General features: G+C 37.9%; 1 protein-coding gene across 1 annotated transcript; it reads right to left on the reverse strand.

Annotated features, from left to right (window-relative positions):
* Positions 1–34,496: 34,496 nt before the first annotated feature.
* On the reverse strand, positions 34,497–119,844 carry TTC29 (tetratricopeptide repeat domain 29). Its single transcript, XM_075709439.1, has 10 exons — positions 119,753–119,844; positions 115,869–115,952; positions 101,290–101,513; positions 89,701–89,886; positions 70,766–70,978; positions 64,573–64,658; positions 49,424–49,515; positions 39,949–40,072; positions 35,044–35,275; positions 34,497–34,507 (listed from the first exon to the last, which is right to left on the reverse strand). Exons 1-10 carry the CDS (start codon positions 119,842–119,844, stop codon positions 34,497–34,499), a joined length of 1,344 nt encoding a protein of 447 aa, XP_075565554.1.
* Between the last annotated feature and the right edge of the window lie 24,335 nt (positions 119,845–144,179).

The raw sequence follows: 144,179 nt of genomic DNA on the forward strand, positions 1-144,179 counted from the left end.
ATATTTACATTCACATTATTGTTTGTGATGGCAAAAAAACTTCACAATTAATAATTATATGAAAAGGCAAGTTTAGTATGAAATTGTTTTTCCTATTTTATAGGAAACACATATCAACAGAGAGCAATATATACAACTCAGTTCCCTGGGAGCTTTTAAGTAATGCTGTAACAAAACAGAGTATTTTATTATAACTTATTCTGAAGTTTAATTACACACACACAAAGGATTTACAAATAAATAAAGGCTACAGCTACTGCCATTTTAAAAGTAGTTTTAGTAGAGAAGCTTGAATTATGAAATGCAAGAGATTTATTTTGAAGAGTTCTGAATCTGTTTATGGACAGCTAAATTTATTAGGACAATGCTAATTAGTTATTTTGTATATAAGACGTTTGCTAAGGAAATATCTATTCACTGAAAGTAAGGGTAAACGAACAACTTTTGTTGTTGTGAGCTGCATCACTGCCAAATTAGTGGTTCAGGTCTGGACTGAATCCTGATTTTGTAAAACTTCACAAGTCTCTTAATTAACCAATGGGATGATTGGTACTAAATGGTTGTAATTTTAATGATCTGAACTGAATTATTCCATTAACGGCAACTGAAACCTTGTGATTCTAGTTGTCATGGTTTAGCCCCAGCCAGCAACTAAGCACCATGCAGCCGCTCGCTCACTCCCCCTACCCCGATGGGATGGGGGAGAGAATTGGAGGAGTAAGAGTGAGAAAAACTCCCGGGTTGAGATAAGAACAGTTTAATAATTGAAATAAAGTAAAATAGTAATGATAATAATAACAATATAATAATGATAATAAATAATAATAATAATATACAAAGCAAGTGATGCACCATGCAATTGCTTACCACCCGCCGACCAATACCCAGACAGTTCCCGAGCAGCGATCTCTGCTCCCTGGCCAACCCCCCCGCAGTTTCTATACTGAGCATGATGTCATATGGTATGGAATAGCCCTTTGGGCAGTTTGGATCAACTATTCTGGCTGTGCCCCCTCCCAGTTTCTTGTGCCCCTGGCAGAGCATGGGAAGCTGAAAAGTCCTTGACTGGCATAAGCAGTACTCAGCAACAACTAAAAACATCAGCGTGTTATCAACATTCTTCTCCTACTAAATCCAAACCACAGCACTATGCCTGCTACTAGGAAGAAAATTAACTCTATCCCAGCCGAAACCAGGACACTAGTGAAACATCTTTTGTACAGCTACATATGTTCTGTAAAATGTTAGGTCAAGGTTTCTATCTCACACTCAAGTCACCAAGGGAATTCAAAATCTTAAAACTATATTTGTATTCCATCTCTCCCCAACTATACTAAGATTACAGTTGAACCTCAGTTCTAAAGATGCTATATATATAAAAAAAAAGGGGGGAGGGGGGAACAGAAATGAAAAACACACTAACTAGATCCTCAATAGTCTTAAAACAGACCATAAAGAACTTTCTTGAATATAAGGGAGCTATGAAGGGGAATAATAAGCTACTCTCCCAAAACTGAATCGCTGAATCAGGCATCAAGGAGTGCCTGAGAATCTTGATTTTTCAGTTTTTCAGTTTACAAGCTTGAATCAATACCCTCTGAATGTTTAGGATCATAGTCCAACTGTAGCATTCACATAATATAATCTTGTTCATTGAAGTATTAAGTCCTACTTTAAAAGAAGTCCCTAATGCTTTATTTTTAGGGATTTTTCAAAACTTCAATACTTTTAGTTCCTGATGTAAACCTACCAATGAGCCAGTTCATAAAAAAAAGTCTATTCTTGTGTCAACATTATCCTTTAATTTAAAAGATCTTCTAACTTGGTGTTTATTTATCTATGTGTGTGTGCACTCAGCATGCTAACTGTGGTGGGATTTGGAACATGCACTAAGTATTTTATTGTATGCAGAGCTTACACCAGCAAGCTTAAAAGGATATCTGTCTGGATTTTTTTTTTTTTTAATATTGTATGATGATGCTACTTAACTAACTTGAAAGCAAAGTGGCCTTACATCTGCAGACAAGGCCTTAACACAAAAAGGTTATATAATATCAATCTAAGGTTACATTTTTACCTAAACACTTTTATGCATTGTTTTTTAAGTCTTGACTATGTAAAGAAAGTAAATAGAAAAACCAACCAGCTTAGGACACTGTAAAGTGAAAGATTAAGCTGTTGAAAAAAGGACATGATTTTTTCTCATTTTTTGTTCTTTGAATTTTTTTCAAACATTTAAACAAATTATGAATCTTAATTCAAGCATACATCATACACTTGTGCGAAAATGTAATTTGGCAAAAATGTAATACGCCAGCTTTAAAGATAACTTTGAAAAGCTCGCACAACATACCACAGAGCACACACCATATCTTCTGAAATTTTCAAGTTAGGAAGCCTAGAACCTTTGAGGATTCCTTTACAAACAGATCAACCCCGCCCCCCTGCCCCCTCCAAAAAAAGGAAAAAAAAAAAAAAAAAAGAGTAAAGGATCACAAATTTAATTTTTAATTTCTTTCAAATCCCTGACCCCCCCTTTTTGGGTGACCCAGCAAAACTCTTAGAAGATACAAATCTTACCTTCTTTAAGTGCTGATGCTTTCTATTGTTTCACTACATTTATGCATTCCAAATTCTTTCTCTCTCTCCCTTTCTCGTGAGTACCCAAAGACTTCTAGGATAGCGTCACTGAACTATTCGCTCCATTTGTTTCCCCAAAGAGGTTCAGATTTTTCCTCCATTGACTGATCAATAACTAACACAGTGGTATTCGCTTAAGTCTGCAGACAACGGAAAGCAATGTCCCTTGAGGAGTAAGCTGCTTCTTCCACTCCCAGTTTGATTAGGATGTTATCTCTAAATTCAAATAATGACACTTTGCTGTCAAGCCAAACTTCACCTCTGATTATTTAACCAGTGCTGTGAGAAAAGAGCCAGGAGTGAAGACTGAAGCCCCTGTGAGGAAAGAAATGCAGGGAAAAGATGGAAGAAAACCCTGAAGACAGCAAAAATGTGAAAAGGAAGAAAGAGTGGAAATGATCACGAACAACATAGCGATTTTTTTCATGTGACTAATGAATAAGACAATACACTGAAGAAACAGTAAGTCACTAAAAGTTTAGTTAGCACTGATTACTGTGGAAGCTTCCCCTGAACTTTTCAACATGCAAGAAGGAAGGTACAGATGTCTCTAACATATAGCTCTTAATTAAAAGCAGAATCAGGGCCTCTGTAGTCTGACACGCCTGTCAGAAATTCCCTTGGATAGCACAGGAAAACGTAGCTGCTTTGCAATCACTCTGTATTCTGCTCATTTGCCACTGACACAGAAACCTGCTCACTGTTACAACCCAAGAACATCAGCTGATGACACCATCACTGCACCTACAAATAGCTGATGACTACCCATTTTTAAACTGAACTCTAACATTAACTTTCACAATTGCCATGAGACAATTTTCTAAAATAGAAAAGCTGCAAGATTTCAGGTTATAGGCATAAAAATACAACTTAGTCCATTGCTTCATTTTATGAAGCCCGCACAAAGATAACAGCACAGATTTCAGGTACCACATCTCCACAGATTGCATTGTTTTCCTGTTTCTATTTGTGTCCTTACAATAAAATAGTGGGAGAAAGCATAACTGCATGCTGCTTCTACCCCCCCCCGCCCAACCCTCCCCCCCCCCCCCCAAAAAAAAAAAAAAAAAAGAGTTAAAAGAGAACTCAAGGAATAAAAGATAACAGCAGAAAGGCAAAATGTATTCTTGGGATGGTGGTCACTAAGGAAGGCCTCCAGCAGAGATCTACATCAGCATCTTTATTTTCTAGGTAAGAGTGAGAGGAACATTCCCAAATTGAAACACCATTGGAGGAGGATTAGAATAAACTGAGAAATGAATCGGGAGAGAAAGTGATATTTGCTCAAGAGGTTTAAAGGACACATACATAGGTATTGCTTACATCAGCCTCAATACCAGAACAATATGAAGTGCTAAACAAGACATTAATTAAAACCAAGAATGTTCCATGGGAAGAGAGACCGGTAAAAATCTGACTTACATACTAGGCAAATTAGCTACAACCCTAATAAAGGATATAATCATAGATAAGTAAATTAAAATGTTATAATGAGGAAAAGAAATCCAGATAGTCTTTGTAGAGATCTCATGAGTTTATTGGTCTTTTGAGGAATGCATGAGGATCTGGATGAATATTACCTGGTTGATTAGATTCTCAGAATGATTCAGATATGTTCTCTGGATTAATAACTAGTTAAAGGTAGGAAATAAATGTAAGAATAGATGGATGATTTTCACTATAAAGACAGAGTAGTAGTGAATTCAACAGGGATCTAAGTCAGAATTTGTACAGTTAAACATTAAGAAAAAAGGACACAAAAAGTTAGTGAACTACGAAGTGACAGAATCTACCGCTGATAAAAAATTACACAGGGTATTCAAAATCAGAACTTTAAAGAACTTCAAAAAGATTTTGTGACTGGGCAATAAAGCATCAGATAAAAGTCAGTGTCAATAAATACAAATTAATGCACATGTGGAAAACAGTCTTTTATGCAAGCTTCAGCTTGATGGAAAAATGACTGATGGTGGGATATAAAGAGATGTATGTATTTTCATGAACGCCATGAAGAAAAGGAGTGAGAAATGATAACTCAGTATTTCTCATGAAGGAAAAGTTGAGGGACAACAACTGAAACTGCAAAACAACGGACTAAGGACAGATTCAAGGAAGCTATTTTTTAGCTGTGAAATTCAATGAGGTGTCTTGGCTGCCAAAGTTTTGCAACAGTTAGAAAGACACTGGACAAGTTCATGGACAAGTACAGGAAAGCCTATTAAATACAGTGGGATTTACATTCAACGACTTCTTCAGAAAGTCTCTAACTTGCAGGCTGCTGAAGATGTGGATAGAATACCAGACAGCAGTATTGCTTCCAGATTTCCTATTATATTTTTTCCTAATCTATTAGCCACTGCTAGACAGATACCAGACTAGATAGACCTTTGATCTGGCTTACTACACTCATTTTTTTCAGTGTATCATGCTACTATTAGAAAAGCATGATCTCTAATTGTGGAGGTTGGAGAAGGGTTAATGTAAAAAACCTACATAGGAACTCTTCCAATGGTTCTCTGTATGAAATCAGACTTATCTTACCTCTGCTAAACACTATCCCAGAGTTTTCATCACTCTCAAAAATTTTGTATTTTTGGCCACTAAAACTCATTCTATTAAACTTGACATTTTCTGAGCATTAATGCCTATTTGGCATCCATTCAAAAGCTACTAACAAATGATGTACTGTGAATGCTGATCTTACCAATATATTGAATTACTATTTTTACTTGCAAAAATAACACTAATTCTACCTCTTGTGCTAACATAAAGGCATTCAGACTGTTTTTCTACAGTTTTTATCAACAATAGAGCATAACAGCATTGTCATAGAAAGACCGGACATTAAACTATTATCTCAACACTTTAACCAAGGGCTAGATCCCTTGCTCTATATACTGAAATTGGGAGCAGACTACTAGTTACTAAAAATCCCAACCCAAGCACTGATATTTAAAAACAGAAGCACCATTTCCTAGAGCAAGTGGAGTTTACAGGCTAGTCTTCAGCTTACAGATCATCTGCAGCAGCCCTGTGGGAGGACAGTTTTTATAAATAAAATATTTGTGAACAGCAGTAGTCACAGCATTATTACAAAGTCCAAAAAAAGATATCAAAGGGCACTGTTGCATGTGTTGAGCAACAAGTCTGCATTTTTTCTCCCTGAACAGTTATATACTTCTATACCATGCCTAGAAAAAAAGAATTTTTAAGGTAGTTTAAAATACAATGCAGGACACATTTTTTAAAAACTAGTGATGTTACTTTTGTGTATACATGGAATTAATTTTACCTACTGAATTAGTTGTGGTTGTTACCATTTTCATATATGATACATTCTGAAATCATTGCTTATGCCCTAACTCTCTTTTTTTTTTTTCAGTGGCAAGTGAAAGGCTAAGGCAAAGGTTGAGAAAACCTTTTAAAACCAAGGAAAAATTGTCCTAAAATTTGGCAAACTCCTGTGCTCTCCAGGCCTTCACACACATACACTGGCTCTTGCTCAGGCTCCCTGGCAGAGTGACCTAAAGCAATTGTGGCAGGACCATGGAGACTGGTGATGGGTAAAGAAGTCTGCAGGAAAATGAATAAATCTCTAGCCTGTATCATCTTTTAACAGAGTCTCTGTCAACAGCTGGAAAGTTGACAACATGCACCAATCTTCATGCTTTCAATTATTATATACCTATTGTCCTCTCCTGTGAGGGACTTTGATCCACTAAGGAAGCTTTGGTCTGTGAGGCCATGGGAAATAGTCCACGGAATAGTGTTTTTAACTGAAATGTTATGAAGACTTCGCAGTAGTTTGCAACACGTCTTGAGGCTCGACAACGCTGCACTGTTCAAATAACTCGGGAACCACCTTGACTCCCCATTTATGTGGGATAAGCCCGATTCCTAAGTGTTTATTGCAGAAGTGGGGAGGACTTAGGTAGGTACAGGCTTCATGTTTTCTTTTATAAGCAAAACGATAAGGACTTCAGGGTTTGGGTTATAATATGGCAATGAAAACCCCTTCTTCCTATGCTATTCTTTCTAGTATTGAACAGAACCAATTTATAGGAACTTGTGTTTGAATGGAAATGCTAAATAATTCTTGGATAAAATGTTTATAATAAATTTATCATTTATATTGAAAAAAAAAAGTGATAGACTAGAAACCTGCATAAACATATGAAAACAAGTTCATCAAAATACATCACCCAGCACGAAGTATATGCCAGCAATGAGTCTGCCAGACACAGAGGCAGTAATACAATGCGATATGCAATCTTAGTCCTTTGCAAACAGAGCATTACACTGAGTTGATTAATGTGAAAAGCATGGATGATCCAAGAGCACGCATTGGGATTAAATATTACTACCAGACCTGCACATCATTCAGTAAAACCTGACAGTATTTTTAATCCTTTAAAGTACTGTTACTGCATCACAGTCCAGACCTTCAGAGATGCTATCACTGGGACAAATACAAATATCTGTATTGATCTTGCTGTTTCCTCCCACACAATGTCATTAGCTTCAAAGACTGTAAAACGTAGTTGAGCCTCGATTTTGCATGACCACCAAGCATAAGTCTTATGGGCAGCAGTAATTTATGACAAAATTTTATGGCAATCTCTGGGATTTTTAGGGTAGCGCGCCATGCAAATAGAAATTATTGCAAGCTGATAGATTTGCATGCAGATTTGAGTCACATTTTTCAAAGAGTCTCTGGATCTCATGAAGTTATCGTACCAGTATTTAAAAAAAATTCTAATTTTCTTCTGCTGTACTAATGTAAAAGTGTTCAGTTATTGTCCACAACTGAGCATGACAGCATTGGTCACAGAAGATTGGACATTAATCTCTTAAAATGATGTAAATTTTATTTATTTATTTATAGGAAGTGCTTACCACAAGCTCACAAAAAAATATTGCCCCCTGTTTTTGTGATTAATGTTTATGCTGACAAGGCTATCCTTGTGGCTTCAATGGTGCATTTAGAAAACATGGTCACTGCTGTGTCCATCCTCTAGTAATCAAAATATCTTTAGAACAAACCTATTCAAGCAAGCTTCCAATGCAGATTTTGTTTCCTGCATATATTCCAGTGTTGAAATAGGAAATACGCAGAACATTCCTGGATTATATTATCTGAGCTGAGGGTCAAAGCCGCCTTGTATTCCTTTGGGTAGGATGTAGGAGTTGGAGAAGACTTGAGCTGAGCATCATCCCTAAACAGTTTGTTTTGTTTTGTTTTGTTTTGTTTTTTTTTGAACAGACTTGTGCCTGTTGTTTCCCTTTCACTTACTCTATCTTTGGTGTAGTATAGTATACATAATTTAAATAACCAGGGAATCTCTCTGGGCTCAAAACCACCTGCTGGCTTATATTAGCTAATTAATGGTGATTTATCCAAGTTACTAATTTGAGTGGAGCTGATTGCCTTTAGGAATTTTGAGAACGTTGTAAGAATTTTGATTATAATTATGCTTATTTGATGGGCAGTCTACTTAAAATACTTAAAAAAAAATTTGCCTGCCAGCTGATTTTTTTACTGTGCCAAATGAATGACTTTGTGTTGTTTTCTACTCTAGATCATATATTCAGGTAGTTTGTTTACTCTGTTACTCAATTTCATCTTTGTCTGGCTCCCTATCATTTTCTCTTTTATATTAGGGTTTATTTGCCTAGCTTTGAAACAATGACTGCTTGAAAAATAGTACTGATCTTGAACCTGCAGAGCTTAATCATTTTCACAAAAACTAATATAGCAGATTCATTTTAGCCAAACTTCTCTGTCATGCTGACCTGATTCCCAGGGCCTGAAAGTGTGAATTTAATGGTGGTACAATGTCTGAGGTAAGAATATAATAGAAACCTCTCAGCAGTATATCTATTGGATCAGTGTAATTTCTTTTTTCTCTACTGGTCTCAATGTCTCTTAAGGCAATCTAGTCTGCAGACAGCGAAGGAGGCTAGCCTTCTCTTTTACTGTGATCCCAGTGCTACTTATACTAAACAAAGAATCAACTCCCTAGACAAGGTATACAGTAGACATCTGTTAAACACATAATCCTAGAGGAAAATTTACTCTATTAAAAAAATTATTCTTTTGCTGTGAATCTAGGAGAATACTACTACGAGGTCTATCCTGAAGACTAGAAAATAAAGTTATTACAATTTGGCTGTATTACTATTGCTTTTTAACTTCAGGGGTGAGGAAGTTTTTCTCTTAATCATTTTCATGTACTAAAAATGAGAATTATATACTACATTCTCTACAAAGTAACAAGAACCTGGTGGTAGATATGTTGGCTTCCAGTACACATTTGTAGATGAAAACATAACAGAACTAAAATAATTCACCAAACTGAAGCGTTTCAAACATAACTCATGCATGAGAAATTCTACTCTTGCTGGATCTACCATCACGCAAATACTCATGTTGCGCAAATTCCTTCTACAGAAACCTGTATGATAAACTTAGGATATGACCCAGCATAAGTGTGCTCTCACAGATTCTTCTTTACACAAAGCTTTCTGAGAAAGCCTTGTCTACTACTGATGAGATGGGGGAAATTGTAGACAAGTTTCCTCAGTCTCAGTTAATTTTATATGAGAAAGTATATAAAAGCTGTAATTTGTAGAAAGTGTCTTTAAAACTGGAGTACTACATTTAGGCATTTAATGCCATATCTTTGACTGAAATCCAAGAAGTGCAAGATAAGAAAAAAATGGTCCTGGAATAATACTTTTGATCGGAATCAGAATCAACTGTACCTGAACCATTTTGCCAGATACTTTTCTAACACACTCTTTCAAAACCTCCAAAACCACACAGATTTCATTCTCTCCCTAGGCTTCTTATAAATAAAGTGTGTATTTCCATTGGGAGTTCTGGGTAATCAACATCTCAAACTGCTTTAAATATTTAGGTATGGTTTTCACTGCCTAATTATAAATAGCCAGTATTAAAAAGATCTGACCTTAGGTTTCGGTAAGCTCTTTTCTTGAATAATGAAAGATTAAGAGAAGAATTAATGAATAACTGTGCTTTTCTGTGATTATTTAAGAAACAAGAAAAAAACACATTGGAGAGGAAAAGTGAGTTTTCAATATTTACAAAGCAAATTGGTGGCAAAGAGGGAAATAAATTGCTGTCTCATACTTCACAACCCTCAGTGCCTTATCCTCTCCAGATATTACTCTCTATGTGCTTTTCTGAGAGTCTGAGTCCTTCCTGTGGTGTCAAATGTTGCTTAGTATGAAAATCAGACTTCATCATTTTTGTCTAAGTTAAACTGCTTTTTATTGTTAGGCTTTTCCTCTCTGAATAGTGTTCAATGAAGTAAAACAGAGAAATTCAGGGTAATTTTTTTCACTGTTCATTCATTAAAAATTATATTACTGTTAAGTAAAAAGAGAGACAAGGGACAGAGGTGTTACAGTTCACTTCTGCAGTTGAACTTGTTCAGCTACATCACAGTAAAAGCCACAGAGCTTTTGTTGTCTTCTACAGCAAAATAACTAAGGCTACTGTTAGTTTTTTCACTACAAAAAGCACACTGCTTTTGGCAGAGAAGACAAAGCCAACTCTCTCTCCAGTTTCTCTACAATCTTTGATCTCTTAATTCCCCTTTCTCCTTCCCCTTGATGTTCTGGTCTCTCTGATCTCTGTTCATCACTACCATATATGTCTGTATAATCTCCCACTTGTAATAACTTTAGGACAACCAGAACCTCATCCTTAATTTCTGGCAGACATGCGTTTCTTTGGAAATAAAAAGCTAGTCATTCTTGCTGTCTCATTTTAGACCAGTTCATCAATGACGTTCTGCAGGAGTTTTTGATTATGACTGCCCATTCAATGAGCAGGTCAGTGAATCATGCCTATGAACACCAGATTTACAAGATTTTACAATAATGAAAAATTTGTAAAAGAAAATACAAGGGACTCTTTGTCACCTCATGTCATATTTAAAGTATTGTCTGGTTTAGCTCACTCAATTGCTGGTTGTGAACATCTGAGTTTTGCTTAATATGTTGATAACATAATGCTCAGTTTTGATTTTTGAGTAACTTTTTGATGTGCTTACTTACTATGTTTCCAGTAAAAAAGCATAATCTTTCAGTAACTAATTGATGAAGAGCATAAGTAGCTAAACTTGAAAAGATGTGAGATATCAAGTGTTTGCCACCACCAAATCCTAAAGCAAGAAATGAAAGTACAAGTTATATACAATAGCCTCAAAACCTGCCACACTCCATATTCTGAAAAGCAATTTATTGCAATATATATGGCATTGTGATATCTAGAAAATGCATACTTATTGATCATCCCTATTATTTTTATCCTCCTCTCAATTCCTCCCCCACAAAAAAGAATATGCTGACTAACCAAATTAAGTATTATTTAGCTGAAGAACCACTGTTGAATGGAATGAAATGCTCTTCATATCTCTAACTGGTTGACAACTGGCAAAAACAAATAGAGCTCAAATTCAAAGCTCTGAGCAAAGGATGAGCCAAACTGTCCATCTGTAGAACGTATTTTATTTAGGCTCTATTCACATTTGAAACATCTAGGACTGTTTGGTATTTTGAACATGAGATATTGTTTGGAAATTAACCGTGCAGCTTTGGATTTATTAATCCTTATTTTTAAAAAGACTCTTGTGTGAAAATACACTTTAACTCATAGGTACTGTCTTGTGCAATGTACTTATTAAAAACAGCACGTCCCTGTAGCCCAGAGGGCTGACAGCTTCCTCCAAAGCTGTGCTGCTGCTCTAAGCTAACCTCCGGGGGCTGCTTGAGAGCGATGCAGCCTTCATCCCCTCCTACAGAGCCTGAACGTAGCATACCTACAACAGTCTCAACCTCGGCTATCCTGAGAAATGCTGTTCCTAAGGCGGCTACTGAACTTCAGTTCTGGTAGAGAGGCAGTTTGGCTGAGCAGAGAAGAAAAAAAAAGAAATCACCTATCATTTTCAAAAAATTTCAAACAATTTTATGAAAGAATAAGAGCACGGATTCAGTGCAACTGAGGGCTTTTTCTCCTCCTGCTCAGACACAGGTAACATTTGTTTCCATTATATCACTCATCCGTGACTTTTTATCTCACATGATGAAAATATAACAGAGAAATAAAACTGCCAAACTCTGAGTCTTATGACTGAGACAGGGAATGCTTGCAGACAGCACTGAAGAACAAAAAACCACTGAACAAATTCAGTTCAAAAAGACTGATCATATCCTGAGGTACAGCTAGGGCTTTTTTGTTGTTGTCTGTTAAAAGTGGCATAAAATCTTTAGAGATTTTTTTTCTCCAAAGATGATATTTCTCTAGTTTACTAGATACACTGTTTCACTTTGCATGAACACCCTCTTTGACATTAAGTTCAGCCTTCGGGCTAGCATCGCTTATCTCTGTTTCCAAAAATCCTCATATTTGATCATCACATTTATTAAGTCAGACTCTGAACCAACTTCCATCATTCTATAGTCCTTTTATCTTTCTTTTCTTCCTCCAAAATGTAAGCAATCAAATAGTTTAAACGCCTGTAGGACATTGGCAAAATTATAGATATGGCTTAACCATAAAGTATTGTACTCAATTAATTTTTTGAATAATTGTCTGAATTTCAAATCTATAAATATTTGTAATTTCTAGAGGCCAAAAGACATGGACAAATGCTCAAATATTTAATATTTTACAACATACACTCCCCCACCCCAATTTTCTATTTGCTTAGTTTACCTTCAAAAGCTTTAACTTCTTGGGTTATAGATCCCTTAATATTGAGTAGAGGGAGAAAACACTACAGACCCGATAGAATTTCTGTCAAACTCATCTTACTTGTTAGGTACCTATGCCTAAAGTTGAATTAACATGGAAACATTTTTAAATTGAAAAATAAATTTTAAGGAAAATCATACTATATCAGAAGGCTTGGCAGCAAGAGAATCAATCTTACGAGTGCACATAAACTGTTGAAAATATATCTCTTGGTTGATACCAGCCGGTGGAAACTAGCATTTCAGTTAGAGCATGTGGGCATCTTTGGATGCTAATTACCAGAGGTTCTAGGACTCAAAAATGCATATACAGAACATTTTACCTTGAATGAGCTTTAAAACAATAATTATACAGCGCATTATTTGGAAAACATATCAAGGCAAGATTAACTTGCCCTTGGAGAAGCAGGGAAGTTTCATAAAGTGAAGTAAGAACAAGAAAGTAGGAAATAACCTCCACCCCAAACTCTTACTTGTAAGCTACTCTTGATCCTAGCAGTACTACTTGTAAGCTGCTCTCAATGCCTTTTAAACAGGATCCGTGCACCAATCTCCAGAATGACTTGCACTGGAGCCCCTCCCTGACATATGTCCCAACTATACGGGGATGCCATATTCAGGTTTTCAGAAATAACTCCTACACAAGGGTTCAGTAGGAGCTCCAGTATTCCTCACAATACTAGGGCTGAGCGTAAAGGTGTCTTAGAAAGCATTCAGTAATTGCACCTCTTTCTTATATGGTGGAAGTTTTTCAGCATTTGCAGAAAAAAACCACGTTCACCAACGTATGCAGACATACATGCAAGTAACTATAGCTCCCATTTTGTTTATAATCAGACCATTCACGTGAAAAAACCCTGAGGAATATATTGAATTGCTGCTAGACACTCTAGCCTCGCACCCTTTCTAGCCAAACTTTCTGCCAACGTTAGCCCTTAGTTTCTATGCAGAAAGGATGCTGAAGGCACTGCGTGCTGCTGCTCCCTTAAGACAGGCTTGTCAGTTTTTGGGCATGCAGCCCAGGGAATAGCAAAGGGGGAGGTCACAAATTTAGAATACATATGTTCTCTTCACGTGAATATTTGCATTTGCAAATATCTGTACCTGAGGATAAAGCCTACAGAAAAGCAACAAGAAAATTGTACTGTGTAGTCAGCATCTTCATGAAAGTGCCATTAATAGCAGCTTAATAGGAGGTCATGTACATGGCTTAAGCCCCAAGAGATGATGCTCTGGAAGGAAACACTGAGACAAAAGCTGAAAATGCAAAAGATTGCATTTACTACTTGTAGTCCTGGCAGCCCAGAGCCTGATAATGGGAAGAGATGAAATGGTCCTGGGCTGGAAAGTGGACAAGGGACACATGGTAATTCCTGTTGACGCAGGATGAAAAGGCCAGTTTGTTATTCTAGCCAGAGAGAGGAGAAACAGGCAGCAGAAGGAGGGAAGAGTATAGACTGCAGCTGTGAACTTTGCCTCCCAAGCGGCAAAAGTGGATATAACTCTCAGTCTTCACAGCCTGCCCTCACATTAAACCTGAATATGAAGCCGATTCCAGGGTTTTCAACAATAGGCAAAACTGAATATTGTTGCCGTAAGCATCTATGTGATGACAAAATTAAATATTTTGGTGGCCTTGAAATGGTTTCTGAGCAGGAGGAGAGTGGGGCTAAGAAGAGAAGAAAGAACCGGAGAGCTTCCAGGGAGGAAAGGATGAGGGGATGAATTGGGGTAGGCGAGGAATATGTCTCTTACTATCCTTAAGTCAAGAAGAATTTTGGAAAGATATTTTCTAAAAAAAAATCAACATCTTAAAGCTGATTTCACAAATGAGCAAACTGAGGCACAAAGAAATGAAATTATTCACCTAACCTCCCTTAGCAGTTGAGTGTTTATTTTAAAATAAAATGCAAGTTTTTTTAATTCCCAGAAAATATTTTTTCTTTTTTCTCTCTGCTAGGCCACAAGATCCTGTCACTAGCATTTCACAGCCTTATCTCCAGAATTACAACATGTTGAGAATGCTGCTGTCTGTATTCTCTGACATGAATGAACAAATATACGTAAAAGTCACCCTCATCATAATTGCAACTCATAAACCATTGAAACACGTGGCTACAATGGACATCACACAGTCCGTTCCTCAAACTGTTACAAAGTTTTTCCCAGTGGCTAACCAGAAGCATCCTTCCAGTAATTGCATTTTTCTGGCCCACTACTTTTAGTTCAAACAAAGAGGAAAGATCATTATTTATTTTCTTCCCCCTTTTCAAATTCTACATATCTCAAATCTGCTATTGTGTCTTCCCTGGATCTCTTCTGTAGACACAGAAGCTCAAAACCTACCATTAAATGAATCTTTTCTTTTGGTCATGATTTTTAGCTCCTTTTCAATCTTTCTGAACTTTGTCTAGCTTGTCTGCATACTTCATAAAGAATGATATCCAGAACTGCTACAATACTTAGTTGAGACCTTATCAGCGTTGAGTAGAGCAGAAGGATTACTTCACGAGTCATCATTTTTTAATACCCTAGTAAGATGTTTGCAGTTTTTACAACAGCTTAACACTGTTGATTCAGGTTCAGCTTGTGATTTATTGCAAGTCTAGATTATTTTTTTTCCCTCTCTACAGAACTGGTACTGGCTCCCTTTTTGTAACTATCCACTTGATTATTCTTGATTATATATACTCACACATACACACACACACTAATGCTGAGAACATGACAACATGCGTTTCTCAATTTGTCAAGATCATTTTGAATTGTAATACCATGAACCAGAATGCTTATGTTCCTTCCCTAGTTTGTGTTATCTGCAAACGTAATAAGCATACTCGCTATTCCAGTCTCCAGGTAAGGAATGAAAATACAAGACAGCACAGACTCACATTCCTGTAGAAGCACAGGCTAAATAGCCTTCCATTTCTAACAACAGCCACTGATGGCTTTTAATAGTCAGGTTTTTTTATAATCATCATTCACCCACTTGATAGTAGGTTCATGTAGTCCATGCTTCCTTACTTGCTTGTAAGTGTTGCATATAATACTATGTCAAGAGCTTCAGACAGACTATATCATATATATTCTCCTTATTTTAATTTCTTTACCCAGAAATCCCATTGCCCCGTTAATTATTTTGGCTTGACACAATTAGTTTTGGCAAATCCATTTTGGCTGTCTCCCATTTCCTTGTTTTCTCCTAGGTATCTATTAAACATCTGATTGTATGTTCTGGTATTTTTCCAAGTCAGGGTCTTAAGTCGATCTATCTGAAATTCCTTGGCGGCTCCTCCTCTTTCCCTTTCTAAAAACAGGCATCAGGTTTGTCTTTTTCCACTACTCTGGAACCTGACTTGACCTCCATGAGTTTTCAAAAATGGCTAATGACCTCAAGATTGTTCCAGCCAGTTTTTTAGCTGTTGTAGGATGAAGTTTCTGAGGCCCATCTGATTTGAAGATCTAACTCCTCTAAGTACTCTCTAGCCTACTTTCTCCTGCTCTAGCCTTGGATCTTGCTTTTTTTGTGGCAGATATAAACTGTGTTTGCTACATGAGCAAACAGCTGACCTTTTCAGTGAAGATTAAAGGAAAAAAAGCATTAAAGCACGTTGGCCTCCCCTAGGTCATCTATTAAGAGTTCCTCCCCTCTGTTGTATAGCAGACTAATACTCCCCTGGAGCTTCCTCCGGCTAATAATGTACTAATAGTTTGTTATCCTTGATGTCCTTGCTAACTGTATCTCTACCACAGTTACTCTTACTTTATACTTTATCAGAACATGAATCTTTTCTCCTCTGCTACATGTTCTACTTTCTTCATCACACCTCATTCTGTGTGATTAAAAAAAATCAAACACTGGTATATTGGTACCTCAAATGAGTTGTTCTTTTTGTCTGCACCAACATATGTACTTCTGCCTGAAAAATGTCATGGTGTTACGAATTTTTCAGTATTAGCAGGAATAGAGGTGCTATATAAACAATGCTTTAACCATTTATTGATTGGTCCTTTAACAACATCTGACTGCTAAAATCTCAACTAGATGACTGGAAACTCATTGTTTTATTTAAACTCAATGTTGCACTGTCGCCGATATTGGAGACTTGAGTTTAGGGATAAAAATTGGTGCTGACAAACAAATTCACTGGAAAGAAAAAAATACTAAAATTAAACATATCTCAGCACTGGACTTTTGGTATGTTTCTCAGCACAGCTATTGGGAGGTAGGTATAACAGAAACAGTTGCCCCAGTGCCTGGCAACAGTGAGGGCACCATCTGGGTTCTGTGGTCTCAGAAAGTGCAAGGAGAAGGGGAGGGAAAACTCAGGAAGGGGAGTGAGAGGGAAATGTTATGAAAGGAGATGACTGCCATGGCAAGTGAGAATAAGAGGGAGGGAGAGGACAAATATTTTGCTACCTTCGGGGCCTGAAAGACCTCCTGGTATCTCTGTCCTTCAAATGTGAAATTTATTACTTAAATCCCAGAAATTATTTTTTTCATCTCCAAAATACATCTGAAAGAAAACAGTAAGAGGAATGAAGCAAAAATAAAAGCTTAGGCTTTTAAAGCTTGTTTAAATCTCTCAGTTGAACTATTTCTAGAATAAGGGTCCGCTCCTGACCCTTGTTGCAGTGAAACTATTCATATGGGCAAGGATTACTCACATGAGTAAGAATCACAAATGTGTTTCCTAACACACACATGCCAAAAAAAAATTGGATCCATTTTTTCTGCATGTTTCATGGATGCAATACGAAACAATGAAGAAAAAGCTTCAAAAGTGATCTTATTTCTATTTCTCTCAAGTTGGAAAAAAACTCAAATTAATAATTTGCAAACCAACAAGAATTCAACCTTGGAATGCCTCTGGTCATCAATTGTTGCAAGAAAGGAAAAACAAAATGCAAAAGAAAACTGAGGATTACATTTTAAAATCAAGAAAAGAACAGCTTCTATACAGAAGAAATGTTTGCTTTATACTCTGCACAGATGCTGTACAAGCAAAATTCTCAGTATATTAATATAAACTGTCTGAAAAAATTCGACCCGATTTCATAAGACCAGCAAAAACAAAACAAAGGGAAGCATGATGTTTATGGGCTTTTTCCTCTAGCACAACCATGCAAGCTGAGCTGTGAAACTGTGATGGAAATATTAGAGCTGTTGTGCCTGAAAAAACGCAGTGATCATTTCATTCTTCCTGTCTTTTAATGCTCCAGGGTTTTGGAGACGAATAGGAGCAATAAGTTCACTTTGCAGAATTAATGCTGTAATTCTTTATCATAAGAGCGGAGCATTACCTCAATCTGATTTTTCTACAAAATGGTTCAAAGTCTATTTTTAATGATGGCCCTAATTTGTTAACACCTTTTAAATTATTAATCCCCTTTATATTCAAGTAGTTATTGCATGTCATAACAATGTATCTATGCAGGGAAATTTAATAGTATTTTCTGCATGTCAAGAAAAGGCTTGTTCTGCAAAATGCTATTAAAACTGATAATGAGCTAAATATTTGCCATAGCAAACACTGAAATTACTATATCAATCAACTTTGGGTTCTCTTATTCAATAAACAAAATTTAACCTATTAACTTTGCCTAATTTTAGGCAGGAAAATGCTTGTTTTCAGGCATATCTTGCCCTTGACTTCATATCTTTATCATCTGATAACTACATTTTGCTGGCCAATTAAGCCATTGTTTTGAATCAGATGTAGTAATACAAGCCTTTTATTCTGTCTTGAATGCAACTGTATTACTAGATCCTGAATGCGATTTTCTCTCAGCAAATTTACACTACGTTTTAAAGCACACATATATCACAGAAAAATGATAAGCTATGTTCCTGAAGACACCTTTCACATTAAAGGGGAAAAAAAAAAAAAAAAAAAAGGATTTATGAGGAAGTCAAAGGGTAAAATAAAACCTTATATTGCAACTCTTAACTCTTCAGATTACAGTATCTCCACAGATTTGTCTACGTGGCAGGATGTTTGTGTTAATATTTTAAGAAAATAACTCCAAAAAAACCATAAGAACTGCACGCAAGCATCGCCGCTGACAGGCGCACGAAGGAAAGCATCCCCTTTCACGAGCGTCGAAAGCGTAAATCTGAATGCTGATTGAGCACCTAGCATCCGATTCAGTGGGGAAAAAGAGAAAAAAAAGAAAAGAAAAAAAAAAAAAACAAAAGAGGCAGGTTGCCCCTGTGAAGAGCTCCCGTAAGGTTTGCTGCCGAGGCCGGCAGCCTGGCCCCGGCTGTGCCTGCTGGCGGGCGCGGGCGCCGCTCGCGCCTCGGCCGCGCGCCCCCCCGCGCCTGCTCCCCCCGCGGCCCCGCCTGGGCCGGAGAGGGGCGGGGAGCGCCCCCTAGAGGCCGAGCGCAGCTCCCGCCGCCCCCGCCAGCCGCCCCCGGCCCCCGCCCCAGCCCTGCGTTTGGCCCTAGATCGCTTCCTGCACACCAAACGACCGCGGACGCGCATCAGAGGGGTGTTAAAAATACCGGTTCTGCGCTGGTGCCGGGATCTAAAATGCTAGCAAGGAGCGTTCTAGAATTCCATGATTCCATGACTCTTCTGCAAGCGCGTCCTGCGTAGCGTTGCTGTCCAGGGTAGTACGGGTGCGCAACCAAAACGAAGGGTGAGGTTTTCTCACCCCTGCCTGCCGTAAGGGCCACATCTTGCTCACGCTGGACTCCATCGTGGAGCTCGTGATAACTTCCAAGAAAAGCATCTCCTACACTTGTGTGCCGTAGGGGAAGCAAAGTGGAGTCAAAAGGCACGCTCCCGCTGTTTCAAGGAAGGGAGGCGTATACACAAATTCAGTGACCCGTGGTTCTTACACAAAAAACATTTTCTTAACATGAAATATTTCCAATGAAATGATGCAGAGCCACTCCTGAATGGAAATTAACTGTGCTGTAAGTGTCATTTTGGTAAGACAAGGCTACTTGTAAAGGCTAGTGCTCACGGACCTTATTCCTCAGCTTTACAATGAAAGTATTTCTTCTTTTCTCATATTTCACATGCTGCTATACCTCACTGCTGCTAAATAAAGCACCTGTGTGAAAGACTACCAATTTAATTTAATTAGGGGCAAGAACAGTATTAAGCTATTTTTTCTATATAAATTACTTGAAGAGTTGACCTAAAAGTACCAAAATTCCCCTCAGAACAATACTGTCGTGTGTTAAATCTCTTACACTCTGCTCTCCAAGACAGGACTCTGTTCATTAAGAAACGATTTTCTGTTAAAGATCTTATTTTTCATAATGATTAATAAAACCGGTGGTTTTCAAAAGGATACCACAGATTGGTCATAAATACATGTAATGTCTTAAACTGTTTTATAGTTTTCTCTGGTTATCAAGATAGAGCCAATTTTCAGGTACAAGTCGGCAATCATTCATGTGTAAAACTGCACTTGATGTAATCAAGGCTCAGTTTGTACCAGGAATTTGTGTGTAAAAACAGTTAAATGATAACAGCAATTATCTCCCCAGTGAGCATAATAAAGCCAGGAATTCTGAATTACCTTAAGGTTAAATTTAAGAGGATCTCAAATTTACAGAAAGATTGCTGTCGAAGGTTCAGAAACACTCTCAGTTTCCTTGTAGTGACATGCAATACATAAAAAATCACCATTAGCAGCTGCAGTTTCAGTTAAAACTGATTTAAAAACCACACTTTGTAGTTTCAAGTATTTCTGCTTACAATACCACTAATATGACAGGAAAACAAGGAAGAAGGACTGACTTTGCAACAGGGGAGTGTTGCTCACTTCTATCTCATACTGTGCCAATACAGAGAAGTATGCCATCGGAGGCACACCATGCAGAGACATGCACCATCAGCCAGCTAAACGCAACCCTTCGAGGCAGCTACTGAGACTGAGCCACTGTGGCACAACCTGAGATTGTTCTAAGGGCCGATTTTTTTAGGTGATTGTATTTGCTAATAATGACTTGTTAATCTTACTTTTAGCATATAAAAAGTTGGCTGAAATCTCAAACTAGAGAAATAAAATTGTATATGGCAAAGCAAACATGAAAGAACCTGTTGGGTCTCAGGTAGGCATGAAAAACAGGAATATTACCACATAGGCAATTGCCAAACTTTTTTTTTATATATATATATATAGTGCAGTCTGGAGGTACAGCCTGGAGAACTGCACCAAAATCAGCCAGCTGCACCAAAATCAGCCAACTTTGGAATAAGGAAAGAAATATGAAGAGTTAGGATTAATCCAAAAACCGAATTGAACTTATTGGGGGGTGGGGGAGAGAATGAATAATCCATTTTTTAATCAAAATTGTCATTTAAAATATTAAACAAGAAATAAAGTTTCAGCTAACTCTTGCAGCAACCAAACACATAGCAACCGCTAACACCTCAGAATCACAATTAAAACAACACTGATGGAAGGCAAGTTTTTTCATCCATTTCCAGGAAGCTGTAGAGCACAATCCTCCAGTCCTCTAAGTAATGATTACTTCAGAAGCTCTTAAGCCCTTGTTTTATCCATAGAGACTGAGATTCTCAGGCACATAGGAAACCTCAGTCTAGTCTAAATAAAATGCAACAGCCTCCTTAATATCGAGACCACAAAGTTCTGTGTACACAGAAATTACAAGGTCAGGAAAAAAACATTTTCCCCTGAACTAAATGTGACTGTTTATGTTGGTCATTAGCAGGTCCCACATATGCATCCTTAGAGACAAATACTTGAAAATGTTTACAGCTAGAGAGGCACTGAAGACTCAATGATTATGAGAACTTGAACACAAAGCTCAAGTTTATGGAAATCAATAACAGACAACATATCTCATTTTAAGTCTGACAATAGGCAATATTAATAGACAATTTTCTTCTTTCTTTCCATTAGGAACACTCCTCTCTCGAACACCCCCAAACAGAGTGGCATCTCACAATATAAAAAACAAACCAGTATGTGTCTCTGCAGTGCTTGGTGTACGTGTAAGTAGGGGAAAGAAACATCCTTTTTCTCCAGAGAATCTTGCTCCATCTATCAGTCTAGAGCATTCACAGTAGACTGAGATGACTGAAATTGGTAGAAGAAAATCAAACACACCTCTATTTCATGTGGAGTGAAAGAACATATGGGAGACCAACTTACTGCCTGGCCGTAACTGCTTCCACAGGACACTCTTTCTGTTCAACTATGATGAAGCCATTTTCCTCAAGCAGTGACTCCTTCAGCAGAATGCTTGCTGGATGCAATTTGAGTGGGTTTTATTGATCATTTTATCTATTTGAGGATTGATGCTTTTTGTACTCTCTTCCCTTAGTTATAACTTCTGCAGAAGACAAATATAGCCTCAGACTTTTTGTGATGAATAAGTCCTATGCAAACAATAGCCTTGCCAGCTTCTAACTTAGGTAGAAGCTTCTCTGTAGGAAGCTCTTGCTAAAGGAGGCAGCTATAGTTAAATCTTCAGATTGAAAGAGGAGTGACATTTAGAAAAGAATTTGACTTGAGAAGCTGGAGGTGGGGAACTATTGCAGATAAGACTATTAGAAGGGGCTCCAAGATCAGAAAAAAATGCCTTAATTAAGTTGCCAAGGGAGGAAAAGAAAGAATTGATGAAATGGGAGTAAAAGCATTTGATAAGGGCTCAAAAGATGAGCAATTTGGCTTGTAAATATTTTGATTTCTTTTTACAAAAAACTGGCAAAACAGATTTCAGTACAGCTTTATGAGAATCGAGAGTTGTGAAGGCACACAGCAGTACTGTAATTTTATTTATTTGAGGATATGGATTCAATTACTGAACTCTGAACCTGGAGAAAAATCAGAGTCTGGTTTTTGAAGTATCAAAACATACAGTTTAGAATGGATAAAGAGATTGTTCAGATCTCACATCTGGGTTTCTGGAAGAAACATCCTCAATCATAAATAAAGATCTAAAGATTTTCATTTGAGTTCAGTTGCATCTCTAGTAAGAGTTGAAGTATGAGTGGATTAACTCAATAGGATGAACTCAGAAATCTAGCTGCTTTCCTGCTTTAGAAACTTACATAAGGAGAAGAGTCCTGAATTATGTAAGAGACCTTGAATAACAAATCTTCCCAGCACTTAGACAGACCATTGAAGAATAAGCAGCAACCCTCCCCTCTGCATTGGCCTATTTCTTGCTGGTGAAGCCCTTGTTCTTCCTGCCCTTTTGGAGCGGATACCAATCTACTGTGCTCAGCTGAGTGATATGGACTAGTCCTGCTGGACAATATAACTGGAAAATAAATCAAAAGGAAACAGGATGCTTGCATCTTCTTTCTCTCTCCTTCTATCAGTCATGCTCATACAAAGGAATTACACTCTGTCACATTTAATTAATACTTAGACTAAGTAATCTTTATAAACATCCTTTTCAGAAATCACTATAACATTTTCTTCTAAACCCCAGCATGTGTCTGATAATTCCTTTCTCCAAGGTTACTGCAAAGATGGAAGGATGAATTTGAAGTCCTCATTGGATAGAATAGATACAGACTTTGAATTGCAGACAACTTTAGACATAAAGGAAAAGCTTTCTGTTTTTTTTTTTTTTCCTTTTCTTGCATCATTTTACCCTTTAGAACAGATTGTCCATGGATGCTGTGGAAGGTCCATTGACAGATATTTTTTAAGAACAGGCAAGACAAACTTCTCTTAGAAATGTCATAAATACAGTTGGCTCCTATGTTGGGGCTGGAGAAGATGACTTCCTCAAGTCCCTTCCATTACTATTTTTCTATGATCCTATGTTTATTGCCCTGGCTCATTAAATTCCACAGTTCTGGAAAAGACTAGAGATGATGCTGCCAAGGTGATTTGGGTATCTTCAAATTAACCCCACAGGCCTTGGCACTGAGAAACAGAAAGACTGCCAACTGCTTTTCATATTTTCCCTAGCCTGCCTCTGATCCTTCTACCTGGCATCTAGTCAAAGTAAGACTGAACTTGTACACCTCTGTGTTTAAATGAATCAAAGTCCCATAGTTTACAGAAACAAATGTTAGAACCACATTATTTTAAAAAGCAGATTGTACCTATGTGAAATCTGAATGTAGCTTTGATTGTCCTATCCACGTATCTCTCAGTAAATAAAACCTCTCTCCATGCCTTATCATATTCAACTCCTATATCCTAGGTACTTGCACCTTCACAAGTGGTGAAGATTCCAGCTTTCTCCATCAGAAGATGATTTTTTCCTCTTTACAGACTGTACTGAGGACAAATCTTTTTCTAAGATCCTCATTAACATGTGTCAAAAGAAACCCAGGGAGCATACACAAAGAGGGTAGCTGAAAGGTGCTTTACAATATCAGGAAACAAATGAATTGAGTGAAAATTAATGATAATTGTACTAATAAGCTTAAAATATTATAATACAACTGGAAAGAGGCAACAAAGTAGCAGTTTGTTGTTATTTGGCTTACCATTTCAAAAGATGCAAAACATGTGCTACTGTGTCAGCCTTATTGACTATACTCAGCTTTAACTGTTCTTACTCATATATAGACAAGCTGTTAAATGGTGAGACCCCCAAGTAGTAGGCTAAGCTATTGCACATACATAATGTCTAACTCAAGGCTCAGCTAGGCAAGTTAGCAGCACGTTATACAATTATGTACATAAGAAGTACTTTAGCAAACAGCATCTGAAGAAATGCCATACTGCAAATGCCACAATATTATTATGACAATGACTAGCACACGTGATGGTAGTCTTTTTCTGCAAATATCAGATGTCACAGCACACAATTTATCTGCATCGAAAAGACTGTTTCAAACTTGCACTGTAAGGAATCTAAGTTCCTGAATTGATACTCAATTCACTTTGGAATCAAAAGGGATGGAGAGATGTCATGTGTTGCTTTGGAACCTCTTTCTGGCACTTCCAAAAGACTTACACTGACGTCTTCTTCAGTCTGACCAAGGAGGGAGAGTAACAATGTCCTGCTGTTTTCATTCTGTGGTGAGGTGACAAAACTGGCATGAAGAAGGAATTATACTGCAGTCTGCACAGTATTACTCGATGCTGCAGATCGTGCATAGTATTACCAACTCCAGATGGCTCAGGGAACAAGGGATTTAATTTGAAAAAAAAAGTTGCAAGAATCTAAATGTAGAACTTAAATGTAAGATTCTAATGATCGAAACATAAGATCCTGAATCTGCTGCACAATGTACTATTGTGGACCAAACTATACATTTTTAAGGTAACCCCTAAAAATCATAGTAGGACTTAAAATGAAATAAAAGAATAATCTGAGCCTATAAAATTAAACAAAAAACCAAACCAAAACAAAAAAAGCAGCTGTACACACTTTTAAAAGGTTAGGGCTACCTTAAAACCTTACAGAAAACAGGGACAGAAAGCCTGTGAGATATATTGATACAGAGATGTATTGCTGCATGTACATAATGAGGTACATGTGTATATTCTGGAGAATAACCAAGGATCAGAGTTCAAAATGCCCCGGAAAATCTAAACGTCTGGGTGCAAAAGCCCTAGACTCTTACTCAAATGGGAAAAAATACTCTGAAAATAAACGCTTTTTGTCTCTTCAATCAAAGGTTAAAATGGATTCATTGCTGACTTCCTCCATTTGCCAATTGTTGACAGCTGTCAATATAGGGATTTGATTTCTTTATCCAAGCATCACAAACACTACCTCAGTATCTTCAGAGAAAGATCTTGACTGTGAGCTGCAGTTTCACTGCCCCAACTCAATTACTGCATTCTTGAACTACAATGTATTCATTTGTGGGCAGTGGGGCAGCCAGTGGGAGGGTATTGATTGGCGTATAATGTCATGTGTAGCAGCGAGAGTAAGATGAAAAGTGTTTTCTGCTTAATGGGTTGGTATTAAGTAGGTGGGAATGGCTTCTAATTAGCCAACAATTGCTGTGTTTCTCAGTTTCCCTCCTTTCCCTCCTCCTGTCGGTCACCAGCTGCCAATCTCTCTCTCTTTTTCCCTTTTTGTGTGGAGTTCATTGCTCACTGCAGTGAAAGCCTTTGTTTAAAAAAGAGGGCTCCCAGGGTCTCATCTGCCAGGGTACAGCTTGCTGCCTGCGATGAGTAGCAACTGTCAGTTTATTTTATCTCAACCTTTTCATCATTCTGCTGAAACTGGTCGAGTGAAACCACCTGAGAGACCTGAGGATTCAGTACCTACAAGTCATTAGCCAGGACTGCTCAGTCTCTCCCCACACAGCAAGTCAACTGAACACTGCTTAAAATATAGTCCACTTTAACCCCGTATTTTCCTATGGACATATAGAACTCTTTCTGCATCTTCTGGATTTTAGTTTCATGATCATTCCTTAAACATACTACAACTACAATTAGCGAGTGATATATTTTCCAATGCTTCTCAACACCAATGCTCAAGCAACTCTCTTCAGAAATACGAAATATAATACAGTAAAACCTATTTATTAGAATACCTTCAATCGGAATCTCCCTCTTATCTAGGTTACGTTCCCCAGCATGAATAGCATACCTAGCAATTCCCCCAATTATTTGAACCTCTACTTACCTAGTTATTGATAATGCATATCAGATAAAAGGGACACATTCTGCTCATAGTTACACTTGTGCAACCCCCCCCAATCAACAAGACTTTATGGGCATAACAAAAAGCAGTATTTGGTCGACAATTTTTAGCATATTTGCAACATTTTCCTCCCTTTGCCATACGGTTTCTCCCTCTGTATGTACGTATATATGCACATATACTCCACGTGCACATCCACCTTCCAAACAGCTAATATAATTGCAGTACAATCATTACAAACTTATCAAAGTATGTGAGAGAAAGAAATATTTTATTTTGAACTAAAATCTAATTACATTTATCTGAATCAAATTTCAAAGTCATTAGCCTGAACAATCTTTTTCTGGTAATCACAGCTAACTTGTTGCAGTCATTACTAACAGTTTTAATACAGCAACTGAAGTATTGCTTTCCCCTATGCAAACAGTGAGCCGTTTCAAGATACATAAAAGATGGCAAGAACAGAACCCCAGTTATTCTCCAATATACCAGTTGATTTCCTAATGCTTAAAATCGTCAATGTTTCATCCCAATTCTCTTCTTAATGCAGCATAAGTGTGCATACGTGGATGAATATCAACAAAATAAAATATGAATTACTCTAATATTATTCTCAAAACTGGGCTAAATGTACCAATGAGGATAAGCTCACTCTCGGGGAATTACACATCTCAAGATGCTGTTCAGCAGGTTCTGGAGAGGTTCTGAAGTCAAAGGACTGGGCCCCATACCACCCTGAAGTGACATTTTCCACCAGGAGAACAAAAGTGTAAGGTAAACAGAGGGCTGCAAGGGCTGTGCCCAGGATAAGAAGTCAATGGATAGCCCAGAACTACCAACACCATGCAGCATGCATCCCTCTCCCCTCCTGGTTCCTAACTATAGCATTCTGACTTTCCTTGGCACCAACTACTGGGGCATAATCTGGAGTTCCTATTCCTCAAATTCCTTGGGTGCACAACATGAGCTGAGCAAGACTACTATATGGCATACTCAGCCTCCATTTTTCCAGTTCAATTTTATATCAGCTATGAGTTGAATGTACAGTACTATTCACTTAGATGCCCAGTTGAGATGTGCAGACACAATTAGGCAGCTCAATGTCTATGTTCATGTGATCTGTAAATATCAGACAGTATGAAATAGACCTTCACAAAAAAGACACGGTTTGAATATCAGCTTTCACAGACATTATCATCAGCATATGAATGAGCATAAGGTTTAGATATGAGAGGTACTGGGCACTTGCAGTTCCCACTTCAAAAACTGCCACAGAAAATTAATTCCCCACAGGAGGTGACACCAGCTACATTGTGTTTGACTAACATTAAAAAATACGCCATAAGTTTTAGGAAAAGGAATTGTATTAAAACACTGTAGCAACCATGGAAAAAAAATGAAAACAACTTTGATTCAGAACAATTTCAAATTGGCCTCCCCTGATCAATTACTTTATCTGATACTTATTAGTGTCAGTATTGTAGGATAGTAGCTACATGTTCAAAATGATGTACTTGTATGACACACTATGGAAAATACTGTATAATTACTTGGCTCTGTGGCAAGACTTATATGAGCCTTAAATGGGAATATTCTGTATTACAGATAATATTGAATGCTTAACTGAGTGAGTAGAAACAAGTGGATGAGCCTGGGGGCATGGTCATCTACTTAAGCATGCATTTGGATCTTCAAGCTAATTAATCACCTAGTTGTATACTTAAACTTAGTCAATCCATTCACACAAGTGATTAAGATCTCTTTAAAGGCTATTTTGATACTTCACAATTTTCTATTAACCAACTTACCAAGATAACTCAATATGAAGTGTGATTCTTTCCAGTTTATTCTCTGATCACAACGTAATAAAAAACACAGAGCATGAAGAACAGTGCCAAAACGGTAAGTATGAAAAAACCAAAACACCACTCTTAACCACCTCCTATTGATTCTACTGCAAGCACAAAAGATATACCTAATAAGGTATAGATTGAGATGCTAGTTACTGGGTATAGAGGTAACTGACTTACGCTCCTTAAACATTGACTAGAAACATACATAATATTGGGGTTTGGAATGAAGGTGTGAGGCCAAAAAGGGAGAGAGAATAATTTGCAGTATAAAAGTGAAGAACCAGGAGAGAAAACAATAAAGAAGCAGGGCACTGAACAGACAGGAGAGGAGGAGGAGAAACAAAAAGAAAATAACTGTTTCAGAAACCATTCAAAAAAATCACAAAAAGTTCCTGATGATTACAGAAAAGAATAAAGAGAGGTGGATTTTTGGGTAAAAGAAATATGGCTTCTTAAATACATTAATTGTGGAACTATGACAGTTCATTTTTTTAAAAGAGATTGCCTCATTCTCAGTGTAAATCATTTAAATCTTGACTATCTTCAGACCACAGAATCTTAATAAAACCACCAATTTGTTACTTAAACATAGGAGGAACCTAAAAGGATATGTCTGGGCAGGGGAAGGCACCTCAGAAAAAAAAAACCCTCAAAGATGCAGAAAAGAAAGGAGGCTTGGGAGACCAAGGAGAAGGAAGGTGTTTGATACACTGACTGTGACTCCTGAGATGACCTAAGGGTTCCGTTACAGAAAATATGCACTGAATACAGTTTCTTTGTCTTGGCTTTGATTTTCTGTGTCCAAAGATCGTTGGGGAGCTTTTGGTAAGGAAGGGTTTGCGGCAGAGAACTGTTTTTATGTTGGCCTGAGGTCAATCTCTTTCAGTTGGCATGTTTTCAGCCAGCACCAATAAAAGGTTCTTTATGAAGTCTAAATGACAACAACCTTCTCAATATTAAAGAAAAACATAAAAGTCTGCTCTTTGGTTCTTTCTGAGGATCAATTTTCCCTTTTGAGAACAAGAGCTTAAAACCACCAGAGACATCTCTGCTCGTGTATGCAGCAAAGGAAAGGGGCCTATGATGGGCACATAGGGAGAAGCGCTAGGGCCACTTCAAAGTATGCCAACTGGTTATTCCTCCTTCGGCCCTGCAACTGTCAGGGGACTGCCAGAGCACAGCAGCTGCCAGCTGTTCTGCTTTATGACTCTTCTCTTTGTCAATGCATTTCTTATGCTCTGGACTGCAGACAAACCTAAAACTTCTAGGTGCCTCCAAATCAAGGATTTCTCCAGAACTGACCTAATGTGGTTGGGTAAGAGCTTCAATTTCTTTTGCACCATTCAAATGTCCTACAGAATCAGAGCAGGAGTGAGCTTCTGCCCTGAGAGTTTTCACTTTTTAAACTTGTAAGCAACTCCACTTTTGGTAGAAGTACTGATGGTGCAGTGTGCAAAGCTACACTAGTTCAGTGCATAAAGCTACATTAAAGGGTCTGACAATATACTCTAGTTTGAACACCACTTCCAACTTTTTTTTTTTTTCACAAGAACGAACAATTCACCTTATCTAGGGAACCATTTTCTGCTGGTCTAGAAAGCTTGTCTGAGAAAACACAGCTGGATGCCAACAGTGTTTAGCACAAGATGTGTCTAAAGCAAATGCACGGCAAGATTTAGATGTTTCCATAGAAAGTATCAGATGGCAGAAAAATCTAGATGAGATCCAAACTCTCCTCTGGTTAAGATGATTTTATATATAGCTGTAGATGACAAGAACACTCACAATCACATTAGACAGGATGGTAGTGAACTTTTTGAAGTTATAACACCACTTAGACACACAAGAACTGCCAACTCTTGGCAAAGACGATGAAGAAAATTCTAATACATTATTCCATGGTTAAACATTAAAATATTCTATGAACCCTCCTCTCAAAACTGGTACTGCCAATCCACTGACTTGGCCTAGATCTGATCCTGTCTAGCAATTCCCAATTATTTAAGGCACTATTTAAAAAGAAATGACAGGAAAAAAACCTGGATAGTGCATTTGTACAAAGCATAAGAACATTGAGTATCAGCACTCCCCTGTCATGTTTTTTGAGACAAAATTCAGCCATCAGCAGAAAACAGAACAAGCTACTGCACTCATGGCAAAACTTACATAGATGTTTAAACAATGTTCTCAGACTCTTCATTGATCATCTAGTGCATCTGGCCACTGATCACATGTGCCAAAAAACTTCCCCGTCACCCTCAGTTTTTCTCTTCACACTTGATTCTTTCTGTAGTCCAAGCACTAAGTGCTCTCACTTTCTAAAAACATCAGAGTATATCACTAAAGCAGACTTAATCAAATACTTAAAAACCAAAACCCAATTAATAATAAATAACATAAGGTATATGAACATAAGCTGATTTCCTGAAACACACCTGTTCCACATCATAAACATCTATATATAAGCATGTTGTTTTTCCAACATTTACTTAAGGTATTTTGCATTAATAGCAAAGGTACAGCACTACAAAAAATGACTGAGATTTTTTAAAATTAAAAGTGAGATTAGCTAAAATTCAGCAACTGATGAGTGCTAGGTGATGTGAACAAGAAGCAGCAGTACAAGTTTAGTTAGTTACAAAACCCACTAATATACCAGCAAGAAGAAACATGATAAAAGAAAATATTAAGACTGCATGCTAATTTCAGTCATCATACAAGCCTATATATTTGCCTTCTGTACATGCTAACTGCAGAATAGACCTTATTAAGTAATAAATGAGCCAGACAATATAACAGACACACAAACAGTGGCTTTGAAGGAGGGCATGCACTTGCACAATTCCAGTAGTCCCACATCAATATCATGATACACCAAAATCTATGACAGAGCTTTAAATACAAAATATGCAGTGAAACTGCTAACACAAGCCTCTGTCTTTCCACTGACATATAAAAATTATTTTATGGATGTATATCTGAGTAAGGTACAAAGACTTGCTATTTTTGTAGTTTTGATCAGTGCACCATATCTTTTCTTTCTCTTGAATGTTCTCAGATCAAAAAGTCTGCTACCACTGATGAACATTTACTGGGCAAATACTAAGTATAATTTATAATGCACATTCCTGATGAAGGTTGGTTTTGATTTGCTAAAGTACAGTCAAGCATTTTGGGTATGGTGCCATGGCATAACAGTTTTATTTAGCACACATTTGAGGTAACTAACATAATTTATTAATGGAGGAAAGACAAGATTTGTAATGTTAGAATTTTTCCTGGAATTAGTGTACTTCAGAAAGAAGAGACAGTAAAAAAGCAGTTTATCACATTATGAAGCAGACTGCTCTACTGTTGGACACTATTACCAAAATGGCCCATAAATTACACAGTTGTGGTAAGTTACAGTAGAGAAACGTTAACAGAATTTGTTTAGTGTAAACTTTGATCTCATATCTCACTTCCGACTTTATCATTCTTTAGGGATAATCCTTTTATTAATGAACGACAAAGTCACACACAAGCTCAATCTAAAATGCACCTGGTAAGATCTCTATTCTTCAACATATTAACAGTTTAGTGCTAGCCACATCTTTTACAGATAAATGACTACAAAACTTCTTAAAGAGCTTTTAAAATGTGAGTTGGTAGGATGACAATTTAACTTTTTACACAACAAAAAGGACACTTTCACATTATGGAATGTACCTTTCCATACATCTATGAGAGGGAGCTGGAGAAAGAATATTGAGGGACTACATATTTGGGAGTAAGAACAAAAGCTCATTGCATTGTAATTCCCAAGCTATAGTTTTAGCTGGTGCATGCATTTTAAATCACATTGAAGGCTGCTCAGGTGCGGGATGCTAGAAATAGTCCTGATCACGTTGAAGTTGGTGGTACAAGATAACTCCATTGATCATAATACCTCACAATTGATGATATGGGTAAGACAATCATTTGTGCTGCATTTGTAGCTATTACAAAAAAACCCAACAAAACAAAACCTACGGTAAAATGTGTGTGTTTTGCAAAGTTCTCCAAAGTCAAGAAATGTAAATCTAAATTGTGGTCAAAAGCACATAACATTTCTCAAGAAAACACCTGAAGACTTTTTAGTATGAGGAACATTTTAAGTCTACTCTTAAAAGTGTTTAGATGATTTCAAGCATCCAAGGTCTCTTGCTGAGGCACAGCCCTGCCAGATGCAATGACCTGAACTGAGAGTTGCCAGGCTCACAGAAAACACAATTCCTGGTCAGCATTTCATGTAATCAATATCCAAAATCTGATCCAAAATTTTCCTGCCTTCAGCACCTTTAATTATTCTTCTCCCTTGCAGAAGGCAGCAAGTCAGGAGATTATTTATTGAAAGACCTGTGAAATATTTTCTCATAGACAATGTTAGTCATGCTGTGGGTTCCTTTTTAGGCTTTAACATGGAGTCACAAGCCTTTTTGCCTGCTGATAATTTTTTTTTTATACGTTTGACTAAACATAAGAAGATCAATAAAAATGTATTTGTTCTTGCAGTGGCATCTCACAATGGCATAAATAACTCTTGTAAGTGAAGTCATGTGACTGAGTCAAATGCAGCAGATAGAAACACATATTCCTTTGCATTTATAAACACTGTTTTCTGACAATCCCATCCCTTTTGTCCATGACAACTTTGGTCAAAACATCCATTTTATTAATAAATGTGGAGGTAAATTGAGTAATTAATGGTTCTTCCTGCCTGCTTATTGAAATGATTGATTTAGAAAATAAGCCTTGGTTGAAAGACATAAGGTATATGGCAGTACTTGAATTTAAATGTCATTGTTCCTCCACTAGCCTAAGCATTTCTTTTGCCTAAGAATACAGAAACTGCTCTTATTTTTTTGTCACAGAAAAATTATTCAGTCAGAACAGTTAGAAATAAAAACTTATTACCTTCCTTCTTCCTTTCATTAAATTCCCCTATGGATTAAGAACTGCCATTGTATCTTGTCTTTAGCTGTTTTATCCTCAAAAAGACTGAGAAAAATCTAGCAGATTATCAATGTTGAGCTGTTTGAAAGAGCTAGAAATACTGTTCTATTATCACAGCAGGAATTTGCAAAGTGGTGAGTTCATCACAGGATGCACAGACATTCTCCTGGAAGGTAGGATAAAGGCTGTACCTGAAACTCAAAGCCAGTGAATCCTAATATTGAATTGGTGCCAGGTCATGTTTTGCCAGACAAAGATATTAAAAATGTAATGCCAGTACTAACGAGAGATTTGGCACACAAAACATGAGGAATGTTACAGATTGTGCTGACAGTGTGACACTATGTTTTCCTGGATGTAATCTGGGTATCATGAGAGTAAGCTTGGAGCACTAATGAGAAGAATGATATTGAACTGGAAGAGCTGCTAAATATGCAGTAGCCACAGGGTTCCTGGCGTTAACTGGAACTAAAATGAAAACTGTAATACTGAAAGTAACAGAGGGTAAACTAGGCAGAAATACAGAAGGAGAGAATCTCAGCAGGCAAAACTTGTTTCTGGTACCATGCTTGCCAGGACATAAAGGGCTTTTCTAATCATAGTCTTTTTATCACTGAAGTACTGTTAAAGAGGAGCATGAAGCTCGAGTTTAAAGGGACACATATTATTTCAGGGTATAAATGAGTTTTGCAACTGGCTGGAGGAAGCAATGTATAAAAGTTGAACAGGAAACCTCTTTAGGTTCAAGAAGTAAAATACATGTTGAACATACAAAGATCATCTTATCTCTGAGGCTCCTGGTTTTTTGCTATTGCTATTGTTGATTTTTGTTGGCCTCCTATTTACATCAGCTACAGCTAATGAGCCTCATATGAAATGCATATAAAATTGCTCGACATTGGATTCTTCTTTGACCATCTCTGTCGGAATTCTTGTCATCTGCACTACAGGTCTAGAAACTTACCATCTCTTGCAGGAGACATGCACCCAATTAACTCTGCCAGCCAACAAAATCTGTGAGTGTGCTGGATATTCCTTATTGAGGCAAAAATCATAAATATATATAGACATCGAAAAAGAAACGCATTATTGTCGAGAAAGAACTGCCCTGTTACCATCACTGGAACTCTAAACAGAGTGCTATCTAATTTGTTATCTCTTCAGCATGCTAATGAATGTCCTTGTTCCACAATTCTCAGTTGCTTCCAGTGTTTCCTCTGGTATCCTGGCTCCTGTTAATCTGCTAACATCTTCAATTACCAGGCTATTAACCACTTATTTTATATATAAAATTCACAATTGAAATTATACTTAATTGTTCCAATTCTATGAAAGGAAAAGATACACAAGAAAACAGCAGACAAGCAGTTCTTTGTCTTTGAGAGTATGGTAACAGAGGCAATTTGGACACAGTAACTCTGATATTATGACTTTGCCCCAGCTGTCATTTATTTCCACTATACTCCAGATTCACACTCTCCACAGGAATGCATAGAGGAAAGTTTTAACATGGAGCGGACTTACCCCTTTTCCTTCCCCAGTACAATACAGTTTAATGCTATCAATACTTGGAGAGAATGCCTAACTCAGTTTGTCTTGTATTGACATACAGTACAGGGGGAAAAAAAGTAAAGAAAATTTAACCCATGAAGAAGAAGGTCTACTCCACACAAAGTCCTCCTCTACTCTTTACCTGAAACACGGAAACACAGTGAAGAAATCATAGAGTGGCCTTTTTTTTTCTTCTCCTCCAATGTCAAGTATAAGGATGCCAAAAATAAACCAGCATGTTCTTCTGAATTCAGAACTATGTCCACCACATCAAGCAGAAATTACTTCTTACTTTTAGTAACACGGAACTGATTTTTGGATGCACTTGAAAAACTGACTGCAAATGAAGATTATTATTTTTTTTCTTTAAAGATTAAAATAATGATATTAGACTAAACTAATACATCACTGTTTGCCCGTAACTGTCGTGCTTTGGAAAACAGTACTGAAAAAAGTAAGTTACCATCCATAGCAACTACTACTATCTGTTTCTCCCTGCTATATTGTACTTAAACGTATTTAATTCAGCCTTTAAAATAGGCACACAAAGGAGTAAATCTAACCTCCATTCAGTACAAGGATTAAACCCAGGAAATAATTTAATAAAACTCTACAAGAAAAACGACTTAGCCGTTGAGGACAATACAGCACTAATGTGTTTCATAACCAATGTCTTACCAACTGTAAGAGGGTCAGTGCACATGTCACTTCTGTTCTCCTTCCATGCCAGCAGGTACTTGAGGCTGACGGGATCTTCTGCTTCTATATGGCTGTTAAATGCCACCATCAGTTTATGAGCCTTCGCAATACCACAGTAAGTCTTTGTTTCATCCACTAAGGGCAAATTATTTAAAGTTTTTGCAGCCTCAGAAGCCTGACTGAAATATTTAAGAGCTTCATTATAGTTCCCCTAGCAAAGAAGAGAAAAAAGAAAAGAATTGTAAAAACTACTTGTAGTCACCTTATTTTACCTTGACATTAGGGCCTGCTCCTCTGGCACCTCAGAGATGCTGCAGCTGAGAGGCCAGCACACAGAATGACTCATGGCGTGGTATTAAGCAGATCACTCTCCCTTGCTGTTTCCTAACCTCCAAAATCCAGATAATGCTGCTCATATCCTTCTCAGGAACTGAATTGTTTTTTGTTTGTCTGTGTAGTATTTTGAACTTACAGATCTAAGTATATAAATGCTAAGTATTAATACTGATTCCAGCCAAGCCTTTTAGAAATTATCGAGATTGTTTCATAAAGTTTAACATCTCTGTGGGAGGAAAGGTCCTAATTTACTATTGTGATACTAAATTTTAGAAAATAAATCTTAAAAATGGGAAAAAGAGGATAATGAAATGATGGACCTAAAGCACGGGAAAGAACAGAAATTAAAACCTACAGGTTTATGGGGGAAGAAAGGGTATACCAAAACCCAGGGATATTCCTAACCACAAAAAGAGAAACAGTAGGAGAAATATAAGCTAACTGTTGCTAAATAGAAAACCCAAATAATTTATCTCTTTATCCTGCAGAATACAGAAATCCAACATTCATGAATTCAGTAAAAAGGAGTATAAACTACAGCAGATAATACATTAAGAGGAATTAACAAAAGTATGACAAGAACTATTTTTTTATGTGAGAGATAGAAAGAAAACTCCTCAACTTCTTGACCAAAGAGGAATAAAGAGAAAACTAGGGAAAATCATGATAGGCTGAAGGGTACTGCTGAAAAGCTAAAATATTTCTCAGTATATTTCTTCATCTTTTGCATATTTCTTCTTTGCCATGAAGCTACTTTGAGTTACCATCAGAAATGGAGTCAAAAGAAGAGTTGCAAGAGCAAGCTTCTAATTTAAAAAGTAGCATACCACCAGACCTAAACAGAGCATAAATAAAAGATTTGAAAAATCTAAAGACAAAGAGATTGAATTGCTGGGAAATAAATAACATTTCTCTTTAAAACTAGGTGGTATAATCCAGGCTCGAAAGGTAGTACCATTTTGTGTTGGTATTATACGTGGCAGCATGCAATACCTTTATGCTCTAGTATCAGTACTGTCTAATGTTTAATTATTATAGAAAAATAATCAGATTACAATTTTGCCAAAATTGTTGAAAAAGGTAAAAAAGGAAGAGTTTTGCAAGGCTTTGAGGAATTCAAAGGGACCTAATAATACTACCTGAGTGGTTATGTGATAGCAAATGAATTTAACTTTTTAGAAAATGAGAAGTAATCCGTACTGCCTGAATTATTTGTAACTTTGAGTGGATCCTAATTAACTCAGGCTCAGGAAGGTGGCCTTGAAATAACATGGGCAGCTCTGCAGTGGCTTCTCCTAAATGCAAACCAGCTCTAATATCTAGTAAGGTCAAACAAAATATTAGGATGCATCAAGAATGCACTGGAGAAAGCTAGAGTAGATACAATCCATGTAAATAAAGAGCATATTAATGAAACTGGACAAAGTAATATGTCAAACAGCAAATATAAAACAGGAATAGACTGAAAATTGCTACCAACTACAATAGAAGAATAGGCATGAATTGAATATAACTGAAGAGCAAGAAATGTAAAAATAATTACAGATAGCTCTCCTCTGGATCGTTTATGGTGTCAATCTTGATCACAAGCCTACTAAGAAAAAAGTTGGAGTTCCTTGTGAAAAAAAAAAAATCAACAAACAAGACAAGGCAAAAAAAGTTCCTCCTGGGAGCAAGTCATTATGGAACTCTTCGTTCTTTACCTTACTCTGAAGGAATTAGTTCTGGCTGTTGTCAGAGCTAGACAAACTTCTTGTGGAAGTTTCTATATGTCTATCATTAACATTAATTATAGCCTGCCTGGTCCCTGGAAGATGCCTTCCATTACTCCCATTGGTGTGAAATTCTGCTGCCCTGGTGGCACAAACTTCCTGACTGAAAACATTTTCAGAGCTGTCTTATCCTTTCACTCTCAGCTTGATTTAGTAAGATTGAAATTCCTTCCTGCATAGAGTGTAGAAACCAGGAGGAGACACTCCAGTTGATACCTGTTGCACTTAATACCACTTTTTGGGATCAAAATTTGTATAACAGCTAAAATGTGCCTGTAATTAAAAAAGGAGAAGAGTAATAGAAATACAGGTAGTCTTTAGGCTTTGTTTAATATAGCAGGGGAGCAGAATTAGGCCTATTAGGACACAGCAATGAATAAAGAACAATAGGCAGTAGGATAACAGACAAAAAGCAGAAACTTCTACCTACCATACTCATGAGAACTATAATAGGTTTAGTGATGCAATTAGTGAGAGGAATGCAGCAAATCAGACTACGAAACTTGAGAAAAGTGAAGTGAGAAATGACAGAGTGAGCCATGCTAACTCCATCAGAGTTTGCATGTTAAGCAAGCAACCTGCTTAACAAACTGGGAGAAATTAGACCCAATATTTGCGCATAATACCAACCCAGACATTTTAGGAAACAAGAAACATACGGGTAAAACAATCATGACTAGAAAGCAGGAACTGAATGTACAGCATTAAAGAAAGACAGTGATGGTGATGGAATAGTGAGATGACATAACTGTAAAGATACAGCAACAGTGTGGACAGAGCAAAGTGAATTTGGTCCAAGTCACTTTGGGAAGAACAGTGAAAGTTATATCCCCGGTTTACTAAAGGTCCCCAAGGATAGATCTGGATATAAATAGAGATATCTTTAATTTGATGAGGAGGACAACACTACTGCAAATTGTATCACCAGGGGAAGTACTGAGTTGAATAAAAATACCCTAATAATGACTTGGAGAATACTGGCGATGACAGCTGACACCAAGCAGGCAGTGATCCAAGGGAGGAAATGTTAATTTAGACTCAGTTTTGGTAAACATTGCTGACCTTGCAGAAAAAATGGTATAGAAAATAGGTAATTGTAAAACTTCAAGAGATTTTTTTTTTTAATGTTTAAATTACATATTTTATGTAAGTTAATAAGATTAAGTCACTACATTTCTTCCCTTCTACACCACAACCCCAGTTCAAGGCAGCAAATTCTGAACTGAGAAAGAGAATTTAGAGAATAAACAAAAAGAGGTTAATTCTTAAAATATCAGTTCTCAATTGACTGTTAGCAATGGTGGCAGAAGCAGTGAAATATAGTAGTTAAACACAATTCGGTTAATTATTTTTCAAATTTGGAGTAGAATAATTAAGCACAGTGTCTCATCACCCTACTTTCTTCTAAGATTCATATCCATTTTAAAGTTACTTCAGCAAGTTCTCAAAGACTTTAAAACAGTTTTCAATGGGAAATTCAGCATTTGTGTTAAGAACATATGTAAACAGAAAGCTCTCAGGCTAATTTAGAGATTACAGAGTAAGAAATTTTTCTACTGCTTATGAAACAAAAACAGGCAAATAACTTTGGTAGAGGGAGGTCTCTGTAAGAGGAATCCAGAACAAAAAGAAGAAAAAGGCATTTGGGGGTAGTGTAAGTGAAAAGGGGCAAGTAGCCTATTTAATATATTTCACATAGAAAAGAAATTCGGACCACAAAAACAGTCAACAGAAGTTAGAAAGGGTGATTTTGAAAGGGTATTTCTATTTTTAGTTTGTTCATAATGAAAGTGTTTCCTAATTTCCACACTGCCCAGTCTGCAGAACGAATTATTTTTATTACTTACTGTATCTAAATAATTTCATGTAGCATTTCAGCTCTAAAATAGGTGTTAAAGGGCTCAACGCGAATCTTTCACTTCTGCAGTAATGTTTTTAACCCTTCTGATTTAAAAAACCAAGTGCTACTGCAGTGCAAGTCCTGCATCTCTAGATGAGGTGAGGGACAGAGTAAGCATGGAAACCGCTACCCAGACAGGCAGCCAACAACTGCTGCCGTTGCAGGGTCCACCCCAGAGGAACAACTCAGAGACTGGCACATGGGTATAGAAAGAAGCACTTCAAAAGACCTCAGAAACTATGATAAAGGGAGTTTCTTAATCACCCTTAGCTTAATATTGCCTGTGACTGCCTATCTATTGATTTAAACAGGCCAAATCAAAGCCATCAAGCTGGGTGGAGGCATATAGAAGAGAAAGCCCTTCCACCACCAACACAGACCTTTGCCAAACTATCTGCTGCTAGCACCCATTTCATAAATTTGCCTGAGAAAATGTAGAGAAGAAATCAAGCTAAGATTAAAAACTGCTTATTAGTATGCGATATAGTATACATTCATTTTTAAAAAGCACGGATTTCAACGTATAGTACAATAAAATTTCATTTGCTTTAACTGATGACTCTTTATGGGCATATGCGGCCCCAGCGGTGATTTGGATGCAGATTTTTCACAACACTGGAAGTCTGTCATGATCTGAATTTGGAGTTTTTATTCACCCATTCTAGAACAAAACTCTATGTGTTAAATATGGTGTGAAATTTTCACCTTTCCCAAAAAGGCACATTTTATTTAGTCACACAGTATCTTCTCCTTTAGCAACTTTTGTAAGATACAATACCTGGATCAAATCCTTCTGGGTCATCTTATATGCAAAACCAGATTTTTACCATGTATTAAACCCAATTGTTTGACATCATTACTACAACCAGTACTTACTCTTTCATTGTAAATATTCCCAAGTAATACACATGCATCCACCAGGCTTTGGCTTAGATGAGCATTCTCAGCAGCCTTCATAAACTCTCCCAGGCACTTAATAGTTTCATCCACTTTTCCCTGACTGAAGCAAAGGACAGGGACAGAATTAAATATTCACTCAGATGGCTTCTCCAAATGCTGAAGATCTATGCCCCTGTTCTGAAGTAACTTTACTTTGTGATGACCCATCCATGACTGGAGTTTATTTCCAAAACAGTTGTCTAGGCACTACCTGTGCTGAGACCAATGAGACTAGACCACACAGAACTTCTGAGGGCAGAACTGGATCCTTTGAGTGAAATAAACCAAAATTCTGCTTCAGAATATTGTGCCATATTTTAAGGCCAAGAATGAAAATGCAGATGATGATTTTACAGGGGTTTTGGAGTTTCCATTATTTCAATATTTTTTCTGCTGAGCAGCTGATAACATTTTCAATACGGTTGGACCTCACATCCTGATGAAACAGGGGAATGAGGTAAGAAGGCTAGTTTTTCAGCAAGACTTCTTGTGCTCCTGTCATTCAGAGATGCCATTTCTTGCTCTAGAACCCTGGCGGTGCGGCAGCAGCTCCATAATGGTGCTGCCTCTTAGTTCCGGGGACGATAGCCTTTCCCTGAGTGTAATGCTGCACTTTGTCTGGGTGGACCAAAGGTTGCTACAGTCACACAGGCAAACCTATAAGCTGTGGATTGCAGGTGTCACCCCCCAAATCCCAGTGAGATCAGAGCAACCTGAGGTCACAGCTGAACCTAAGTTGAAAATTGGTTAATGTACTTTGGCAATAACATTTGCAGATTTCCTTTTTTTTAATAAAGCCAGTCATATTAACAATATAAGATCTCTGCAGTATGATTACAAGATATAAGATAGACATCTGGGTTTGCTTGTGAGTGAGGCACTGTGCTCTTTTTCCCTTTAAGGCTGAAGTGTTACTGCAGCTGACCTCAATATTAGCCATGAACTTGAGTCACTAATGTAGGAGTGTAGCATGCTAAATGTCAAACCACCAAGCAAGACAGAAAATCCAGTCTTAATTAAGAAACTCACAGAAATAGAAGTTCCTGTAGGTGATAAAGAATTGTGATTTATTTTCTCACCATTTTCAAACACCTTCAAGTTATATTCCTGCAGCAAATGACTGACTGGGGTTTATTTACATTACAGTTTTTATTATAAACTGGTATTAGGGATATGTGCTTTCAAAATCTGGCAGAAGTCTGCAATTCCCTGTCTTATGATATCAGAGTAATTATAACAGGGTAGTGCCTGCCACGGAACAGGAAACACAGCAAAGCATGCCTTCATATTTACAATATTGCGGTGATTATCTGTATGTGACAGTGATGAGCTAGATTGCTACAAAAGGATGCTAAAACACTGAAAACTAACATGCTTAAAATGTTCAACTATATGCTACTGTAAAGCTTAGTTGTCAATAAGCAGAGCTGGATTAACTAAAGTTTCCTAATTTAAGTATTTTTATATCATGAGAATATTAAATATACTCTACTGTAAACATTTGCCACATGTCAAAAGGCTTCTAAATGAATTAGAAACAAAATTTTTTTAAACCTATTTTTTTCTCCTAAGAAGAGAAAATCAAATGTTTCCCCACAGAAATACAGCATATGATTTATATAAGTTAAAGGACAAGGTTAAAGTGTTAGACAAATATTAATTCCAGTTTTTCTAGTTTTCTATATGCAGTGCACAGGTGCAACTTGAAGAGCATATTATATGGTATAATCATTAAATCCATTCAACCAGACCTTTGAGAGTTAAAAACATATATTCTGAGGAAAAGGACTCCTCGGTCCAAGGAATTAGAATGAAACAGTGCAGAATATTTGTGTATCAAGGTGATTCCAGTTTCCAATTGGGAAAACAGGACTGTTAACACCCACATCCCCTGACAACTGTCCAATTATGTATATCACACTTGGCCTACTGTTTGCAGTAGAAGTAATCAATAAAGGATGTGGTTGAGTGAACATAGATTTTGGTTGAACCAATGCATGAAAACTTAATCATTTACTCAGAGTGGAGAAATCAAATAGAGCAGAGATGAAACAGCCACTAAGGGGTTTGTTGATTGTGCCACCAAGTTTGTGGGCTAGAGGCTGAAAGTAATAAAGCAAATGGAATCAGTGACAGGAGAAAATGTAAAAAGGTTTTCTTAATTTCATGAATTAATAGAAATGTTTTGATGTATTTTTGGCCATTTTTTATATTTCACATAAAAACCTATGCTCCACGTATAGAAAATATGAAAATTGCTAGGGCATATAACCTCTTTCAGGCAAACAGAAATCAATTTGATACATATCAGAAGGATATTTCTCACTGTTAGGCCTTCACTTATGCCAACAAGCAATTGGTTGGTACAGTTTAACAATTTTTCAAAGGAAGTACTTTTAAAAGCACTACAGCTTGAGATATTTAAAGTATGCTAGAAGGATCACTGAAACACTTTATCCTGTACAAGACCTGATAACATGATAAACAGGTCTTTCCTACTCAAAGGGCTAATATTTTACAGTTCCTTCAAAAATCTACATGTTATTTTATACAGCCATATACTTTCTATCTCCTTAGACATCACCTTCCTAAATGTATAAAATGTAATTTCCTAAAGATATAGTCATTCATGATCCCACAGAACAGTTATGATGACTTCAGCAGAAGAGATTACATATCTACAGCAACTCATTTTCCAGTTTCATGCTAAAATGCCCTATGAGATTTTTACCCCTATTAGACTTTTATGAAAATATGCACCTTTTATAGGATTGCTCATGTGATTGAATTGGATGTATAAATCATGTGTCCACAAGAAGTCATTACCATGGTGGACACTGGCAGAATAAGTCAAGAACATGATGCTATTATGTCAGATTTTTCCCTGGAAAATGACATGCCTAAATGCACATGATAGAGAATTTCAGTTTCCGTGGTCTGTGGAAACATCTGCAGCAAAGCTTTCACAAAAAATTCCAAAGCCATAGATAAGTTCTGAGTGATTTGGGAGGGCTCAGCCACTTTCTTCAACATATCACAAGGCAATCAGTGCAAATTCTCACAGACGTTATGCTTATAATGCATTATTTTAGGGAAACAGTAATCTTTTCTTTGAAAGACATTATCCATCAAATTTAAAATGATTTGCATAAGTCTAGCCTAGATCAGGTAAAAATACAAGTAAAGAAAAAATCATCAAGCTGAGTATGGAGATTCTGTCACGAACAATAATTATTCATGCATTTATCCAATATTTTCTGCACAAGCTTGCCAAAAATTTGCTTGTTTGCTATACATCAGACAAGTAAATATCCAAAAGTTTGGTGTGAGAGTAAACAGAAACTTACAATGTTTTTTTTAATGGCTCTCTTTACATTGGCTTTTCAACCCATTTTTCTATGCCCTTTCCTCCTCCAAGGAAGAGTCAGTAGAGCTGGACCAGCATGATTTTGTTCATGAAAAATTCTGTTACTGAATTTTGAAAAGTAGGTTTGTGTGAAATATCCATCATACTGGGTTACAGAAAGCGTTCTATTAGAGAGCATTACACAGCAAAAGGGAATTTATCTATAAGGACTGCTTAAGACAAAGACCACAGAATCACAGTATAGTTAAGGTTGGAAGGGATCTCTGGACATAATCTCCATCTGTCTTTCTCAGAGCAACTAAAGGAGGCCTGCGTCCAGTGAAGTTTTGAGTGACTTTTGAAGGATGGAGACTCCACAACCTGTTCCAACATTCAACATGACAGTAATGTTTTTCTTCTTCTTGTGTTTAAATGGAATCTCATGTATTTCAGTTTTGTGCCCATGGCCTCTTGTCCTGTCACTGAACACCACTGAGAAGAGCCTGGCTCCCTCTTTACTGCTGCCTAAGAGGTACTGATAAGATCCCCCCCAGTCTTCTCTTCTATGGTCTGAACAGTCCTAGCTCCCTCAGCCCCTCCTCCTAGGACAGATGCTCCCAGTCCCTTAGTCATCCTTGGCAGCCCTTCGCTGGACTCACTCCACTATGTCCCTCTCTCTCTTGCACTGGGGAGCCCAGAATGGCACACAGCACTCCTGGGGTGACCTCACCAGTGCTGAGTAGAGGCAAAGGATCACCTCCCTCGACCTGCTCGCAATGCTCCGCCTAATGCAGCCCAGGATCTTGTTGGTCTCCTTTGCCATGAGTGTGCATTGCTGTCTCACGGGCAACTTGTCCGCCAGGAAACCCAGGTCCTTCTTTGCCAAGCTCCTTTCCATCCAGTCAGCCTGCAGCCTGGGCTGGTGCCTGGGGTTATCCGTCTCCATGTGCAGGACTTTGCATTTCTGAAGTTTCCTGGATCCTCTCTCAAAAACAGAAGCGATGCCTGCAACCTTCCAGTCCTCAGGAACCTCCCCTAGCTGCTGCAATCTTTCAAAGATAATCAAAAGCAGCCTTGCTTTGGGCAGCTCCCTCAAGATCCATTTCAAATGTTGCTTATGCTATTTTCTCACGTAAGAGATACTTTATGGTCTACTCAGCTATTTTTGCTGCTTGTGCTATAGTAAAAGTAATCATGGAATTTATCCATTTCTACTTAAAACAATGAATAAATGGGTTTTATGGAATGGCATCTCCCCATCTGTGAGACCTCCTTACAAAATTGTCCCATGAAGACAATGGATGAAAACATCCCAAGTCTTTATGACCTTCAGTCATAGAGTTCAAGCATTCAAGAACATGTAAGGCCCACATAAACAGATTTATACATCTTACCTGAGACTTTTTTAAAGGTTTTGTAGCATAAATCCAGAACTGTGGTCCTTTGAATTTTTGGTCAACTGAATGTCAGAATTCAGTTCTGATTCAACTCTAGTTGTCATTACTGAAACTTGGTGGCACAAATCCCATGACTGGAGTGTGGCTATTGATGGCTACAGGCTCTTCAGAAGGGACAGGCGAGGAAGGAGGGGTGGAGGGCTTGCCCTTTACATCAAGAAATGGATAGAGTGTGAAAAGCTGTCTCTGAAGAATAGCCACGAGCAGGTTGAAAGCTTATGGGTAAGAATTAGAGACCGAGGCAACAAAGGGAACTCTGTGGCTGGTGTCTACTACAGGCAGCCCGATCAAGGGGAGCCTAGTGACGAAACCTTCTTCCTTCAGCTGCAGGAGGCATCACACTTGCAGGCTCTGGTCCTGCTGGGGGACTTCAACCACCCTGACATCTGCTGGAAAAGTAGCACAGTGAGCTGTAGGCAATCCAGGAGACTCCTGGAGTGCATTGAGGATAACTTCCTTAGCCGGGTAATAGATGGCCCTACCAGAGGAGATGTCATACTGGACCTGTTGGTCACCAACGCAAGTGAGCTAATCGGTGATGTCAAGATTAAAGGCAGCCTGGGCCGCAGTGATCATGCACTGGTGGAGTTTGCAGTCTTGAGGGATGTGGATCAGGTGAAGAGTAAATTCGGGACCCTGAATTTTAGGAAGGCAAACTTCCAGCTCGTCAAAGAGTCAGTCAATAGGACCCCCCGGGAAACTGCCCTCAGGGACAAGGGAGCAGAAGAGAGCTGGCAGATCTTTAAGGATGTTTTCCATATAGCGCAAGAGCTCTTGATCCCTGGGTGTAAGAAATCAGTAAAGGAAGGGAAGAGACCGACATGGCTGAGTTGGGATCTGCTGGTCAAACTAAAGGGCAAGAAGGAAGTGGAAGCAAGGACAGGTATCCTGGCAAGACTATAGGGACGCTGCTCAGTTGTGTAGGGATAGGGTCAGGAAGGCCAAGATGCAGCTGGAGCTGAACTTGGCAAGGGATACAAAGAATAATAAGGGCTTCTACAGGTATGTCAGCCAGAAAAGGAAAGTCAAAGAAAGTGTACCCGCCCAATGAACAAGACTGACAAATCGGTAACAATGGATGAGGAGAAGGCTGATGTACTCAACAATTTCTTTGCCTCAGTCTTCACTGGCAACCTCTCTTCCCATACCTCTCGAGTGGATGGACTGCAAGACAGGGAGTGGGGGAGCAAAGTCTCTCCCACTGTAAGAGAAGATCAGGTTTGTGACCACCTGAGGCCCCTGAACATATATAAGTCTATGGGACCTGACAAGATGCACCCCAGAGTCCTGAGGGAATTGGCTCATGTAGTTGCCAAGCCACTCTCCATGACTTTTGAAAAGTCATGGCAGTCAGGTGAAGTGCCAGGTGACTGGAGGAAGGGAAACATTGCAGCCATTTTTAAAAAGGGTAGAAAGGACGACTCTGGGAACTACCAACCTGTCAGCCTCACTTTTGTGCCTGGGAAGATAGTGACACAGATCCTCCTAGAAGCTATGCTAAGGCACATGGAGGACAGGGAGGTGATTTGAGACAGCAAGCATGGCTTCACCAAGGGCAAGTCCTGCCTGAAAAGCCTAGTGTCCTTCTATGATGGAGTGACTACACCAGTGGACAAGGGAAGAGCTACAGCTGTCACCTACCTGGACTTCTGTAAGGCCTTTGACACGGTCCCCCACAACATCCTTCTCTCTGAATGGGCGAGACATGGATTTGATGAGTGGACTGCTCAGTGGATGAGGTATTGGTTGGTTGGATGGTTGCATCCAGAGGGTAGTGGTCAATGGCTCAATGTCCAGATGGAGATTGGTGACAAGTGATGTCCCTCAGGGGTCCATATTGGGACCAGTACTGTTCAATATCTTCATCAATGAGACAGACAGCAGGATTGAGTGCACCCTCAGCAAGTTTGCAGATGACACCAAGCTGGGTGGTGTGGTTGACATGCCTGAGTGATGGGATGCCATCCAGAGGGACCTGGACAAGCTGGAGAAGTGGGCTCGTGAACCTTCTGAGGTTCAACAAGGCCAGGTGCAAAGTCCTGCACCTGGGTTGGGGTAAGCCCCAGTATCAATACAGGCTGGAGGATGAAGGGACTAAGAGCAGCGCTGCAGAGAAGGACTTTGGGGTACTCGTGGATGAAAAGCTGGACATGAGCTGGCAGTGTGTGCTCACAGCCCAGAAAGCCAACAATATCCTGGGCTGCATCAAAAGAAGCACGGCCAGCAGGTCAAGGGGGGTGATTCTGCCCCTCTACTCTGCTCTGGTGAGACCCCACCTGGCGTACTGCATCCAGCTCTGGAGTTCTCAGCACAGGAAAGACGTGGACCTGTTGGAGTGGGTCCAGAGGAGGGCCACAAAAATGATCAGAGGGATGGATGGAGCACCTCTCCTATGAAGAAAGGCTGAGAGAGTTGGGGTTGTTCGGCCTGGGGAAGAGAAGGCTGAAGGAGACCTTACTGCAGCCTTTCAATACTTAAAGGGGGCTTATAAAAAAGATGGGAACAAACTTTTTAGTAGGGCCTGTTGCAATAGGACAAGGGGTAATGGTTTTAAACTAAAAGAGGGTACATTTAGACTGGATATAAGGGAGAAATTTTCTATGATGAGAGTAGTGAAACACTGGAATAGGTTGCCCAGAAGAGGTGGTAGATGCCCCACCCCGGAAACATTCAAGGTCAGGTTGGACGGGCCTCTGAGCAATGTGGTCTAGTTGAAGATGTCCCTGCTCACTGCAGGGGCGTTGGACTAGATGACCTTTAAAGGTCCCTTCCAACACAAACGATTCTATGATTCTATGATTCTATGATTCATAGGTGCCCAGACTTTTCTACATAAAAGTTTCTCAAATGGCTGAAAGGTCCTGAGAATCATCATGATAATTTACAGGGCTGAGGAGTTTATGCCTATCACGTACCTAAAGCTCTTCAAAGCAGGCACATGTGTAAGTTGTTTAATTTGGTTAACGGTCTCAGGGCATAACTACCAGTTGGGTTTTATACAAAATACCACAGCTGCCATTTTCCAGAGGAAGGGTTTATGGTTGTGTCTTTACCTGTGCAACAGATCAGCAGTTAAATCCCTGATCCTAGACATAAGAGTGAGTTTCTTCTTCACTTGAATCAATCAAAACGTTCCTCTCCTAGGAGAATGCCTTAAATACTAAACTGGGGAGTCTTATTGCTAATTTCCCCTCTCATTTCTCCTTACCTACTGTTTTTCCTCTTTTTCAAATTGCAACAACCGGAAAGCAGTGAGACTGTCTATTCCCTGATAGCCAGAGAACACTCCCAGACAGTGTGGAGTACAGATTTGACACACAGGAAAATCACTAGCCACTCCTTCTTCAACTCTGCTTTTAAGAAAAGAATTTGCACTGCCATGGTCTTTCAGATGAAGGTTTTAGAACCCTGACTTCAGAAGGATCTCCAAATCTTTAACTTCAGAGTAAATAAGTGCATGTGCTGTCATTCCAGAATGCCTAAATTACAGAGAGAGGAAATTAACATACACGGTTTTCTAGGAAAAACCTCTTGGCTATCGTAGGCCACCCTCTACCCAGACTGCTGCTTTTTGTGAATGCAAGGATGAATACTACTGAGAGCTCAGACACCCTTACACTCATCGCAAAGTCACTCATTGTAACAGCTGGTGTCCCAGCAACTAAATCTTTCTCAGTTAGGCTTAAGACAGTTTTGAAAATGGGACCTGGTATTCTAAGTCTGTTCTGTGGCTTTTTGAACATCTCATCTCATGTGAATTACATATCAGAGAGCTGAAAAGAACTGTGGTTGTGGCTGGTCCCTATATGCTCTGAAAGGCCAAGAAGCAAGGCATCTAACTCAAATGGGAGAATTTGCTCTGCACAGTGAAATAAACCCGATGACAAGTCCTCCTCCATAAACAATTTGCCAAACTCTGTCATGCATGATATGCACTGAAGTCCCCAAATGTAGGATGAATCAAGGATAAGCTGCAACCTTCACTTTAATCTTTTCCTACTTCATATGATAATTACATCAGACTACTTTATGTCAAAATTATTTGTGTAAGAAGTTGAAGTAGTTTCAAACTAATTCACCTGGAAGAAGATTTTAATGCCAGATGCTGAAACAAAAACATTGAAGACAAGCATCTTATGTCCAACAAATTTATATATAGTTACACATGCACAAACCAGAAATGCCTCTACAGAAGAAATCAGTGCAATAAATGGAAGCTTACAGTTCAGAAAAGATTATGCTGAGACACCTACTGAAGCTTGCTACATTCTTCAAGTTTTTCTGTCTTTTTAACTTGGAAAATATGCCTGGATTTCTACTTTCCAGTAAGGTCCCTCCAACCTTGTTGAAAAAAAAATTAAAAAGCCTCCCAACTGTGGGGAAAAAAGGACATATTATAGTTTACAGGTAAAGAAAAGCTTGGATCATACACTTTGAAAAATGTGTACCAGTTTAAAATAACTTTCGATAGAAGGGTCACTTACTGCAAGAAGGGCACTGCTTAAAATTTAAGCAGTCAGTAATGGGAAGCGACAGACCTCTACCAATTTAAGTCTTTTACAGTTGAATGAATCTGCACTGACAGCCAGACAAGGATGTGCTAACCTACCTTACCAGGATCTTGGTGATAGCTGCATATGCTCTGCCTAGGCCAGCAGAATCACAAAGTGCTGTGAAGATTTTTACAGAGGTGTTCAAAATCTGTCAAACAGGAAAATAAAACCCAATAAATACAATGCTAAGAATTTCCATCTTTTTTTTTTTTTTCAGTCTCTATCTCCATATGAAACAGAAAATTAAAGTTTTCCCACCTGTACGTTTCTCCTTTAATTAGCTGTAATGGGACTGGGGTTTTGATCATTACTTATAGTTGTTTGAAACTACTCAATAATTCCAAATTAAAAAGATACAACTTGTATTTAAATCCTTGTATTTTGGCACTTGGTAAAACCCAAAGAGATATTACCTGCTTTGCATTATAAATTTCCTTATCCATAATTTAAAAGATTTTAAGAATTTTTATATGCTTTTATGAATTTCTGTTAATCAATACCTTAAGACAGTATCCTTTGCATTCATAGTGTGCGATACACTGATATACAACTTAATACTATTTTTCTTTTTTTAAACTGTCACTATGACAACTTTCCTTAGTACAACTCAGATGCTCAAAAAGCGAATAAATTACAGGTTATAAATTTAAACTATGTTGGTTTAAAATAGTGGAGACAATTTCGTTATTTTTATGACTAATTATTCACACACACAGACAACTTGTTAACATTCATTTGGAATGTACTGTATTATCACAACCCCTCCCATAACCGAAGGCTTACAGCTGCTGCATAAAAATGTATGATCTTAATTTAATTTAACACTGACATCACCTGTATTGCATAATCTCTCTTTTCATTGTTTTTTTTTTCCAATGGTGATGACGGGAGAGTGCATATAAAATTAAATCCTATTCTTTCCTCCCTCCTCTTTGTTGCTTGACCCAACCTATTACACACATGAGAAAACAGGAAATCTCCAAAGACTATCTATGGAAATCCTTTTTGCACATTTCCAAGAAAGGAGTGGTGAATGTCATTTACCAGCTCTGAAGGGGGATGGGAGATGCCCAGGGACATACGGCATGCCCCAAGATGCCTATTTATATTGAGGTAAAAGATAGGGCATTTGCTATTAAGACTGCATCCCCTGTCATCGGCAAAGTGCATGGTCCAAAGGAAGACAACTTGTGTGTGTTAATGCTGTGGATGTCACTATTTCTATCACTGTTTCCATTACACAGATTTCCTAATTCTTGAAGGAGTTTTACTACATGCAGGAGTATCCCTGGACAAGGCTCTTATTTTTTTAGTTATATAAGCTCTGTGTGCACAAAAAGTAGCACTTATTAGTGTGCATGGCACTATTTATTGTCCTTCGAACACATTTTTATCAGTTATGTTCTCATGTACATCAGCATTGCATCCGATACTTGAAGGTCATTGTCAATTGAGTTATCAATGCATAAGATATGATAAAAAGAGAGCGTAGGCACCTCAGTTAGGAACTTGTCACTTCAGTTCAGAACTCGCCCTAAACTGAATCCATACTCTAAGTTGTCAAGGTCTGCAGCACGTCCTTCTAATAATCCAGGCTGGTAACAGAAATCATAGAATCATGCCCACAAGTGTCCAAGAAACAGTTCTTGGGTTTGCATTTAGCTCAGAAGACCTACAACATTTGTTGTAATAATCATGCCCATATCAGAAAACCTGCCATAACAGTGTCAGAAGGTTTCCAAAATTTTATGTACTGGACTGAAAATCACTCCTACTTTAAACAGGCCTCTGCAATATTAAACTAGGACACAGGGCCTCTAGTGGTTATTATCTAGCACAGAAATGTTACTCAGGCACCTAATGCTTAGGCTGCTGTACTTTTTTTCTACCCGAGATATCACAAAGCCTAAAAAATACAGATAAAACCAAGGAAAAACCATAGCCAGAGTAGCTAAAGTAAAAAGTTGGTTCACTGCATCTCTGCAACAGCTGCGAGAAAGAAGTAAGTAAGTAAATAAATAAAGCCACTCATTCATATTGATGAAAAGTGCTCATTTTGGTCTCAGGTTACTAGTACTCTACATAAATCAGATGTTTCATTCTAAATAATGATGAAATAATGATAATTAAATCATCTACATCAAAGGGAGGAAATCTTGATAAATTACAACAGAAAATATATTCTTTATGTCCGTATTTCAGATAACTCCTCCAGCTTCAGATACTATGTAGGGACACAGAAAAGGACACATTCTTGATGGAAGGTGCTGTATAGTGCCCCTGTACGCTACAATTGCCCCGTATGCATCGGAGGAAGTGAAGAGGGGCCTCCTCACCTATGGTGCATGCCTTACCTTCAACATGCAGGACAGAAAAAGAAGAGGAGGTAGGGCAGGATAAAATGCTGGATTAACATGTAAGCATTACAGGATTTCACCCAAAGTCTCTTGCAATTAGGGCACACTTTCAATTTTCATTTAAAATGAAAGATTATAAAGCTTGCATGCTGGCAAACCAAGTGGAATTGACACAGTGATGTCTGCCAGGATCTGTAAGCAGCCTGAAAACAAGAAATGGACATGAAAACTTTCCTGTTTATTTTCATGGGATACAAACAACCAGTCCATCTAACTGGCTTCTTATGAATACCACGTAAGGGAAGACATACATGTGGCAAGACAGTATTGAATGTGCGTGGCTAGGCCAGCCACCTATTAGCTCTCTGACAAGTGGATAAATATTTGGAACACATATCATTTGGATCTAATGCAATTTATAGGCTCCCATGAAAGTTTTTCTACCTTCAGACAGAAGTATAGCCAGAAATGGGTCTTTTATATGTATTTTGGCCAATATGTGCAGAGGACAGTGACTTCCAAGGAAGAGGTGGAACACGTCAATAACTAATGCTGAAAACTCCTAAGCAAATGTGCTGTTTTGCTGCATTTGTAGTCTTAAAGAATACAGCTGTCATTACACAAACAAAAAGGATGGAAAAATTGTTTTAGGCAACAGAACGAAAGTCTTCTTATTAAGGTAACATGCTTCCGCTTCAGTATTCTACGGTAAATATTGTGCATTAAAATGTCATCTTGGTAACTTTCTTCATGTTAAGGAAATGTAAATAAAAATATATAACATCGTGGAAAGAGATATTGAACGGGACTACATAAGAATCTATACTGGTAATGTACATTAAAAAGAGTGGCTTTGGGTATTATATGACTGGCTGAATCTCCTTCTCAAAACTGAGACATAGTTTTCAGAGATTTAGAGTTACTGAAGGGGCAAAATGTCTTCTTTTTTTTTGTTTTTGTTTGTTTGTTTTTTTAATTTGCTATGTACAAAGAGTTCTGAGGAAGGAAGCTGTTGCAATAGATTTATCCTGATCATCCTAGGCCCAATATAAAATTTCTATACTGTTTCAAAGAGGGTTTGATACTACTAGTAACTAGTGGAAAAAGATCATTGTATATGCAGTTGAGCAGATTAGAATAATGTACCATTCTTTCTACTTCTAAAAAGAAAAGTGTAAGGTAAGTTTAACAAAATAAAAATTATAAAAACGGCACTGATTCTGGTCACGAATTAGTTTTGGCTCTATGTGACCCAGCACACTGACTGTCTCAAACTTCCTACTTCTGTGGGTCCACAGTGGAAATACTGGATAAAAAACAAATAAAATGAAAATCAAAGTCTAATACAGAAATGAACAGTGGGTTTCAATCACTTGTTCTCATTTGTGCAGAGTGTGGGAAGGGGGCAGGGTGAAGACTTCAACTTTGTCTTCCACATTACAGAGAACTGTCCCACATGCCATCCACTATTATGAGAGGAAAAAAGAAAAAAAAAAAGTAGTTTTTATGGCTCCAAAATAGAAATAAAAAAAATCCAGAAGCATTGTACAATTTCCCTTATTTTCTTGCTTAGCACTAAAAGCTGGATGCAGGTGCACCTGGAAGGAGGATAGCTACTGTGGGAGCATCTATTTACAAAATCAACTCTCTTCCTTGGCCTTTTTAAGTCTATTGAGGGTACAATTAGTTACAGTGTAAAAATAAAGTAACGAGCTCTGCTTCAATCCTCAAACTAGAGCCTATTTGTGGTATAGCTCTTGCACTAATTCTCTAAGTAGTGGTGAATTTCATGTTTACCTCATTTGCCAAGAAAAATATTACTCAGATCTCAGGCCCAGATTTCTTCTCAGTTATCTCAGCATCATGCCAGTGTGACCCTCCTGGGGTTATTCCACTAATACAAAACAGACACACCAGCTCCTCCCCCAAGACGCCCTCTCCCCAAATCCCACCCTTTATTTTTTATTTTTGTCACACTCGTACTTTTATATGTACATAAAAACAAACATGTACACACCTCATTGGCATACACTGAGGACTCAGACAAAAGGACATAGGCTATGCTAAACATTGATACATCTAGGGATAATGGACAAAAGAGTAAAAATCAAAGGTATAAATTTATGTTGAATAAAGAATGTCTATCCAACTCAACACAAGATTAATGCTACTACCACTATTTCATTATTTTGGTAAAATACATTACTCTGGCAAAAAACATGATAGGATAATATTGATTTATAATACTGCAACTTTAAAAAACACAAAAACGTAGTTCTGCTCTCAGCTTTGCACTTGATATTGTTGTCAAAGTTTATTGGAAATACATTTATTTTGATTTCTGAAAATCTAGCTGTGTTTAGCCATTTCACAGCTGGTGAGCAGTAAAGATGCTTCTGCCTCATTTACAGATCTTGAACATGAATCAGACAATCAACTGGAACATTAGTCAAAGAGATCACTAGCTAATGATTTCTGACAGGCACCGCAGTAACAGTCTAAGGCCCAGCCTGGCTAGCAGCATCTGACAATATTGTTCTGGAGTCAACAATAGATGTTGGTAGACAGACAATGCAATCGAGTGAGACTACTGGCTTCATACCACTTAGTACCTCTTAAATACTTTCAGAAAAAACACATAGCTCTGACAGTCACTAAATAACCACTTCCATACAGTCCAGTGAAAGTAAAAGACAATGGAACTGTATGCATAGGCATTTTGCAGTTCAGTGAACTCTTTCCCATAGCTCCCCAAGAAATGTGTATTTTAAAATGCCTGAAAAATGCAGTCTTTATCACCATAATTTGAGTGGTTACATGCCTGCAGCCATCCTGAGTAAGGTCAAAGAAGAGTTTCACAATACAAACTCAGATGTATTCTTATTTTGGCCAAAACACAGCATGAGAGAGGTTGGACAGCAATAAGAAAATTGTATTGTTCATGTAGTGTATTGATTACAATGAGCAGAGCTCATTGATCCCAGGAATATAATACACCAATATCAACTGAATGGCAGGCCACACCTTGTTCAATGCTAAATGTATTCAGGCATAGTGAGCATCTGAGGTAGAACTGGTACAGCATTCTGTCTGCATGCTCACAATTAAGGGATACTGAAACTGGGTGCCATGCTGAGGAAAGAGGGAGTAGTACCTGATTTGCCAGAACTGTTAGTTCTCCCTCTTTTCCCACAACTGAAATTCACCAACTCAAATTCTGTAAATGTGAATGCTAACTCCTTGCCCTTAGCTACATCCAATTACACTGGACTACACTCCTTTGATAAATAAACTGGAAAAAATTAAACCAGAAACATATAAGCTTCATCGCTGTTTCTACAGAGACAGAAGGAATTTGTCTGGAATTAGCCAATCTGGTCTGTTCCAGAACTGCTCTTCCAGGGACTTTAATATGGTTATTTGGATAATGCATAGCATAAGTGTGCATCTTGGAGCAAGGGAATCCGGGACAGGGGAATGGGGAGGGATGTAGAAGAAGCCACCCAGAAGTCTGGCCAAGTCAAACACCAAAGTGGAGCACGCTTGTTCAAGACCTTCCACAGGCTCTTGTTAGGACATGGCTATCACTGGGCTGTTGCTTGGATGACACTCTCCCTGAGGGGTAACTGCTCCATCCAGTCCACACTCTTCCCTCCCTTGTTATACTTGGCTATCAAGTGCAATGTTTACCTTGATGCTCTATAAACATGCATGGCAATCCATGCTTCAGGTTACTTGTGTCTGCATCTGTCTGAAGGATTAGAGAAGGGAAGACAAACACTTCACTCATTCCTTAACAGTCTATCAAGATAAGACCTAGGGGTTTTTTGCCTGTATCAAGTCTTACTTGTATGCTTTGCATAATATTCAGAGTATGTACATTTTGCTTTGATTCTGAATGGATGATATGTAAATACAAGTAACTAATTGAAAAAGCTCCTTTCCCCAGATACATTTCAAACTTCTGTTGGCTTCCATGCAGTCAGGAGTTCACCCTGTATGCTTCATTTTGCTGCACAGGAAACTTAAAGAGATGAAAAGTACAGATGACTGAATAAACATTAACTTCTGTTCCCATCCTTCTTATTTCTTCTGTATTAGCTTCTGTATTACTGCTCTTAATTCTGGCCTTCCGTGCCACTAACAATGATATTAATTCTGATTCTCTACACCTACAGCTTTGTGGGAATGCAGTCATCACTTTATTATTTACTATGCTTCATAAACGGTTTTATTAAAATAAATAATTTTTTTTTTTTTTAAAATCAGCCAGGTCCTTCAGAGCAGAAACCTGTGCAAATGTCAAACCCAGGTATTTTAGTTTTTTATTATTGTACAATTTGAAATTTTTACTGCAAGAGACATTACTCTAGTAAAGGTTGTTGCAATCTTTATTTAGTACGGGAATGTAATGTTTTCCAAACCAGCCATTGTTGACATATTTCTTCAAAATAAAGCATGGCTTAACAGTCTGGAGTGAAGAAGCTTCATCTGTTACCCTTTAACAGCAATATAAGAGGAAAAAACAGTTTACGTATCTTTTCCATCCTGACAGATGTGACAATAGCTGGAAACACTGTGCCTGCCAAGAGCTTTTATCAAGTATGTTATAACAACTAGTAATAAGTGTAAATAATAAATGGCTACGATCTTATGGGAAACGGTGGCAATACTAAACAATTTTTGGTGCTTGCTGATGGGAGTCTGCTTGTCTTGGAATTCCCTGGCTTCCCAGTAGAGTTTTGGCCTGACAATAAACAACAGTTTAATACTTTATCTAATCCCAGCCAGGAGGTAAGTTCAACAGCAAGCTTTTGCAGATGTTCACATCCAATAATCTATCCATAATTGATGAAACAGGGAGGTCAGATGTAATGGTTGCTACTATTCCAGCAACAAATAAATGGTTATTGACAAAACAAGGCAGTGTGGCGCTGAGTGCTGAGCAGTGACAAGCATGAAACAGTGCTGAGACAGAAGTAGTGATGTGAATACAGCCCTTCATCTTGAGAATTCCTCAATGTGATGTGTGGCACGAGGGCCACTCTGACACATAAGCAGATGGAGGTGACTTGTAAAGGAAAAATGAGATTCCGCAAGTACATAAAAGACAAAGGCAGAGGCGGAGAAAGAAACAAGGAGAAAGGGGTGGACAAGACTGGAAATTTGGGTAAGTGCAATAATGTGAATTGTTCAGAAATGTTTTTGTATAGCAGCACTGTTATCCAGATGTCTGGACTGCTTTTATCACACTGTTGTGTCTACATGAATGTACCTGGCTGTCAGATTGCTGTAGCCTCCTAAGACTTTAATATCATACTATATGCATGTGCATGCTTAAATGCCCATTACTTCTTAGACAAAGCACCTATAAATATTCTGCTTCATGCTTATTAATATCTTTAGTCCACTCATGAACAGATATTTTTAATCACACAAAGTTTTCCTAGCTAAAAGCAAACAAACCAACCCTTAAATTTGCATAACACAATGGAAAAAAATTGCAGGGATAAACTGGGAAGGTATAAAAAAAAAGTCAGTTAAACCCCATTATTTTTCTGCATACCCATATGGAAGTTAAAGAAAAGTTCTCATTCAGCTGTAAACCACATATTCTTTAAGTTTTAACCCATGTAAGAAATGCAGTAAAAGGATTAATAGACTGTTTTTATTGACTGAATAAAACTTGAGTCATTTACATGCAAATAGACACTTGAAATCTTTTGCATCCATTTCAGTGCTAAAAGATAGTATTTTTACAATGTTTACTGTGTAATATTCTAATATGAAAAACAGCAGAATGAAATGGTGGCCATTATTGCTATATGTAGTCATAAAAAGATTTCAAACAGAAATATTTTAAATATTAATATTACTAAAATCACTTAAAGCACCAAGGAATGCTAAATCAATTTATTTAGAAGTACAATTTATTTCACACTTTGCTACCAATTCTTTTGATCAGCTCTGAAATAATACATAAGCTGAAAGCAAAACAGCAAAACAAATTGCTTCTAGCAATGAAGCAGCAAGCTCTAGGTTTTATACTGGCACGCTTCAGTGTTTTAACTTCTCAGGTTATTTATCTATCAAAGGATAAATTTTAAATTCCTTAAGATCTGATGCCTGAATCAAGACCTCCTATTCTCTAATCTAGCCATTGATAGTTCTGATCAAGCAAAGCTGTTAAGCATCTGCTTACACCTGAGTACTAGTTGTCCCCTTGAAGTCAATGGGAGTAACTGAATTGAAATTTAAGCTCATATTTAATAAGTAAATTGCTGTAGCTTGAACTATACCAATTTGAGAAACCAATCTAATTTTAAAAGCCTTACTTTATAGAAAATATTTTAAAGCCTGTTCATTTGGACTAAACTATACAAAGGAAAACAAAACCTCCCAGATTATGAATATATTTGCATTTAAGTACTGAAATTCCTGAGTTTGTACAGTGTGGGTACAAATGTTTCATTTCTCAAAACACATAAAAAGTCTGACTTCCGTAAGTATATTATTTAATAAAATTAGAAAATTTCTTACACAGTTTTTCAGCCATTTGCTACAGCCCTGGGTATAATATGTGCAGTTTCACTAATGGTTGTACTACTGACAATTCTTAAGATCTCTCACTCTATTGTTTCTCAGATAATATAAGCTATGAACTAAGACATGCTGTAACTATCTCTTTCCCTCAATTATATACAGCATTTAGGTTCCAAGGTTTAGCACACCTAAGCTAGAAATCCAATATAGTCTAAAGTCCATAAAGTAAATAACCTCTATAACATAGAGTTGTACTGCTTTGTCTTTTTTGTTCCTAGCCTGTGGGAATGAAATGAGTGGAAACTTGTATATCAGCAGTTATTCTAAAAAAAAAAAAAAAAAAAAAAAAAAAAAAGAAAGTCTATTTTATTAGCTACTCTAAAAAGAAGTTTCAATACAGTAAGTAGAAAATGTCTGCCTAAATCACATCTTTCAACTGACAGAAGACAGTTATTAGAGTCTTAGAAACCTCAGTCAGGGCAAGTGGACTAATTGTAACCTTATATCCCATAAAACAGACACTGTAGAGCTGTGGTCACAATCTGGCTCCTATGTTGCCTGGGAAAGCATAAGGAAGAGCCATCTCCACGGGCCATAACTAGCAGAGAATACGCAGAGAATAGCAGAGATTGTTCCACCCCATCAGCTATATCAAAAAGGTAGGACCAGAGGGAAGGCTCCATGATTGCCAGCTGCTCTGCCCTCCACGTCTTGGTGAATAGATGCAAAGATATTTTTATTCCCTTGCAGAGTAGTTTAAGTAGTGTTTATGGCTTTGTCCCCAATGTTTCAACATATTAGAGCTAAGCAAACCTCCAGCAAGGGACAATTTGCTTCTTTTGAGTTCAAACAGAACAGCTAGCAACAATTTCATGGAAATGATTGAGTCATACAAAGAATTGTCTTGATCTTAGGATATCTATTGTTATTATTAATGCAGAACCATGTAAATATTCTTATTAATGTTGCACTGCAGCCCCCTCCAGTTCTTTTGCAAACTTATACAGAGAGTGCGTGTGTGTGTATAAGGTGATAATAAAACTGGTCATTTTGTAATAGATATCCAGAGTCAAAATCTTACAAAAAAATAGTTTGAAGTTTGGGAAAACACTTTTGATATGTTAAATGGCATGACTTCTAAACTCAGGATGTTTAATATATATATATTAAGTAAGGCTACATAAACCTTGTATATAAACCCAGCAACTCAACTTTCATACTGTTTGGGAATTGAAAACAACCATGCAAACAAAACAATGTCCTCCATGCATGGCCACCAAAATTGGGGTTTTAAACTTTTTGTCACCAACTGGTATTCAGATTCCTGAGAACACCAGTGGTCAGATAGTCCCAAAATTCTGAAAAGGTGCTATAGATTTATCTAATGGAACATGCAGTCAAATCTGCAGCTTATTGTAGTTGTCTTGCTCTTTTGGGATGTATGAATGATTAAATTTAAAATTATAATGGATGAGATGAAAGTCCACCTATTTATGGTGTTTTGGTAGCCAGTCTTATGGAACATGACACTCCTGAAGAGTAAGGTTGATATCAACAAGTTGCTAGTGCATTTATTTTCATTGTTGCCCTGGGAAAACATGGAAATCTGATAATCTGATTTGCTTGTCATCAAGTTAATAGATTTTTTACATATTTAATATTTTTTGTTTCTCGGCTCTATAATTTTTGTATAACTTGACTACTGTAATTCTGCAGAAGCACTGCATTTAAGAGTGTTTTCTTACAAAAGGTATTCTTGTGGTACCTTTATCTCGACAAAAATCCAGGGTACTGAGGGGAGTTATTCTGATGCCATTAACCAAACAAAAAGCAATTTGAAACACAGACTCAAAAGGAAAATTATACCATGTTCCAAGGCAACTGTGGTGGACACCATATTACCAAGGTGCAAATCTGTGTGATATACAGAAAAGTACTGAATGAAGATAGTGTCATTACATCTCAGGGCTACTCAGAACATTTTCCCTGTATTTTTTTCAGGTTTTCAAGAAACTGGCTAAGATAGGAAAATGATTACCTAAATTAAACCAGTAGAAGAAATCCTTCCTTCACTAAGAGACTGTTAACTTTCATATCCAAATAATTCTTTCACTTTAAGAATTAAGTGCTAAATTAACAACAAAAAATTAATTGAATGATTAGACATTCACCTCTTTCCTGAAGTTTTAGGTCTTCTTTAAGATACTCAACACAAACAATTTCTAATCTCTTAATTCCACCAGTATTTGAGTCAGTATATTTTGTCAGGGCAAAGTTCACTACCAGCACTAATTGTTCTCATATAATTTTGTTTGTACTATCTTCACCAATGCCTAGCAACAGTGGGACCTTTCAGAAACATGAAATTTAATCAGTTTCAGAATTGCCTCACTAATTCTAGACCTTCAAGAAGAAAATCTTTCTCTGTACATAATCCATTGTCAGTGTCAAGATCTGTCAGAAGTGCCTACCTTCAAAGGTGACTCAGAGTTTTACCTGGCTTTTTATTCCTCATATATGAAAAATACAAAATTTCTATATGAGTACTGTTTTAAGAACAATTTAAAATTGCTTCAATAAAAGTGAAGCCTCCAGGAATGATGAGAACTTTTCTTAAACTGGTATGCTAAAATGTTTTTTTCAAGCACATGATGCCATTTGCTGAGCTGAAAATGTTACACTTCATTACTAATGGCTAAATATCACTTACAGATGAATAAAGGACAATCTAGCTGATTTAAAAGAAGGAAATTTGAAATAATTTCCATTGAACAGTATCTTTTGATGTGTTTTGCCAGTCTCCATTTAAGTGTTTCTTTTTGTAGTAACAGTAATGAAAGCTTAAACCTAAACTCAGTGGTCTACCCAGACACCATTGATAGAAAAGTGTCTTGAAGTTCAGCCTTCTAGCAAAGTACTAGAATAGTGAGCAAATCTCAGAGGAATGATGCTCATTCTTCTCAACTACCTTTCAGAATGTTTGGGAGAAAAGAGGATAACATTCAGCCTACCTTTTGGAGCTCTTTTACTTGCTAAGGTCCTCCTTGATTCACCAAATTCTTACATACATATGGGTGTAATCTATATAATTAGATATAATAGATATAACTAGATAAAATACACCGTGCATACTAAGTTCAGAATATCTGCATCTTGGATACACCTATCTATATTCTCTCTAGCTACATGAGTTGACACAAAATTTTCAACAAAAAGTTGTTTTGACATAGACTTTTTCAGAAATTAACTTTACGGTCATAAATCACCTCTGCTTACTTTAATAGGGTCATTTTGAATATGAAGATGTCTTTGTAAGTTCATAAATTTTCTTGATAATTTTATGCCTGTGGCTTGTATATCGTAATTCTGACAATTCATGCACATAGCATTATGTCATAAATTACATTTATTTTGGCATGAGTCTCAGTACTCATGAACACTGCTTCTATTATTTACGTAAGTAACACGTCTGAAACACAGGATTCAATATCCAAAATAAAGGAACACTTAGAAAAAAAAAAATAATGCTCAGACAAGGGATGAGGACTGCAATTTTCCTGATGATTTGGGATGCAACTCTAATTGAAAGAGAAAAAACCCTTGATGGCCAACTCTTTGAAGCATTCTTGAAAGCCCAGTTTAAAAAATTCCCACATGAAGCATTAGATTACAATACCTTATGCAAGATTTCTAATGACACAGAAGTGTTTTACTTAATACTTAGCTTGTTATACAAGTCTGAAGAAAAACAAGTAAACAGTAACTTTTACTTTAAAATTAGCCGAGGTGGAGAACTCTCCCTGCCAAAATCTATAATGTTTAAGATAAAATCTATATAATGGGAACTATTAATACTTTGTGTTATATTCTGTGGAAAAGCCATTAGGCTTGATTATAAACCAGATGATATGAAAAATATTATGAACGTAGTGCACTGCTATTGAACATAATTTGTTCTCAGGCTTTTAAACTTGCACACACTTATGTTTTTACATCTGAGTAGGTCCACTGAAATAAATCATATATATCAAATAAAATTAAATCAATTTGTACAGATTATACACCAAATCAAATTATGTTAGATTATACACCAAGTGCCTAGCAAATAAAAAACCTTCTCCAACAAAACTAGCGCATTTGATACAAAGTGACTGCATATTTTTGATATAATAGGCTGCAGCTTAATCATTTCAACCTTTAATTACTGCATCAGATAATGAATATTTTGAACATATGCTTCTCCACTCTGCTAGAAGACATGAATGAAAGAGAAACAAGTTTATATGCATGCTACTGTGTGTGCATGTTGGGGGAGGGAGTAGCAGGCTGAACAGCAAAAGGAACCAAGTGGCAACAATTGGAGGAAATGGTATCTGTAACAGCTGCTCCTTTCAGATTCCCCTAGAAGGAGACTGCCTGAGGTGGACCACAGCACAAAAGGATAAAGAAGATGAAAACTGATGCAAAGCAGGAAAATAACTGCCGAGACCCCTGAGTCTACACCCGAATAGTCCCAAGCTGTGTGGCAAGACCTCTTTAGCATGCTACAGAAGCTGGTGATGAACTACATATTACCATGAGGCAAACTGGCTCCTAGCAGTATTGTCTGCGTGTTATGTGTAATGATAACCAGTAGTCCTCTGGGAACAGGATGCAATGATTTCATCTCCGTAAGCATCTGAGCTCCCCTTGGATACAGAGACCATTAAACTGAGAACAGAAGGGTAAATTTTAGGCAATGATTTCTAATTGGAGAGTGAAGACAACTTGTGCTCAACAGTACTGTCAACCACTGATATTTTACTGCTGTCTATATTGATCACTGTTAAGGACAAAAGGAACTAAAATTTTACTCCTTTTTCTTACTCTCCTAACACACACTATATTTTCTGAATGATAGTACTTCATAGTTTTCTTATGTAATATTATTGGAAATGCCATTATATTAGGAAATGCCTCTATGGTATAATATAATATTATATTATTTACACTGAAATGTATTTGTATTTTTATTACTGTTAAAATAACATTTTATACCCTTAACATAATGTATCATTTATGTTTTGTACTACAGAGACTTTCTTTCCCTTTTAACAAAAATACATTGTTTTCCTTACCTGTCAGGTGTTTTTATAAGACTAAAAACAACAGGCACAACCTATTATGTATATGATGTGAGAACAGGTTCCCACTTTCCAGCATTCAGTTGATTTATACAGAAGATAGGCCTATCAACATTGAAGAATTATGTATAAAGATGGTCAATAACTTTTGGAAAAATTGTATCACAAATCATTAAGAACATATAAGAGGATATTTCAAGACAGAAATCTAGAACCCCTCCTACACTGCAGAAGCCAAGCAAGCGATATTGAAACCCATGCTGTATTCACTCTGTGACTTCTATTGGTCTATTTCTGCAAAAAATAAAAACCCAAACCACCACAACAAATAACCAGAAAGAATGACCTCTATAAAACTTGTTCATTAATAAAATGCCGAGTCAGTGCAGTTAAAGGAACAAACAGAAAGAGAAATATCCAGCTGATTAATTGCAATAATCATGGACAAAATATTCAAATAAATTAATTTTCCACACAACATTTTTAAGAGGATCATGGAGGACTGTGACTTCTCTGATGGCTGGCACAAACAAATCAAGTTGATGCTTATCTTTCCTCTCACACTGACCTATGATGAACTAGAGGAACCCTTCTTCCAGAGTAGAATTCCATGTGTAGAATTCTCATAGTCTTAGAATTATTATGTATGGGAGGCTCAAAGGAAACATCAGAAGAGGAGCTTGAACTCAAGTTTCAACAGAAGGGATTGCATCAGCACTACAGCTTTTCATACTAAAAGCAATTCATATTTGTTCTAAATTCCTGATGTTCTGAAACACTCAACACGTGAATTGATGTATTTTTACTTGCTGCTCACAAATATGTTGTATCAAACTAGTTTGCAAAACTGGTGTTTTATACAAAAACCTAACTAAATAAAAACTGGTTTATATATGTATAAATACAGGAAAAGCAAAGCTAGTCACATATAACCTGAATTGTCAATTTATATTATTTCTACAGATCCAAGCATGGAAACCTTGACTCCATCAGTTCTGGAATTTATCAGAACCATAATTGCTTAAGCCACACGGATCCCTGTCTACAGAACTAGATACAGTTATAAAAGGTCCATAAGCCGAGTCTCTTCAAGTCTTTTCCACTCTCCAAAATGCCTAAGAAGATGACAAGGAGGCAGAGAAAGGCATTGGGAAAGCTAAAGCAACTTTAAAATAAACTTACTGATAATGCTGCCTGTTGTTCTCCAGCAAAATGATACGCTAAACTTAAGCAATACGCAGCTTCTCCTTCCATCTTCGTATCGCCTCCTAAAGAAAGGATTGAAGTTACAATTACCAGCATGATCTGAACAAAATTACGTTAGTACAGACAGTTCTTGCAGGTTAAACATACAGATGTTTAAATATACTGTAGTCTTCTCCTTACCCTTGCCATTTATTTCTTCCCAAAAATATATAGTGGTAATTAAAAATAGACGCTAGGGATTTAAACAAAGTTCAACAAAGTCAGAGAAAATATCCTCCAGTAAGTAATGCAGCATAATCAATTTAACACGCTGTAATGTTCTGTCATTAATTGTTTAATAATACTCACAGTGTCCTCACATTAGAAAATCATAGTAGCCTCTCTATACATTCATATATAAAATAAAAGTAGCTACAAATATATAATACACCCTAATATATAAACACAAAATATGTTGACCCATACACTTTGCTAATGTGAAACTTAGAGAAACACCAAGAGAGAACTATCAGTAGACCAGGTTCATATTTCTTATTTGTATGGCTCTTTTGCAAGCTACTGTAGGCTAGAATAACTTAAAAAAAGGGACAACTTATACTTGCAAGCAGTAGTCAGAAAATTCTGCACAGGCAGTTTTTAACTGAGGTGCATCACACTTTTCCATGCCAGGTTTTATTTCACTAATACTGATCTAACAAACCTTGCTTGCTGGTCATTTTATATTGCTCCCTGAATAGAGAAATCATTCATTCAATACTGAAATTTATATAAATTAATTATATAAATGCTTACTGGATCACACTATATTCAAAAATTTCCCTCCAGAACATGAGTATACATAAAAAAATTGTAGATGAAATTATATTAAAAATAGCCAAAAATCCAGTCTTTCTGTTGCTCAAAATCTATCTGCTCAAACACAATAAAGAGTAGAAAATCAACCTGAAGCATAACTGCATAGCAAGATATTTTGTAAAATGCATAAATAAATATAGTTGCAATGAAAAGGGAGATTATCTCCTTACAATTATCAGGCTAATAAATTCTTTATGTCCAAACACACAGAAGCCTACATCTAGTTCTGGAACTCTCTGAATGTTATAATTGCTGAGGCCATAGCAATGCTCTATCTATAGCACGTTATACGTTACATAAAATTATGAAAAGCCTGTAACTCAAAAACCTGAGTCTTTTCCAATATTCAATACCCCTTAAAAGGCTTAATGAGGCAAAGGATACAGCAATACAGTTTCACAGAGGAATAATAAGTGAAAAGTTGCTAGGGATATAAAAAACTTCCTTCCTCACTTAAGAACAGTCTGAGAGTCTGAAGTAGGTAATATTTAATCCTAATTCATAAAATACATAAACACAGATGATGGTCCAGAAGGACAGAATGGATATTACAGATGGCAGCCGGAGCCAGTATGGGTTTCACTAAATTGTTAAACACGGGCTTCATCGATAGAGGCTCTGATTCTGGAATGGGGACCGGAGAACTCATCTGAAAGGAACTTCTAAAGATTAAATTTAAAGAGAACAATGGCAAGTATACTGTGCATAGTGATATTTACTACCTGTCTCAGGAAGCTATGGAAAGTGATTGATTTGAAGTAAGGGCAACGGAACATCTGCCTGCTCAAAGTAAGTTTTGGAAAGGCATCAGATCCATTTTTACAAGCCCTTCATTCCCATCAATTTTCACTAGCAATAGGAAGACACTGATGAGAAACTTCATTAGCAGTTCTTCCAGTTACTACAGTAAATATTAGTAGCAGCAGTTTTACTGTAGCTGTGACTTAAGCATGTATTATAGACAACAGCTGCAGAAAAAGCTAAAAGCTAGTATTTGATCAACAGATGCAGCTGGAAAAGACGGAGAAGCTTTTGGGTAAACATGTCCTCCTCCAGCCGATTAATTGAATTCACATTCTCAGTATTTGGGTACATAATCCCAAAAGAAAAGATCTAAACAGGCTACTCACAAAACAGATCTAATAATGTAAATTGCAGATAAAACCAAAATAGGTTACTTAGTGGTTTAGTTAAAAGAAAAAAATAGCCAAATAGAATCATATACCTTCACAAATTAAACATTAGGAATGGAAAGAATTTAATTCTTGCCCCTTAAGTCTTGTTTGGTTTATTCCCCCTAAATTACCACATAAAAGCTTTCAGATTTCAAGTGGGGTTTTAAAATGTTATTCTTCATGAGATAAGGCAAGATAAGAAATTTTGGTTCTTTAGAGTTAATATAATTAAAGACAGTATAATAAAAAAACCTGAAATAGAAATCATTCACTGGCACTTTTAAAAATAATAAATGCCGAAGTTCACATGGGCTTAGATGCCTGGAAGCTTGTTCATTTTTTCCAAGAGTATCTTCTTGTCTAATAGAGATATTTCTTTTTAGGAACTTGCCTTGGCTTCATTGAATACATTTTACATTTTTCTATAGATTGCTGTGTTATACTATGTACCTGTATAGTCATATATTTATTTGTGGCAAAACTTATTTTAAAATTTGGAAAATAGTCTCAATTTTTTTGCCATTTTTGATAGTTTAATTCTATCTATCCCAACTACTACTCAAAGACTGGCTAACAGATTAATGTTGGGCATACATTATTAAATTTTAAAAAACTAATGTATCTGGTGATAAATGTTGAATTAATATTATATATTAAGTGTATGTGCAATTCATATGGAAAATATGCCCCTTAAGGAATAGGATGGAAGGCTCTTGAATTGCTGTGCATGGAAAAAGATGATTATTTGAGACCTTCCTTGTATCCTAATTCTGAGAAGCACTCCAATAATCATCTGGGATAATCATCTAGGAAAAGTAAGCCTATAGAAGTGGACGTTTAACAGCATCTTTTGAGAAACAAGCACTATTAAGATTTCTGAAAAATCTGGCAAATTATGTGTATTTCCATAAAGTCAACCTGTGAGAATTACCTTCTATTTTCTGTTCCCTCTCATGTGTAAGTAATGCTCCAGAGCATGGTACTTCTAGCTGATCAACATCTCACATTGTATATCACTTTCAAACACTATTCCCCCCAATTTAAATCTATCCACACATGGAAAAAGCTTCATACAGCCATTATCTAGAACAAGAAGGCAATATGGAATAGTCAGCATGGATTTATGACAGGGAAATCATGCTTCATCAACCTGATAGCCTTCTAGGTTATGATCACTGGCTTGGTAGAAAGGAAAGGAAAGCAGTGGTTGTTGCTTCTCTCAGTTTTAGCAAAGCTTCTGACACTGTCTCCCATAACATCTTCAATACACAAGCTGATAAAGTATGGCTTAGATAAACAGTGAGGTAGACTGAAAACTCACTGAGCTGCCAGCCTTCAAAGGACTGTAAGCAGCAGCACGAAGTCCAGTGGGAGGCCAGTCATTAGTAATGTGCTCAGGAATCAACACCGACACCAATACTGATTGATATCTTCATTAATGACCTGGATGGTGTGACCAAGCATATCCTCAGCATGTTTGAAGGCAATACAAAATTGAGGAGGAATTGTTGATCTACCAGGTAGGTGGTTGTGTTGCCATTCAGAAGGACCTCGGCAGGCTAGAGAAATGGGCTGATGGCAGTCTCAGGAAGTTCAGGAAAGGGAAATGCAAAGTCCTGCATGTGGGGACAGATAACCCCAGGCACCAGCCCAGGCTGCAGGCTGACTGGATGGAAAGGAGCTTGGCAAAGAAGGACCTGGGTTTCCTGGTGGACAAGTTGCCCATGAGACAGCAATGCACACTCATGGCAAAGGAGACCAACAAGATCCTGGGCTGCATTAGGCGGAGCATTGCGAGCAGGTCGAGGGAGGTGATCCTTTGCCTCTACTCAGCACTGGTGAGGTCACCCCAGGAGTGCTGTGTGCCATTCTGGGCTCCCCAGTGCAAGAGAGGCAAGTGCAGGTCAACCAGGGGATCAGGCCCAGCCAGCATGGGTTCATGAAAGGCAGGTCCTGCTTGACCAACCTGATCTCCTTTTATGACTTGGTGACCCACCTGGTAGATGATGGAAAGGCTGTGGATGTCATTTACCTGGACTTTAGCAAAGCTTTTGACACAGTCTCCCATAATATTCTCCTTGGGAAGCTGGCAGCTCATGGCTTGGACAGGCGTAGTAGTCGCTGGGTAAAAAACTGGTTGGGTGGCCGAGCCCAGAGAGTTGTGGTAAATGGAGTTAAGTCCAGTTGGCAGCCGGTCACGAGCGGTGTTCCCCAGGGCTCTGTTTTGGGGCCAGCCTTGTTTAATATCTTTATCGATGATCTGGATGAGGGGATTGAATGCACCCTCAGTAAGTTTGCAGATGACACCAAACTGGGCAGAAGTGTCAATCTGCTCGAGGGTAGGAAGGCCCTGCAGAGGGACCTGGACAGGCTGGATCGATGGGTCGAGACGAACTGTATGAGGTTTAACAAGGTCAAGTCCCAGGTCCTGCACTTGGGTCACAACAACCCCATGCAATGCTACAGGCTTGGGGAAGAGTGGCTGGAAAGCTGCCTGGCCAAAAAGGACCTGGGGGTGCTGGTTGACAGCTGGTTGAACATGAGCCAGCAGTGTGCCCAGGTGGCCAAGAAGGCCAACAGCATGCTGGCTTGTATCAGGAATAGTGTGGCCAACAGGAGCAGGGAGGTGATTGTCTCCCTGTACTCGGCGCTGGTGAGGCCGCACCTGGAATACTGTGTCCAGTTTTGGGCCCCTCTGTACAAGAAAGACATTGAGGTGCTGGAGCATGTCCAGAGAAGGGCAACAAAGCTGGTGAAGGGTCTGGAGCACAGGCCTTATGAGGAGCGGCTGAGGGAACTGGGGTTGTTTAGTCTGGAGAAGAGGAGGCTGAGGGGAGACCTTATTGCTCTCTACAACTACCTGAAAGGAGGTTGTAGTGAAGTGAGTGTTGGTCTCTTCTCCCATGCAGTTAGCGATATGATGAGAGGAAATGGGCTCAAACTGCACCAGGGGAGGTTTCAGTTGGATATTAGGAAAAATTTCTTCACAGAAAGGGTAGTCAAGCATTGGAACAGGCTGCCCAGAGAGGTGGTGGAGTCACCATCCCTGGAAGTGTTCAAAAAGCGGGTGGATGTGGCACTTCGGGACATGGTTTAGCCTAGTCCACCCTTGACTGGTTTAGTGTGGACTTGGTAGTGTAGGTTAATGGTTGGACTGGATGATCTTAAAGGTCTTTTCCAACCTAAACGATTCTATGATTCGATTCTATGATTTGATTCTATGAGAGAGAGGGACATAGTGGAGTGAGTCCAGCGAAGGGCTGCAAGGATGACTAAGGGACTGGGAGCATCTGTCCTAGGAGGAGGGGCTGAGGGAGCTAGGACTGTTCAGACCACAGAAGAGAAGGCTCAGGGTGTAGGGGAGTTCATCAATGTGTACAAATTTCTGATGGGAGGGTGTAAAGAAGAGGAAGCCAGGCTCTTCTCACTGGTGTTCAGTGATAGGACAAGAGGCAATAGGCACAAACTGAAATTACATCTGAACTCAAGAAAATACTTCTTTATTGTGAAGGGTGTTTGAATAGTGGAAAATGTTTTCCAGAATGGTTATGGGGTCTCCACCTGTGGAGATACTAAAAACTTGACTGGATGTAGTCCTGGGCAGCCTGCTCTAGCTGACTCTGATGATCTCCAGAAGTCTCTCTTCCTACCTCAGCTATGCTGTGATCAGCAATTTTTTACTTTAGGTTTCAACATATTTACGTGTATTAAGATATACAGAAGAAATCTTGTTTTCTTATGACACAGAACTGGTTTTTGCAAATAACTATGTAGAGTGAAAGGTAGTGATCCAACAGATAATATCACTCAAAAATTGCCAAATCAGCAGTAACTAGCCAATCAAAATCAGCATGCTGAGCTTCCATCAGTGACCTCACTTTCTGATTATGGGTTCACTGTTTATACTATTGTTCCCACATAGTTGGTTTTTTAGAGATAAAAGCTTTCAGGAATCTAAAAGATTCTTTGTCGTCAGCAAGAAGGCATTTCTGCTTTAGTGAGATCTGGAAGCGTAGGGATAGCATTTGTCTTTGAATTTCATAGGAAATAATCACCCAGTCAAACACTTGACCATTTCTTGGGAAAATCATGGCATGCACACCAAATAAGGGAATGTGAAAGTGTTATTTTCCACCTACCTTCTTTTGCCATTTTTAAAGCTTTTATTAGTGTTTTGATGGCCTGTTTGTATTCTTCATTTTCTAGCATTTTGTCTGCTAGTAATGTATAAATTCTCCAGAGCTGCTCACATGCCAGTGAATTGTAAGTATGGCCTGTCTCATCCTTCCATGTCGAACCCCCTGTTAACTGATAGAATGCTTCATAATGCTCAGCAGCTTTCATGACATGACCTGAAAAATGTAATTTGTAATTACAATCAGTGTAATCAAATTTTTAAAAAATTATTAGTCTATAATAATTTTCTCATTAGAAAGTAAGTTGCAGCCAATCATTTAACAGATTTTTCAAGAATCTTCAATGTATAACTTACAGATCACTCAAAAATACTGCCAAACCTCACAGTTACCAGTAATGCTGTAATTTAAACATATCACATTTTAAATTAGCTTTCCTTCATAGATTCACAGTGTCAGGGGTATGTGATCGCAAGGATGCGTAGTCAGAATTTTCTAGAAAATAAATCTATTATAGATTCATGAATATATCCTCTGTGGATCTTATATTTCAAACTCACATCTATGCATAAGTAATCACAAATCAAACTATTCCTCAAGTTTCTTTTTCCACAATGAAAACCTGTGCTGAAAGATTTGAAATGTGGAGAATAGAAGTATAAAAACGGGGGGGACGGGGCACAACTTTATTCAAATAAATTAATCAATGAAAAAAGAATTATTATGCAAAGTAATTTATTCAACAGTTATTACTAGGCCAACTGTGGTGAGTTTATGTAGTAAATTTACTGGAAGAGTATTAACCACTGATCGATTAATTATTGAGCCTGAAGTAATACACTTTAAGGTCTTCAAATGTAAGTTACTCAAACATCTTTAAGGCAAAAGAAAGTTGAAGATAAAGCTCAATTCATTTTAACATGCAAGTAGTTCTTCCCTCCCCTCTACCTTTAGCTAGATTTATCTCCACGTATACATGCAATCTGGAAGACTTCCATGCTTTCTGGACAACAGAAATTCAAAGCCCCTTGAAAGAAGAGAAAAGCTTTTCCTTTTACATAATGGGCACAGAAAAACTGCTGGGAAGCAGGTAAGATGAGACCATTTACACACACACACACAGAGAGCGCATTCTGGTCACAATACCTTGTTTTACAAAGACTGTTCTATAGCAGGGAGAACTGTGAATGTGACCCTTCCTTTGTAAATTTGTGCATGTAATGGAGGAAACTTGTCCCATAGATCATCAATATATCAATTTCTATTTCTATTAAAAGCTGAAACAATCCATAAACTAAGTTTGTTTAGATGTGTTTGCAGTTTACAGCTCTTCTGAAACATGATTTGTAAGGAACGATTACTGGTTTGCAGACTGTTTTTACAGTGCTGCATTCAAATTACAAAAAGAACCAGGAAGGAGAAAAAGTTGTTTCCCAGTTGTAGGAAAGGAAGGGAGAGAAGCTTGGAGAAGGACCTTCTTTAAGCATTCTGAGAGAAAACGAGGCTAGTTCCCCAGGCCTCCAGCCAACCTAGAGGCAGCAGAACAGCTATGACAGATTCCTCTTATTAACTTAATTTAGATTTGTCTTTTGCATATGTTACCCTTTTATAACCATGCTTTCAACTTTGCAATATAAAACATAACTCTTATCTTTATTAGAAATAAATTTATTTTCATATTAAAATTCTCTGATGATGAAAATGAGTTCAACTACAATTGACAAGCACAAGAAACTCTTCTTTCAAAGAAGCAACTAGTTAAATGAGTTTCACAGACAAATAATTTTAATGCTCTACAACCTACGATTCATGTAAGAGTCCCAGAGGACACAACAAAAAGTGCTGAAGAGTGAAGTGCCAGGCGAAAGGGGAGACAGCAGGCTTTATTCAGTTCCACTCTAGCTAGGGACAGGTATTGGAGACATGGCCCAAAACGTTGGAAAAAAATCTTATTGCCAGAGTAGCTATCAGATCCTGTAAATAGACAGGAAAAGATCCATACATTCTTTCCAAAATATCACATAATTGACATCGGACTGAACAAACAGAAACGCAAAGTGAAATTATCATGACCAGTGCAAGCTGTTTAAGGATTCACTGACAGTACATGTAACAGGAAATAGAGTTGTAGACTTGCTAAACCCAGATGAAAACTTTTGTCCATTCTAAAGTGGCTTCCAATTTGAGTTTGGGTTTCTGCCTATCCAGTCTACCTAACTTCTTAGGGCAAGTCCAACCCAGAAGTCAGCAGAATTTCCCTTACTCAAGTTGCTAAATGCAGATTTAAGATATTAATTGAAGAAGCTTGTGTTGGCTTTGTGACGAATGATGGAAAGTTGAGTTGAAATTTAATGTTAATAGCTAGATGTAGCATTTTATCCACTTAGATACTCAGAAGCACATACAGACTCCTCCTTGGAATTCTCCCCAAAGTTTATTAATCAACTAATTGTCCTTTTGAAAAGATATTGCCATACATTTAAGTGGTCTAGATTCACTACACGTGTAATGGATTCTGTAGAATAATGGAGTTTGATTCACGTGTAACCCAAAAACTTCTAGTAAGAATGGGAAGCAGCAAATAAATGAATAGTATCACCTGGATACCTATTTGAAGCTGCACCCAGTATTTGAGTTTCTCCTAAGACTCTGTAACACGATTTCTTAATGGGACACATCATTTAGGTAAATAATACGGGCAACCTTCAGAACTATTGTTTAGATTGTTAGAACTATCAGGTATGGTAATTTTTACCCATGCTTCCTCACTTGCCGTATCCCCTTGAGCAAGTTTCTGTCAGACTAGAAATTGAACTCATATATTCCATGTACCCCATAGTTCTTAAGAGTTGACCTAACCATAAGAGCTGTGACCTGACATCCTTTTTGCCAGATCACAGTGAAACCTCTTTAGAAACAATCCATTCACACCAAGCTTCAAAATACAAAAGCAATGTAATCTTTCTGGTAGTATTCAAATGGAACTAAATTACATTGGGCTTCACTGAACTACCAAGAAAGATTATGAAGTAAAAAGTAATACAATCTCCTCACAGAAATACCAAAAAGAAGATGCTGAGCAAAAAAACCATAAAATACCTGCTAGTTTCCTAAACGAGGAAGAGATGGAATTCCTGACCTGAAAGCCCTTACATGGCTGGAAATTTGCTTACTAAAGACTCTTTCAAGTAATACTAGCTATTTGGAGACCTCTCAAACTCATGCAAGGTAAAACAGGCTTTGGAATTCATTCCTCCATCAAAATAATCGGAAATCCCTTGTTCTCATTGGCAAATGACATATCAACCTATTTCTTTAATCCATAATGTTTATGTGAATCTCAAATGTTGTGGAAAAATAATGTTTTCAGGGGGGTGGCAAGTTTATTCACTGTCGTCAGTTGGTTCAGTTGGAATTTATCTGGCCAATGCATTCCAATTCTTAAACACTGAACTACTGCAACTGTTAGGCACAGACATAAGTAGATGCGGTCTGAAAATCTTGAAAAACGTTGAAGAAAGTAATAAGCCAATCACAGAACATTTCTGAGTGTAAGAGTATTTTTATCTCACCTGAGCAGTGACAAGGCAGAGTTTTAAATGACTTCTATTATCAACTGAAAGAAAAGAAGCAAAAAAACCAAGCAAAAAAAAGCAAAATGGGAGGAAAAACAATGAGTAGGAAAACAACATGGAATAATTTGTAGAAATGTATCTTTTATATCTCTAGGAATTCAAAGAGAAAATCCAGAAGGTGTTTCTAGGAAATCCATATTTGAAAAATCTATTTGCAAAATGTTACACAAAGCAGTATAGCTATTTTAAGATGGCAACATTAACAACAATTGCATATTTCTTTTTCCACTGCCATGCAGAAATTAGCTCAGTGTATACTAAATGGAGTTTGAGAATCTCTGATACCTCTTCCCTGTTTATAAACGGAATCAAAACCCAGAAACGTAACTCTGACAACATATATACCACCACTACTAAAATGTTATAGTTTAATGTAGCTCAGGGCATAACAAAAGAAACCCTATCAGCAATAGTTTAATCTTAAATATGGGAGGTAAACATCATCACAATATAATTTTGGGAGTAAAGAATCAGTTTTAAACAATTATATAAGACATTACTCTGCCACTAACAGTATCAAATTTTAGAAATTACTCTTATTTTCATAGCAACTACATATGTATGCACAAAGATTTGTGCTACAGTTTTCACTGAGTTGCTCAGAAGTCAAAAAAATAAATCTATTCATTCAAGCAAAAGAACTCAATGTAATTTTGTAAACACTGAAGAGAAACGTTTTTACATTATCTAAAACTTCCTTTATAATTCCCCTTCCTAAAACCCACTCCAAAAAGTATAAATTTGTTATATCAAAATAGATATCAAACCAAAAAGGGTATACATGGAGACTACTATTTTGCTTTTTTTTTTTTAAGTAGAAAGATTGACTAGATATTAACACAAATGGGTTTAAATGTGAAGCTGCCATAAAAGCAGGCACATAAATGTAATTCTCCCAGCCGCTATTTTGATGCACATTTTTGATTCCATGAATATTTTATGAAATGGCCCAAACTAAAGCCATATAACATTCCTGCATTACTGATGCTTGCGCCCGTAAGCTACAAACATTAGAGGCATGATTGAGTGCATTAAAATGAACTCATTCAGCAGTGCATTGATTACTTGAAGGAAAAAAAAAAAAAAAAAAAAGAAGTTACTCCCACTTAAGAAAACAGCACACAAATCTGAAGTTTTCAATACTGAAATTAAAGATAGCAAATTTGAATAATGTAGTATTTAATAAATAAAGGCAGTGCAAAAATATCTAGAATTCTCTATATACAGTCCTGACATTAATTAGGTGAGATGTTAATTAGGTCCACAGATTGCTTCCAGTAGTGTACAGGTAATTTAAAATGTCACAATCTGCAAAATGCAGTGACTGACCCGTTCCAGCTCCGTGCCTCAGCAATACTGAGGGCACCTAATGATTTCCTTTTCTATCACCTCGTATATTTACCAATGAAAATAATGCCACAGAAACAATTGCAGAAAAAAGCGACAGGTCTGTTAGGTACATTTCTTCAGCAGCACTAGTATAAGCAGAAAGCACATTTAATTCTAAATTGTAAACAGTTGTTGAGGACTTTAGAAAATATTCCACTTTAGCTTAAAACAACAACCTAAAGGAGCAATAAAGCTTTATGTATATTATAGTATATTTTAATCTAGAACTAGGACATCTTTTGTAATCAGTTATTTCACTGTACAACGTGGACATAAAATCTGCTTGAAGCAACAGTTAATGGTAGCAAAAAAAGAAAAATGTTATTACTATTTTAAAAGATATAGGCTTACATTTCAGTTTAACTGCTTGAACTACTTGTATGATTTTTAGTTTCCTATGTTCAATTACAATAATGATGGTAGCACTATTCATGCTGAAGTAGTTAAGAATCTGTAACAGTTTCCAATGTGAGCCAGTATCTACAGAAGTCGTTCTAAGTTTTTAACAGAGATGTGTTGGGAGGTGGAACAAAAAGCACACAAGAATCATAAAACAAGGCTCTCATTCACTAAATACCTGAACCACTCTGGACTCCTGAGGTAAAATGAATTGTACAGAAGTCACTGTGACTGATCTCAGATAAACGTGAATTTATGTACCATCTGCAAAAGCAAGACAAAAATTGTGGAAGAGATTTAAGATAAAATTTTGCAGTTCTATAACTCTACAAGATTCCTCTAAAACACAACCAATCATCAGACAACCGTCAAGGTGAGTATTTCTAAGATAAAGGATAAAAAGTTATTTTCATTTACTATACAGGAGCTGATAACATTTTTCAGAAAGATTCCACAGGGAGTTTTAGCAAAATGACATAGACAGTTCATAAGAATACGGTAATGAACACGCTGGCTCATCATGGGGTATTCCGACAACTTCTCCAATTTGACAATACACCAGTAGATCTCTCCCTAGAGCCTAAGCTGCTCAAGGTCAACTGAAAGCATGCCTGAGAAGTAGGCGGCTTGAGGACATAAAGGAAAAAGAAGGAGATAAAAGGAAAGTTGAGCATCACACAACCTGAGACACGGCATTGGTGGACTGAGACTGGCATGCAAAAAGATGTTATTTTATGTTCCCTTGCCTGGGTCAAGAACTGCTAGGCTAATCCTTGGTATTGCAGTTTAGAGAATGATATATTATTTCTGCTGACATTAGTTAAGCTGGTGTCTGTTGTCCAAAAAAACCCCCGTAACTATAGGAATCCAGTGAGCATTAGATCATATATAGTCTTGTCCTCTGAGGACCTAAATTACTTGCCTTAAAGCTCAAATACTCAAAATACACAAACCTAGAGGGCAGTGCATATTGTAGCACCCACAGTAGGACTGTTTGCAGTATATCGCATCATCAACACATTATGATATTAAAAATGCTCTAAAAAGATGTTGCTTAAAGGGTTCTTTAAAAGACACCTCACAAGCTAGGGATAATACTAGTTTCTCTGATTGCTTGCCTGTCTGCTCTCTAATCCCTTCCCCTGCTGCTGCCAACACTACTGAACTGCAAAGAAGGAAGGGTTTCCCACAGGCAACTGAAATGACAGCTGCTTTGGGGATAGTTTACTGTCGACCAGCAAGAGCAAAAAACTGTAATTAACGGAAGAGCACATTACCAGAAGAGGAACTGCTGTGAAAAATCTTCTTGTTCTTACAAGAAAGCATGAAGAGTAAGTACAGGAGAAACAGGCACTGTTGTAGGGGAGACTGGAACAAATATCCTCCTCTTGCCTTTTTTCCAGTTACTGCACCAGCCACTGTACCGTCCAAATTCTGGGTTAGCTCCAGGCCTTCTTAAGTTGCTTCTGGCTCTACAAGAAGTCTCTCAGATTTTATCTAAGAGACATACAGCTACTCTCTAGACCGACTGAAACTACTCAGAGTAACCCTACAAAGAAAATCTGGTGTCAATTACATGATTTCCCCCAAAACTATATGCGCACAGACCTCACATATACTCTACGCAGAGTAGTACAAAATATAACATATGGACATACATGAAAGACAATAATAAATCAAAGAGCGATTTCATATTAAGTGTAACCCTTAACTCTGAAACTTAGAAACACACCTGTAATTAATGACTTGCTATCTGAACTACATTATATCACCAATTTTCCCCTTTGCTTTAGGATTAACTGTGGAAAAAATGTTCATGTTTCAGGCGTTTTCACAGAAGTTTAGGTCTGGAGCCTAGAATCTCTGAAGGCTTTGCAACACTGTAATTGCACAAACTGGTTTAGCAGCATTTTGCCCACACACAAACTAGAATAAAAAGTGTACTCTTCCAAGATCAGTGTCCACCTTTGGGGAAAAAACCCTGACAATTAAACAGGTTCCATATGAAAATTCCACTAACTTGTCTGTCCTACAGTCATATTCAAATGAACCAACACAGAAAATTTTGGTTTACAACTAAAATTCCTTTATCTTCTTAGGTTAACATATTTTATGAAAGCACCATTTGTCAGATGTTGTCTTCTGATTTGTCTGATTATCTATAACAAGCACTTTTTGACATACGTCAATGTCAATGTAGAAGAGAGCATTGCAAACAATGTTATACACTAGCTGAAGGACAACACACCCATTTTAAAGAGAATGGAATTCTTGCTTCCTGATAACATTCAAATCATCTTCTTTCATTTTGTAAAGCATCAGTGCTTTCTATATGCAAAGGCTACCTAAGATGCAAAATGTAGTCAGGAAGCTCAGAATGTAAGGCTCCAGGCTCTGAATCAGAGCAGGCCCACACTCAGTGGGATGCTCACACATCAGGTTTCACAAATATTTCAGTGTTTATCGGCAGATATCCAAATGCAGAGAGAGGAGGGAGGTGAAAATGCAGTGATGAGTAGTGAAGAATGGCATGTGCTTTACAGTTCTGTTTTTCAGGGCTTGAGGGTTTTTTTAGTGCAATAGAACCAAATGAAAACAAGTTATATTACTATTTAATCTCAAACAGTAATATGATCTTTATCTTTTAAAGACAGAAAGTGACACTGAAGCAGACTAGTTTCACAAAATGACTTTTTCTGCTAACTCATGTCAAATACTTGCCTCAGTTTAAATAATTTTTTGTAGTGTTTACATTTTATTCAGATTCTACCCCATTCCCCCTACTTTTCACAGTTTCCAATAATAAATTTAATATCCGACACAACGCTCCAGCACTGGAGCTGTTCTGTTGTGCAGATAATCTGCTTCAGAAGGATGCTTTGAGTAGCAGGTTGGATTAATGACCTGCTGAAGTCCCTTCCAACTATGATCCTCTGAAAAGTAAGATATATTTTTATTAACAGCTTCATAATGTTTGTTTTACCCATGACTTCTAGAGATTATTGCTAATGGCTGAGGACATGCAACCCCATCAGCTCTCAGTTGCACTAAGAAGGCACCTCTGGAAACAGTACCTCCTTTATTAATTACTAAAAGGAAATACTGTCTCCAGGAAAGTTTATGATGACTACTGCTGGTTCAGCTGCAGTAGTCCAAGACCTTGCAAAGCTTTGAAGCAAAAAACTCTGTTAGTGAGCGGGCAGCTTTGAATGAAGCTTCATCTCAGTACTACTCATTAAGCAGTAAATAATTAAAATACCCTGGAAAAGACAGGTAAAATGCAAGCAGCAATGTCAGTAATAGACATGAAAGAGAAGAGAGGGAAAAAGAATTTAAAAAAGCAAAGAAATAATTCATTTGAAGTTTTAATAAAGTTTCATTTGCAGTCTTGTTTAAAGATATATCAGACTTTAGGGATGTAACCTAATTACATTTTTATTCTAAGTTCTATTCAAAGACCTTGGACTTTGAATCTTTAACACAGATCAAACATAGTGTAATTTACTCATGGCTATCAATACTTTAAAAAGATCTCTTCATTAAATGTCATAGTCTTATGAACATGCCCATAAAGCAAACAGAGCAATATTTGATACCAAAAAAATTAAGAAAGAATATGATTCTTACAGAAGTGTGTACATAAACAATTCACTTGAGTGCTACCCATTATATTCAAGTGCACATAAAATGTTTTTTCTAAAATATTTCTGATACGATATCTTTCATAGTTCAATGTAAACAGCAATACTTTTTCAGTAATTTTATGACATGTTTGAAAATGAACTTTATAATCACCAAATACCCAAGAACAGAAACTAATTTAAGATTTCTTTTTAAATATATGTCAAAAGTTTTAAGGAAAATGCAAATTACAAGGTTCAGAATTAGCACGATTGTACTGCTGTGAATATTTTGCAGAGCTTCTCATTACAGAGTAAGAATACAGACCTGTCCCCAGGTGTTATACCAGAACTGAAAGGTTCTCCATTTGAAGAATTAGGCTAGGAAAGTGGCAGTGACAGTGAAAGGATCAAGGAGGCTTTTGGCAAACTTGATTACTTTTTCCTAGTGTAAAGAATATTACTACTTCCCTGTGCTTCATACTAAACCTTGATTTAAATCAACTGAAGAAAAACCATGAGGAAAACTTCCATTTTTACAGTATTTATTTTCAGAAGTGAAAATACGAACCCTACAGAATTCTCCCTGAGTTCTCTTATTCAAAACATCTTCACTGCCTATGAACACCTTTTAAAAAATAAGTATAAAAATAATTATATGAAGAATATTTTTTATGAACTGAACAGGCCCTTTTTGCTTTCATGTTGCACATTCAGAAGCTTCTTTCAGGCTTTCTTAAATACTAATTTGAACTGAAAACGTACCTAATTTCTATAACATCAATTCAATATGGTACCTGCTAGTTCAATACCAGTAACAACCCTGTAATAATATGATGTCATTTATTGGGGAACTACATTCCGCACTTGCATGAGGATGAGCTCAATTATTTAATAAACCTTTAAAATCTGTCCTCCCCAAGAATCTATCTGGATTTATGACTGCTTCTGTCTGCCACTGACTGACAGAGAAAAGCATCGCATCTGAAGACTTTATGTCCTAGCAATTTGCTGCTTAAACTTTTAAAATTACGCTCTACAATCAAGTTTTCCCCAGCTAACTTATGTATTCAATTCTTAAGCAATCAGAGAAAAACTCAATATAACTGTTTTATGAAATAATGTAAGTGCAGAATAACAAAGAAGAGTTAGCTTCAGTTGATATGATAAAAAAATCAATGACTGGAAGTGTTTTAAATCGTCAAACTGGATATGCAGAATTCCATGTCTCATTAAGGAAAGGCTTCTTTCTGTCTCTAAAGTTCCCAGATGCGGAGACTCTTTTTTATGCAGAGACATATACTTAAAGACAAAATTTAGCAACAGGTATATGTAGCCAAAGATATAAGACTGACATGTGAGTAAGCTTTCAGGTCTGAACTACTCCTACACTCCTTTTTCTGAAAAAGTTGTTTGGAATAAATAATCACAGCTAGGAATAAATCTTAAAAATTAGCAATCTGGGATATGCAACCTAGGGCAAGGCAGGGATGTCATGATAAATCAATGATATTTGGTTACAACTAGATATGGTCTGTTATATAAAAGGAAAATTAAAAGAATCAAATGGAACACACTATGTGTTCTCTCCAAACAATTAACGGTACAAAAAGGCATTTTTAGGTTAGTCTCCAAAGGAAACAAGCCTATATGATCATCCTGTGCTCCAACTAGATTTGGAGTGAACTTCAACCAGATTTGGTAAGAAGTGGTAACAAGTCTGTAGGACAGTAGGTTCCCCCCACTTTTTAGAAAATTAGTAGCTTGAGGATAGACATTGATCCAAATTCCAAACAGACAGAAAGACGGGCAGAATGCTGTACGTATTCTAGAGGGCAGCACGCTGCTTGGCCAGCCAGCAACTACGCACTGGCCAGTCAGCAGCATATCCACATAGAGCTTTCAATTTGTCACAGCACACACTGAACCTTACCAAGTACAAGTGTTACAGAAGCATACAGGAAATGGTATTGTATAAACACAGAACAAAATGGTGGTTCCTGCCTCAAAGGATATACAGCCTCTACAACTCTAGAGTTGCAACTCTCCTTTAGACCACTTCCGTATTTTGACTAGCACTCAGGCTTCCTATGAAAAAAATTACATAGGCATCTATATCTTTAAATATCTTTTCTCTTTTCAGTCCACACTATGAAAAATCCTATTATAAAAATAAAGGAAATTATGAGGTTAATCTTTTATCAAAAATCACAAACTTATCTGGGTATCATTTTAAACCAAAAGAAGTTGCTTACAAAAAGAAATCTCTAACACAGTTACAAGAATAGATGAAACCAGAAAGGCCTTGAGTAGCTATTAGCTAGTAATTTGAGTTGCTTTCGTTCCTCAAGAGAGAAACAGGATCCATTTTAGGTTGATTTCTTCCAGTGTCTGACCTGTGCTTGTGAATACAACAATACGGAGACTTCTAGATACTGGCTATGCATCTTATGGTAGAAACATAACAACATTAAATAGGCAGGTCAGATAGTTCAAAAACAGCGATACTGTTATCAGTAACAGTTCTGCACTCCACAGGTAGTAAGGAAGAAATTTATCACTCTTCACAAATGTTGTCCCACTGGTTTGTTTTATTTACCAGCTGTTTCTAACTTTGCAATCAGATTGTAAAGCAGCACTTTTCACTTCTACAGCACAATGATGATTTGCTATTTAAGTGGGCTTGGCAGACTTGCAACACAGAAAACAATAAAAAGTTCTATTAATCTAAAAGGTGTATGTGGGCCATCCATCCCACAGGTGAATTTTATTCTGGCTACACCTAGGAATCTCCTAGCAAAAGACTACATGTTTATGTAATTAAAACAAAGTTGAAGAATGTGCACACACAAAAGCATAAGAAATTTCATAAACAATTTTAACTTATGCCTTTTTAAACCTTTTTAGTACTTCATTTTGCAATATTAACATTCTCTCTCTTTTTTTTTTTTTATCTGAATATAAATTACTTCTGCCTTAAGGCAAACCAGTTGGGGAAATTCTGCTTAAATGTGCATATTTCCTCTGCATAGATACTCATGAATGTATGCAGAGTTTCTCTCAATCATTTATACATTACAGTTTTTAATTGAAAAACACTTGCCATAAACAATTCAAAACACAAAATCAACAATTTCTTATCAATGGATTAAATAGGATCTGCTAAGAACAAGAAAATAAGCAGTTTAGACTTTTTATGTTCCAAAACAAAAAGATGATGTTATGAACCATCTTTAAGTTGTTGTTTACCAAATATATCTTGTAAGTAATACTTAAGGTTCAGAAGCTTGAATCAAATGCCCGTTAAACTCTATAGGAATCTTTCCACCAACTTCTACAATGCCTTGATTAAAAACTTTAATTTCAATGATAGGTATAATCCTACTCCTCGGTCTTAATCCAGATTGTCAAAATCTGTAAGAATGCTATGGAGTTTTTTTTCACAACAAATTAATTAAATTTATTTACAAGTCCCTTGTATTCAGCAGGCCTTTCAATCAGAAAAGTCTATATCAAATTCTAACATATGAAACAGACTGTATTTTATCCATGATTACAGATAGAACAATTATACCTTTCTCATAAATTAGGTCCAATTTATTAATATTTTTGGGGTGGGTGCAGAGGGATCAGAAGTGATCAACTCTGGCATAACATTGCTCTGACTGAAAGGCAACAGGAGCTTAACATTGCTTATAATCAAGGCAGAACTGGATTAAGACTGAACACTTAAAACCGCTCCATTAATCTGCAGAATATGGCAGATTTTTTGAAATGTCTAAGCTTATTTTAGAAAGGACTAAGGAGACCCTGATCAGGAAGTCTTTAAGACTTGCAATCTAAAAACCACACAAAGACAGACAAAATTGGGTTTGTGGATTAGCTGTATGTTATAGGAATCAGCACTGAGATGTCCAATATGGATATTTGCTTTGCATTCTGTCCCTTTCTCTTACTAGTTCTGCCTGCCTTCAGTCTTTCCGGTCAGTAAGCATTTCAGAAAAAGTATTACCTCCACTTTTGTTGATCCTTATGTGCTAGCAGAATATAAATCTGATGACTCATTTAAAGTCACCACTGCACTGAGATTAATGGCATAATTTTCACCCATCTCACAGATCTCATACCAGGGGATATGCAGTTTCTGGCACAGCACTGATTTACATTTGGAATTCGTTGTGAAAGTTTTATTCATTGGACTCTACTGTGATACTTATATGCTTTCTCAAAACTAGTTATTTAAATGTACCCAGAAATGTTTCCAAGCACTGCAACCAACACATATGGAAAGGTGCATCTATCCTCGTAAACTCTCCTATCCTTCAAAACAGTGCGGTTGCTTGCAAACTGCCTGTTAGGAAAAGTGCCTGCAACAATCCTAATTACCAAACTGTGCCCATGAATAACTGCAGGGCAGGGAAGTCCATGTGAGCACAAGCTAAAAACATGTGCAGGACTATTAACACCATTTTAGCACTAGCCTGTGCTCCAATGCTCATAGACATCCCCGTGCACTGCTTAAGTTACTCATACAGGAAAGCAACCGTGGCCTGTGGATATCTACCTTCACTGCTAACTTCTGAAAGGTAAGTGCTGAGATGCTGGCATCATTCGAAGGTAGGATAGATATTTGTAATAAGATTGTAGAGATGATGTTTTCTTTGCTTCCTCCAGAGTTCTCGATGTCTCTCTTCCCGCTCCACTGTCCCACACACAATGTACCATTAACCTATCTTTCTGTAAGGGTGTGCCTTATGGAAAGAGGAGTCATGCATCTGTATTAGAATACCACCATCAGATATGTCATTTAGACATCTTTAAGCTTCTCACACAAATGCAGAATTGCTTGACAGTAAGATTGAAATGTTGGTATCTGAAGTACTAGCTTTAAAGCACTGGCTATATTTGAATGTGTATGTACATATATATGCATATATATATGTCTGTATATATATATACACATGTACATACATACACATATATATACACACGTATTTATACAAACACCTGCATTAATTGCAATGGCCTTGATGGTTGCTTTTCAAAAAAGTACACTTTCATATATCTGTTTTTATTATTCTTTTGAATAATGTAGAAATATATCTAACTTTGTTATAACCTATTTGTAGCAAATAGGTCCTACATGTACAAATTCCGTGTTTCCTGTGGACTGCTTTTGTTACTAATATAAGTTACCTGAAACTTTGGGATGCATATATTTAAGGTCTACATCATTTCCATGCATGATAGATATTAACCATTTAATACAAACCAGAAAGCACTCAAATATTGTAAAGATGGGTGCTAGCAGTGTAAAAACCTATACAAACTAGGACTAGTCATTATGTTTATCAGTATGTTGACTGTGTTTCTTCTGCAAGATACAACAGTGTAAATCTGAAGTTCACAATTAACTTTAGGAGAATTTACACTAATAGAACTATCCCAGACTGTGATAATCTTCTTATTCTCTGATATGCAGAAAAATGCACACATTTATAATGACTGATATTATTCCTGTGCTTTGAATGTGTTTTTAGAAGTAAAAATATTTTTTAAAATTAATTTTTCTTAACTGAGATTCTGTCACAAAGCCTATGCTTACTTGGATAACAAGTAATGCTGGATTTAATGCGAGAAAAAATATTAAAATATGACATTGCTTTTTCAATGTGTATAAAGTGACAATGGCATGTTTAATAGCTATATGAGAAAATTACTAGTAACAGAACTAATAAAACAATTTATTATCACCCCCCTGAGGAAAGACAAACTATGGGGTGAGTACAGCTAGTTGAACAGGATCATAACCTGAACACTCCTACAATAAAAAATGAGCAGCATCATTTGGGTAATTTGTAAACAGAGACCTTATTTTACAGGCAGAGTTTTTTAAAGAAGTTGTTAAAATCTCATTCTGCAAAGAACTGTGACTAAAATCATGTTTGCTCCAAGCAGAATGTTCCATTTATGTCTGTGGCAGGCTACTCAATTATTATTGTTTTCTTTCCCTTATGTACTGACAGCCACTAATCACCTGCATCCAAATATCATGACTGAAGTCTACACTGCTGACACCTCAAATATTTAGCTTTGAAGATTAATGAACATCAGATTATATCCATCCTTTAGGACAGGGACCAGACTGAAAGTCAAAGAACTTTAAATTTGATTACACAAAAATTACCCAGCAGACTTATTGATTTGCTTCCAAGGCAAACAACAATCTTTACAAGTACACGTTTAACTTTATACTCCCAAGCAATCAGTCCTGAGCATACATAGACATCTTCCGCGCACAAGTAATAAAAAATACACTGTTGGGTGAGAGAACTGAAAAGAACTGGTAGAAGATACTTGCATCTAAGGGGATGCACACATGAATATCTGCAAGACTAACCTCTCATTTTTTTAAATTCTCCTATCTTCTTGGCTGCACTATTAATCAATGCAGTTAATATAGATATGATGATTTAAGCCAGATGAAAGTATCATGTAAATGTTAGGCATCCTTCACATACCTACACACATTCCTGTATTTATATAGGTACACATACATATTCCTATATGTATATATTAATTCACACATACACATCTACACATGTGTATCTATTCCTGTATATATGTATATATCCCCATAGGAAGTGGGCATCTGACTCATTCAGTTCACAAACAAATTAGATTACAGCATTATAAATAACTGAACAAAAAAAGACTTTAATTTACAAGCTGTATCTCTGTTCCAATATCAAAAATAGCATGTTTAGAACTTTACTTTAACACCATTAATACACATGCAATTTTACACAATGCCAACTCAATGTCTGCTCTTACACTTTTTCTGCAATCAGAACTTGTGATTTAATTTTTCACCTGCTGAAAATAAAAAAGTGCATGGAATACACCTGCTGTCTTTTTCTCAGTGGTCCCTCAAAGCAAATCCTATGCTTACTCTCTCAGCTTCTTCATTTTTTCACCTCTTTCTATGGAAATAAATTAAAATATTTGCAAGAGACAGACCCTGCAGATTCAGGGGCGCTTTACCCTGTGCAGTGAAAATGCACCTTGCTTCATCTCTCCTTACCAATGTTAATAAGCAGCCTCTCTTCTGGAAGTTTCTAATATTTTACAGCAGGAAAATGGCATTTCCCCTCCTCTGAACATCTCGAAGTGTATTTTATAACTTTACTTATGTGCTTTTGTAATGGGCTTAAAGATATTTAAGCATTCAACAACTTTTGCTTAACACATCATAAAAGTAGGAAATGTTAAATTTCTTTTAGGCAGTGGTTCGATAACAGTAGTTAGCGATGCTCAGTACGAGCCTTTGAAGCTACAAATAGATAGGGATGTTTGCTTTTACGCACCTTCCTAAAATCATCTCTTTTTTTAGCAACTGAAGGACCAAATGAAAAGGTTGCAAAAAATCCAGCAACTTCAATCATTTTATTCTACAGAGTATCAAGACAGATAACCTAATCAAGCATTTTTCCCTCAAAATGAAAATGACTTGGTTGTGACTGGCTGGGCTTTCAGCAAGTGCTATCTTATTTACTGGGAAACTGGATTTAGCTTAACTTCAATTCCTGGAACAATACTGGAATAAATAGTCAAACAGATTGTTCCCAAGCATTTAGAGAAAAAATAAAAATACTATAGCCAATGCCAATACATCAAGAGCAAATATTATCAAACCAATCTTCTATTTAAGTTAGTAAATTCTTTCTCACTGTCATATAACTTCCTTGTAAAGCATTAGGGAAGCATAGTTCACCTGCAGCTATTATCAGGTGAGTGCAAATTGGTTAGGAAATACTATATAGACATTGGTTATCAGGAGTTGACTGTCAGTATGGAAAAAGGTACTCAGTGAGATTCCACAGATGCCTGTCCTAGGTCCAGTTTACTACTTAGTTTTTCATTAAAGACCTCAATTACAGGATAGAAAAATGCTTTTTAAATGTTCAAATGATCCCAAACTAGGAAGAAGAGAAAGCATGTTGAAGGACAAATTCAGAATTGAAAACAATCTTGACAATGTGTAGAAACTGCCTACAAAGCACAGTGTACTTACTACTCAGTGCAAGAAGAAAACAACATATTGCATTTAGGCAGAACTAACTGGTGATCCCAGAACGGGGAACAGAATAGCTAGTTAACAGTTCTTCAGAAAAGAATGGAGAGGTTACTGAAGATCATGAACTGAATAAGAATATGCAATTTATGCTGTAACAAAAAATGTAGTAGTTATACCTGAAAACACAAATAAAAACACAACTTGTAAGAAAAGTAATCTTTCCATTTTATTGATTATTGGTATAAACTCAAACTTTAAAACTGAATCCAGCTCTAGGTGTTGCAGGCAAGAAAGATATGACAACAGTTCAGAGGAAAACAGTGTGAATGACCAGCAGTCTAGAAAATATGAAGAAATATTGAAAAGTTGTGATGTTTCAGCTTTAAAAGAACATGGGGAAAAACCAGGACAATAACCTTTCAACTGGAAAAAGAAAAAAAAAAAAAAAAAAAAGAAAAAGGCTGCAGGTTTTATGTCTTATGTCCAGGTTTTTGCTGGGAAATTAGGCCATCTTTCAAAGCCCACCCATTCTGTCAGACATATACTGGAATTACACTATTTCTACAAAATATTTCAGTTTCTGTGAAAAATCTTTTTTTTTCCCTCTAAGAAAAGCCATTCTATTTGATAAACCAGCCACAAGCTGAGCTCAAAGCTGGAATGGTTTCAACCCACAAAATCAAACTTAAAAACAAAACCGTAATGACTATACAAATCACATATATTTGAAGCAATGGTTAGGCATGCAGTACACTTAAGAATTAGAACTGGAAGGTTTTATTCAGTTACTTGAGGCTCACTCATTGCTTGCCTTCCCATAACATGAAAGGATTTTAGACAAACAAAGGAAAACACCTTTTTTATACCCAGCCTGCTATACACACACAAACCCCTCTGCCATGAAAGGTATTGTATGTTTTTAAATATAGAAACAAGGTTCATCTTGATATAAGAAAATAATATTTTTTACAGCAGAACAATCATTCACCGGAACAGCTTCCCTAGGGATGTGGTAGAGTCCCCATCGCTGGAGGTTTTCAAGATGTGATTGTACAGGGTGCTAAAACAGTCTCATCTAGGCTCCCTTTCCCATGAAAGGTTGCACCAGATGATCTTTTTGAGGTCCCTTCAAGCCTGGGCTGTTCTCTGATTCTAGTTACTTCTATTAATACCCTTTCTAATTTCAGAGACTGCCAGTTTGAGGATACAGGTGCATGAATGGAGAAATGGAACTTGTGGTATCAATCTGATGTGGCGGTCATGTTCAAACAAATGGTGTAATTTTCATTCAAGAGAATCAGAAGGCAGTTTTTGAAAAGAACACAAGAATATAGGCTGTTTTATCCAAGTGTAAATTGGAGGCATGATTAAACTGAATTATGTGTTCATACCTCTTTTAAATCAACCCAGTTTGTGTAACTACAGATGCCATCCTCCTCAAACACCTGTGGCCTGAGGCAGCATTACCAGTCTTTTGTCAAAAACAAGCAAAAGGAAATAAGGTCAAACCCAAAGAACCTTCGCACTAAACAAATGCTTCCTTTAAACTTGTGGTTTTTTTTTTTTTTATCTGACTGAGTGCTTTTGACTGTAGATAGAAAGTCAACAGAGGTAACAGGTCTGTGAATAATTATAGACTTCTTTGTCTTCCTATTTGCTGCTCCAAAAACCAAAAATTGCAAGTTTAAAAACTTCTTTTAAAGTATGGTTGCAAGTCAACTTTACATTGAAATACTGTGCCCTGTGAAGAAACACAAGTTGCCAAATATGACTGTTTCAGTGCTGATACAGTGTAGATTTATGATCTCAGTGACTTACCTTGTTCCTCATTGATGAGACCCATATTTGCATGTGCTTGTGCCTCTCTCTTCCCACCATCAATTTTTATTAGTTGAGCAGTGTTAAAGCATTTCTCATAAAAGTAATTACTTAACCATTTGTCCTCAGGGTCTTTGAAACAGTAGGCCAAGTTAAGCTGGTTATCGTACACCTCCTCGTAGTGCCCTTTAAAAACAAAAATTGCAATCAAAATATTAGATTATCATCAGCTTTCAGAAATCTCACATATTACAGCAATAACCACATAATGAAAATGAAGAGCTATTTCTATTTCCACCTCTGAAATACCACCAGGTTCTCCTACATGTCTACTCAAAGAAATATGATAAGGGGAAAATGATAACTTTACGAATTAGGCAGAATTGAAAACTTATTTTAGCAAAACCACAATAAATTGCTCTCATTTCTGTATGCAAAACCAAAATTCAGTTCAATGAAACATGAAAAACCTGGATAAGACATTGGCTAGTCAAAAGAGAGATGCTAGAGTGAGCAAAAAGAGCACACAGTCACTGCTGGAGAAGTGTTTGTCTGAGCCACTGAGACCTGAAAAGGCACCAAGAGCTTTCATAACAGGTCTGAGGTAACAATTGTGGTGACGGAGATGAAGAACCAAACAAAACACTCTGCAAACACAGTCCATTAATTCATACCATTTTAAATATGTTCAAAGTAAGACTAACAAGAAAGGCTTTGAGTTTTCATGTATATTCCCATTTTTAGCACCTCATCACTCATCGAAATTAAGGACAAATTGAAATTTTACACCTTGCCCTGAAAAAGACAGTTCACCAAGGTGTTGCTCTCAGAACAAATGTGGAAAGCAGGGGAGACTCAAAGTCAGAAATCTCCTTTGTGATCTGAAGAAAAACCCCACATTTAGTTCTCACTCTATCATCTCAGACAGCTAAATGAACACACACTATCCCTAAAACTTGTAAAAACACTGGAAGTTCCAAATCTAAGCAGCATTACTAAATTATTAACAAATATATTATTCACAATTTAAAATTACAGAATGAGAGCTTCTGTGGAATTAGAGATATTTCTCTCAGAAAAAGCACCTTTAAAAAAAATCCACAAAAAATCCTCTTTGGATTATTGCAAAACTGTATTAATTTGGAGTAGAGATCTAAAACTTACCTGACAACTCTTATCATACTGCTTCTTCCTATCCTAAGGGGGACTTGAAATATATATTCCCTATGTGATGCTGAAGAATCTATGAGATAATAAAGTACAGCATGAACCTGTATGTTTCACAGATAAATTTATCACTGGCTAAACTAAATGAATTTTCTTTCCAAACTCTGCTCATGTCAGATGTGAATGGGAATAATTAGCTAAAATTCCATGGCAGTTTTTGTTGGCTACTTACTGTGTTTGTGGCTGTTAAATGAACGGAATCCAAACAGCCAGTTCTTTAAAGAATTTTAATGTAGTTGGGTAAAGGAGGAGTTAAGAACCACAAATCTTGCAGCAGATAAGAGACTGTTTGGTTAAGCTAGATGTGTGAACAGAACTGTGTTGCTTTCAGGAGTTCTGCAATTTGTAAGCTTTGCTCAACAAAGAGAGAAAAGGGGGAAAAGAAAGAAAGAAACCCCTCTTACTCCTGGGTATGGAGCACCACGCAGAAATCAACTGGGGAAAAAAAAACTTGATTTCAATACAGGCAAGATCTCATTCAAAGTCCAGATCTTTCCTCAGTGTTTTAAAACTATGATACCATATCAAAACAGTTTGACCGAAAGATGCAGTTAAGTTATCTTCTTTTGTTATCTGCAGGAAGAATTGGGGAAAATCCAACTTTCAAAAAGTAATTTCTTGGCTGTAAATTCCCCCATCTATGTGAGTCACTTGCATTGTTTGGAACAAACAGCAGCAGTTACTCAAAAAAGTACTTTGAATGCATCACTAAACCACACAAGAGAGTGTTTCCTCAGCCTCATCTCTAGTACGTTCTGTCTCAAAATTAAAAATGACAAATTACATACGGTCTAATAGAAAGTAATCTAAATCTCTCATTCTGTCTGTTGTCTTGACTGAGTTCTTTGAATAACTTTATCAAGATGTTCTGAAGTCAGTGTGCTGCACAACACGGTAAGAACTTTATTCCATCTTCTGAAGGAATCCTGTTACCACCTAATCATGTCTGCAGTCTTCAAGATGTTTATCTAGTATTTGTTTCTCCTCCATTTTTATCTGTCTTGGCCATTTCGTAGAACATTGGCTGCATTTTCCCTGCTTAAAATTTTCTGAAATCAAGCTGAAATGTCTTTTCCCCATTCTTGAACACCCTCTGGTTTTGTCTTTTGATTCACAAATTCATTCCTCTTTAATGGTAAACAATACATTTTTGTTGCTTTTGCTTTTTTATTTATTATTTTGCTTTCCTATTTATTTTGTCAAGAGTTTTTCCTCCATGAAGTGGTACCTCATATTTCTACATTTTTAATAATTTCCATTAAAATATATAAAATTATATATTTATATATTTTTATACTAGGGACAGGCATGGGTTACCTAGGATCCCTTTACTCTCAATGAAGAAAAGCAGATACATCTTGGCTGTGGTTTATCTCATCCCAACTTAAACATCTATTGCAGCACAAGGGAGCACTTTTAAAGATTCTCTCAAAAGTAAAAGGCAGAGGTTCCCATGATAATTACAAGTACGTAAACAAATAACCACACAAACAGAGAAATACAAAACCTAATTATAACCACTAAAATAAAGGTAACAATACACATCATATATAGATTACAGCTAAGTGAAAATGAACTTAGAAGATACCAGAGGATACATACAAATGGTTACAATAACACAGTAAAGGGAAAGATAATTGGATTGTCATTGGGGTAGAACACTAGATACAGATTTGTTGCCTTTGAAATCTTTGCTACAAAGTATCAAGGCACTAATGTTACATAAAATTACGCAAATAACTTCAGGTAGTGCCCTACAAATCTCAAGAGATGGAACTGACCTGAGGCGGACTATTGCTACTGCCACAGCTTTGATTGAATGAACTTTAATGTGACCCTCTGATGACTAACCTGCCGGTGAATAACAATGAGAAGTGCACAAAGACAACCATTTCTCTGCAATTGTCTTGGACAGTGGCTGACCAGATATGCTGGTCATAAAATAAACCCCCAAAGACAGACTTTTAAAAGCCGTATTGTCCTTTGGATTCAATGTTTGATTTACAAATCAAGAAAAACATTGAGATTATCCTGACAGTGGTAAAGCTAGTATGTCAGACTTAGTAAAAGTGCACTTTTATCTCCCCAGGAGATGAAAAATATTAGAGTAGCTAAATAGTTTCTTTCATAAAATCTCCCAGTTGTTAAAGCTTTGACCTGTCTGATTCTGTATAGTAAGTTCTCCACTTACTAGTAATAGAGTAATAGAATACATGTAGACAAGTCATCTTTATGCATCTGTTGATACAAAAAAAATAACTATCAGCACCACTTAACAAGAGAAGGAATGACAGCACTGGAATTTGATACCAAATGAACAGAAAGAAAAGTTTGAGTCACACAAGCAATTGTAAAACGGTTCTTGCAAGACAGATTCCTGTTTTTAAATAAGAAACAATTAAGAAAGCACATAGATAAATGTTCAAAGGCTGATGTCATTAACATTTCAAAAATTACATTAATTCCATAAAACATTGGAAGCTAAATTCAGGTCTTCCAGAACATTTAAGTCACAGGATTGTGAGAATACCGTAAAGATGAACATCTACGCAAAGTGGCAGCTACACAGAACAAGCAGAACTTGATGGAGCAGATGGCAAGGCCTGTTAGTTCACAGTTTTGGACTTAACTGAAGATCCAAAGCAGGGCTAAGAACACATCTTAGGGGCAATTACCCAACAGAACATTTTTTCAATGCCAAATTACCAAATTAATGGTGGTAATATTTCACAAAAATTAAGCAGAAAACAAAGAGATAGTCATGCAGTATTGGTTTAATAATATTTTAATATTTTTATATTTTTGTCACAGAATATAAATTACAGAAAACAGACTTCTTTCATTTTGTTTGATCTGAACTTTTCCAAAGATTTTCTTTTCATTGTACTTTGCAATTCTAAACAACTTTGAAATTGGGTGTCTATGCACAAAAGGAAAATATCCCTATCAAACCTCACTGAGATCTTTTTGTTAAGCAGGGATTTAAAAAAAATCCCTTTGACTTGAGCTTAAACATTAAACCCCATATATTAAACACATATAGTATTTCCTGCCTTGCATCAGGATCTCTTCAGGTGCATCTCAACTGTCAAGGATCTCCCCTTGTTGTGCTCAAGCCATAGTCCCTGACTGGCCTGCTGAACGTTATCTTTGTTCCTGGGCTCTTCTCAGGAACTGTTCCCTTGGCAAGCAAAGGTGTGCATGGAACAGAGGATCATTCAAATCCATGGTCTGCTTGCTTGTTGTGTTCAGCCAGACAACTACTAAGTAGTGCAATGCACAGGGATAGTGAGGTGGAGTTCGAGTATGACAATCTCAACAGAGCTAAGATGAGAGAAAAGAAACATATAGAAGATCTGCAAGCCATACTAGTGCAATTTAAGTACAACTGCTGCCACATCTGTATGATCTCCTTCGTGACAGGATGTAGTGGAAGAAAGGAAAAGAAGTACAGAAATGGTCTTCAGAGAATAGATGAAAACAACATCATGAAGAGATCCTGGTTTGGTATTTACCTTGAAGGAGAAAAGAAAGAGGCTGTTGTTCTTGTTAATGGAAAAGAGAACTTCTCTTTTTTAAAATACAGGTATCAGAAAGAAATTTTTCAACATCCATTTATGGCTCAATATTTTCCACTCAAAAAACCACCAGTCAGTCATTTATTCCTGCCAGATGAAGGCCATATAGAAAGTTTTCAACAGCTGGTAACACTCATCTTCCAGTTCAGTTAGCTGTTTTTAGTGAGTATGACTTGATTATAACTGACCATTCACTCTTGAAGACATATAAAGGAATGGCCTAAGATCAATTAAGCCACTAAGAGTCATTTTTGATGTCAGAATGAGACACCATTAATACTGGAAGTTTCATTTTTCTTTTGCCAGAGAGATCAATACCAGTGACTTAGTAGCAAGACAGCTGATGCTGTTAAGAATTCACACACAGAAAGATCCAGGATGGCAGCTGCTGGGCCACAAAGAAGCATGAATAGTAATAGAATATGGTGCTGCAATCAGTTTATTTCCACCAGGATCCATACACGGCAAAGAATCAGTCCCATTTGCTTGCTCAGGCCAATCACGCCTCTACACCTAGAGGTAGAGGATCACCATTCCTTTTTCCAGAAAGTTTATCCATAAGCTGGACTTGCATACAAATGAAGAAAGGTTGCTGTGGGGTAGCATGCTGTCACCATCAAGTTTCAGGCAGAGCCTCTGTTTCCTAGATATCATGAGGCAGGGTGTACACAGAGCACACGCATCCCAACACTGCTAGGTATATAAGGGGAATATATTCAATGAAAGTACAATCTATACAAAGATGCTAAGGAAACGGTTAGGATATAGTTTTGCCAAGTAAGGATAAAGCTATCTAATGATAACGATAGAAGGCAATTAACTGGTAATCTGGGATGCTAAAGGAGGGCTCCAAGCCCTTGCAATGAAAATACACTACTGAAATTTTCTAAGAGATGCTGCTTCTGTTGAAGTCAATGGTAGTTCTACAATCGGCTATATTTTGAGAAGGCTTGGCTTCTTTCCTAGGCAGAATCACTTAATTTTTTGTAAGATAATTACAAAAATAATAAAATCCTCCATTGGTGTCTAGCAACTGCTGCATTTTTTCCTGTGATACAATATTAAATAGAGAAGGACAAACTTGATTAGGAAATAAAACAGTGTTCCTTTCCCCATCCCCCCAAACCCAAACAAAACTATGCCTCCTCTGAGCAAACATTAAAAGAGCTTTTGGTATGTTTATCCTTTTCTTTTTTAATGCATAACTGCTTTCCATTTTTTTTTTTTCCCCAAAATAGCGTGGGTAATATGGTTATTGCAATGTTTCTAGCCCAGCCTAAAGCATAAGTGTGAAATCTTACAGAAAAGCTTTCCAACTGTAAAATGCTAAACTCTGTTTTCAACCTTAAGTACCTCAGACAAAGAAAGATTTTCCAGTGCAAACACATCAAATACTCATGCTTTCTTCATATACTGTATGAAAAGTCATCTTTTACAACAACAAATAATGATAACTCATACTGTCAAAAGTTTTCTCTACACTGAGGTGAGGATAGAAGCCAAGTTAGCACTTCCTTCTAATTGTGCGTGTCTGATGTTCTCTAGAACAAGGGTCAGCAGCCTGTAGCGCACACACAGATTGAGCATTTAGCATACAGCATACCAGAAAGGTTGCATGGGGTCAGGGACCAGGAGCAGATGGAATCTCAGAAAAGCAACAGCTTCCAGGTCTTAACTCCTACTCTCCACCAGCTACCCCAATAATCAACTAATAAGCAGTGCCTTGCCCGTTTGAAGTCACATTCATACCCGAGTATAGGTTCCTTGCAATGGCTTTGGCACAGTGAACACAGTGATCTGCCACTATAGTGCTGACTGTTCAATACATGTTGCAGCCACTGAACTGTGGCATTTTCCCTGGTTTCGCTCCCCTGCTCTGGCAAAGTAGAGCCAATATCCAAGACACCTCTCCCTTTAATTCTTCTTGAGCTGTAACTTGCCTTGCATCCCTTTCAACTTGTACAATACAAGTAAACCAGCTCACTCTAGCAAGCACTGATCATATAAGCCCTTCAAGGGCTCTGCTAGTCCTAGGTAAGGATTCAGTTGGGGATCAAGCCTACATTTAACACGTAATTCAGATGTAAGCTGAAGAGCAACAATTTTCAAGCCCTTCTGAAATAATACTGGAACAGGTGACCTCAAATTTGACAAAAAACAGATTTGGCACACTATCCCTGAGAGGCTGGCCTCAGTCTAAAACACACAACTGATACTTTACAGTATAATCTGCATACTATCAATCATTCTTCTGGTAGGCTCAGTACTAACTAACTAACTAAAAACAGCTACACAATACTTTGATGAGATGATTCAAAGAAGTGGCTTAGCCTAATGAGCATACAGACCCAACAAGTAAATGGGCAATGCATTTTAAAACAATAAGACCGACTGTGGCGGCCAAGTAGTGATTTAAAGAATTGTGTTGGCTTTGGCTGGGATGGAGTTATTTTTCTTCATAGTAGCTAGTATGGGGCTATGTTTTGGATTTGTGCTGAAAACAGTGTTGATAACACAGGGACCTTTTAGTTACTGCTGAGCAGTGCCTATACAGAGTCAAGGCCTCTTCTGCTTCCCACCCCCCCCCCCGCCAGCGAGTAGGCTGGGGGTGCACAAGAAGCTGGGAGGGAACACAGCTGGGACAGCTGACCCCAACTAACCAAAGGGATATTCCATAACATATGATGTCATGCTCAGCATATAAAGCTGGGGGAAGAAGAAGGAAGGGTGGGGAGGGATGGTGTTTTGTCTTCCCAAGTAACCGTTACACATGATGGAGTCCTGCTTTCCTGGAAATGGCTGAACACCTGCCTGCCAATGGGAAGTAGCGAATGAATTCCTTGTTTTGCTTTGCTTGCATGCGCGGCTTTTGCTTTACCTATTAAACTGTCTTTATCTCAACCCACGAGTTCTCATATTTACTCTTCTGATTCTCTCCCCCATCCCACCAGGGGGGAGTGAGTGAGCAGCTGTGTGGTGCTTAGTTGCTGGCTGGGGTTAAGGCATGACATTCATATGGTAAACTCTGTGCAAATACCAGCTTAAAGGTTTTAATTTCACTTCTAGATATTTTTATCTGAGCAACAGCAACGTTACTGTTATCATGAACTGTTCTCCCAGGCAGACATTACACTGGGTGCTGTTCAAAAATTCCAAAATGTAAGTAAAAGGCTTCATAGTTGGATTTACTTTGTTCCTACTTTTTCCCCATGACTCACCCAAACAGAGAGATATAGAGTCAAATTTTGTCTGGGTCTTAGACAGATAATACAGAAAAAGAATTCTGCTCAGTTCTGTAGGGTATGGTCATCATTTGTTCACAGGGTGTCAGCAGCCAAAGGGTATTTAGTTAGCAACCCTCAACGTCAGACAAGGATGGACTGCAGCTTCAAACTCTCCCTCCTGCTAACTCACAGAACAGTACTGAGTAGGGGCTAGGGAGCTATGGCTCTTCAAAGGGAGAACAACAATAACCTGCCAGCACCGTATTATACCTTTCAAGGACAATTATTCCTTTAAGTGAAATTACTCTGAGCAGTACAGTCAGGCAGGCAAGCAGGCAATTGAGCAGGCATTCCATGGCCTCAAAATATAACTTTCTTTTTGAGAAAAACCCTGCGCCAAGTGGTTTCATACCTGTGCCAAGAAATAACTGCATATATCAAATGCTGAGCTATGCAGATATGTTGCTTTGGCATTTATCCTGCATTCTTCTGTAAAAAACCCTACAACTATACATATTTTAACAGCTAAACTATCTCTTTTTTTAAGCTACTGAGACCAGAACTAATAAAAAGAGAGGTTAGTCCATAATAATAAAAGAAGATCAAGGAATAATTAGAAAGAACTCAATTTTGAAGTCAGAAAAATTTACATTATTTGCATCAAAAAAAGACTAAATAGGAATGCAGTCAAGTATTGCCAATATTTCTGCCAGCATTTTTGGGATAATGCTGTACCTAGGGCAAAATAACTGTCAGCTGTTTTTCTGAGAAGCTGCAAGGATTAATGCTAGCTCTCTATTTTTAAATACTTGGGAGGTATTAAAATACAATGACAATGAGATTAAGTTAGACAGCAAAAAAGATACTTTCTTTGCACGCAGTATAATATTGGCAATAGCCAATTTAAAAAAAGATGACTCCTGTATGATTTGAAGTTCAATCAAAATGTTCCACTAAAAATAAAAACAGAGATAACATTCACTGGTGTATGTAAAGGTAAATGGTCTGTACAATGTAACGCTGGTAAAGAAAATGTCACTATTTTCAAACCCAGCAGTAAAGAAAATAATCACTCTTTGGTATCAGCATCCACATTGTGATGGATGGAGCTGATTCTGTTCAAGCAAAGAATTTAAGTCCAGCATTATAGCGTCCTACAACTACAAACTATCAAAAAAATGAAAATATTAACATATTCCACCAATAAATATGGAAAGCAAATGAATATCTAGCTTTCTCTGTGCACTATGGTAACAACCATAAAACTCCAAACTTAGGAGCAGCAGTTCTAAGTTATATTCACAATTAAGACAGCAACACTCTACGATACAAAAATATGAGGTGAGAAAAATCAAATAACAAATAAGAAAATTATTTGCTGGCATAGTAAGTGAAGTTTTGTTTTCCACTTACCACTTCAGGTTCAAAAACAATCCCTTCATGAAGTTTAAATTTGTCAGCAAACTTGCAAGTCATAAAGATATTCTTTTTCATAATTTATACCTGCTACCTCTTCTTCAACACAACTGTTAGCTCAGGACAGCATACCTGAGGCAGGCAAACCTTCAGCTAACCTAGTATTAGTGACATCAGCCACACTGTGAAACTCTCACAATCTGCAGGCCCAGATATTACTTTCAGCTTTTTAAGCTTGAACTGTGGTGGCTGAAGAGCAAATGCAGGTCAGCTGCTTTTGTGACTGCTACATCATGGTAAGTTCCAGCTGAGGTGAACTGCTGAACACTTCTTAAATGGTGTCAACTAGAGTTGTCAGGAGATCATAAGCCAGAGCCCCAAGCAATTTGATTAGAATCAGAGGGTAACTGGATTAGTGGAAATACTGAATTAGTATTTGATGAGCTGCATAATTCACACGTTATCTTCCAGCACTACCAGCTCTAACACCTGCAACATGAATTAACATCTGCCTCTTCATGTGCCAGGTGACTCAAGCCTCACTTAAAACAAACAAGAGACTTGTGCAAAGGTTTGTATTGAAACTGGTGAAAAAATCAAAACTAACTATACCTTGATCTAGCAATTCAGTAAAGATGCTTGCCAACTCTATTGGCACATTCTCATTATTTTCTCTTCTTTCATTTCAACCAACTCTAACAGGCAAAGCTGGGAGATATTCTCTCCTAGAGGCAAGGTACAATCAGTCAGACAATTGGTGGTATGTTGTCTCTGTGAGAGGTGAAAGGCTTACAGAGCCCAGCACAGAATGAATGCTGGGTTCAGTGAGAGAAAGGGCCCCTGCCTTTCACAGGGGCAGAAACTGCACGGTCAGCAGCACCTTGACTCGCTGGGAGCATATTTGCCAACTCTGTTGTCACACATCAGTTTGTAACACTGAAAAATATCATGCACTGAAGGAAGGCTCCTCAAGGAGCTGCAGGAAACAGGCCCATCAAGATAGCCGTATTTACTACTTTTTGAACATCGCAGTGTTGGCAGTATGCTTCTGTCAGGGCAGTCTGAGTGCAAAACTTCTCTTGTACTCCTGCAAGCTACAGGGGTGCCTGTTCAGGTTTCAATCATACTTGAAACAAATCTGAAGATTCCTTCCAATCATGGGTTGGCTAGACTTCCTGCCCAGAATTACAGTGAATTAAATAAAGAAACACAACTTTTGGCTTTCATAGGAAACATGAAATAAACATTTTAAATTAACATTTTTTAAGTGCTGAAAGGGTTTTTTTTGTTTTGTTTTTCCTTTTTTAAATGAAGTTGTCCGTTTCTAAATTTCAGTCAAAAAGCTTAGGTTCCAAACTCACAAGCTTTACTGTAGATTTTCATATTTGTAATGATCAAAATGCAACTTGAAACAAGCCAACTATAGTGAAATCAGCTCAGCTGTGAAACAGGATTGCAGTTAGAGCTTTATCTACCTCCACCCCTACAATTATTCCAAAGGAGAAAGACAGAGTAAGTTATGTTACTATTTATAGTAAAAGGAAATGATAAATATGAGCGCTTAGTAAATAGTAGGCAATAGAGGAAATACAGTAATTTGGAGTTATGTCTTCACTAATATCTAGTAATTCACAGGTGGCATGTTACATCTGTGTGCTGCATTTTATTTGACATGTTCACAATCCTTTTTAAGTCAGTCACAAATCCAAACACAGTTAGCAGACAGGTTATTTAATAAAATCAGATTTATAAAACTATTACTGTGTGAAACAGCATTTCACCTATTAAATTTTTCTAATACATAACCAGCTACTCAAATCAATGGAGAAAGAAAAACAATAAATAATGAAACTATGAGAAAATAATTGAGATGTTATCAAAGCTATAAATACATCAAACATTTCTGATGATATCATAATGCACTCGACACGGCTTTCCTTTTTTTTTTTTCTCTTCACAAAACCTCTCCCGATATCTGCAGTTCCTAATCATTTATTCTATAAATACAGCTTAGTTGACTAAGGCTGAAATGTGCTAAGATGCAGTAACGTTTCAAATTCATACATGAAACAATTTGGAAGCTCCCCCCAGGCATTCGCGGCTGCGGCTCCTGCTGCTCTGCTACCCACAATCCCCCCACTTACCTGCTCGCTGGGCTGCCTCAGCCCTGGTCAGAAAGTGGTGAAGCTGATCCAGCTTATCAGGCTGCTCCTCCAGGGACTTCTGCTGCCATATGGCTGACCCAGGCCCTGCAGCCTCCCTCAAGGCATTCCACTTCTGTATCAGAGTGAAGAGCTCGGAGAAGGACTCGTGATAACCCTGTCGCAGCATGTCTATGCAGATGTTCTCCTTGTATGAATTCCTGTTACTGGGAATAGGGAAGATAGATTTTAAGCCTTTAAACCTCTGTTCTGTTCTCCACCTGGCCAAGGAAGTACAGATAACTAAAGCAGCTTTCAAGAAGAGACCTCTGCAGTTCAGCAGCAGCGAAGGGGTATTTTTTCCCCTGCTCAGAAAACGCTCTGCTAAAATACGGTTACGAATGTCATACCCTAGGGAAGTAAACATGGCAATAATGAATAAATACCAATATCTATATTGAAAACATGTTAAAAATATACTGGTATTCTTCAGCTGGTATTGGTAAAAAAGGCTGACTGATGGGAAAAAAGCCCCGTGTTTACATTAGCTCATGAAAACACAATGAACTCTGAGTTTGCTTTAAAACAGTGCACAGGGAAAAACGAGGCACATTCCACATGTCAAAACAATGTATATGTTAAATAGTTTTGCTGTAGGGAATGATGGCTTGGTTTAAAACGTCAAACAAATGCTATGCCAGAAACATAATCATCAGATATTATTTTGCTTCTGTTTAGCATATAACTTCAGCTGGGACTGGTTTACTGATGCAAAAGTTTGATAATTTCTCCCTAATTTTAAAATCAAATGATATAGTGATGAATTTACATCAAAGTTATCTCATTCATAAACCCTGATAAGATACACATGTCAAAAAGTTGTGTAATCAAATATTCTCAAGCGGTAATATATCTTTTGAGGTATTATTTATGGAAATAATAAAAATATTTGTTTTATGTGGCATGAAACAATCATTGTGTCCTATCCTGGAGAAAACTATGAGTCCAATGGGACTGCCTGCAACACCAAAGTATAGATGTAAGGGTTTGCAGGTGTAGATATCTAGTGTGAGAAAACAAACCTTTGTCCCGGTAAAATGGGAAGGACCCAGATGTATTAATTTTGTTTCCTATATTCCATTAAGTTTCCAAACTGTTTTCAAGACTGTCTGTTTACATTAAAATCCATTTAACTTCAAATTCTCAGCAGCTTTAAAATAAATACGGAATTCTGAAAACTGAAATTTATAGTGTATGTAATAAATTCAGATGACCTCATGCTAAACAATAGCCTAATGAGACTAATACTTATAGCCTAAAAGAGCTACTGCAGTTCTTTAACTACAGTGGTAAGATGGAAGTGATACAAAAAACTTCTTAGCTAGATGTCAATGAAATAAACAGTAATGTGAGATGTAAGTAGTAAATAATCTGCATGATTTCGTATTTAATATGATTAAAATAAAATATATTAATTACTACATAGAGGCACATTAATCCTTCACATGTATTTTTTACATTTCAGTTGCAGAATTGAACACAAAAATATTACAAAATCCTGATATGATTTAGACTAGAGAGTACTGAATTTATGTCTAATATATAAATAGGTGGTTTTTGAAATTGAAAAGCACACATTGTTCACACAGACAAGGGAAATTATATAACTATTCTGTACCAGAAAACATTTGCAACATTTATCTTAGAAAAGTAAATGAGAAATACCTTTAAACATTTAAATTTTAATTTGCCAGAGTATGCTATATTTGTCATATATCAGATGCACAGTATGTAGCTTAAAAATACTGTAAAGATATTATGTTAAAATTGTACAGTGTATTCTCTGCTCTGTATATGAAATACTTTCTTTTTTCTGTTTTAAAATTCTATCTAACTAAAAAAAAATTGAAGAATATAGGTAGAAAATTCCTACCAACTTCCAAAAGCCTAGGACTGAATCCTACAGTAAAATAACTCAGAGCAGTGGAATAACAATCTGCATAGCAGACATACATACATACATATTTATTTACGTAATGTGATCTATATATGTGTATATGTGTGCATGTATTAGATCATTAAATGTATTGGAAGTAAACAAGAAAGTACTACTAAAAGATCTTGACAGTGACTAAACAAAATGTCATTCAGTTAATTTTTAACACTCACTGCATACTCACTGAGCACAGTACCAATATTTGTATAAATAGAAAAACTGTGACCACGTAACATGTTGTTTCCTGTAGACAGATGCATTTCACTTGAAGTCAAAGCACATTTTTCCCACAAGACAGCATTATTAGCAAACCAATACAGGAAAACAAAACATATAGTAAAATAGGTCAGTCTGGAAAATTAGTGTCAATATTCTTTTAATAAATCCCATCCCAGTTAATAAAAAAATTGAAATAATGCTGAAGTAATCATACAGTACAGAGCACATTTTTTTTCTTAGGCAAAGATAACTGATTTTAACTCACAAGCAATGAAGCTCTTTATAACCATTCAAATTTTAGAGGCATAAAGATAAGTTATCTCTCTGTTACAATTAAAAACAGAAAATAAACAAAGTGCAAAATAATACAATTGTTTCCACAAGTTTCTGCAATATATAAGCCACAAGTGACTGATGACACACAAACAATAAAATAGCGCTAGAAAGGAATGGTATTATGGGGATGAATGGTATTCGTGACACGTAAGAGAGTTTGCCTGCAATGAATTCTGAAATTGTTTTAGTTATCAGAGTAGTTCCAGATGAAAATGCCAGTGTCCTTTTTTTCCAGCAAACAGTGCTTTCAAACAGAGGAGTGGTGTAGGTGACAGCAAGAAACTTTTCATGATACCTTGAGATAAACTATAAATCCTCAATCCTCAAAATGCTTTTCGTATTGCTTTTCATGATGTCATGCAGCATGTAAAATGAGAGGTTAGAACACCTCATGTTTTACATAACCGAAGATCGCTTTCCTTCTAATATCAATATCAAAACCTGATACCTAATTAGAGGTACATGATTTATTTCATAAAATCCAGCGCTTAACAGTATGCTTCTACTACATTAAGAAGCCAGTTTACACGAAACCTTTTGAACCTGACTACCTAATAAATTACGATGTATTGTTAAAGAAGTAAGTTTGGTTTTCTGCACTGCGTCCACGCCGACTTCAGGTTTCCTTTGAACAATTACGTTACTTCGAGAAGCAAAATGAAAAAAGACCGGCCTTTCCTTTGCTCGCAGCCGTTCAAGAGGTTTTAATGGTCTCTGGGGGCACCTACTGGAAATCTGCAAAACTGCAGCCGGGACGTGTTAATCTCGCAGCTGCCAGTGCGGCAAGGCCCGGCCGCAGAACAAAGGAAGGCACCGACACGGACGAACCGCGGGGCGCGCATCGCTGCGAGCAGCGCGCAGGGGAGCGGCGGGGCCGCGCCGCCCCGCGCCGTCCCGCGCCGCCCCGCGCCGCCCCGCGCCGTTCCGCGCCGCCCCGCGCCGCCCCGCGCCGCGCAAGCACAGGGCCAAAAGCCTGCCCGCGCTGCCCGCCTGCGAGCCATGAAACGAGTGGAATTAGAATGAGCTTGGTGATGGTAGCGGTGGTTGGTTTCCAGATTGACCCGCGGCAGGAATGCAAAGCTGAAGTCCTCTTTCCCCTTTGAATGATCGCATGCGCGTGCGAGGAGAAAAAGGGTTCCGATGTGTTTTTTAAACCAAATTATCTTTCATGAAATCTGGAGCACATCTATGTGTTTATGGTTAAGACAAAGAGACCAATAAATCTCTTTTTAATTTAAAGCGGATTTGTTTGGTTGGGTTTTTTTAATCCATGAAATTCAACAGATGAAAACCATAATACTTAAACATAGACAGTGCTGAGAACCCGCTGCTTTTCTGACCGTACACTCGTCTCTCTCATTACTGAAACCCTGTTGATGTTGCCAGATGTTTCTTTACACGGGCCGCGTAAAACACTGAAATGAGGTCCGCTTACTGGGTCTGGCTGGGTACCCTGCGTTTGTCCTACATCAGCAGTTACTGTGATGCAGTATTTTATGCATGAGGTGCTGAAAAATTCCGTGCGCTTCTGTGTGTGTGTCGCGGGGGGGGGTGGGCGGGGGGCATGTGTCAGAAGAATTGTCAGCCCCAAATAAATAAGCACCAAAAGTTAAAGTTGCCATTTTAGTGGTACCATGTTATAGATGGTGATTTCATGCGGTACAATATCACACGGGTGGAAGCAGCTATTTATTGAATGTGGATCTGCGAGCTTGAAAAGGCACTGCTGATGTTAACACTGTGCTTTAAGTGTACCTGGATATTGCTACAGGCACTTCACTTTTCTTAAACTATACAGCTACTTAGATAATTTTCTTATATGGATTTCTTTTATTATTATCATCGCTATTCTAAACCAATCCAGAGTCATGCTGAGGAATCACAGAAACCTGATTCTAATGTGCCGTTACCAGTGCAGAAATCATAAATACTAATCTTCAGTGAGGCTAATGAAATTACACTGTTGTTGCAATCTCAAGGACCTTCCTATGTTATGGTATTGTACTTTCACAAGACTCTTAAGCAATGCTGGGAGATCGGGACAGTACCATTCTGCACTCCCTTTAAATTAAAATCCTGCACAAGGCTGTTTGTATTCTACCCTTTACACTGAAAGAGAGGAAAGAAAAAAGAAATTAAGAGGCCAAGAGGCAGGTACCAGTGTTAGAAATAATCAAAATAATCAGTGTAGCATAACAGAATTATTTATCATGAGCTTAATTCTCCATGCCTCCTGTCTGGTGCGGTCAATTACAGACATGCAAAATAAGTGCAAAAGTCTACTATTTCCAGATGACAGATTCTTTTTTTTTTTAAGATCAGGGTCCGTATCTTTCGATTTTGTAGGATTTAATTAGTACCATAGGTTAATGCCAGCTGCTGATTACAATACAAGTGTACCGTAGCAATCCCATTTTGTAAAGCACAAAATGGCATGGATTAAACAATGATAGTATATAAAATATTAAAGTGTACTTCCAATGTAAAATAATTACTCTACCAATTATTACAATGTTTAAAAACTGTATTCAAATAGGTTTCATCCACTGGGGACTTCCTTCTGCAGCTGGCAAGTCAATGACTGATATAAATGCCTTAGATAAGGATCACAAAATTATGAAAATATAATCGAGATATTTTTGCTTAAGTTTATTTAAACAAATACATTTTACTTTTTCACCCCCACATTTTCTGTCTATAAATCTACAAGAAAATTAAAATGAAATCAAGTATGTGAATACTTAGCTACTTTGTGTTATGCAAACAAACACAGCATAAACAAGGAGACACCAGAATTTCCTCACTAAAATTTGAAAAATATATGCATTAAGTAAAAACAAATATACTATACAAAACACTAAAAAGCCAAGCATGCTGTAGGAGTTTATAACTTCAGGCTACTCTGCCTAAGAATTGAAAGAGGAATTATTATTTAGTTATAGCTGGACAGCCAAAAAGCATAACAGTTTTGCAACACTGTTAGTGACCCATATCTAAAATACAGTTAAAATATCTGCAGGGCATTGTTGAAGACAAAAAGCATTTATGCAATTACTTGGTAAATATGGAAGCTGAAGATTTGACTATCACATTCGACGTTGCTACGATCCAGGTTACAGTGGTATAAACCCATGTACTCACACTGTTGAAATCTACATTGTCGTGTCTCTGGGCTGCAATCCACTGAAGTTAGGTACATAGCTAACTTGAAAATACATCTGAGTTGTCTAAGTATCTGAGTTCAGTGTGAAAATTTACATATATAAGTACTTTGGTGAGTCAAGCCCTCAGTTGGTCAAGGTACTCAGCACATTTTCACCACATACTGCTACTGCTACAAAGCTATTTAACTGAATCAGGGCACAGCCCACTTTAATCCTAGTTTAAAGACTGTCCGTTTAAATACTTTTCTTTTAATGAAATATTTACTGGATGGTAATATGTTAAATTGTAGACTATAGTAATCTCATTAAAGAAAGATATGAAAGTACAGTAAATGCCATTAAGTAGTAATAGATGGTTAGCTTACACATCAGAATTTTTGATTACTAAGGCTGAGAATTAAATTATATTGGGGTGGCATGCATGTGTTTTAATTCCAAGTTATAGAGCTGTAATAGCTAATGTCCTAACACAAAAGGCATAAAATCCACAAAACCCCCAAATGCTATAAAAAGAATTCCCTACTCTAAATAGTAAATAAAAAATATTGCATGACAATTTGTACATATCATGAGAGGGAAGAACACCTACTTGAAATTGACCTTTGTAACAATTCAGATTTTTTTAAGTAAGAAAGAGTTTATGGAGCTATGTATTCAGAACTATTAATAGAAAGATGAAAATAAAGTATATCAGAAAATAAATATATAGATATTTTATACCATATATGTACGTACAATAACTTTCAGCATAAGCAATGCAGTATTTTTCATCTACTGCCTCACAGTCTCTGACTGTTGTCAAACGACACTTTAACCTAAATCATGCAAAGGTGGATGCATAACCTGTCAGTAGCATCCCGCAAAGAACACATATATTGGACTCGCTTCCTTTTGTTCAAAGCTACACTGCCACTTTAATACTACATAAAATGAAAAATTAATCAATTATAAACATCAAAGGATGACACAGAAGAAGTATTTTAAAATGAATCTAAGTACTGTAATAATTAAAAATCCTCATTAACCCAGAAAATGGAAATATAAATTTAGCAATGAACTTCTGGATCATCTGTCCCTAAACATAAATGCAAAGGAAGCACTAAAAATAAAGACAAAAGTGCTATCCTTATAAAAACGTTCTTCATGCAAGAGCACACACACCTGTGATTATTTCAAGCATAATCAGAAAAAACCCATTATCTTCATTAATCTTTCTGCTTTTCTTTCTAAATTAATTATGTTCATTAACAAAAAGTAATTCCAACCATATTTTATGGACTATTATTTATCAAAGTGAAGTATTTCTCAACTTTCCCCTTTTATTTCAGAGCTGACCTAATGGACTGAGAGCCAGAAACTTCTGAGTTTGGAACCCTTTCCATTTGACTTGCATGATATCGGAGAAGTCATTACATTTCTCTGCAGGTTTCTTTCACAGTGTGCAAAACTATCTTTAGAAAAAGATAATCATAATTATTTACTTTCTGTATCTTCTCAAGCTGATGCTATGAATTATCATAAAACCCTATACAAGGATATGCATTTATTACACTATTGCTATGAACAATTCCCACAGTATTTTTGCTTTTGTTTATGGTATCTCATTCAAGTCCCCACCAGAACTTACTCAGTAGTCTAAGGACAAACAGACCACACAGAGATTAAGAGGAAAAAAGAGCGGATTTTACACAATTCAGAAGGATCCACTGTAAGAATTATTAGGAAGTCATGAGTGTACCAAGCAAATTAGACTGTCTGTCTTTATTTCAGACTCTTTTTGTATGTATGTTAGAGATGCTTCACCTTTGTGGAGTGCTTTAAAAATAAAAGTCAGTTGTGTATTGCTTGTACATTATCTTCAGTACTAAATATTGTTGAACTACTGAGAAATGAAAGCACTAGAAAACCGTAAGACCAAACTTAGTAAAAACAACAAGTTACATAAAAAAAAGAAAAACTTCAGCTCACTGTGTTCTTCTTTATTAAAGTATGTCATGTATTTTATCTTTGCAAGAGTTTGATGAGTTTTTGCAAGTAAAATTCTGTTTCCTCTATACTTGCTAATAGTCATGAGAATCTGTAGTTTGCACCTTCCCATTAAAAATGTATTGTATTTTTTGAAATTATTCACCCCTCCTTTTATCCAGATCATGTCTTTGAAAGGAGGAAGTAGATAATAAATGGAATAATTCATGATTTCCCATTAAATATGAAACTTTCTTTTGCAGAGTTTAGAAAATGAAGTTCTACATAATGTACAGAAGTTGATTAGAACTTTTTTTAACCTTTTCAAGAAAAACCTTTCACATTACACAAATGCACAAAGAAGTTTCTTTAGGAAAGGCAAATCATTCACTTCCCACACAGTTCTGTTCTTTAGATCACTGCCTAATTACACTAAATAATATGTTTATCAGGCCCGAAATTCACAGAGATCATTCATTTGACCAAAAAGAATGTGTGCCTCTAAGTCCTAAAATCTCTTTTTGAAAGTTGTTTAATAAACATTGAATCCTGGTCATGGCAGGCAAGATTGTTAGGAATTATTCAGACAGAAAAAAATACATATTTAAATAATATTGTGAAAGAAATTTAAAACTTATCATCTAGCTCAATAAGTGACTTGTGCCATCTCCCTTTTCACAATCAGCAGGGAGTTTGGGATAGAGTGCCTTTATTTAAAATTTCTTTTACTATGAAAGGATACATTTCTTTGGTTCTGATTTACCCTTTCCCAGAGTTTTTAGTATTTAAAAGTGAAGAAATATCCTCATAAAATGTAAATGAGTTGACAAAACATTCCACCAGTTCTCAACCAGAGAACAAATGTGAACACAGAGGGTCATAAGGTGCTCACAGGTCACATCCAAAGATTGACATGAGCAAGAACAGCAAAATCTTGCTAGGACCTGAACATGAAATGGAAGGAACAGTTTATTTCTTTCTCCTTTTGCTGCTATGTCCTTCTTTAGCTGCTTTGAGATCTCCTTTCTCCCTCTGTCTTCGTAGTGTCATACACAGAAGAAATGGAAGCAGCTCAAATCAGTGCATCACTAGAACCAAGTACTGTGCAATCAAGGACTGAAATACAAGGGAAAAGCAGTATCTGCACCTACACATTATCTGTCTGTGTCTGAAATTGCCTTTTGCAAGCTTTCTAGTAATAGCAGCTGCCCCTCCTCCTTTCTTGCCTTAATCCCACACCAACAAGATACTTTCCCTAACCCTTATTTTCGGCAGTGCCCCTCCCTTGTCCCTTGAGAGCCTCACTCCATAACACAGAAATAGTCAAATCCACCTTACAACGCAAAATTCCCAAGCCTAAATTATGCATGTTCAAACTGGGAAGCCCCAGTAAAGATTTCAGGTTGTGAAAAAGAAAACATGGCAATATGATAAGCTGTCAATGAAAAAAGGTCCCGATATATTTGTTGAGTAAAAGATTTCACAGGTCACCTATGAAGTCACCTTACTAATTTATTTAGTAGCGGTGGCAGCTACTAAAAAGTCTGGATTAATCAAAACCCCAATCAGCTATTTGTGTTCAGCTTTCTTAAAGAACTGGTCCATCAACACAAAAGACTAGAATAAGGACAAAAAGAAAAGCAAATAGATTTAAAACTGAGTATGAAAACGCTCATGATTTAAATAACTTATAAACAGAGGACAAGATCAGAAGGCGGCCAGTCTAATAGTAGGGCTTACTAGTCCATCATGGCTACGATGAAAACAAAGAATAAAACACCCTTCAAGCTAAATCTTCTCTCCATCAGCCCACAAATCCCATTCTTCTCCCTCAGTGGGCTCTCCAGATCATCCCGGCCTCTAATCAGGTGAGGAAGTTTCTTCCTCTTTAGTCTTGGAGGACAGATGGAGTTGAATATTCAGAGACCAACTGGTAGAAGAAGTAAGGATGTAGGAAAGAAATCTTTGATTTCCACAAACTTATCTTGAGCACTAAGTCTTAATCCCTCATTAATTCTCTGACATCTTTTTTCCTTAACTCTACATAGCTGATACTGACACTGAAAACAGCAGAAACTTTGGGGGAAGGGTAGTAAATAATTTGTCCCTTTTAATTCTCTCACTGAAGAATGGAAAAATAATCTTCTATGAGATGGCACTAACAGAAGATTTAAGATGGATGCTAGGTCACTTTTGTTCTGGACTTGCTAGCTTCTTGTAGAAATGCTGCCTCAGGAATTAGTGAACGCAACTCTCTAAGACTTCTACCTGATCCCTTTTACAGCTTTCAAAATTCAATAGTTCTCCAGTGTGGGATTCAGCAGTAAAAGTACATGTCTACATCTGAGCTGGTCACCCTAAGCTCTTTATATAAGCAATGGAGAGAAATAGGTGCTTCAAAAATATAATCCACTTTATTCGAAAGCAGTTGTCTGAATCCTAAAAGATGGGGCTCAACTAATGAAATTACTTATTCTTAATAATTTCCATTGATTCTATGGGGTGATTAACCTAGTCCTCTGGATCAGTTAAATTTAGGTGAAAACCCCTTTGCTTTTTTTGCAGAGAAGAACAAAGTTTACAGCAGCAAAGGATTGCTACTATATTCACCAGTCATCACTCCTAGAGCAAAAATATTATATTCCAGTTTTCAGTATACAATCTGCAAAGTAGTTTAATGATTGATCTTCCCAGTGCTAGCTGAGATGGCTGGCAACTGCTCTGAGGGTCACAGCCCACCTGAGAATTAAAGCCTTTGCCTCTTTGTGTTCCAGATAGTCTCGAAGTGGACCAGCCTTCTGGTGAATTCTGAGCAGAACAACCCACTACATCTCAAAAACGTCTGCTCGAACGCATATAAGATAATCTTGCTCCTGCCTGAAAAAGTCATATCAGAACATATCTGTACTGACACAAATTTGTCAAGGCAAGCTTTCCATAACATACTGATCCACCACTCACAAGACAGAAAACACAAATACAAATTTTCTAAGTATATAGGTCAGTCCGTACTGTCTCTGTATAATAATTTAGATGTCATCTGACTACCAATGCATCTTGAGTGAGAACACTAGAACTCCATCATCCGATTCACAGAAATACATCTAGTAGAATTGCTAATGTAGTATTTTGTTGTTACTACTAAACAAAGCTGTTCCTCTCATCAAAAAGATTTCAAAGTCTCTCTTCCTAGTCTTTAACTCTTTTTTAATGATATGGTCATCTTTGGAAAATTTTCGTTTGTATGAAGAGGAGAGAATTGTTACTTGATCCTTCTAGCCCTGACAAAAAGATCAGGAAACAGGAATGACAATATCAAATTCTGGTCCATTCTAGGCTCTAATCCTCATTTGAGGATTCAACCCTGGAATCAATCTCTTGATGGAAAATGCATTACTTCACAGTTCATCACAAACTTTTTGACTCTTAGATCAGTCATAAGAACAATTTTTAATTTTTACTGCAACCTGATTTTGAGCCATTAATGATTTGGTGAGTCAAGAGCAAGAACAGAAAGTATCAGGGAAAGCACACTGAAGGCCACTGGAGTCAGCCAACCTCTTCATAAGCTTGCAAAAGCCCAGTTCTGTGGCAAGAAAGCAGTTATATTCTGCATTAATGGGAACCTTTACTTTTTTTCCCATTTCCAGCTTCTTACACCACATTCACTTCTTATTTCAAGTTAAAGTCGTAGAGAAGGAAACGAAACAAAATCAATGAAAAAAACAAAGCAATATCTTGTTTTAATACAATTAAAGTACTATCTTTCTTAAGCACTATTTGTTCTTCCTCATCTATAATATCACCCTGGGACAAAAAATTATTACAAAGAAAAAAAAAATGAAAGACATCTCCACATTTTTCCACAGAAAAATGAGATTATAACATAAGCACACTTAATGGAATTCTTCTCATTTGCTGAAGTTCGGAACAGAGTATGATACTGTACAACAGAAGGATAACTGCAACCTTTTTTTCCTTCAACTATGAAGAAACTAGCTTATCTTAATTTTAAAGAATATTGCGAAGGATACAATTTTAGGGAACAGCTTTAAAGAACATTGCTTGTTTCCATAAATGTGATACTACCCATACATTACTTCTTTTAGGAGGTAATAAATTTGTTATCTGCCTAACATGCACCAAATAAAATAAAGGGTGGTTAACATTAAGCAGGAGTGTGGCTACAAGAATTTGTCTTGACAAATTAATGACTGACTTATTAAGTTAACCTCCATATTAAACAAAAGTACAGATATTTAGGCGGCAAAAAAAAAGATATCCTGTCCTTTTATAAAGAAATGCAGTAATCTACTTCTGGAATGGAAACAATATTTTAAAAAAATATGTGGCATATTATAAACCGTTTCTCACACTTTTTAAAATAAAAATATCTGTTGGCTGCTGAGACATACAAAGCATAACATTGATTTCAGTAAGATCATTTACAGATATGGCTTTGCCTTACTTCATAAATAGGTTTAAAATTACAGTTGAGGCATTTAGTTTTTTAAAACTAGATTAGCCTAGTACTAATATAACTGTGTAGCTGATAGTTTGTTACCATTTACTTGCTCTCAAATGATTGTATCATGTTTATGGAACAGCATTAGTAAATTACATACTATAGAAATTTTGTAACTGCTGAGCTATTATCAAAAGCTAAAATTCTGAGAATAATTAAATAGACATAACACGAACATAATCTTTTAAAAGATGTACTTAAAAAAATCTCCATAGAAATAAACCAGAATACCTATAATAGTTCAGTTTAATCTTCTAATAGGCTTTAATAACTTTGAAAAACAGCGTATTACAAAACAGTAAGGAAACACCCCACTTTGTGTAGGTATTGCAGAACAGATGATAAAATTCTCACTTCATTGTGGATTTCCTTGCTGGTTTCCTTTTCCACAACCTCCAGACTCAGGGTTTGGATATAAAAAGAAAAATCATATACGAGTGTTTTGGGGGTTGGGTTTTTTTGTTTCATTTATTTGTTTGTTTGTTTTTTTAATGGCAGTAAAAGGCTGACCTGATCAAATCAGAGCTGTAAAATGCTCTTTGAAGCCCCAAGGCCTTCCTAAAATAGCAGTGAGTTCTTGTGTAATCACAGAGAGTACACTTCTGTCCCTAGCATGGTGTGTGTACTGTGGAAATCCACAGGGGCTAAAGAATGCAACAGCTCACTGGGAAGGCAAGCCAGTCTGCAACAACTGTTGTAGTGCAATGACTACAGCAGCACTGCACAGCTGGTATGGAACTAGGGTGAAAATAAGCAAATGTACTTTTTTTCTGTGCTTGCTCCCTGAGGTGTGATACTTCTTCCCCCTTCGCAGAGCTACCCTTAATTCACGGGACAGGACCTCTGTCAACACAGCATTCGCTTGGGAAGGATCTGTTCCTTATGTTGGTCCCGCTCATGCAGAATGCGACCGAGCCACAGACCAATCTTAGTTTCCTTCTCTTTAAGCAGGGAATATTTAAACCAGCTGTGACACCTAGCACGATTATTATGACAGCACGATCAAAGGTAACTGTCCCACATCAACCACGTGTGCTCACAGAGCAGTAACACGGCATTTCCCACTGCCTCACCTAACTCACTTTCCTGTCACTGTCAGGCTGCTCTCTCGCACAGCCTGTGACCATGATAACAGTGTCTCTCCTACAGAAACAAAGGAACAAATTGAACTTTGCAAACCCTAGCATAACATATAGAGAAAGTCCTGCCCAATCCCATCACTGAACTAATCTTTAGTCTGTCATCTTTGAACCTAGTCTTAATTCAAATAAAAGCAAAGTATGAGTTTGCTTTAACCAGATTGCTCTCCTAGACCATCAGACCAGTTACATCACAATCTTTGTACTGATAGTCAGAACACTTTAACATGTCACCATTGTAAAATAAAAGCAAAACGGACATGTATCACAGGAAAGGAAAGTGTATCTGCTGGCTGAGTATTATATAGTCTGGTTTTACGACACTGCTAAAGTATTACCCCTCAACTCAAATTTGGTAATTTTCTAGATTTTCATTTGAAAGTTTTTAGGGAAGGCTTGCAGGTACATTCTTAGGCTAGCAAGGAGAAAAGAAGCATGTTTTGCAAGAAACTAGCTGGTCGAATTCCTGTCTGACTGATAGAATGTTTTTATGCTGTAAGGGTGGTCTTGCAATATTAATTGTTAAGGTGCCTAGAGCCCTTGTATATGCATCTTTTTATTATTTAAATATTGAAATAAATAAATCATCTCACTTAAGCAACCAGCAATTCAGATTTGTTAGAATTCTTTCATTAATTTTGATGGTGCTGAACCCCAGATCTGTTAAAAGACTCCAGCAGAATAAGTCAGTTGTAGTCTCTCGTAACTTCTAAATGTAAATACCTCAGCTATAAGAAATCAAAAGTTATCTAGATTTCTTTCATTCATTGGGTTTCTAAATAACTAATGGTGTATTAAATGCCTCACTGCAGAAGTCAGCACTTGGGCTTGGCTAAATAATAATTCAAAATTTCAAGAATGTGTATGTTGGTATACTAAGCTTCTATCCCAGAGGAGATATTTCACAGAGGCTCAGGAAGAAAAAAAAAAAAAAAAAAAAAAAGCAGCACAATTTCAAATATAATTACTGACACAATCTTAACAATAATGTTACGAAAGTGATAGAATACTTTGGTAAATATACAAATTAGTAAAACCAAGGAGTTAAATGCTTTGATATATTTAAGATCAGGAGAAAGGAACCATCATTATTTAATATCAACTTCAATTTTTAAATGCCAAGTTCCACTAAAAAGGGTAGGGCCTGGGGAACTTTAAATTTAAATGATTATGATGACTAGAAACAAAGGAAACAATAAACTTATGGGTGTTAAAATGCCTCAAAAAAGCCAACTTACGCAGCAGCTTCTTGTTTTGACAACCCTTTGATATTCTTCGCCAAATAATCATCTATGCCATCTTTGTCTTTGATCAAATGAATCCTAAATTTAAATGAAAAAAAATTAAAAGAAACACTGTGAGGTGCTAGCATAGACTTCTGCAGCATGTATAATATATTAGCATTGCCAAGTAGAGCTAAATACTGAAATATTGACAAAGTAATATATCAGACATTCTATAAACACATACAAATATCCTTTTAATTTTTTGGTCTGTAGCTATTTCAAATCTTTATTTCTGAAAGAAAACAGAGTTGGCAGTAGCTTTCAAGGACCTGGTTATCTGATATTTCTGTCTAAACTAGAAGAAATTGTGTATTAGCTAAATCAATAATAATCGATTAAGCTATCCATATTTAAACTGTTTTCTAAACCAGAATCATTACATTTTTGCATTATCAGTATGGACCAAAGTGGTCCAATCCATTTGGTATTTAACTTCTGCAAAATTAAAAAAAAAGAAAATCAACCAAAAAATCCCAAACCCAACTCAAGATGTTTTCCTTAGTGCAATGCAGACTTTTAATACTGCTCTCAGCTTTCCACAGTTTGAGCAGGATATTGCAAAAGCTGGACCACTAAGGGGGTAATCAAAGGGCATTAAAATAAACAGCAAATTTCAGGATGCATGGATCTAATTTTAAAATTTGAACTGCATACCATTTCACCTTTCACTTGAGCCATCATCTTTTTGCATCTCCACTCTGATACACAAGAGATGCCTTGAATTTTAAAGGATAATATGCACTTACTGACCATAAAGTGTATTTAAATAGATTCTGATATCCCAACTGTAGTGGATATTATCTTTATAAAAGTAATGTGAATTTATTTTTATTCTTCTGTAAAAGAGCATAAAGATTGTCTGGTTAATCACTCAAAGATAAAAGAAATTAAACATTAGTGTTCCACATAAATCTATTACTTTCCTCTTTCTCTGTCTGTATTACACTGCTGTCTTTCATTACAAGGATGAGAGTAAGTTCTTTTCATAATGTTAGCTAATATAAGCGTCATGCTCCTTATTGCTCTGAGAATACCAAAGACACTTCATGAAGTTCATTAAATGAAAGCAAAATAGCTAAGCAATGTAGAAATATTTTGACATGTCTGTTTTTAAAACAATGTAATAGTGGAAACTTCCGGCACAAATAGGGCATTTAAATTTGTTCCAGAATTTATTACTATTGAGCTGCACCAACAGAGACTTATGCTTTCAAGATGCACATAACACGATCCGTATGAGTTGCTGCTGACCATGCAAAATGTACACCTTATAGATACTGCCATAAAAATTCAGTTATAATCAATATCAAAATTTTCACACCAAAATAGTCACAATTTAAGAAGATACATAATGTCATTAAGATAATGACAATAAGGTAATTATTGTATGTTTTAAACTGATGTAAAACATATTTCAAGATACAATAGATTTATATTGTGTGTGTGTGTATATATATATATAAAATAGTAATAGAAAAATTGAAAAATAGTAATTAAATATGAAGTATTCCGTAGACAACACAAAACTCCCTGGCTGACCTTTGTACTTTAAGACTGCAAAAATGAGCTTTCTGCACAACAGTAGCACACAGAGAACACACCAGCTATGGCGGGGCAGAGCGGGGGGAGTCCAAACCCCTAAACTGAAAGAGCCAACTACAAGCAGCAAATTCCTAGGCATCACTATCAGCTTGCTGCAATTTAACCTACACTGCAGTTAAAAATAATCTCAAACTGGAACAAAGGAAATCCTGGTGCCTTCTCATTATCTTCTCAAAGGTATTTTAATAAAAAACAATCAGGGGAAAAGCCCCTAGAATCATATACAATTTAAAATATCACCTGCTTTATAATCAAGGCTTAAAGTTCTGATTGCTAATGCCCTCTAACTTAAAGACAACTACGGCCAAGGGGAAAAAAACAAAAGCAATGACTTGCAAACCAATTACTCTTTATGTAAGTTCTGCAATACCCTGTATTGGACTGATGCAACTACAAACATGGTCATCCATTCTTTATAGAATTTGTTACTAAAAATGATAAATACTTATCTCATCCTGGCTGTTATTATCAATGATGTTAATGATGTTAAATAACAAAGAAAAGGCAGATGATACATAGGAAAAAATACACAGTAGAAAATTCCATCAACTCAAATAATAATTATTTAAAATGGCTTGTTATATGCAATGAGAATTAAAAACAATAAAAATAATTAATGTGAAGAACTGAGACCATGACTTGGAATGGACATTGTTTCTTGGTGGGGAAAAATGAGGTGAGGATGGCACTGGCTAAGAGGCATTGTTTCTTTTCTTCCAGAAGTTGTCACTTGCTTTTTCCAAACTGTTTTAGCCTTATTTCTCCACTATTTCCATGATGACTCACTATATTTCATAAATAGTTTATAAAAAAGTCTACTTACCTGTAAATTGGCTCGTATTTAATTTTAAATCACTCACTCATTAAAGACAAATATATTTTAATCCAATGGACACCTATCCCACATTTTACACCATGTCTTCCTATAACTATTTCTGTTACCAGTCTACACAGCAAAAAAATAGCTACTGTTTTTTTTTGTAGAAATAAACTTCATGATAAATACACCTGTTTTTTTAATTGAATTTGCATAAAGGACCAAACTGATTCTCAACACAACTTTTTATCCCCACTGCCTATTCTGTTAACTCAGACTCCAGTTTGGCAAAATTTCCTATCAAAGAACATGGCAGAGCTTGTCTTGGTCTAATCACTAGACATCTACAGCCTGGTCTAGACCATTACAGAATCACACATTTCTTTTCTGCAAATAGGCACAACTTCTATAGGACTGCTGCAGAGTGATCTTCTTGAACATGAAACTCCCCAAGTACAGGGAAGAAACAAGCCTCCTACCTCTGAGGTCAGTTCTCCATCAAAGTAGTTACCGGAAAAAGCGATGGCTACAGAACATGGCTCCAGCCATAACAGATTTAAAAAGAAAAAAATTGTAAGACATCACTGCACATCCTTATTCTATCAGTATGTGAGAGGACACCTATCAGTACAAGCCCCTCAGAAAGACTGCGCCCAAGGATACCATTTTCTAGATCCTTACTGCTTTTAGACATGGACATGCAGCTGCTGAACTCTAAAAAAAGGTTAAGGGGAATGCTAGGATGGGGGGGAGGGAGTAAGGAAAAAAAAAAAAAAGAAGAGGAGGAAAAAGAAAATAACCACAATTCTTTCTGAAAAAGAGGCAATTCCAGGAAAAAGAGCATAGTGGAGCAGAGTAGTAACTGAGAGACCAGTACTCACTGAGGGAGACAAAAATGTATCGATACAAATAACTAAGAGGAGAAATGAGTTCAACAGAACAGAAAGCCATATAGGCATGTGCAAGAAGCAGATGGCTGGAAAGTATTATGGCACTGTTGTTAACTGTCTCAGTTATTAAGTACAGGATAATGTTTTTCAAGCCAGTTTTATTCATTATATTTTGAGACATGCAAAACTGTTTCGTGTCTGAATGGAAAAAAAAAAATCTTGTTTTTATATCTAGGTAAGTACATTTTCAATGACCTACATTTGTATCAATGCTAAATGGAAATAACTTCCTATGGCTCTTGAAGGGGTTTTGAAAAATTAGGATGAAATATCTACAGAACACACTTCCTATTTCGTTTTTTTTCCCTTTTAATTATGAAACCTTCCTAAGAGAGAATTTACTTGTCTCTGATTTTTCCAGTTTTAAATATTGCAAAAAAGCAAATGTAATTTGTCACCTTGGCATAGTTGATTGAAGCTATTCATGATGATGTAAAATGGTACTCTGAAAGAAAAGAGGTACATACCTTGCAAAGTCTAACGAGGGGCAAATAGCCTGCTCTATGAATCTGGGATGCCCCCCTGGGCTTCGTAGGACCGCTTGAGGCAACACATTCATTTTAACTAAAACAAACAAACAAAACCAATGTTACTTGAAATGTTGTCTTCACAGTGATGCAGTTTCTTATCCTTGTGCTGCTTCCCAGTCAACTTTTATATCCAGTGCATTATGTGTAAAACTGGACTGCATAGGAATGGACATGATCTTACTTTCAACAGTTTCCTCTCTTTCATTGGGGTGCTTTTGATTTGCACAGGGACAACTGATTCAAAACCTTACTTGCATGTGATTCCCTGTGCCTCCTCAAGCTATCTAGGTCCAAGTATTAATACCTACACCAATGCATGCGGCATGGGCAACAGACGGGGAGCTAGAAGCCATTATGCAGCAGGAAAACTATGACATAGTTGCCATCACGGAAACATGAGGGGATGACTCGCACAACTGGAGTGCTGTCACCCACAGCTGGTGCGTGAGCCAACTAGGGAAGGCGTCCTGCTGGACCTGTTGTTTGTGAACAGAGAAGGACTTGTGGGTGATGTGACAGTTGGAGGCCATCTTGGGCACAGTGATCAGGAAACAATAGAGTTTTTGATTCTTGGAGAAGTAAGGAGGGGGGTCAGCAGAACTGCTACCTTGGACTTCCAGAGGGCAGACTTCGGCCTGTTTAGGAGCCTGGTTGACAGGGTCCCTCAGGAAACAGGCCTGAAGGGCAAAGGAGTCCAGGAAGTCTGGACATTCTTCAAGAAGGAAATCTGAAAGGTGCAGGAGCAGGCTGTCACCATGTGCTGAAAGACAAGCCGGCAGGGGAGAAGACCGGCCTGGCTGAACAGAGAGCTTTGGCTGGAACTCAGGAAAAAAAGGAGAGTTTATGACCTTTGGAAGAAGGGGCGGGCAACTCAGGAGGACTACAAGGATGTCATGACGTTATGCAGGGAGAAAATTAGAAGGGCCAAAGCCCAACTAGAACTTAATCTGGCTACTGCTGTAAAAGACAACAAAAAATGTTTCTAGAAATACATGAACAACAAGAGGAGGGCTAAGGAGAATCTCCATCTTTACTGGATGTGGGGGGAAACATAGTGACAAAAGATGAGGAAAAGGCTGATGTACTTAATGCCTTCTTTGCCTCAGCCTTTAATGGTAAGACCAATTGTTCTCAGGGTACCCAGCACCCTGAACTGGAAGACAGGGACGGGGAGCAGAATGAAGCCCCCATAATCCGAGGGGAAATGGTTAACGACCTGCTACACCACTTAGACACACACAAGTCTATGGGGCCAGATGGAATCCACCCAAGGGTACTGAGGGAGCTGGTGGAAGTGCTCACCAAGCCACTTTCAATCCTTTATCAGCAGTCCTGGCTAAACCAGGGAGGTCCCAGTTGACTGGAGGTTAGCAAATGCGATGCCCGTCTACAAGAAGGGCTGGAAGGAGGATCTGGGGAACTACAGGACTGTTAGTCTGACCTCGGTGCCGCGGAAAGTTATGGAGCAGATCATCTTGAGTGCCATCATGTGGCACGTACAGGACAACCAGGTGATCAGGCCCAGTCAGCATGGGTTTATGAAAGGCAGGTCCTGCTTGACTAACCTGATCTCCTTCTATGACCAGGTGACCCATCTAGTGGATGAGGGAAAGGCTGTGGATGTTGGTTACCTGGACTTTAGTAAAGCCTTTGACACCGTTTCCCACAGCATTCTCCTGGAGAAACTGGCTGCTCATGGCTTGGATGGGCATACTCTTTGCTGGGTAAAAAACTGGCTGGATGGCCGGGCCCAAATTGTTGTGGTGAATGGAGTTAAATCCGGTTGGTGGCCGGTCAGAAGTGGTGTTCCCCAGGGCTCAGTACTGGGGCCAGTTCCGTTTAGTATCTTTATCAACGATCTGGATGAGGGGATTGAATGCACCCTCAGTAAGTTTGCAGATGACACCAGGTTGGGCGGAGTGTTGATCTGCTTGAGGGTAGAAAAGCTCTACAGAGGGATCTGGACAGGCTGGATCGATGGGCCGAGGCCAACTGCATGAGGTTCAACAAGGCCAAGTCCCAGGTCCTGCACTTGGGTCACAACAACCCCATGCAATGCTACAGGCTTGGGGAAGAGTGGCTGGAAAGCTGCCTGGCCGAAAAGGACCTGGGGGTGTTGGTCAACAGCCGGCTGAACATGTGCCAGCAGTGTGCCCAGGTGGCCAAGAAGGCCAACAGCATCCTGGCTTGCATGAGGAATAGTGTGGCCAGCAGGAGCAGGGAAGTGATTGTCCCCCTGTACACAGCACTGGTGAGGCCGCACCTCAAATACTGTATTCAGTTTTGGGCCTCTCAATACAAGAAAGACACTGAGTTGCTGGAGCGTGTCCAAAGAAGGGCAAGGAAGCTGGTGAAGGGTCTGGAGCACAGACCTTATAAGGAGCAGCTGAGAGAACTGGGGTTGTTTAGCCTGGAGAAGAGGAGGCTGAGGGGAGACCTTATCACTCTCTACAACTACCTGAAAGGAGGTTGTAGCAAGGTGGGTGTCAGTCTCTTCTGCCAAGTAACAAGCAATAGGACAAGAAGAAATAGCCTCAAGTTGCACCAGGGGAGGTTTAGATTGGATACTAGGAAAAATTTCTTCACTGAAAGGGTTGTCAAGACTTGGAACAGGCTGCCCAAGGAAGTGGTTGAGTGGTCCCCCATCCCTGGAGGTATTTAAAAGGCATGTAGATGTGGCACTTAGGGACATAGTTTAGTGGTGGACTTGGCAGTGCTAGGTTAATGGTTGGACTTGATGATCTTAAAAGTCTTTTCTAACCTAAACGATTCTATGGTTCTATAGTATTTTAAGTTAATACATAAGGTGGAGAAATGATTGAACATGCAGTGTGCAATGCAACAACAGGCACTGTATTAATATTCAAAATAATACATAATCATAATAGTAACAATCCTTTGAATAAAAAAAAAGTAAGTAATGCTGTACTTACAACATGGGGTTTTACTTAAAAGCTGAAAGCCCCACAGTTATGTAGAATCGTCTAGCTCGTCATTTTGAAGCACATAAATGCTAATAGGACTTTTTTGTCATATAGAGCTACTGTGTTTTTTCCCCAAGTATTCAGTCTACACTTCCTACCATTAAAGTTTCAGCTGCCAGTTCCTTCATTTTGCATGTCTGTGATCTCAGGACGTTAGCAGCAGGAGCACCCTTACTTTTAAATTTGGTTTAATGTAGGTATTGCATGCCCTGCTGGTAGGCCTCAAGGCACAAACTTTTAATAGGGATGCGAAAACAGAATATAATAGGAGGGGGGGAAAATTTAACTATTTGTTACATTAGTGAAAGGAAATGTATTTTACAGGAAATAAATGTTAGCTATGAATCAACTTGATACTGAATGATCAGCATCAGACTGGCAGATATTTTATATATTAGCCTTTCTGGGATCAAAAGCCGTTTTGCTGAGGCAATATTTTGCTACAATTATAGTGAAGTAATTTTTTAAATTGTGTTACTTAGAATGGAGTAACGAAGACAATTATAGGTTGAAAAGATGACAGGATAACGATATTTCCCCTAAGTCATTCTTTTAGGGCTTAGTACTAATGACAACATTTGTTACAGAAAGAAAAAACTATTATTTATAAGTAAACTAATCTACGATTGGGGGCAGCAACATTTTACACAAGTGTGTCATGGAAAAAAAATATCAATAGAATAAAAACATATGGGCAATTCATCACTATAAAAGATTATACTTCTTATAGAGAATGGCAGGTTTGTATCCAGAAGCAATATAGAAAGGAAAATCTCTTTTTAGGAAGATGCTATTCAGTGAGAAATAGTAATTAAACTTTGGAACAACAATATTGAAGCCCAGAGAAGATGCAAAGCTTTCTACAAGCCTCTTAGTTTTGAGGTATTAGGTGAGAAAAAGCAAACAGACCATGTCTTAATGGCAGGTGTTGAATTTGGCAAGGCAGGAGAGCTGACCATCTGCAGCTATGGGGCAGAAAAGGCAGGGCTAAGCAGCTGAAAGGAGACCCTGAAAGCCCTGGTAGAACCACTGCAACCATGAAAAGCTATTGACAGGTAGGTGTACTTTGTGGCATGCCACAGGTCTCATGCTCCAGGTTCCCACCCCACAGAAATCAAGTATGTACGACAGGCTGGCGTGCACACAGGTCTCACACTAACATGAGGCACATATGCAGACATTTTTCTGAGTCTATTACCACCTCACAAGGATTAAAACTATTGCCCTGACTCCTATTTCAAACTCAAATCTTGGGAATGAAAAAAAAAAAAAATCTGCTTCATAATAATGTCAATTTAATTTTTATTTTAGAGATGTGAGGTTGCTTTCACAGTGAAATGGATGGTGTTTTTCCCTCATTTCGAAGGTAACTGTAATCTTTACAGGTGAATTACAACCACAGAGACACATGACAGAAGTTATCAGCAACACATCCTTCTGAAACTCGTGGTATTACATTCACATGAATTTCGTTGCTGATCATTCAAAGATTGCTAACCCCTTTACATCTTACTCCTTTATTATAAGGCCTAAGCCACATCTCATTTCCTTAATCAAACACCCACAGAATTCAGCGAAAGACAAGGCAGTGCAGTTTGTTTCTAAAGAAGTGCTACATTTAATCACATGATCAAGGGAATCTCCCCACAGGCTGGAATCGCTTCAACGTGCACTGAAGCTAAAGGTAAAACGCCAGCTGATTGCAATGGCCTTTCCTGGCACATTTTAGGAAACCTGTTCGCTGCCACCTGCCTCTTCCCACGCATTTTCTGAGGCATGCATAAACCTCACTGGAGGCTGAGGATTTCCCAGAAAGGGAAGCAGCCTAGGAAGTAGGCACAGCTACATCCAGCTGCCTTTGAAGAGGTATTTGCTGCTACCTGGCACCTCATAAAATACAGGGATGTCAGAGTGTGAGAGGACAGACTTACAGCTGCGCCGCTTTACTACACTGAAAGTGCTGATATGATTGATTAAAAAACCCAGTAAATTTTTTATATCTATAGCCAGAATGATCGATGTAACTCGTTCCAAGGAACCTGGATGAGGTCACGGCCCCAACCAGCGTTGGGTTTTGCAGCGCTCGAGCTATATTCTGAACCTCCTCCAGCCTTGTGGCTATCCAGCCCTGGCTGTGGGCCCGCAGCCGCCCTTTGCCGCTTCCTGGCCTTCGCCGGCCACCGGCCAGGTACGCTTTTGTCTTCACCTGTTAACCACCCCCATACGCTACATCCCCTCAACCCTTGGCTCTGGTACTGTCTCAGCCTCTTAAAAACGTATATATATATACACACACACAATTATTAGTTGAACTGTCAGGGGAACGGACCTCCACTCCTGGCGCGGCTGCAGGACGGGGTCTTCGCCGGCGGGGCCACCGCGCCCGCCGCTTAACGGCTCCGCTGCTCCCCCGGCGCCCGGGCGAGGCGGCCGGTGCGCCCCGGGCGTGGCGGGGCAGGGCGGGGAGGGCAGCCGAAGGGGGCCGCCCACGGTGGCGGCGGTCGCGGCCCGCTTCCCCGCTTCGGCTCGGCCCTGGTGCCGCCGCCCGCAGCCGGGCCGCTCCGCGGGGACGCTCCGCGGCCTCGCCATGGCGACGGGGGCGGGCGGCGCTGAGGGCCGGCCTCCCGCCCCGCCGCCTTCCCCGAAGCCAGGCCTCGTCAGGCCCCGCCGCCCAGCTGAGGCCGCCCCGTGAGGCGAGGCGGCTCTGCCCGTGGTCCCCGTGAGGCGGCCGGTCGCCGAGGCGTGAGGAACAAGCCCAGCGGCTCCGTGCTGGCGGAGGCCCGCAGGCCAGGTGAGAGCCGCAAAGTCGGATTTAGAGCCTGAAGCCTGTGGAAGCTGTGAGAGACCGGCACCGCTCGAGGTGCTCAGCATCAACGGGCCCTCCAGCTAAGGGAAAGCGTTTCTGTGCTTTCTGGGAGCTCAAATGAGCTCCAGATGAGCTTATCTCAAATGGGAGCATCTCTTCAAGCTAAGTCAGTTTCTGAAGTTGGCAAGCAAAGCATCAGTGACAATATCATATCGATACTTAAAAAGGAAGGTTTGTGGGCAGTCTCTTAGATTATAGATGAACACTTGCAGTGAGCGGGCTTTTTTCTTTCAGGACCTCTCATCTTCTCCGACATCCTTCAGGACCTTTGAGCAATGGAAAAGAGCAAGTAGAAAAGACTACACTTAATCTCTAAGTAAGTGACATAACATGAAGGCTTTTGGTTCGTTCAAAATTTTGTCACTTTCTGTTGATGAGAGCCTGCTGCTTAATTTACTGTAACAAAGGAACTGTTCTAAGGGACTGTTCGCCTAGGGAGCCTGGGAGCTTATAAAAAATGGAAATAGTGAGAAGGAACCAATGAGCTTTTGGTAAATGCAAATGAAAATGGTAAGAGAAACCATAATCGGGATGCTAAAGAATACAAAGAGCAGAGATTTTTCAGTAGCCTCTTTTTTACTGTTGGAAACTTGACGCCAGCAGAAGAGGTCATTTTTTAGCACAGATTTGACCTAGTTTTTCTTACTAAAACTGGTTGCAAAACTGGCATGTCAAAATCAATTGTTATAATCTATTTTGGAAGGATCAAGTGGACAGAAAGCACTTCAAAAATGGCATTACCTGTTTCTCAGTTGATGGCAATCGGAAGCAAATGATCTTGAATGTTTATGGGTCAGTGCTCCAACGGATAAGTCAGAAGTTGACAGGGTACTTAGCTGATACCAAATCACACTAGAGAACAGCATAACCTATGCCTTACCCACCTACAACATATAGGGAAAACACTGCTGTACTGCAGTGAATTTCAGTCTGAGTGACATATGCTGGAGGTCTCATGCTGCCAGTGTTAAAATGTACTTGGAATTTCAAAATATTTTAAACGTCAATTTCCTAAGTCAAAAAGTGTTGCATCCAACACAGGGGAATTCTATATTAGACCTCATCTTGTCAGATGAAAAGGAATTGATCACAGAACTAAAAATTAGCCATAGCTTAGATATAACTGATAATGATTTGATCACATTTGTTATGTGCAAACAGAATGAAGTCCAAACCAATAATACATACACTTAGTGCTTTGAAAGGGCTAATTTTATAAAGGTGAATACTATTATAAGGTAAATCTGTTGGGAGAAAGAATTTAATCTGAAATGGGAGAATGATAATTGGAAACTGTTTAAGGATGTTAGCCAAGATACCCACAAAGCTATAATCCCACAACTAAGGAATACATTTGCTGAAAAGCCAGGGTGATTTACAAGGAAAACATCTATGAAACAGGGAATGTGGTATCATACATGTACACTGCAGGTAGGAATTGTAGAAAATTGCTGTGGGAAGTAAAAGGTTCTAAGGGAAATATACCTATGGCCAACAGAGTTAAAATGAGGAAAATTAAAGTTTTTTTCAAGTATAGAATATAGAAAATGATCTAAATAATGAGAAGACCCTATTAAGGGATGAAGATATTAGCTTTAACCATAATTAGTGACAAACTTGGAATGTTAAAATATATACGTATTTCTTCTGTACATTTGGAAAGATTGCAGCTGATGGAGTTATGCTGTATGGTATTGAAGAGTTGTTTTCTATTCAAATGATAATGTAGGAGGACGGTTCAACCTCAGTTACTAAAAGAAAACTGGCATTAGAGAGTTTTGAATGAACATGTCAAGAAGTTGTATACGCTATCAGTGTTCATATTCAGAAGGTCTTGGAACACTAAGGCATTTACATAAAGAGGGTAAAGCTAGTATTGTTCTAATACTTTAAAAGAATAAATGGGATGATAGTAGTTTATCAGTGTGACATTGGCAACAGGCAAAATACGGAATAGCCAATGTAAAACTCAGTTAATGAAGAATTTAAAAGAAGACAGATAATTCCAATTAATGTGGGCTTCTGCTTGAAAAAAAATATATCCTGGCAGAAAAATACAGTCTGGCAAACAGATTTAACATATCAATGTAATTTAATTAGACTTCAGTAAATCATTTAACTTATTATCATATGGCTTTTTGGATGAAGCACTTCAATGACACAATTATTTATATCCTATACATAAACTTACAAAGAAAACTTTTAAAAACTGAAAAGTTAAACCAGCAGATTTAAAATTACTAGTAATATTCTGGAATGATATCTGAAGTACTTTACAAGCAGCCATTTTACACCATGGCTACATCTTCCGTGTTACGCATATATAATTCATTTGACTTGGAAGCAAAGTAAGAAATTTTTTATGGAGGTGTGTTCAAAGGATCCTGCATGCCAAACAATATGTAACTTAGAGAGGACACTCTAGCAAACAATCAAAGGCAGTCTACATCTATATAGTAATATGAAGAGGCAGTAGCCTTTCTGTGGTTAAGGATGAAACCAACTCTTGTTGCAATGCTGTGTTGTAGCACCAATATAACTGGTCTAGAAATGTTTGACCTGCAAGTCCTGAAGTGAACGGGTGTCTGTCCATGGGCAAAAAAAAAATCTCAGTTCCCAACCGTTTCCGTTCCTGTCATTGGGGTAGGTCTTCTTCCAATTCTGTGAGCAATGATAATGTCCAAGGAAGGGTAATATTTTGTAGCAGATCAACTTTGCCAAAACTGTTTGTGTGAAAAATTAATTTGTTTGAGCAAAACTTGGTGTTCAGATGTTGGCATATTAAAAAATGTAATCTAAAGAGGCAAAAAGTGCAATATATTGATCATTTTGAGTAGCTGGTACCCTTAGGAAATGTGTTTGTGCAGCTTTAATGGTTGCCTGAAAAAGGAATTGCTGATAGACTGTCTGTGCTTAAATGTGGCAAAGCCAAAAACTTACCAGAACTTATCTGGAAACACTTGAATACTGAATACTTGAATACTGCTCATAAAATTACTTATGAACCTGCACACTATTACTTTAACTATATTAAAAAAAAAAAAAAAGAAAAAAAAAGAAAAAAAGGTTTTTGACTCCTGCCTAGCTGTCCATCTTTTGTCCCTGGTAGTTTTGATTCTTCCTATTACCTGTTAACCTATCCACTGCAGAAGAAACCCAAAACTGAAGTGTTCCCACTCCTCCACTCTAGAAGAGGGGAAAGAGAGCGACTTGGTGAAAACTAAAGTGATCATGGAGAAAAATATGAAAAAAAAAAAAAAAGGAGAAAAAGTTGAAGTGTCAAAAATACAAAACCAGGGAACTGGAGGGCAGCAACACTGAGCATGCTACCAGGCAGCAATCAGTGTACAAAGATGTACAAAGTACACAAAAAGTACAAAAGCTAGTGCTGGCTGCTGTGGGCTGCAGGTGTGGAGACATGACAGGCTGATGGAAGAGAAATAATCTCTGAAGCTGCCAGGATTTCTTTAGTCAAACTTCCTCCTCTACCAAGCCCAGGACCAGAGTCAAAAGGAGGTGAATGAGAAGATTCTGCAAGTCTTTGAGAGCTTGGATGGCATACTAAACTAGATACTGATTTGGCACCAACGTTAACCAAAAGTTGACTGTGACACTACTGTTGTTTTTCATAGCAAGTGAAATACACAAAAACTAAGGAAACCAGAGAATTTCTGGAGACAGATCCTGTAAGTTTTTGCAGTCAATACTTCTAACCTCAATTTTCAGTGTTTTGTGTGAACTTTCTTTGAAGCCGAATAACAGGAAACCTGTCATCTCTCAAAACGGATTATCTTTCTGTAAAATTATTCATTTTTCCTATGCATCTTTTCCTTGTACAGGTGAGAGGTAAACAGCATTTCTACTTTTCTGATGTTCCTACGTTAGTGAAATGTGTAACTTGCTGTTCTAAGTAGTTATCATAGGCCAAGTACCACCAGAAATTATTTTCTCTTACACACATGTGGGACACTTCTCCAGGTATATTATAATGTTTTTCTTTCACAGCAGACTCTTCAAAACCATATTTAGGTACCTTACTCATAATCACTCTTTACGTTATACCATACCCCTCTGGTTTCTTTAGAGATGAGCATGAGGATTTTGTGGACCCATCTGATAGTATGGTGACCAGTTCTGCCGTGTGTTGATCAGCTACTTTGTTGGTAGGTGCTAGTGATGGTGCAAAACTTGCTGGTCAGGTACCAGCATGAAACTAGCACTTGAAGAAACAAGTGGGGTAAATACAGAGCCCTCAGAAATAGGGGTCCTGGTACAGGTAGTAATTAGCCAAGAAAGGCTGTGCCAGGCAAGACTTGGGACTGCTCTTTTTGACAGCAATAAAGTATCACTGAATATAAAAGTTACTTTTCCTACAAGAGCCATCTCTTAATTTCAGAGGCAGTTGGAATACACAACTAAATTGGAGGATTTACCTCTGATTTTTTCTTTATGGCAAATACATATTTAGATCTGAATAAGTAGCATCATACTGACTAAAGATTTCCACTGTTTTTCTAATGCAGCACTTTCATCCTGTTTAACCAACCTCAGCAATGTCTCTACATCATGTATCTCCTTTTCTAGCTTTCTATTTGAGTGACAAGATGGATACAGCAGTGCTGATGAAGATCAAAAAAACTTACAGTGTAAAAATTACTATAAGAATCTCTAGTCTTGCTATTCATTATATACATATTATGCATCGATATACTATATCATTGTCAAGTTCCATTGCTGGCATAACAGGCTCAGGAAAGAGCCAAATATTTGACAGAGAACGAAAGTCTCCAAACTCTTTACTTCATGGTTCTTGTCATGTTTCATCTTGCTGTAGCGTGCAGCTGGTGTGTAGATGGAAGTGTTCCACAGCAGCAAAAGGATTAGACACCAGAAGCCTTTGTTTTATTGGGATTTCCATTTATCTTTGCTTATGTCAGTTCAAACGCTGTAATGGGAAACTGTTCTGTTTACTTCAAATGGAACCATTCATATGACTAAAAACTTGTTAACATAAGTAGCAACGCTATCCAGTTTATCTCTAAACAAATAGGTCTAAGGGCTGATATAGTTAAAAGGAGGATAAATATAATTATGGCTTACTAAAACAAGCTATGATTATTTCAGTAACAGTCTAGTCTGAGTGTTTATGAAACTATGGAATATGCCTTGGTAGAAATAGGTACTAGGGAAGAGGATATGCCACAAAAAATAAGACAAGATTTTTTTTTTTTTATTTTTTACAAAAGTAGTGTTTCCTCAGCCATTGGAGAAAGGGCTACAATGGGAAAAAAATTCTCCTCTTCAGGCCTTGTTCTGCATGCCTAGAAATTTGAGTTTTGCGTTGTTAAAAAGGAGGTAGAAACATTCATTTGTATTCCTGGAAGGTCCAGAGATACTGCACTTCAATTTTATGGCTATTACAAATGATAACTGGATTCACAGTAACCTAAAACATCTCAGAAGTGTCTAAATCAGTATTTATTTAACCTGAGAGACATGTAGGATAAACAAAGGTCTCATTGTACAAAGGTTTTATTAGCATTTGCCTGAGATCACCTAATAAACTTATTCATGAATTATAGAGTCGCAAGTAATACTGCTTTCCAAAACTCATGCTGAGTCTTTTATATCATGCCATTGCAGGCACTATGTTCTACATGCATTACAGACAAAACTGCCCCAGCATGCACTTTGTATGTTTACTCCTGCTCCCTTTCCCACTCCCTCTCTTTACAATAAACTGAAATTTATCCCATTAATATCTCCTCCTGGTTCTGTGGTAATATTTACTTATTTCAGGTATTAGTACTCATAGATTTATAGGTATACATCAGATAGGTTTTCACATACTGAAACATTTGTAACATTATCAAGTTGTTTGTTTTGCCTTCTTTTGAAAGCTGTCTAGAAAAATTTATATAAATTTAATCAAACTACATCACTGACTCGGCTCATCAGTACAACTTTTTTATCACCGTAACAATATCTATGTGACATCTAGCTTATCATCACGAATTATGGGGGAAAGGATAAACAACCCATTAAGAAATTAAAGGCCCACAAAGGTGCAGTTTGATAAAGGATAAAAAAACCCCACGGGGTATGTATAATAAGATCTCTCTCCCCTGAAGAGTGATTGTTATCTTTCTTTCATGAGCGTCAAAGACCTGGAGGTTCTCAGTGCCTCGGGCAAGTGAGTTTGAAGGTCTTCTTCATGACTGAATGGAAAATAGTAATCAGAATTAGGTTAAGGCTGTTTATCCTATAGAGCATTTTTTAAAAAATATTTTATGTGTAGAACTGATATTAGTAACTGATAGAAACAGCCACTGTAATCACATTTAGAAAACTTTACTGTGTTTTGTGTATTCAGTGTGTCATTGCCTATTTTTTCTGGTATATGTTGGGACAAGCTTTGTTTCATGGAGAACTGAGCTAAGTAGCTCTAATACATTAATTTGTATAGTCTTCATTCTGTAATAAATGGAAGCCTGTGTAAAAGAACAGTGACTTACAGATAAAGATGTCTTTACAGCCCCAAGAGAAATAAGTTATTCTTAAATAAGTATTCATTTCTGGAGACAAAATATACAGCCAATATCCTTACTGTACTGTAATTAATTATGCCTTTCTTTATACTAAAAGAAGACAGTAGTATTTACAGTCTCTGAGATTCCTCTGAGTGATTTTCATGATTCTGTACGTGGCATGACTTGTGGCTGAACGAGAATCTAACTAAATCAAAGGAGGTGCAATCAAAATGAATGACTTAAGTGGTGACAATAGAATTATCCTGTACAGTTCTCTTCCTTGTCTGATACATTATGCTTAAATTGGTGAAAAAAATAATTTGAGATAATCAGAAAGACTACCAGCAAAAGGTGCTCGTATTAAGTTGTGCTGAGGGATAATTTTTTTCCCCAGTAAGTTGAAACTCTAACGTTTTGCACTTGGTCCCTGAAGATTGTTTATTCTTAACTGCTATTAAACTCTTCTTCCATTCTTGTTTTCTAGTTCTGGTCACACCCACTGATTGCCTCTCATCTTAAACACTGATACAGACAAGTAACTACATATTATTTACAGATAAAATTTTATAATGCAGCCTAGCCCTGAGACCTTTGTGCACGACTGCAATGTAAATGATAAATAACAATATGTTAAGTATGTAGAACACATGTCTTTTGAGATCAGGAGGTCTCAAATCCTCTTTCTAGCTGAATTCTGGAACACTATCAGTGGCAGCCAGCATTGCCTTTGGCCTGTTCTCTGTTGGCCTGTGATTTATATAACGTATTCAGTTGGGAGAGTAGCCAGCGGAGGCTCACCTACATTTTAAATGCTTACATATTGAGGTTTATAACTTAAAGTAGAAGGAGTGAAAAAGGCATGGAAAGGCCATGTGTATCATGCCAGAGATAATTCACATCCTTTGGGTTCAGTCAGTCTGGCGATTAATGGATGTTTTTGCTCCACTGTGTACAGTCTTTTGTATCCATAAGACTAAGAAGTGTTGCTCTTTTTAGGTATAGTAGATGTTTAAATTGAAATTTGGAAACTTTGGGCCTGAAAAGCACTTTGGAGGCATATACTTCCACATTAAGTACTTCTAGGTATATACCTTCAAACTGAGCTTAAAATTATGCACTGTGATAAAAACATCACATTATATTAATGTAATTTTGTCTTAGTGCCCTTACCAAATTGTTTTGTGGAAGTTTCTGATACATTAGATTGTTGTTATCAACCAGCTGCAAAAGTGATACTGAAATTCTAATGGAGGCCATTTTAACATTCCCTATCAGTGACATGAATATAGGCTTCATTTATTAATTGTAGCTGATTAGCCACAAGGCAAACATTTAATTAAACCTTGAGAGACAATAACATTGCACATAAATTATCCATTTAAGAGCACATAGGTCTTTATATTTCATTAAAAATTGTTTAACCAATAACCACACATCTTAAGCTCAATCTGTATTTGCACAGATTTGAAGTCAGAAAATCCCCTAGTGCATTGCTGTTTTTTTCAGACATTTATTTCTTGATGCGTTTTGATTTGTATTTACTTACCACTTGTTCATGCTGCTTTCCTGATTAGTGAGACTGCCACTCAAATAATGGATTAACAATTGATTAAAAAAGTCCTACCAAATTATTTACTTTTAAAATTATTTCAAAATAGTCTAAAAGTTACGTTAGGTGCTCATGGGATTCAGAAAAGCAAAAATCAAACCATCAAACCACATACAATGTTATATTGCTATATATTGAAGGCTTCTGCTTTGAATTATTTTTGTCCCTATGCAGCTATTTTCTGTTCTTCTGGTACTGAGATTTTTTTTTCCTACAAGAATACATGCTTGTTGTTTTATATGTTTTTCTGAACACTGGTATTATATTAAATGCATGTTTGAGTATGAAATTCAGATGCAAGCAGGAAGACGACTGCTTAACAAAATACTGTATGAGTCTTAAAACCCAATTTTCCCTAAAAGCCCCCATACTTTCATGAGTTTGAACAGATCATTGTCTGCTCTGTGAAGTAACTTTAAGAAGTGGGAACACCCTTAAAACACTCGTGGTCAGCCATAAGCTTTGTGGGCCGGTCATTTTTCTTCAGTGTATGTTTTCTAGCCACTACATTTTCTGAATAATATAGACTGAGGCAAAGACATCTGACAAGTAGGTAAGGAAAAAAAATTACCTGATAAAAAGAAAGATGGTTTTGGTAATGTAGTGCACTGATTCTTATTTCATATGATTTTAAGACTTACAGCCCAACCTCGAAGTTAATAAGAGTTTGATACTAAATTCTATTTCACTATCCTGTGATACTGTATAAGGACCATAGGGAAGCATGGTGTAAGGTATACTTGATTTTCCTTCAGTGTATTTATGTAAAAAAATTACACAAGCATTAAACACATTTATGTGTATTGGGCATTGCAAATATATACTGAAAATAAGTCAAAGGAGATTCATATAAATGCCAATGCCAGTTCATATGCCTGCTGCCTTCTTTACTTGGCTTTTGTCAGTGTAGGCAATACCCGTAGAGCAGGGATCTTTCCTCTCTGTTTCCAAAGTGTCATATTTTTAGGAGTATTGGGAAAACAGCTTCTACTTAATTGTGCGATAAAAGCACTTCTGAAAATCAGTCTTGTGGAGTACTACCAAAGCTTTGCAAATAATTACTGCTACTACTAAGACATTAAAACCAGACAAGCTACTCTTTCTTGTAATAGACATTTTTTAAAGAAATTGCTGAGCTTAAGTACATGAACTCCACCAAGGGAGCCAGTATGACTAAACCTCTTAGGTCAGATGGGCCCTCTAATATCCCAAGCTAGCTTCTTTCCCTTCAGGTTTAGGGATAGGCTCTGTGACTTCTTTCCTAATTTTTTTTCCCTCCTCCTTTTCCCATTTTATTTTCAATTTGGAAAGCAGAGGACAACCAGCTAGAAATCAATTATCAAACAAAAGCAAGCACACACAAAAAAACCCAAACCCAAAAGCTGTAATACAGGAGATTTGCACAACTGTCTGTGAAGTTAAATTTAGGTTACTCCATTCATATACAAAGATATTTAGATGGCAAATGGAAACTAGCTGCTGTGAAGCACATCACGTTCATATATAATTGAAGAACCCGAGAGGAAAATACTGAGGCACAATAGGTGACAACTGATAAAAACAAGAGAAGAAGTTTAAAACAGGATACAAAACCCTGGGGAGCATAAAGAATATCTAACACAGGCTGGAGAACCTACAATAACTGTATCTAAATTACCAGATAATACAAAAATAATGACTGAACTGATGAAGCCAGCGAATTCAGTGAAGTACTTCCAAGGCACAGAGCTTCTGTTGGAATGATACATTACTGGAATCAGTAACATTTGTCTGATTTTCTTTATTACCATGCAAAGAGAATGAAAATTTCTAACTTGTTGCAAGATGTCCAGAACAGGGAAGCAGGAGTTTCCCAGCATAAGCCATTGTCCCTGTGTCCCTGGAAGAATAGCTTCACTCGTTCTTTATGGATCTGCCTCAAAACAAAGTGTTCTGATATGGAGGTGACATTTATTGTCCCTCAATCTGCAGGGACATCTAAGTGTAACTCAAGGTAATACTGGTCCAGTCTAGCCTTACCCTTTTTCTGCTTGCTTATCTAGCCAAAGTAACATCTTTTGGAGAGTGAAATTGAAGACAGCAGCTGGCAGTGACAGTTTAGGACCATAAATCCTGAAAAAGACATATTGCAAAATGAACTTTGATCCATGTGCAGTTGCAGTAGGCTTTGACGTAAATGCCTTTGTCTTGTGGTGGTCACATGGCCAAAACTGTTGAGTCATACTCTTTTTCTAAATGTGAAACAGAAGTTTGTATCAGAGAGTTTCGTATAAATTACGCTTTGGGAGAGCACACTGTTTATTGAAAATGGATGTTCTTGGCATTGATTCTTCTGTGGACAAACTTCACGCTATTGTAAGTAGTACACATATATATATATACACACCATTTTTACACCACAGTTTCCTCAGATGCAGAGAATTCAGGCATATTGTCTACCTTGCTCTATATCATGACCATCATTTTTGCACAAATATACAGGCTTTCTGAATTTTAAATGTCTCAACCCCAGAAAGAAGAGAGGATGATGCTAAGGGCTCCTTTTCTTGGGACTTGGCTGAATTCAAAACCTTTATAACAATTCGTTACATTTATGTCATAACATCATCAGTCTTTAGCTTTGTCTGAAGTGTTGCCAGATATATGTTCTTACAAGGTGATTAATGATAATTTGTTTGAACAACGTTATTTAAACAGATTCAGCTAAGTACATAGTATCTCTGTCTTGAAACAAGCTGAACTGAAATTGTGGTTTAGTAACACGGCTCAGCTGGGAGATGGATTACAGCAGTATTCAAGATAATAATTTGAGTTTACTGCAAGAAAGATTAGAAGCTAACATCTATAACAAAATTCAACATTATCTCCTGCTCAGTGATACACTGTAATGTCAGCACCCATCTGCCTTTGATCTTGGATTTGTTGAGAGGAATTTCTGGTCTCCAGAACCCAGTATAGAGGATTCAGTCAGGATGTGCCTGTGCCTCTGCTCGATGAAGGTCAGCAGTAGCTGGTAAAGCAATAGGACAACATCCCAAAAAATGGAGTGTCTCATTGCGGGGGACAGAATGGAAAGAGCTAGCTAGAGCTGCTCAGTCTGATGGGCGAAAGGGTTCAGATGCATATTTGGAACTGGCAGCAGCATGACTGCATTGCTAAACCAAAGCTAACTAAAGAGGAAGAGAAAAATGGTAGAATTGGCTTGGAACAGCGGCGTTGGGTAACAAGTTTGGAAATCAACAAAATTCCTCCTGTCTGCTTTGCAGAACTAGCCTTTGCTGCTGAAACACCTTAAAAAGGTCAGGGTTAAGAACCTTGCATGATGTAGGTTTATAATCACGTACATTGTAATTTTATAATCACCTAATTTTGCAATTTTAACAGCTGCCTTCCTGTCTACCCCGTAAACTTTGCATCTGAACTCTCACTAAGGCCTCGTAGTGAATCCTTACCCTTTTCAACCTGAGCAGAGTTTAGGCACTGCCTTTCAGTCTCTCTGTCTACAGTCTTAGCATGCAGTTTCCCTGTCTTGCATGCGTCTCTGAGAGCTGGGTCCCTGCTATCCAACCAGGGAGGACACATTACAAAGACAAGTTCCCAAAGAGCCTTTAGGAATTTAGTATTTCTTTTCTCAGTTGTGAATTAATTGGCGTAGGTTCTTAAAGTACCATAGCAGAGAAATGTGATGACTGAAGTGTATGAAATACAGGCATTGCAGAGATCCTACACTTGATTATTTTTAATTTTAACAATATACAGAGCTGGACAAAAATGTGTGACACACAGATAGTTATCTGGCTTGTTTTCAAGCAGGTGTTTCTAAAGAGCTAGCAATTGTCCTTCCTTGCACATAGTGTTTTCCTTCAAGTACTGGTGTTTCTTTCTCCCATTTACAGCTAATTTTGATCCTTCCTTGAACTCATAGCAAAATTGGCCTTCTTCCTATAAGGGAAGTAGGCAAGCAGGACTGCAGGGACACACAGAAACACTGAAAACTTAGTACACAGCCAGGCATGCCCAGAAAAGCAGATCATACTGCTTATGGCACAGTGATATCCATGTGGAAGTTAAATAAGAGTTACGTATCTCATTCTTCCCAGGAAAGTCTTAGTCAAGGTCCATTCATCTCAGATAACTTACTTATGTACATGAAAACACAAGACACCACTTACAGTGTCTACTACAGGTAGTGGCAAAGGTAGGATATCCACAGAAAATTGTGGGTGGCTTATAAAATAAAGCAAAATTCATTAAATAATTAATTAAATTAAATGAGAATCACACATATGTTCTTATAGAGCCACCGATTGCTTAATGGAACAATTTTGATTTAAACATTTTAAGTCTTTGCAGAGTATCTGCTTCATTTATAAGTGAAGAAGATCTAATCAAACCTGTTCAGTCTTAAAAGATTCCGTTCAGTTAGATACTTTCTTATTCAAAAATCTTGTATTTATTTTAAAAGGTGGAATAATCTCTCATTATTATAAGGCCAGTAAGTGGCAGATTAGAAAAGCAGTGAACTAAGTTTTTAGAAAAAATAACTTTCTGTTTATATTTTTTCATGTTGTCAGCTGTATTTTCACTAATTGATAATAATGTGTTGTAGAATAAATGAAGTGTTATACTTTTGTATGTTTGCATAGTTGAAGCAGAGGATAAATATAGCTGATAATTGTATGTATGATTTGAATGTTGAATTGACTATTTTTAATTTTCCTGTGCATTAAAACAGTTTTGGGAATGCAAAGTATATTTACCTGAAGAAATCAAGCTTTTATCCTCCTTTTTAAAATATTACTACAGGATTTCTGTAGCAATGATTTAAGACACTATAAGTAACAACAGCAATACTGGAGTTTGCAGCAATTACTGTAGAATACTGTAGTTTATAAAGGTGACATTTCACATCCTATTTCACCCAGTAAATCTCAATTTTTCATGTTTTAAAATCCATGTGCTAAAAAGCAAACATGTAAATATTCAAGTGCACAGCTACAATTATGCAGATAGAGAAACAAGTGTGAAAACCTAGACTGTCATGTCTATGTTTATGTATAATACATAATCTGCATACAGTTGCAATTCAGTATGATGTTATTATAAAAGGGTGAGAAACCCTCAATTTTTTCTGGACTTGCATCTTATTACTAAGGCAGTGGTAGCTAATACTGAGAAATAGACATGCGTACAGGTAAATGTGTAGATCTAAACTGCTGTATACAAAACACCAAGCAGAGTATTACAGAGCTGTTTTATTCTTCGATAGACATCTGAGTTATATCCGTAATTAGTAATCATCAATCTAATTACTTTTGCCTGGCTCAAAAACACACTAGCATGCACAGCTTGCTATGCTTCCCCTGTTATTTTTATTTGCTATTGCAACCATTCTTGCAGTATTAGTTGGGTTGGTAGTGGCCAAGTTACTTCATATGGGGATACACTTTTCAAGTGCCATTCTGTGAATAAAATGCTGACCCCACTGCAGGTTTTTTCTTCCCAAGATTAGCTGGTGTTTGTTCAAATTCAAATCCAAAATGAGAAATAGGTATTCTGGTTGTGAGTTGGACTTGGTCATAATCTTTACAGAAGATAAAGCACTTGACTACTTTAATGTTTCTTGGTTGTTGTACCTGATTGTTTGCATCTTTAGAGTAAATCAGGGAGTAAAAACTGCAGCTGTGATGCACTTTTGAGTGCACGTGACACTATTTATCATACCATCATAGTTAAGATTATGGACTGTAAGTTAGTCTAAAGTAGTGTCCTAGATGTCTTTATATCTAAGAGCTTTGTATGATGATGAGAGAATTCTTGAACACACATTGCTTGCTTTTCCATACAATTTTTTGTACTTTAAATCATGTTGCATCTTTCCTGCACATATATCCGTGGTCTTTTAGTCCTTATTTTCTTTTTAAGCATTAGCATCATAAGCGGAATAAAGAGCCGATGTCAGGTGTCAGTTTGCATATCCTTTTTTGATTCCAGTCTTGTGCTCTGATTCAGGCATTCCCACTGCTTATTCCAGTTACATCTTTTAAACTTCCCGTTGCCATATAGATAATTGGGTATCTTGCACATTCTTTTTCTATACGGAGTAAACGTGCCATTTCTGGGTTATAAGTACAATCTACGGTCAGTTCTTATGCAGTATTTATGCATTTCTTTCCAGAAAGATTGTTTTGATGCTAATTTAGGCCACTGAAGAGCAGTGAGCCATCACTAGTAAATTAAAACCTGTAGACAAATCAGATCTGTTATTTCATATTTTTCAAAATGATGACAACAATGAAATGATGTGTGACTAACACATCTATCCCCCCCCCCCCCCCCCCCAGCCCTTCTCAAATCCTGTCAGTGACACAGAAGTTTGCAATTTTTATGGTTTCATTTCTGTGAACTTTCCCAGGGTTCTACTATTTATGAAGTGGCAGGTACTTCTGCAAAGTAGGGGTTGATGTAATATGTAAGAGTAAGAGAAAAGATCTTGAGACACACAACTTTTCCCACTTTGTTTGCCAGAAATTTGCAGACACAGCTGGTAGAAAATCTGAAACATTATTGATTAAATATAGAATCATAGAATCATAGAATCATAGAATCATCTAGGTTGGAAAAGACCTTTAAGATCATCCAGTCCAACCATTAACCTACACTACCAAGCCCACTCTAGACTAATCAAGGGTAGACCAGACTAAACCATATCCCGAAGTGCCACATCTACCCGTTTTTTAAACGCCTCCAGGGATGGGGACTCCACCACCTCTCTGGGCAGCCTGTTCCAATGCCTGACCACCCTTTCCGTAAAGAAATTTTTCCTAATTTCCAGTCGAAACCTCCCCTGGCGCAGCTTAAGCCCATTTCCTCTTGTCCTATCGCTAGCTACTTGGGAGAAGAGACCAACACCCACCTCACTACAACCTCCTTTCAGGTAGTTGTAGAGAGCGATAAGGTCTCCCCTCAGCCTCCTCTTTTCCAGGCTAAACAACCCCAGTTCCCTCAGCCGCTCCTCATAAGGCCTGTGCTCCAGACCCTTCACCAGCTTCGTTGCCCGCCTCTGAACACGCTCCAGCACCTCAATGTCTTTCTTGTAGTGAGGGGCCCAAAACTGGACACAGTATTCCAGGTGCGGCCTCACCAGCGCCGAGTACAGGGGGACAATCACCTCCCTGCTCCTGCTGGCCACAGCATTCCTGATACAAGCCAGGATGCTGTTGGCCTTCTTGGCCACCTGGGCACACTGCTGGCTCATGTTCAGCCGGCTATCTACTAACACCCCCAGGTCCTTTTCGGCCAGGCAGCTTTCCAGCCACTCCTCCCCAAGCCTGTAGCGTTGCATGGGGTTGTTGTGACCGAAGTGCAGGACCCGGCACTTGGCCTTGTTGAACCTCATACAGTTGGCCACGGCCCATCGATCCAGTCTGTCCAGGTCCCTCTGCAGGGCCATCCTACCCTCGAGCAGATCGACACTCCCACCCAATTTGGTGTCGTCTGCAAACTTACTGAGGGTGCACTCGATCCCCTCATCCAGATCATTGATAAAGATATTGAACAAGACTGGCCCTAAAACAGAGCCCTGGGGAACACCGCTCGTGACCGGCCGCCAACTGGACTTAACACCATTTATCACTACTCTCTGGGCTCGGCCACCCAACCAGTTCTTTACCCAGCGAAGAGTATGCCTGTCTAAGCCGTGAGCTGCCAGCTTCCCGAGGAGGATATTATGCGAGACGGTGTCAAAAGCTTTGCTAAAGTCGAGGTAGATGACATCCACAGCCTTTCCATCATCTACCAGGCGGGTCACCAGGTCATAGAAGGAGATCAGGTTGGTCAAGCAGGACCTGCCTTTTGTGAACCCATGCTGGCTGGGCCTGATCCCCTGGTTGACCTGTACTTGCCTGTGGAGTTCGCTCAAGATGAACCTCTCCATAATCTTCCCCGGCACCGAGGTCAGGCTGACAGGCCTGTAGTTCCCCGGGTCCTCCTTCCGGCCCTTCTTGTAGATGGGCGTCACATTGGCAAGCCTCCAGTCATCAGGGACCTCCCCTGTTAACCAGGACTGTTGATAGATGATGGAAAGTGGCTTGGCAAGCTCCTCTGCCAGCTCCCTCAGTACTCTCGGGTGGATCCCATCCGGCCCCATAGACTTGTGAGCATCCAGGTGGCATAGCAGGTCATTAACTGCTTCCTCCTGGACTATGAGGGCTCCATTCTGGTCCCTATCCCTATCCTCTTGCTCAAGGGCCTGAGTACCCTGGGGATGACCGGTCTGGCTGTTGAACACAGAGGCAAAGAAGGCGTTAAGTACTTCAGCCTTTTCCTCGTCCTCGGTGACAATGTTCCCCCCCACATCCAGCAAAGAATGGAGATCCTCCTTGGCTCTCCTTTTATTGCTGATGTACTTATAAAAGCATTTTTTATTGTCTTTTACCGCACTGGCCAGATTGAGTTCTAGCTGGGCTTTTGCCTTTCTAATTTCCTCCCTGCAGGACCTAACAAGATCCCTGTACTCCTCCTGAGCTGCCCGCCCCTTCTGCCAAAGGCGGTAGACTCTCCTTTTTTCCCTGAGTCCCCGCAAAAGCTCCCTATTCAGCCAGGCCGGTCGATTTCCCCTCCGGTTGGTCTTACGACACACGGGGACAGCCCGCTCCTGCGCCCTTAAGACTTCCTTCTTGAAGAGGGCCCAGCCTTCCTGGACCCCTTTGCCCTTCAGGACCGCCTCCCAAGGGACTTTCCCAACCAGGGTCCTGAAGAGGGCAAAGTCTGCCCTCCGGAAGTCCATGGTAATAGTTTTGGTGCCCCTCCGCTTAGCATCACCCAAAATTGAGAACTTTATCATGTCGTGGTCGCTAAGCCCGAGACGGCCTCCGACCTCGACATTTCCCACAAGCCCTTCTCTGTTGGTAAACAGCAGGTCGAGCGGGGCACCTCCCCTGGTAGGCTCGCTTACCAGCTGCATTAGAAAGTTATCCCCCACATGCTCTAGGAACTTCCAAGACTGCTGCCTCTCTGCTGTGTGGTATTTCCAGCAGATGTCTGGCAAGTTGAAGTCCCCCATGAGAACAAGGGCTAGCGATTGCGACACTTCTGCCAGCCGCTTATAGAATGCCTCATCTACCTCTACCTCCTGGTTGGGTGGTCTATAGCAGACTCCCAACAGGACATCCGCCTTTCCAGCCTTCCCCCTCATCCTTACCCATAAGCATTCCACCTTGTCATCACCACTGTCAAGCTCTATGCAGTCGAAACACTCCCTAACATACAGAGCCACCCCACCGCCTTTCCTACCCTGCCTATCCCTTCTGAAGAGCTTATAGCCCTCCAGTGCAGCACTCCAGTCATGAGAGTCGTCCCACCACGTTTCCGTGATGGCGACTATGTCATAGCCATCCTGCTGCACAAGGGCCTCCAGCTCCTCCTGTTTGTTGCCCATGCTACGTGCATTGCTGTACATGCACTTAAGCTGGGCTGTCGATTTTGCCCCCAATGTTGCCATGCCGCCCCTGGGCTCCTTACTAGCGGGCCTGTTTATATCCCCTTCCCCCTTCAAACCTAGTTTAAAGCCCTCTCAATGAGTCCCGCCAACTCTTGGGCGAGAATCCTTTTCCCCCTTGGAGACAGCCGATCTCCATCAGCCGCCAGCAGGCCCGGTGCCGTGTAGACCTCCCTGTGATCGAAGAACCCAAAATTCCAGCGATGGCACCAGCCTCTGAGCCACCTGTTAATCAGGTGAGTTTTCCCATTCCTTTCAGTGTTCCTTGCTGCCACTGACGGGATAGAGGAAAACACAACCTGCGCTCCCGATCCTGCGAGCAATCGCCCCAGTGCCCTGAAGTCCCTCTTCATTGGCCTAGGACTTCTCTCTGCAATCTCGTCACTGCCCACCTGTATAACCAGCAGTGGGTAATAATCGGAGGGCCTCACGAGGTCAGGCAGTTTCCTCGTAATGTCCCTAACCCGGGCCCCAGGGAGGCAGCAGACTTCCCTGTGGGATGGGTCCGGGCGGCAGATCGGGCCCTCAGTTCCCCGCAGGAGGGAATCACCCACCACAATCACCCTCCTTTTTTTCTTAACAGGGGCAGTCGTAATCCGTGGGGGTGACTGACTGGCCCTCGGCACCCCCCTGGCTGGACCTTCCCCTTCACCTCCCTCCCGGCTTACCTGGCCCTCAACCTCCAGAGCCCCGTATCTGTTGTGTAGGGGCAGCTGGGGAGGTGAGGGAGGCCGGGAGGGGATTCGCCTGCCTCCCCGGGCAGGGACCTGTTTCCATTCCCCCCCGTCTCCTGGATCCCCTCCTTCTGCTTGCCGGCAAGAGGGCAGGGGATCCTCTGCTCCTTGTGGGGCCTCCGCCTGCTGCCCTGGCCCCAGG

The sequence above is a fragment of the Pelecanus crispus genome, chromosome 4 (assembly GCF_030463565.1).
Source record: "Pelecanus crispus isolate bPelCri1 chromosome 4, bPelCri1.pri, whole genome shotgun sequence".
In the NCBI taxonomy this organism is placed as follows: Eukaryota; Metazoa; Chordata; class Aves; order Pelecaniformes; family Pelecanidae; genus Pelecanus; species Pelecanus crispus.

Bases quoted from the DNA above. Each gene is read 5' to 3' on its own strand.
- TTC29 (XM_075709439.1), bottom strand. From the start codon at position 119,844: ATGAATGTGTTGCCTCAAGCGGTCCTACGAAGCCCAGGGGGGCATCCC. The intron at 64,659-70,765 runs GTAGGTGGAAAA...TCCTTTCTTTAG, and splicing joins TTTAAAAATGGCAAAAGAAG to GAGGCGATACGAAGATGGAA. The intron at 49,516-64,572 runs GTAAGTTTATTT...CCTGTTTGACAG, and splicing joins AACAACAGGCAGCATTATCA to ATTTTGAACACCTCTGTAAA.